The sequence below is a fragment of the Camelus dromedarius genome, chromosome 2 (genome assembly GCF_036321535.1).
Source record: "Camelus dromedarius isolate mCamDro1 chromosome 2, mCamDro1.pat, whole genome shotgun sequence".
NCBI lineage: Eukaryota > Metazoa > Chordata > Mammalia > Artiodactyla > Camelidae > Camelus > Camelus dromedarius.
The window spans coordinates 13382975-13527153 of NC_087437.1; the positions used below are offsets into that span (position 1 = coordinate 13382975).

General features: G+C 42.3%; 1 protein-coding gene across 2 annotated transcripts; it reads left to right on the forward strand.

Moving 5' to 3' along the window:
- Window positions 1-3249: 3249 nt before the first annotated feature.
- On the forward strand, window positions 3250-82976 carry LRRC3B (leucine rich repeat containing 3B). Of its 2 annotated transcripts, none has more exons than XM_010987810.3 (2): window positions 3250-3412; window positions 81716-82976. In XM_010987810.3, the coding sequence occupies exon 2, from the start codon at window positions 81880-81882 to the stop codon at window positions 82657-82659; it is 780 nt and encodes a 259-aa protein (XP_010986112.1). In that variant the 5' UTR covers window positions 3250-3412; window positions 81716-81879; the 3' UTR covers window positions 82660-82976. The 2 variants fall into 2 exon arrangements, with proteins under 2 accessions (XP_010986112.1, XP_031291118.1); XM_031435258.2 differs by lacking the exon at window positions 3250-3412 and adding an exon at window positions 3798-4059.
- The last annotated feature ends 61203 nt before the right edge of the window (window positions 82977-144179 follow it).

Consider the following 144179-nt stretch of genomic DNA (forward strand, 5'->3'; position numbering starts at 1 on the left):
AGGTCATGGACCTTCATGGCCCTTCAGTGCTAGGCCTTCTTCTCTAATTCATTAATCAAAAGTTAAAGTACAGCTTCTGATCCCTTCTCTTGCCTCTTCTTTTTTTAATTGGCCCTCAAGACAAGGCAGGGCTAGCAACCAATCAGCTCTCCATATTTAATAGCATATTTTGCTGAGCTGGACTTGACTCCTGGTTGCTACAAAACAAATCTAAGTTTATATCGAAGGTGACAAACTCCATGCCCTGTCATTTATCCTTTTTATAGCATGGGTGACACCAATAGTCAGCAAGTCTTGTTGATTACGTGAATCAACTAGAGCAGAAAGCATCCTAGTCTAGAGATTTCCCATGTCCACAGTTAGAAACTGTTTGTTTTAATTAAAGCAAAACTAATTCCACTGCTTTTGATTACTACATGAATTTTTAAAAAGAAACCATAATCCCAGTATTAACAGGGATAAACAGTGTTTATCCCTGTTAATACCGGAGTGCATATCACTCTAGACATGAATCTAAATACATATATGTAACCAAAAGTGTATTATACCTCAAACTCATCTTTAAACATTTAATGATTGTCCAAAGAAAAACATGTTGAGATTTTACTATGCCTTAGGCACTGTATTAAGTTCTTCATAAATACTGTTTCATTTAAAGCACACCACCACTATGAGGTAAATAATATAAACCCAATTATACAACTGAGGTATTGGAGGTCAAGATCGCAGGTAGCAGCAGAAATGTCTGGCTCCAAACCGAGATCTGTCAATTTCAGATTTTAATTTTCACTATTCTCTCATCTCATGCAGCCGAGTTTTTCAATAAAATTATATTATAACCATGATTCATGATGATATTCACCTGTCTATTTACAACAACAGTTTAATGACTGACTAGTATCTTACTTACACTTTTTCAAAATATTTCACCATTCCTCTCTTGTTAGACATTTGAATTTGGTTTTGTTTGTTTTTAGTTTTCTACTAATATAAACAAAACAGCAATAAATATCCTTGTAGATAAAACTTGTTGTAGATCCTTAATTATTTCCTGAGGATGAATTTCTAGAAATAGAGTCATCGGGACAATGTCATGCAAACATCTTACTCTTTCAGCAGTAATGCCAAATTTCCCTTCAGAAAAATTATAACAAATTACACATCTGCCATCCATATGTACCTGCGACCTCATTTACAAAACAAAACCAAAACAAAATAAATACACAAAACTTCAAACTACTTTTCCAATCACAGTATCCTCTTAGAAATAGAAGATACCTTTGGAGTCATTTCTTTCTAATCTCCTACACATTATGGACCTTTTTCATGGCGCATTCCTGATCTGGAGTATCTGTGCTATAATTCATAGAAAGTGGGGACAGAAAATAAAGAACAATTTAAGATAGCCCTAAACCATAAAACTCAGACTCTCAGCAGTGCAATCCTGCTCAAACAGTTCTAAAATGCATCCAGAATCAGAGAGCCCCATCGGAAATGAGGCAATCCTGGCAGGCTTTCAACATACTTGACACAGGTCACAAAATGATAAAGATTTTCTGGTCCTTCTCCACCTGAAGTGGGTTTGCTTTAAGTGTTGGAAGCTGAACACATATCTCTTGCTCTATGCAGCTGTGCAACAGCTTGGTGTTCTTTGCCTCTGGGAATTCAGCACACAGAGGTGGGGTGGTCGGTGGGAGCAGATTGTTCAGAAACAAAAATGAATTAAATGATTTTACATTTCTAGGTCGTAGGGTCTGTGAATTTAACTTTTTGTGGCTTCTCTTCCCCCTAAACTCAAAAACTTTAACCCCGAGTTCCTTTAATTCTAGAGACACTGGGATTTAGCTATGTTTGAAGGAGAAAGTGACCTTCCACTGGTTAAGCTTTCCTTAAGTACCATGCCCTTTAGATGCAACACATTGCTGGATATTGCAGTGGAAATTGGTGGGGGCAAGAAAAGTAATGCAGGTAAGTGAAGCAATAGAAATCTAGAAAAAAAAAATCTATAAAAATGTAAATTCTGCAAGTGATTGCCAAACACAACTGTGAAAGCAAAGAGCAGGCAAAGATTAATTCTGCCTGGGGTGAGGATGAGGCTAGGCGTGTGAAAGAAGGTGGTATTTGGGTGGTAATCGAAGACACTAGGAAGCAGGGTCCTCGGAACGCCCCCTTTTATTTGGTGCATATGTGATGAATAATTTAAATCATGGAATACTAGCATTATTAAGACAATTTGCTTTAATTTTACACATACTTTCTTAAGGGACAGATAGGCTCTATTTCGGCTGCACATTCAAAGTCATCCCTGGAAAGGGAAGGAAAAACTGAAATTTCTAACATATTCTGCTTTGGGAAACGACGGGTTGGGGGTAGGGACCAGGGCCCAGAAATCAACCCTAAAACTTTGGGCTTCAGAACTGCAGGGGACCATTCTGGGATCTAATCTTGGAGTCCTGGGGGCGAGGGACATCCCACCTTTCCACCTTCCCGAAATGCAACCTAGTGCAATACTTGGCCCCCAGTAGGTAATCGTGTATGGAATGGATTTTATGCAATCGCCTTAAATGCACTGGCGCCTGACTGTCCATTAGAGGACAATCAAATCAACTCAACACCACGTTGTGCTGCTTCTGCCAGCGAAATTTCAGCTCTGATTTCAATAGTTAGAAAAACAGGAGAAAGAATCGGGCCATAGCATCCTGAGAGTGGAGCTATGCGAGGGGTTGGGAGGAAGGAGGGCGAGGGCGGCAGGGAGAGCTAACAGTCCCACCTCGGCTCACCTCCTCCTGCAGCAATCGCTCAGCCCCCGCCCCCTCTCTCCATTCCGGACCCCCCACCCGGGAGGCGTGAGGGCCGCGCCCGCGAGGCAGTAGCCGGGCTCTGGCGGTCACGTTCGTTCCCTGCTGCTTTTCCAGTCTCCAGCCTCCTCGCTCCTCCTCCCTCCTCCCCGGCCCGGGTTTGGAGGCGATTCCCCTCTAGTGACTGAGCCGAACGTATCTGGGCGAGCGGCGCTTCGCCTCCCTCCGGTCTTTGTCTCCTCCTCCTGCAAGGCTCCGGGGCCCGGCGCAGGGTCTGCAGCGGCCGCCGCAGCAGCGGGAGCCAAGCGGTGCCTCGCGCGGCCGCGCGGGGCCGCGCCCTCGCTCGGTGGAGGCGCCGGAGGACGCCAGCCTGGCCACGCACCGCCGGCGTCCGGCGCTCCAGCCGCCGCGAAGCAACGCCGCGGCCGCCGCGGCCGGGGAACTAGCCCACCCGGCCGGCCCGCTCCGAGGCAGGCAGCCCATCTAGTAGTCGGGTGGGGATAGCGGCCGCTGCGGGTCTGGCAGCGCACACAGGGCGCCAGGCAGACGCACCCCACGCCTCATCCCTGCGCCACGAGGATGGAGCAGGCACCCCGGCCCGGGACTGGCGCAAGGTAAGGTGCAGACGCCTGTTGCTTTTCGCAAAGCGCGGTATCGTCCCCTCTGCCCGGATGCCTAGGGCACCCTTCCCAGAACAGGCAGAGGAGAACTATCACCCCATTTCTGAGCCGTATCCAATCCCCCTGTTTCCCCGGAGTAGATCCTTGGAGAGATCCCTCCTGGCGAGGGCGGGGGTCCACCCGCTTTGCTGGCGTGCAGCTTGGCTGCAGTGCAATAGTCTGCAAACTTTTGTGCCCCCTCCCTGCGCGGTGCTCACCCAGTGCGGTGCAAGTTGCACGTCTACTTTTCGTTTGCTCCCTTCCCCCAGTACCCACCCCCCCTCTTTTGCCGTATGCATCTGCCCATTTCTCACTGTGTGTTCTTGCCAGTCGACTTTTCACTCCCTGCAGCTCCCGCTAGAGAGGCGAGGGTTTGGGACCCAGCAGTGCTTATCCTGCCTGTAGGGGTTGGGTAGGAGCCGAGATGGTGAAATAAGATAGGTGGGACAAGGGGGAAGGCTGTCCCCACCCCTGGGGCTCTGTCCAGCGCGGCGGGAGTCGGTCGGTTCTTACGTAGGCCACCCCCAACTCGGTAATGAAACCCTTGGAGTGGCTTGCGGCTGTGCGCCGTGGGAAGGCAAGTGCAGATCCGGGTGGGTGAAGTAAGTGGTTTGGTGAGGGAAAGGTTGCTGGTGGGGTGGGGGAGGAAGCTGAGGGTGGGGATAGATCTGGTTGAGGGGGGACCAAAAGGCTCTGCTAAAGTGGGCGAGGGGCCAGCCCAGAGCCGTCTTCTGACGCGGAGGAAAAGGAATTTGAGTCTGGAGGGCGCTGGCCGGGTGTGTAAATAGAGATGGGGGAAGGGTTGGGCACCTGGGGAGGCGCAGAGAGGCAGATTGGAGCCCCGGAATGCTGGGGCCCAGGGGGACTGGGGAAGGCAGGCTTCTGGGTGCCTGGGATGGGGCGATCTTCTTCTCCAGGGGAAACAAACTGCTCGATTCAGAGTACGTTGGCGTCTTGGGCGGCGATTGAGTGGTCAGGTCATGGACCAGGGAAGCTTTTCCTAGCTGGAAGAGGACCAGGGTTCCCTTGTTTCCCCCACACCCGCTTCTTTACCCCTCCACCTCCGCAACCGGGTCGGCAGACCCACCTTCCCTGCCAGGAGCTCGGGAGTCAGGGATGTTTCCACAGCCGCAGGGTGGGAAGGGGATTCCGGGACTCGAAGGAGAGGCTTGTGTGCCGGGTAGGGGGGAGTTCCCAGCGCCTGGCGAGTAAACCGGTGTCCCAACCGGTTGGAGGAGAGCGCAGGGGCGGAGGCTGCAGTGGGAGCCACCCCCCCCCCCCCGCCGCCCCTCTGCACAACGCACCTGGGCGGAGCGAGGGAGTGGGGGGAGCCCCGAGCCGCCGGGGAGGCTCGGGAGCGCAGACCTGGAGGGCGTGCAGCGAAACGCAGGGCCAAGGGGGTGTGAGCATCGGGTGACGGGAGGCCCGGCTCCCAGACCCGGAGCCCCGGGCAGAAGTGGGTCCGTCCACCTCTCGGCCCCCAGGTATATCCTTTCGGCTGTTAGAGACGGTTTGGCGGATGCCAGAAGGCTAGGCGCTTTCCTCCTTTGCACCCCAGCAACCTGGAAAGGAAGGCCATTTATGCGAGGGGACCTCGCCTGCTATGGCGAAGAAGGGGCAGTCCCCGGGCTCCATTTATCCTGCTGGGGGACACACTGGGCTGTCACAGGCCTGGAAGCACCTCATTTAACCCTTCTCTGTCTGAGAAGGCGCACGCCCCTCTCAAAGTGGTGCCTTGAGCTGAGAATCCAATCCTACAGGCTCCAGAGAAGAGGAATTTGGGGGTTGCGTGGGCCCGGATCCCTGCAAAACGCCCTGGACTTCCCTGTTCAGATCTCCCACGTGCAGGCTTTTAGGGCCGCAAACCGTCTCTGCGGTTGCCCTGCAGACAACATCCCCGGCTCTCTGGACCAGAGCTGGGAGAAAGCGGAGCACAGCGTAGTCCCATTTTCTGGGCCTGCCGCCTTGGCCAGACCCTTCTGAAAGAGACGTCGACTGGCCAGGGCTCCAGAAGGAATCCTGAGTTGAGTCACTCCCCTCCGGGCCACCCCTGAAGCAGCGAGCTCCCTGCCTCCCCACCGCCAGCTTCAGAGCCCCAAGGAGGGAACGGGGATTCCCTTGGGACAGGCTTGGGTGCAGCTCCTGAGCGCAAGGCCAGGCGTGGAGGGGGATAGAGCTTTGGCTTCTGAATTACCTGGATAACTGAGGTAGGATTCCAGAATTAAATTCTTTACTCCGCCACGTTGAACTTTTGGCGCCCCAAGGCCAGGTTCTTTCTGGATGCTTATTGCTTGGTTCTGTGCTCAGGCTGGTTCTCTTTGCTTGTAGAAACAGGTTGGAACATGTCCCTTGGCAACTCTTGAAGCAAGACTTCAAATGCACACCATGGTGTTTTGTCAGGTTGCTGAGCTGTTCCGGGGAGGCAGGTAGTCATGATAGTAGTCAGCCCTGGCATTTACTGAGCTCTTACTTTGTGCAGGCAATAGATGTTTCACGTGCAGTTTGGGTTTTAATCCTTATGACAACCCTGGAAGACAATTATTTTTCCCATTTTGTTGGTAAGGAAACTAAACCATGGAGAAATTAATTTGTTTGCTCATTGTCATCCAACCAATCAGTGGTGGGATTTGTGGATAGAGAAGTGGTGTGTCCCATGCTTTCAACCCCACTTGGTACCAGAGATCCTTTGTCCACAGGAAGGGTGGGTGACAAATGAGCAAACCCCGGGGGCATGCTGTCAGTGCCAGTCCTTGCCTGGGAGCCCCTGTGGCTGTGGAACTGGGGAGACTGATGGTGCATATTTCCCCTGCTTAGAGCCCGATGGGGTGCACCTTGGGAGGATGGGGTCCTGGGACTGGGAGCAGATTTAGGGAACTGGCAGCTGGCATTGGACTTCTGTTCTGAATCTTTTCGTGGACATTCCCTTTTTAAATGTGAGGAGAAATGAAAGAGGGGATCCGAATGTGAGCAGAGATGTGCTCCTAGGACAGAAACTGTGGAAACTATTCTGCAAATGCATCTCTTTCTAGTGACTGAATCACAGACTATTAGAGCTAGAGTGATCTCAGATATCACCCCTTCCAATCCAGAAGTGGGGAGGAGACTGAGTGATGTGCTCAAGGCCACTCCGTGTTCCTAGCATCACTAGTGCTAGAACCACTGTCTTCTGACCCTTGGTCAAAAAAAACCAATATTTATGCAAAAATGGATTATGTTCACTGTGGCTTCTTTTCAGGCTCTTTAAATTAATTAGGGAAAATTAATTAGGGAAAAACTTGTTTATTTAAAAAAGTAGACGATTTTGCTCATTTTTCATAAATGCCTTGTTCAGCATAACCAGAAAAGGTGACGATCATACAGTGGATGAACCACCACAAGTATGTGCCTCTTTTGAAAAAAATTACAGCAGAATATTTATAAACCTTCGAATAAAAAATTAACTGTGCAACCCTTTAGATTATTCTAAATGAAATGAAATGGATTCTGAACCATTTCAGCCAAGTCCCCCTGTCAAGTGGAGAGTCGCTGTCCTGCCCCACCCCCAAGCATTTGTGAAAATCAGAAAAAATGTACTGCGTCAGAAGGAAAAATCCTTTTGAATACAATGAAATGATTTGGGATTATTTCTTCTGGCTTCTGACCGTTGGGTTAAAGTTTAGGCTGATATAAATCTGAGATAAGCCAACATCTTTCTAAGTAGACATACTTGGGGCTCAGAAAGGGGAATGATAGTTCTTTACCATCTCGCTCACTGAGCCCCTTTGCAGGGGAGACTTGGTCTGGCAGTTTAGGGATTCCATGTGCCCCTAGGCATTCTCGTAGGACAGAATTCTGATTTCTAAGAACATTCTCTGTCTTGTCTCTGTAGCCACAGTACTACATGTCCCCACCCCCCCCCCCCGGGAGTTGAACCAACAAAAAGTCAGCTAGAGGAAACACAGAGGGGGAGAACTTCGAAAAGCCTGTTTCTCAGAATCACATCGTGGCAGGGTGGGTGGGAGTTCCAGGCAGATGGTGGAGACTTGTTGCCTTTTCTGTCACCTGGAACAGGATTTCTATCCCTGATGCTGTGACAGGCCAGGCCAGAGGCCCCCAGGCGGTGATGGGGGAGGGGTAGTGAAGGAGGAAGGGGGTGAGGGTGAGGCATGGGTTGGGGGCTTGGCTGACAAAGGGCTTTGGTGTGGCTGAGATGGCCCAGGAGAGAGTGCCTGAGAGATGCCGTCTTCCCCCTTCCTCTCTTACCTGCCTCTTCAGTCTTGCCACCCATATTGGGCTGACTGATCTGAATCTGAGTTATCTCAAGGGAAGCATTCACTTTCTAGAGAATTCATTAGCAATACGTATTGTCTTTATGTAAGTAGAGAAAAAAATACAGACAGCTGCCCCACTCCTCAGGGAGAGCCCTAAACATCAGGTCATCCCAGAAGGGTGATCTTCTGAGGCAGAGGGTCTGCGTTAGCCGGATTGCAGCAGTGTCAGAGAATAAAGGACGTGACACTGAAATCAGGTGTGGCAGCAGCCGAGAGAAATGGTCTTCTGTGAGGGACCAAATGAAGGAAAACCCGTTTCTACCTGGGCAGATGTTCTGGTTCCCAATTGCTAGCTTTGCAGGGGTGATAGTGGAGTTAGCTGTACCCTTACCCCACGTATGTCGTCCATATCCTCCACTTACTTCCCTTTTCCCGTGTGGTGTAGCGTTAAAGGGCCCGCACAGCACTTCCGCTGGGACAATTCTTTGGTGGTGTATTTATCTTAAATCATATAAATACGCGTTTGTTGACAGAATAACAATTACTGTTAAGCAACATGGTCTGGGACAAGGTTATGAAAAAATGAAACCTTTTTATTCAGAATACAAGGAATAAATATTTTTATGCAATACATCGTATGAATTAAAATTCTCAGTTTTGGTTAGAGATTTAAATATAAAAAATCATCAAGAACCAGAGCATCTGATCTTGACCTACTTTTAATAACAGGAGAAGCCAAATAGTAAGGATCTGTGGAATTTGAAGAAGAGGACAGGAGGAAAAAGAAAAAGAAGATATTACCAAGTAAAACCTGAGATGCTTTTCCCTCATGGATTTTATTTTAAATAAAAATATAATATCTTAATCTATTTTGAGATTTAAATAGATTAACCCATAAGATTAATAAATTTAGTATTTTATCTTCAGATTGTGGCTTTGATGAGCTGTGTTCTACAAGTGGTTGATGCTCTTCTATCTGACAGACTAGTATGTATCTATATATTCTTTATAAAAACTTAGTGAATTAATGCATGACGTAAGAAATGTCCATTGTACGTAAAAATGAAGTCTGCAGCCTTCTCAAGATTTGGAATGTATTTTCCCAAAGTGGTGAAATTAATAGTAGTAGCTGTAAAATACAATTAAAATAAACAAATGAATAAATAGTGAAAAAGAACCACCCTGATGAAAACAAGATTTTTTTTTTCAAGCAGATAAATGAACAATTAGTTAAGTTTATAAAATTTATGGTTTCAAATTTATCCTAAGCTCTCTCGGCTGCTTTTTATGGTAACACTTGTCTAGTACAAGGGTCACTACACTTTTAGACAGTTTTTGAAAAAGCATTTGTGCCTTTTGTTAGAAGTAAAATGGAGACAAGCATAAAAAAATAAAATATTGTGAGTCATTCTTAAGCATGGAGTAATTCTTGACAAAACTAAGTATGTTTTCAAATTCAATTTGATTTCCTTTTTTTCTTTCTTTTCTTTTCTTTTCCTTTCCTTTCCTTTCCTTTTCTTTTCTTTTCTTTTCTTTTCTTTTCTTTTCTTTTCTTTTCTTTTCTTTTTCTTTTTCTTTTCTTTTTCTTTTCTTTTCTTTCTTTTTCTTTTAATCTCTTCTTTCTTTCTTCCTTTCTTTTTTAGGTCATTGATAGAATTTTCAGTCTGCGTATAAGTCATCAGTACCTTGCTGGGAGAGAGCTGTTTCATTACAAATATCTCCCCTGGTGAAGGCAGGGAGAAAGAACAGTGTTTATTTGTCCGGAGCTAAAGCACAAAGGTCATGAAGTCGCACTGGCTTCTCCCCTTGGGCTCCAGCCTCAGCTCTGGTTTGGGAAGGCAGCCCTTGCTCGGGCCTGCCTACAGAGGGCTCACCCTGTTAGCGGTGACTAAGCATTCTACTTGCCTTGGCTACCCTGGGGATTTATGCTCTGAGAAGAATCCCGGCCCAGTCTGCTGACCTTCCTCAGCCGTCTGCTCATGAGGGATTATCAAGCAGGAATGTTTTTCATCCTTCCTACAAATTCTATTTAAGCCTGGGTTGGCAAAGTGGTATAGTCTCTTTCCACAGAGTGTTTCGTGGTCGTTTATTTGGGTGGTCGGTCAGTCTGTTTTTTCGTTGCTTCTCAAAAGCACTTCCTATAAACAAAATTAATATGCTCCCCTAGTGGAAGGTATGGTGTAGACTCTTGGTGCCCGAAGCATTGGCTTCAAGACCCATGAAAGAGGGATGGCGGGTAGCCAGCCAGGTCAGAGGCCCAAGAGAGAGGCAGCAGAGAAGCAGTGGAGGTGGAGGTAGGCAGGAAGAGGAGGCAAGAGGGGCAAGCTGTCAGGGTAAACGGACTGCTACTGAGTCCAAGCTCTTTTTTGCTCGCCGCATGACAGGCCAGTAAATCGGGAGATGAGGTGTTGAGGCAAGGAATAGCGACTTTATTCGGAAAGCCAGCAGACCAAGAGAATGGCAGTCTAATGTCTTGGAGAACCATCCTACTCAAGTCAGAATACAGGCTCCTTTTATGCAAAAAAAAACCAGGGGAGGGGGTGTGGCTGGTTGTTGCAAACTTCTTGCTGCAGGAATTCTTTGTTCTTGCAGCCATCCACATGGGTCAGGCCATGGTGTCACTGTAAACCTCCAACAAGACAAAGGTTATTCTCTGTTTTGCAACTTGCCGTCTCTGCATAAGTGCAGAAATGCTAACATCCTTAAAGGTCAGAGCCCGGAGAATAGGCTCTCCTGTGTATTTCAGGCGAAAGGCAACATTGTTTTACAAAAGGTGCAGAGCCAGCAAGACTGAGCCTAGAAAACAGGGCACAGTGGTCAAAACTAAAGGAACAGATCCAATATATGGAGTCAGATTTGTTCTCCTCTATTACAAGACCACCCAAAGGAAGAGGACCCAGCAGTTAGCCCGGGAAGACTAAGGCATATTTGGTATAAGCCAACCTCAAAAGATAAGACAAAAAGGCATAAAAATAAGAGAAGACGGAGAGAGCTAATGGGAGTGATAGGGGCCTGAAGGAGAGGCGTACAAGTTAAAAATAATGCACCTAAATCATTCCTCAAGGTCTAGCTCACCTCAAAGGCAGGCTCAGCCCTCAGCCAGCGGGCAGGCGTGCTTTCCCACATTCCCTGCCCCTGGTTAATGCGGCTTCTCAATCACCAGACCAAGGGCTCTTAACCTGAATTATGTCCTGGCGCCCTTTGCCAGTCTGACAAGTTTAGAGACCCTAGAAGGATGTGTTTAAATGTATAAATTGCAATACATTAGATTATCACAGAAACCTTATTGAGATAATTATATGTAGTATGTAAGCCACTGTGACCTCCTCATGGGTGCCCAACAAGCTCCAACCTGTGGGCACCGCCGTTTTGAAGCAGGGATGAGCTTAATGCCGCTGTGAGGTGCCTGCAGACCCGCGCTATGACAGGAAAATGTCCAATTTGGGTTGGTGACACCGTCACGGGTACTGCTCTTGGCGTGTAAGTGTTGTGGCCTGCATTTGCAATAGAATTAAATGCTAAATTGTAGTGCAGTGTTAGAAAACAGATTTGTGGCTTTTTTTCCGTTCAAGTTCACGGATTCCTTGAATCCTGTTGATAGACACGTGTGACTAGGGGAATGTGTCGTCCCTAATCGGGGTACTGTTGAGAATGAAATGGAGTGGGGTTGTCACTCTTAAGAAGTGGGTGTGAACTGGGACGGGCCTGGCAAATTGGAACGTCGTAAGGTCCTTTCCGCCACTGTCACCTCTCTGGGGTCTCTTTCCCCGGATCAGTTTTCACTTCCCTGGTGCAAAGAGTTGGCGTCATCCGCCCTGTTCTTAGGGGTCGTGGTCGTGGATACTGATGGGCTCGGGGAAGTGGACACCAACTTTCGCTGAAAGAAGTCACCTGTCAGGGCCCCCTCCAGGCCGAGGGACGCCGTTGTAAGAGCTAGGAGGTGTGCTTCCTTGGAGCGGCCGCGGCCTCTGGCTCCCGACTGGGTGAACGCTGGCCGGCGTTTCAGCTCCCGGTGGCCGCCTTGGCCGGGTGTCCTGGTGCTTTGGCCAACTTCAGCCTCAAGTGAGGTTGAATTATGAGACTACACTGCACTTCAGCCGAAAGTTTCAGCTTCTCCAACATTTTTATTTCTTTTCTTTTCAATTTTTGTTTTTTTAAAGCAGAGCTCCCACAATAGCTTTGAAAGTTTTCTTTCCTTTCCCTGCCCAGTTCCTACTGATCAGAAAGTGGCCTCAGTGCAGGCAGATGGAGGGAGACCCACCGGAAAAGACCAGAATCTGGAGAATGGTTAAACTGGATAGCAAGGCCTTGAGTGATGGCGAGGGCCTGAGGGCCTGCAGTGTTCCCTGTGCACGCGGCTCGTGTTGTCCCGTGTTGGGGGAAGGTGGCAGGGCATCCCTGCTCCTGGAGATCACGGTGTTTCTTTCTGTTCTGTGGGTGATGTGGAACTTGCTTAGTAGAATAAAAGGCTCTTCCAGGAAAGCTTTTGACTTTGCAAGGGGGATGCAGCCTCTCAGAAATATATATCGAATATTTGATTGGGAGCCAAGCCCCTGGGTTCTAGTTCCAGCTTTGGCCCTAACCAGCTCTGTGTCTTTGGACTGGTTAAGATGACTTCCCCAGTAAGTGGATGATTGGAAGCCAGATGGTTTCGAAAGCCCCTCCCAGTGCGGTGGCTTCCAGAGGCATTGTTTTATTTACGCTCCGGATGATGGTTTTCCTCTTCAAGCTGGTTCTGACTTCTTTGCTTAGGACTTCCAGCCCTTGTGTACCACAGATCCAATAAGGATAGATGGAGACACTCCACAATCCCGAGGCTCTGTGACTAGAGTCAGGGGGTGGGAGTGGGGAGGTGGAAGGGATTACAGCCAGCAGGCCAAGGGACAGAGTAGGAAAGGACTGGAACACTCTATAACTTTCCTCGCAGCAATGACCATCACTCAGGAAGGGCGTAGGAAAGATGGAGGAGGAGTTCCGAACATTTCGACTGTGTGCTCATCTGTGTCTAACTCCTTATAACCGTATAATCATGTCACTCCCTCCTAAAAACTTTCAAGTGACTCCTGGTTGCATCTCAGAGGATTACATCCTTATTACGGGTTAATAGGTCCTTCATCACCCGGTCCCACCTGTCTCTCCATCTGACGTTTTCCTTGGCACACCTACGCCCCGATGTGTTAGAGCTGGTGTGTTAGTACTGGCTAGTACTGACGAGGGTTCACGTGTCTTCTCTCAACTCTGCGCTCAGTGATATCATATTGTAGCTTGAAATCTGGTATGGTAGCGGCATTTACACCACAGAAACTGACAGACGTTATAAAGCAATGCCTTTTTTTCCCCTGGAGTGTCTCTTGTTAAAATTTACTAGCACGCACCGCTGCCCCTGCCCCGTTTGCCATTCTCGACTCCTGACAGTTCATCAGACAAATGAACTCTCTCCTTCTCGCTCACTTTCCCTTCTTCTGTCCCTCCCTTCATTCTGTCTTACTCTTCATCCACCAACTAATCCAAAGGTAGCCAGACTCTATTCTCATTCCTCTTCTGCCCCTTAATAGCTGAGTGAGTGAATCTGGGAAAATTTCCTAACTTTTAATATGCCTCAGTTTTCTCTGTGTAAAATGGGTATAATAATGGGTCATTGTGAGGCTTAAATGAGGCTTACCATATGTATAAGGTGCTTTGAATAGTGTCTGGCACAATCTTATTTTACCACTATTTTAGTATTTGTTATTAGTATTGATCACAACATTATTGATTGCTTATTATGTCCACAGCACATATGAAAAGAGGTTCAGTAAAACAAGCACAAGATAATGTTTAAGAGTCTTGAACAAAGCCTGGTTAGTTCTCGCAAGGTTATCAGAATTGATTTCTTGGAGCCAGGGGCATTTGAACTGAATCTCGAAAGACTGATTACATATACCCACCAACCGCGCAAGCCTGATGGTGGCATCTCGGGAGAAGGCAAGTCACGTGAGCATGACTTGGGGACCGGCATGCTCTGCTAGGGTTTTGTGTAGCCGGGCATGAGATCATGGAGGGAGAGGAGTCCTTGATCATATTCAGGTGGCACAAGATCCCCGGGGAAGCGAGCTCAGGGTCCTGCTAGCTCTGCCTTCCTGTTGCCTGCACAAGCGCTGCAGGTTTGAGCTTCGGATTTTCCCCCCAAAGTCAGAAATCTAGGTTTTACTGTGGAAGCTCCTAATGTTTAATGGTAAAGCTAATTCAATTTAAAAAATAAACAAAACAAAGCACATCCAGAGGCTGTCTTCAGGCTCCTGCTGGAGAGTGGGACTCTCCATCCCCAAGCTGTGCCAAGCTAAGGCCTGCAGTTGGAATTTCTGATTTTGAATGTGATCCGGCCAGTCTCTGGGTGGCCACCGTGAGAGTCACCCCAGGGCTCTGAGCCCTGGCTGTCTGCCAGATGGCTCTCCTGTTCCCTGTCCTACATACCTTGCTGTAAGGAGCTAAAAGCCCTTGCAAAGAACCAATTCGAATTGTCCCTAGGCCCTGTGTGCTGTGGCCGAGCGGTACTCAGGACAGCCCCAGCCTGATTTCAGTTCACCCAGAGACACCCGAATATCCTCACTTGCCTCTTCAATTTTAACAGTAGATGGGGGAAGAGACATGTAGGAGTGTGTTCTCCCCCTTCGTTCTGTTGAAAACATCACTAGGAGCTTGACATTCCGTTGTGGAAGTCTGGATGTCACAGACCCAGCTAAGAGCTATTGATTGCTTCTGCATGGATTCAAGATCAAGGGGAAACGGTGCACCCAGCCGCCATGTGGTGTGTGTGTTGATTGTTTGCTTGCAGGGGGCGGGGGGGTGATTCTCTGATAGGTCAGTCGCCCTGGGTGTTAGTTGGGGTCATGTCTAGATTTGCACTTACATGGGTGAAATTTCCCCTCTTTTACTCCCTTTCCATTCCAGGCTGCCTGCGATTGTGCAGGCTTTTAAGAAGTGATCAGACCTTGGAAGAGCTGAATTATTTCCAGTTGAGGGGTTGAGCTTGGTGGATGCTGGCTTCTACAGCCGAGAGGTGGAGGAGCACCCAGCCTACTTCATCAGGCCTGGTTGAAAGCACTCTGTAATTGCAGCTTTGTGAACATCTCAGGCTTATTATAATACAGTGAATCTGGGTATTATTCTGATTTTGTGTTATTTTTGTTTCATTGTATTGCCTGATTGAACTTGATGTTGAGAAGCGTTAGAGCTGCAGACAGGCCTTGAAGGAAGGATTTGTGACTTACCTGGATTTTGGCTTCACTACGGGGATCCCTGCTGCAGGAGCTGACCTGGGTGTCAGAGGCCATTTCACTCTCCTCCAAGCCCTCAGCCTCTTGGGCCCTCAGGACTGAGCTGTGAGATGCTGCAGGAGCTCTCACCCCTGCTGGTGTCTGGGACCCTGACCGCCCCCCCCAACCCACTGCAGGAGCCAAACCCCAGAGAAGCCAACAACCTACTCTTCTGAGGTGGATTTGAAGCAGTTAGGTCTGTTGAATTAACAGAGGTAAAATAGCACATTTGCTGTGAAGGAGGTGTGATGGTGTTTGGAGATGGGGCCTTTGGGAGGTGATTAGGTCGGGGTGAGGTCAGGAGGGTGGGGCCGACAGCAGAAAGCTTGCCTCCTCTTGTTTCGCCCACACACCCCATCGGAAGGCCACGTGAGGATCCAGCAAGCGCACGGCCTTCGGCAACCCAAGGAGAGGGCTCTCACCAGACACTGACCATGCTGTCACTTTGATCTTGAACCTCCAGTCACCAAAACTGGGAGAAATTAATTCCTGTTGCACTCCGTCTATGGTATTTTGTCACGGCAGCCTGAGCCGACCAAGACAGAAGTCACCATAGCTTAGCCAGGCACCTAGCCACCTTGTGCAACATCTCTGAGCAGAGAAGTACCTTTTTCATACCGCCGTATCTGATGCTCGCCACCAACCTGGCACACAGTAGGCCCTCAGTAGCTACTTATTGAATGAAAGAATGAATAAATACTAATGCATGGAGTGGAAAACCTCCAATTTATAAGCAAACATTTGAAAAGTTCATTTGAGTGTTGGAGATTTCCTTCAATTGTGGCTTGAGATGAAGGAAAAATAAATTCTTTTAGAGAAGAAGCTGTTAATAGCTTGCACTGTTTACCAACTCACACCTCGTAGGGTCTCCTACAACTCTTCTCCGTAAAGAGATGCCGCGCTGGGCTGCTGACCTCCCAAAACCTAAGTTTAGTAAAATAGCAAAGAAAAATCATTTCTTTATGAGAGAATCATAGAACCGCAACATTGGAAAGGACTTCTGAGGTCCTTTTTAATTTAAAATATCCAGTGGGCAGATGGCCAGAGAAGGATGTGATGTCTTTTCTGACAAAATGGTGGCTTTAGGGGGTCTTTCCTTCCTCTGAGAAATTCCGCAGACACTGTGAGCAGTTTGCTCCATGGCTTTTGCCATTTGAGAATGAAGGAGCTATTTCCTCAAGATGCTCTTCATCTTTATTCATATCTGGGAGCAGATGAGTTCAGCGTGTGTGGGTGTGGGATTTGAGGAGCTTGAACGGCTTAGGTAGCAGTTGGCGTGCCGGTCGTGTGATGAGGAACATGTATCGACAATATTAAATTGTGGGCTGAATCTTGGTTTTGGCGTTTAAAAAAAAAAAAAGAATACAATTTCTAAAAGCATTGTTTTTATGCCAGGGGTGTTTCTCAATGTTGGGTCAACAGTGCTGAGAAATGCAGGCCTCCAATATGCATCACGTTCTTCTCCCTTGCCTGGTTTTCCTATGTCAGCCCTGCTAAACTTCCTTCTGAACTGGAAGGTGCTGTGGAGTTTCTAAATATACATCCATATGGGACTCAACTGATGGAGGGAAATAGCTTCAGTAATAACAGGCAAAACTTTAATCACTTTTCATATTGAAGGTGGAAGAGCCAACTGGGTTCCAAGAGAAATTAATGGTATTTGAGTCGCTAGGAAGTTGCTGTTTGCTTCCCAGGCTCTAAAATCTCTGTCATCACCAGCTTCCAGGGCTTTCTTGGGTGAAGCTGTATACCATCGCTTCTTTAAAAAGTCATCTTCCTTTCTCTACCATTTCTTTGTGCTGACAGTAACAGAGGAGGAGTACAGAGAAACTTTCTTATACTTGGTGGTGGGTGGCGTAAGCAGTGTGAGCCTGACCATGTGCGGCTCTAGGTAACAGTGTGGAGTCTACAAGGAGCAGGTGTCTTTAGTCAAGAACACGTGGCTTTTCAGGGCCCTGGATTAGGAACAGAATGCTTAGGTTGGGGGTTTTAACCATTTTTCTTGATATGTATCCTTTTGGCCGTCTAGTGAAACCTATGTATCCCTTCTTATTTTTTATGTAAAATTCATATTTTTAATTTATTTAAATAAAGTGTAAAAACATTTTTCAATGTAAAAAGTACATAGAATTAGAAAGAACAACAACAAAAAAATACACAGATACACTGACTTTCACAGAAGTTAACATTATGCACGACCTCTCTCTCTGTCCGATCTGTCATCAGTATTTTAAAAATGACTTTAAATAACACACTTTAATAGTTAGCTTACTCATCAGATGTGCTTGAACTTGCCTGGTATAGACTTGTAACTCACATGCCTATCATATTTCCAAAGACAGTGTTAACTTATAAGTAATCCAACATTCTCATTTGAACTGTCCATGTTTGCAAAACTGTAACAAATAATTTAAATGGTTGACTTTTTTCCACACGTGTCCATGAAGGAGAAGCAGGTGTAGATAGGTAAGACCATAAAACATTCTAGAAGTCTGGATCACTAGGTAGAGAATGCATTGAATGACTACCACATTAGAAACTGACCAAGAGTTTTCCTCTGTATATTATGAAGGGCTATGGTCAGGAAGAATTAACTATCATGATTTTAAAGTCATGATGTGCATAAATGATATTTTCAGGATTTCTGGAACAACGGTGTTTTCATGTGAAAAAAAAAAAGCTGTGGTGACATCATAGGTACCGATAATAATAAAGTACTTTGTTGCTGGCCTTTAAAATGGAAGGAAATGCTTAAATCCAGGTGGAGATCAGTGGAGAAAAAAATCAGAAAAGACCTTCCACTGTTGTGGTCCTCTGTATTTTAGCCATGGCCACACTGTGGGTGTGGACCTTGAGTTAAAAACCTCTGCCTCAAGGTGTGAGTGAACATCTGAGAATAACCAAAGCGGTTTTCAGATGGACGAGACCCGTTAGAAGGGATTATAAAAGAACGTCATTTTCTGTTTGGTAGTTTATTTCACAAACATGCCAGAATTTAACCTAAAGACTGAGGTTGGCTTCATAACTGGTCCCTTTGGAGAGAGATGCCGTCGACTTTATTCAAAATAGTGCTGGATCTTCTTTGAGAGCCAATAGTATAATATTTTGAATATATTCATCAATGTTAATTCTTAAAGTGTTTCGGGGTGGGTCTGGTGTTTTGAAATAAGCCAAAGCCATTTGAGGTAAGGCTGCTGAATACAGAGGGTGATCAGGGTGTGGAGACATCAGATTGGACTTGAGAAGCCCCAGGCTTCTTTTCAGAAGGGACTGGTCCACGCCCCTGAAGGATGCTCCATCACGGTGGAGGTGGGGTAGGGATGAGATCCAGAAAAGACTACATTTCCGAAATGATAGCATCCTTGGAGTCAGTCTCTAGTTCTCTAGGGTGACAACTTTATACACTTATGTCACTCTGTAAAGTCACATTCCAAGATGGCTTCAACATATTTAGTGACAATATCCAGGATCACAGTCTGTGCAGTCTTGAGTAGAACTGCATTGTCCTGTAGACCTTCAATGCTAGGTTCTTAGGTGATTTAAAATCTCCTAATAGTCACACTACACGTGTAAAAAGATAAAGGTGAAATTCGTTTAAATAATGTATTTTACTTAACCCAATATATCCAAAATTATCATTTAAACATATAAGCAACTTAATATTTATTAAATTTTCTTTCACACTGAGTCTTTGAGATCTAGTGTGTATTTTATACCTACAGCACCTTGCACTTTGGACACCGAATTTTCCTCGGAGACACTTGACCTTTATTTAGATTTCATAAAATTTACTGTTGAAAAATCAGACTCACACATCCAAGTTGTTTCAGATGTACTTAAATGTTTTCCAGTAACTACACTGAATGTTCATTTTTAAGTTTAAATGTAAATAAATCCCATTGAAAATCCAACCTTTAGCTCCTCAGTCTCGCTAGCCACATTTCAGGTGCTTGGTGGCCACATGTGACTGGTGGTCACCATATTGGATGGTGCAGGTCAAGGTTATATGGGGCAACAGTTGGAGAGGGGTCCCGAGGCACAGTGTGGACAGTGAAACTGGAAAAATGAAGGCGAGAGGCTTGGCCCTCCAGTTGTTTTTCCTTTTTGTGAATCAGTTCTTTTAGTCTTCTCGTTAATCCAGTATTTTTCCAAAAGCTCCGTATCCCTTCTTTAGAATCTTTCATACAAACCCCCTTAGGGCTTCTGCTTATGACTGTCGACCATCTGCATCCAGGGGCATCCTGTGTCGCTGCTTCCGGGAGGGAAGGTTTGGGGAGAGGGTAGATTCGGTGGGGACAGGAAGCTCGTGCCTCTGCCCCAGGTTCTGATGACCGAGCAGTCAGACCACAGGAGTAGAGTGTCTTGACTCTAAGCCCCACTGGTTGCCCACCTCTCTCCTAGTACCTCTGGTTCTGATTCTGAAAATTTGGGGTAGGGCGCAGGAAATCGCATTTTTATGAAGTCTTCCTTGCTTTCCCTCTCTCTCCCCACTAAGTGATTCAGAGCGGTTTAATTTAAGAACTACTGACCTAAGCATCCTTCCGCTGACTGTATTCTTTTTGCTAGAGGTTTGTCATATTTGTTCTGAAGAGCCAACCTCCTGTGTCTCATTAACCTGGAGAGTTGTAGGCCCTGCCCCAGACCAGCTAAATCAGTGTCTGAAAGTGTGGCGTTAGGAATCTGCATTTTTAACAAGGTCCTGAAGTAATTCTTATGCCTGGTGAGCTGTAAAGACTTTAACCTTTATGCAGCCCCTCCAGCTTAGAAATATGCAATTCTTCAATTCCATCCTTTCTTATGCCTCCCTTTGCCCCCACCCCCGTGCCTGACATTTAGAAATCCACATGCCATATTTATTCTGCCTCCTCTGGGTTAAGGTTATTTAACAAGTGTGCATTTGTCCCAGGGACTGGGGACACAGAAATATAGATCATGGGATTCCGTCTCTGACTGGTGAGAGCTTGTAGAAATAGGAGGGAGAGCCAGATCTACGGGAAACTGAGGTCATGGAGCACCACAGTGGAGTGCTGGGTGCCCTGAGGTCACAAAGAAGACTTGAGTTATATGCACCTGGGTCTTGAATTGATGAGAATGGCTTTAAAAAAGGAGCCTCAGAGACCCAGAGTTGATTCAGGAAAGTGACTGTTGATATTCCATCAGACAGGGGAAGGGAAGGACACCTGAAGACTCAGGATGAATTAGGATGTGGGAAGGGGAGCAGAGCCATTATGGATGACACAGCACAATGGATTTATTGTAGAAATCAGACCTTACAGAGTTAGGTGCTCAGGATGCAGAGGTCCGCAAGGGCACAGGTGGAGGAGCAGAGCAAAGTCCCTGCGCAGGGACTAGGGAGGGAGCTGGTGAGATCTACAGAAGGTAGGTCTGCAGGGCTCACAGGGGAACGATGAGGGCTGAAGTGAGGGAAGAGAGGGCAGCTGGAATCGGGGAGGATGGAGTGGAGGCTGCGCCTGCCGGAGGAGCCGGAGGAGCTGACCACACGACTCAGAACTGACGGAGGAAGTGTGACCGTGCATGTGGGTATGTGTATGTTACCTACATGTGTACAAATACGGTTTCTGTATGTGGATGGTGTATATGTAGGTGGTTTTAAATCTAAATAGCTGCGTAGGCTGTGGCCTCAGCATGGGGAATGGAGTGAACTGACATCTGAAGCTGTGAGTGAAGTTCCTGGTTTCCACCAGCCTGACCTTGGACAACCCCCCAAGTATCTCTGAGCCTCGGTCTCCTCATCCGGGAAACGCAGACGGTGTGAAACATCAGGAATCATGCGACCCAAGGCATGTATTTTGTAGACCTCGAAGAGTGATATTTTGGAAGACACAGTGGTTCCATCCGTGTCAGAGTTTGCTGAGCAGCGTTTTCCTGGCCCCATTTTCAGTCTTTGCTGAAGGACTGGGAAATGAATAGAGGCAATCAGCCTGATGTCAAGGGACAGCAGCTGTGTCTCTCAGGAGCTGCAGATCTTGTCACTTGTTTGGAGGTTGTCCCCAGCTTGGCCTGGCAACCCTGGCACTTTCTTGTTTCCTTAATTCTTGGGAAAGCCTTTTGCTCTAACTCTGTACTTATACACACACGCACACGTCCACACGCCCATAGACCAGTTTGACCGCATTCTACAGTGTGTCCCCAAGTACCCCAGTGTGCTAAGGGAGGTAGTTTTAGATAAGCATACTTTTTTTTTTTTTTGGTTGTATGTATCCTTTGACAGTATAGAAAAAAAGTAAGCATAGCTAAATCATTTATACTGATATTAAGTAATCTTGAATTTTTAAAAAAGTGCATAAATGCTAATACAGATAAAGCTTGAATGTAGCAACATTCTTGCAGGTAGTATGAATGACTAACAAGAGGGCAACTCTGACTTAATTGTGTTGATGAGGCTTTTAACACATTCAGAAAAGGAGACTCTCTTATGTCAGAAATGTTTTTATTCTTCATGGGTTTGGTATTTCATCCTAAAAAATTCTTTATAGGGACCTGAGTTTTTTATATCTACTTTATATTGGCCACGTGAGGCACTTAAAAGGTTAGACTTTAACCTGGATTTAACTAGGGGGAAATAATTAGGCAAATTAAAATGAAGAGAAGTTCTAGAAAACAGCTAGTCCTGTATTTTACAAAAATGTCAATATCGTAAAACACCAAAAAACAAAACAAAACAAAACAAAACAAAACAACAGGGCTGGAGAATCATTCTAGATTAAAGGAAACTAAAGTGGTCTAGCAACTAAATATAATGTGTGATCCTTGATTGGACCCTGGATCAAAGATAAGAAGTTATAAAGGACATGTTGGGACACTTAGAGAAATTTGAAAACCAACTGCTTATTAGACAATGATGGAGTTATCAATTTTAAGTTTTCTGAGTGTGATAATTGTCATATAGGGGACTCAGGGTGAAGTATTTATGGATGAAATACATCGGTGTCTACAACTAACTCTCAAATAGTTCAAGCCCAAATATACATCTGTTCACATACACTCATACACACACATACTGCCCGCATACACACAGATATATATGCACACAAAACATGCAAATGCATAGACACGCAGACGTACATGCCCATGTACACAGACACACATCGACCCATATGTGTACATGCACACATACGTAGTTACATAAGTACAAGGAGAGGGAAAGCAGATGTGACAGAGTATTAACTGCTGGTCAAGCCAGAGGGCCTGTTGTGCAATTCTTGCACCCTTTTGGTAGACTCAGACTTAAAATATTTCAAAATAAAAAGTTGCAGAAAAAATTAACTTGTAAAGTAGAGAAATCTGAGAGATAATCTAAGACTTTCATCATGTCGATCAAGAAGTTAAGTGTGGAGAATTTGGATTACATTTTCTTCTTGACCTGACTGAGGAGCATCCTTACCTTGCACAGAGACCTGCAGTTGCTCCGCAGCTAAGATCCCCTCCTCCACGTAACCACTGGACATAAAGCCGGTCTCTGGTCAGCAGAGCCAAGGGTGGTCCAGGGTGGCTGCCTTGATTCTAGTTTGCCCAGGCTTTACTGTTACAGCTGTTAGAGACAATACTGTTCCACACAGAATAGCCTCTGCTCTGGTGTAATAAGATTGTTGTGAATTCAGAAGTCCTTTAGTAAATCTTCGTTGAGTGCCCACTGTCCTCCGGGCATTGTTCTTAGGAGCTGATGGAAGACAGTTGAGATCCCACTTCTCATGGAGATTATGTTCTGGAGTGGGAGGGATAGAAGCAGCTAAGCAGGTAATGAGATGATGGGGTAATTTCAGAACTTGCTGAGTCTTGTAAAGGAAGGTTTATGAGGGTAACATGAGACGGAGGATGATGAGGCAATAGGGTGGCTTCTCCAAGGAGATGACCGATCGTTAACATCTCGGGGAAGAATTTTTTTTTTTTTCCATGTTTCTGTTATTTATTCCTGATTCTCCCAGCCTTTGAGTTTCCCCTGATGTCAAGGTCAAGGATCTTCTGAAACGTGACTGTTCTGCTGGGCTGCCCCCGGGGTCTGGTGCTTCTGGTTCATCCACGCCAAGCGACCCCAGGGCGGGGCCGAGACTGGGTGCGCTCCTGTCTTCACTCTCTTGGTGATGAAGGTAGACATTCTCTGTGCCCTTTTCATCTTTATGGTGGACTTTTAAGAAAGTTAAACCCCAAAACCAGAGCAAGCCCATCGTTTGCTCACACTGACACGTGGAGATGAAACTGAGTTACCGTCCCTGAATAATGCTGCAGGGAGACTCCCAACCAGCGATTTTCAGTAATGCCCCCCCGGCACCCCTCTGAGTTACTAGCTGCTTTTGCTAATTCACTATGACAGGTTTCTAAAGCAATCTGAGTTCATGTAAAAGCAGTGACACAGAGAATATTCAAACTTGCTTAAAGGAGGGTGGGGGAAAGAACTTCTATTACGTCTTCCTTGTAACACCTACCAGGATCCATTTAGATTCATTTCCTGGAGGCATTAAATATGTTTTATTTTTTCTTTTTCAGTCACCTTTCCAGTTTCATCTGATAATTATATTCTATCTGCAGTGCTTGAATTTATCCCAGAGTGTAGAACCAGTCAGCTGATACTCCAGCCCAGAGGCCACCAAGGATAGGCAGGAAAGACAGTATTGCTTAGCATTAGAGAAGTTCCAATTTTTAAAATTCAAGCCAAAAGGAAGTCGCTCATATAAAATCACTCAGGAGATGGGCTGGGAGGTGTAAAGGATCCTATGTAGGTTTCAGAATATCAGCGTTCCTTTTATTTCCCCCGATCCCACCGAGGTGCACCAAAGCCGGCCTTCCAGATGGCAGGGTGTGGGCCAGGCAGCACGGTGTACGATAGATAACACATAAGGGGTTTCGAGTCAGAGAACCTGGTTTGAGTCCCAGCCCCGCCACTTACAACTGTGATCTTGGCTCAAGGCCTGGCCCAGAGTAAACACTCAGCAGACAAGAGCCCCGCCCCCTGCTTCTCCCTCATCTTGTTGCTTTAAGCTTGGTTGCGCGCCAGCCTCCCCTCAGCTGCAGTCAGTCGTGCTGGCCCTTGTTCTGTTTGCAGAGCACGGGGAAGCACATTCCTGCTTCAAAGCTGCTGATCGTGCACTTGCTGCTGCTCGGGGTGGCCCTCCCACAGATCACCCCATGGCTTGCTGCTCACCGCTTCCCGTGCTCGGCTCAGATGTCACCACTCCGGGCAGCCCTGCATCTTGGTCACTCTGACACATTGCCCTGATCGTCTTCTCCATGTCTTCTCTCACTGTCCCGAGTTACCTTGATGATGGCTTTGTTTGTTTTCATTTTCTGTCCTGTCCACCCTGAGCTTCGTGGGCTCAGAGGCCTTGACTGTTGTGGGTGAACTAGTTCCTGGTACATACTCGTTGCTGCACAAGTATTTGTTGCATGGAAGTTGCCGGAACTCCACTGGAGATGGAAGGGCTTCCCAGGGCTGTTCCGAAGATGAGGTGATACCAGGTTTCTGAGAGTACTTTGGAAACTGTAAACCCTATGCAAATAACACATCATTAAGTCTTCCCTACCTCGTCTGTGAAGCACTCCTTTCCTGTTGCCCCAGACCAAGGCATCCTCTTCATAATTCTTGCAGAACATGAGTATATTCTCTATGACTATAGACTGTTCCGTGGAGATCTGGCATTTCTGGCATGTGATTTAACTCCTGACACATCTCATTAGCAGGAGTTTCAAATGAAACTTGGAGGGATTCAAAGCAAGAGGGAAAATCCTCCTGCTCAGAAATCGGTGGTCAGCAAGCCATTCACAGGTGCGGCTTCAGGGCTGAGAGCACACAGAGCGGGCAGCATTTCAGCGATGCCCAGTATTCAAGCTACACACCGCTTCCCTGTGCCAAGTCTGGCTTAAAGAAAATGACATCACGTGCCTGGCTTGGGGGGGAGGTGGACATAAATGCGGAGGGTCCGGCTCAGAGGTGACCACAGCTTGTGTCCCTTCAAGACAGCAGAGCTGTGGTCAAGGAGGGCAGTGCCAAAACGAGCCTCTGAGCGCGTCTGGTAAGGGTTGTGCGCGGCGCATCCTGGGTGCCATGTAAGGGTTGTTTCTTCCATCTACCTGCTTTTGTGGAGACTTTTCCACCTTTACTATTGGTAACCTTTCCAGGCTTCAATCAAGATGCAGTATATTGGCTTTGAAAGAGCTTGATTTGAATTGTGGAGGGACATGAAGGGAGTTTCAAGAATCTCAGTCCATTATGCATGTTTGGCAAGATGTGTTTTTTCAGAAGCGTGAAAATCACCCTGAGAGAGACTGAATCAGGCAATGAACGGCGCTGGTCTCAGAGGGTGAACGCCCTTAAAAGGGGTTCAAGTTTCAGTGGAAACTGAAATCTCAAGTTGAAGAAAATAAAACCAAATCCTGGATTACCTGTGGCTCTCAAAATGAATAGTCGCTCTCTTTAGTAATGATTTTGGTAAACTGAGTCAGAAAATGAGCAACCACTCTGTTCCTCTCCCCCGCCTGCTGCCTGGGACAGGGGGCCTCTTTCGCAAACCTACAGAGGAACCCTCACATAAATGCTCACATTCACTGAAAATAAAAGTATATAGTACAAGGATTTTGATGCTTGGTGCAAGAATGTTTTAATTATATACTTTTTAATTTGAGTGACTTAAATTAGGATGAATATTGGAACACCAAATTTCTAATACGGACTATGCCTTCAAATCAACAAATTATCTGTAATAAGGATAAATATATTGACTGGATAAAAACTCATTTAGATTTGCACTTATCCCTTAAGTCAACTCACAAATAAGAACAGGGCACTTTTCTTTTCTGGAGACCTCAAGGGTTCTTATAGGAAGCTTTAAAGAGGAGAGATGAATTAATTAGCACAAGAGAAATACAGCTCACTCAGAGGATTAAAATGCAACTCTTTTTTTCTTTATTTAAATTTAAAATTTAATTTTTGTATTGAAGTATAGTCAGTTACAATATATCAATTTCTGGTGTACAGCACAGTGTTTCAGCCATCCATACACATACATATATTCGATTTCATACTCTTTTGCATTATAGGTCACTACAAGATATTGACTATATTTCCCTGTGCTGTACAGTATAAACTTGTTTATCTATTTTATATATACTAGTTAGTATCTGCAAATCTCAAACTCCCAATTTATCCCTTCTCACCCCCTTTCCCCCGAATAATTGTTAAGTTTGTTTACTATGTCTGTGATGTTTTGTAGGTGTTCATTAGTGTCTTTTAAAATTTTTTTTCAATTGAAGTTGCTTACGTGTTCAAGAAAAGAGTTCGAAAGAGAAGGCAGATCCTATGAAGGGGCCCCAGGGTTTCACTTTGCAGCGTCTGACTCAAGGCCAGGCTGTCCCGGGGAGAGGGGGTCCCACCACCACACAGAATCTCCTGAACATTAGACAAGTGACTCTTTTTACTTGTTTGCTTGTTTTGGAGGATGGAGAGCTTGTGTTAGCTTTTGTGGAGAAACTAACATTTGAGCTCTAACGTTCAAAGAGAATTCCGCGTTCCTCTGACTTCTCTATGCTGTTTCTTCTGGACTCTTCAGTTCAGAGTATTTCATCTTCGATTCAGAAGACTACGACGTTCCATTGAAGACAGCTTTCCTAGAGGCCAGCTGTGTGACTGTTTTCCCCATGCTCTTACCTTTATATTCTCCAAGTAAAAATAAACTCAAACTCTAGAGTTTTAAGTTTGTGGTGTTTGACCCCTTGTCTCACGTCGTACATTTCCATTGTATCTGAAGGAGAATTTCCGCAGCTCAGGTCTTTATCATTTTTTTGCCTTTATGCACCAGATTTGTTCCTTCTTTACAAACCCCTTCTTCTATGTCAGTTCTTACTTTATATTGCCACCAGATTCATGTTTTGAAAATACCACTTTGAGTGGGTTAGCTCTTCCTTTAAAGCAGTTGGTGACCCTCAGCTATTTATAAAGTCAAATTCCTTCACCAGGCGCTCAAGGCCACCCAAGGCCCGTTCTACTCCTGATCTGTGTCGTGGTGCATCTCAGTGTCATGTTGTGCCATCGTCCCAGCTGTTGGTTGACCCTTCAGCACACTGTACATTTTCTCTCTCCTCTTCCTCTTTTCTTACCCAGTGTTACTGCATCCTTTTGAAAGCTGGGTCAAATACTCAAGCAGAAGTTTTCCTTGACCACTCCTGATTAAAGTAATCTCTCCTTTTTAAAGTAAACTTCTATCTCTTGAATTAATTAGCTCTGTTTTTCGCCTTTTATAAGCTGTGTCCAAGACTATATGTCTTAAGGTCCCAGACCACGTCTGATAACTCTGTGTACCCCCTGGTCACTGCCTAGCTTGCCTGCTTCCACATCTCAGGTATTAGTAATGTCTGTTAATTGCTCTCAAAAGTGGGATGATGCTCTTTCTAATAAACAAAAAGGCTGAGTGGCTTCCGTTTCTAAGGAGTCAAATGAGCTTTTCTGTTGAGCTTCAGCAATGGTGTCTGATCACTTTACTTTCAGGATATGAGCTGTTGTATTCCGGGTTCTGAAAGATCCATGAACAACAGCGTGAAACATATTTGAAAGAAGGAATCATGCTAGATCTGGAAATGAGGGGAGAGGGGTCACCCATCTCAGCCTGTCAGTGGCATGTCTTGGGGGGTGGTGGGGCAGGCGAAAGCAGACACACTGAGAATTTTAAACTATTGTAAAATGATCTTAGAATTGTTCTGCTTGTAATTATCACCAAACACTGGCACTTCTAAATAATGTCAGTGATAAAATACTGTTTTTCTCCCCAAAATAGTTGTTGCTGTGGTTACTGTTAAATTTTAATGATATTCATAAGTTCCCAATTAACACATTATTATCACTATTTAATAAACGCTGTATTCTACGTGGGGGTCAGTTTGGAGAAGTCCCACGTATGCAGACGGCTCACAGGACCTCAGTCATCCGCTCCGCAAGGGCAGAGCTGTCCTGGGACCCTTCTCTTGCTTCAGGCACAGCTCACGTCTCCAGCACCTGTGATATGGCTGCATTTAAATGATAGATTTGGAATAAACAACAAGAACACAATGGTGGTAAAAATGAACACACCTTGAGTTACAGTATTTCTGTCATACGCGGCGACCGCTCACGGTTTTTATTTGTGTTTAACATTTGGGTACTTCAAGTACACGATTTTGTTTGATGAGGGCGCATTTTAGTTTACACATGAAATAGATTTGTTCCGTTCCGTGATTATCACTGAACATCCTTTTTTCATCTAGCAGAGGGGTATGTTAAAACCAGCTTACCCGGAGAGTCATCGATGCTAAGGATTCCTGTGCATTAGTGAGCTTGTTTTCCTGAAGAACAGTTTCCAAGAAGGTCTCCAGAGAAGGGTCTGCACAGATGCCACTGCACCAGAGAGGCCTTTTCCATCGGCCACCTGCAAGGTTAATCACTCCCCTCCCTCCTCCTGCCCCGCTCTGCGTCATTCTGACCCCAGTTAGTTTTTCTCCATTGAGTTTATCACATCCTGATACATTATACATGAGCGTGTGTGTGTGTGTGTGTGTGTGATGGTGTGTGTGTTCCCTTGTTAGAATGTGTCCCCTCTGCTAGTCTCAGGTTCCATGGGGTCAGGAAATGCGCTTTTTTGATGCTGTATCCTGGGCACCTGTCAGATCATCTGGCATGTGGTTGATGCTCAACAAGTATTTGTTGAGTGAATGAATGAATGAGTGAGTGAGTGAATGAATGAATGACAGAAGCATCAGAATAAATCCCACAGAGACCTTTCATTTCGCTTCTTCTCTCTGGAGCCCATCCAAAGTGGGGAGAATGAACAGCCCTTCAGATGGGTTACAGAAGTAACTTTTGCCTATCTTAAAGAATGTGGTTTTCTTGAAGTAAAGGGAACATTGTCCCAACTTCCCTACCCATCACTTTAACCCGCAAACCTAACTCAGAAGGTGGCAGGGTAGTAAAAACTTACCATATAGTGAGAATTGACTGTAGTTAGGCCCTTGAATATGGATTATCTCGATATGGATTCTCAAAAAGCTATTTTATAGATGCGAAAATGAAAGCAACAGTGTGATCACCTGGGCCCGCCCAGTCCCCGGGGTGAGGAAGGAAGGAGAGATGGGGCCTGCGAGGCAGAACCCAGCCCTTCGTGGGATCCTCTCCATTTCTCACCCTCTCTGCTGCTCTGGCACCTGCTCCTGCCAGCATATGCCGCCGGGAAGTGTTGGATGTCACCGCACAGCTGTGAAGTAGGGCGGAAGAGAAAAAGGAATAGCACAGAAAAGCTGGGGAACCTAACGCAGGGCTCCGGAGAGGTGGGGGAGCGATGTCGGCTCAGATTCTGCAAGAATAAAGACGCCCCCCCTGGGGAAGGATGTGTGAGAAGCCTCTAGTCCACAGACTCAACTGTGCACAAGGTGGACGGGCCGGCTTCAGATGTCCATGTAGCAAATTAAGTCCACCTCTGCAAACTTACTCATTATTTTCTGTCTCACTCAATTCAAAGAGTATAAAAAAAAAATCGACAGATGTTTTAGAGCTGTTAAGTCAACTTTTTTAAAAAGTTGCATGCTTTTTTTATTCAAAAGTTTACAATTCTACTAACAAATTATAACAACATAACAAAGTTATAATAACACTAGGGAAAGTAAACAAAGCATCTCCATAAGTATCACAGTACTACAAAGTAGATTCCATTTGTCTTTCTGGATCCTTCCCCTTCCCATTCTTGTCCACAAGCATGCCTGTTTTTATCACGGCATACACCTGTATCGTTAACGTGAGAGAATCTGTTTCCAGAAGGATTTGCTTCCACTGCAGCCAACGCAAGCAAGGTTGTCAGGGTCAAGGAGGAGGGGGAGGGATGACTGTGCCCCCGGTAGATTCACATTTAGGGAGAGGTCACCGCAAAACCAGAGGCTGAGCTTGTGAGATAAAAGAACAAAGGAGGTATCAGAGAATATACTAAGGAAGAGAGAACAAATGTGCCTAAAAGACTGGCTAAAAAACCTTGAACGTAGGTGGGGACAGAACAATGAGGGAAGAAGAAGATACTCGTGGGAATTAATGAACGGAAAATGACTTGCATCTTCCTGACACTTAGTTCGACTGTCCTGTGTTAACCACAGCTTATATCTGGACAGTTTCTCCATGAAGTCTGGGATTTCTGTCATTTTTCTACAGGCAGAGTAACAAGGATGGCAAAAAGACTGATTTAAAATATTCTCAAGGATGGACTTAGGTATACATGTGAGTTCAGATGTTGCAGAAATTGATCTGTCATTAATCATGTTTTAGGAGAAACTGACATGTCATTTCTTACCGATTTCAGAACCTGGGAGGCTGAGAGAGATGGGAGTATAAAACAAAACATGTAAACTGTCAGACGGAAGAACTCATAGGAAAGAAAGCCTATAGTGTCTTTTAAACACCATGAAGCTAACCTAAAGTCTAGCAGAGATTTTTGAGAGTTCTTGATCATGCTGCGTGTTTTAGGCTCTTAAATTTTTTCTCTGATCATAGCTCGTAGCCAGGTGTGAGATTTTGCTATGAATTATAATGTCATGCATTTCAGTGCACTCTGAACTGTTTATTTCTGAGAACAGACCATACCCACGTGTGTGCCATATAGCAGTTAGGCAGAGCCGTACTGAAAGACGCCATATTGAAAACAATGGTTCGTCTAATCGAGAGCATTTGGTTTGTAGAGGTGAATTACATCATGTGGCTATGGTAGAAAAAAGTTTATGGTGTCCATACTTTGTGGCACCAGATGGCTATTTTTTCCCCATGTTTAATCAACAATCTGAAATAGTCTGCATGATGCATTTCCTAGATGGGGAAGCAGCCCAAAGCTTGGCTGAGCTGTCGTGATGCCTTCCTGTTCCCGGTGGTCTGTTTCTAATAACCGGCGCTATAACGTAATAGAGTCATGACTAAAAATCCATCAGAGATTTGGGTGTCCTGGAACCAGAGCAGGCCCAGATAGTCCACGATGCTGAGACGGGTGCTCGAGTCTTTCTCATTGCCATTCCGTCTCTACCAAGGTGAGCAAAGACAAGAAACTGTCCAGCAGTGGGCACCTAGGGGAGGTCACAAGTGTCTATGGCAATGGTTCTCAAACTTCGCTGCAGACCGGAAACTCCTGGAGATTTTCTACAGTCCTCCAAGGCCTAGGCTACACCCTATACACATTAAACCAGGATTTCTAAAGCTGGGGCTAAGGCATCAGCAGTGTGAAAAATCTCCCGGGTAGTTCTGATACACGACTGTAAAATGAGAAAGGCAGATTGCTCTGGGAGTACGTCTGAGAAAAGAGAAATAGCAAAGACTTCTTTGACAGGGAGTAAGGAGGGCATTCTAGGCCAGGGGAAAACACAGGCCGAGAAACAGGTAAGAAAGCACGCAGGGGGACAGCGTAAAGCTCTTCTCGGCTGCCGTAAAAGAGGAGCGAGTATCTGAGCAATGCTGTGTCGGGGCTTGGACGCCAGGCTGATGAAGTCTTAGTGGGAGACGGGTATCACTTTTCATAAGTAGAAGCTCAACCCTAGGAACCACTACCATAAAAATAAAACAAGGTGGTTCTTGTTACACACTCTCACCGGCCAGTCATTCTGAGTTTGAGGCCTGGTCCCTTTGTGAGAAGAGGACGCTGGCAAGTGGTGTGTAAGACAGAGTAGCGCTGAGTAGGGCGGCGGCCGGGAGGATGGAGGAGAGGTACTGGGAACCAGCCGGCTCAGGGACGGACACGCCCGGTCTTTGACCAGCGGCCCTTGTTGGATCTGCTCGGGGTGCTGGGCGTGCTGTCGGTGTTTTCTCAGAGAATACCCTCAGGGTCTGCCATGTGTCAGGTGGATGCTGAGATGTCTAGAAGGAATTTGCGGAGAAACACGGTAAAAATCACAACAGCAAACTTTGGAAGGCACGCTCGTACCTAATTGTTTCCTTTCATCCTGCCTGCAGAAAAGGCAGCTCCTGATGGTTTGGTAGCCCCGAGAAGAAGGTGCTTGTTCTCAGTGTGAATGAACTTAACTGGTAACATACAATTTAACTAAATAGACTTGGCTTTAGAGGTTATCATTTTTAAAATGCAATACTGAATAACGTGAGAATTTGGAATACCATGGAATTTGAAAATAATGTTCTGCATGGCTATAATTTTATGTGGGCACATTTTATTTTGGTGTTTGGGATTGAAGCGATGAGAAAATTACAGTGTCCAAATGCGTATGTGTGTGTGTGTCTGTGTGTATGTGTGTGTCTATGTCATGTTCACGAAGCACCGTGTGAAATGAGAACTTCCCAAAGTGAAGCTTTAAGATCACTAAGCAGAGAAAGTAATGGAAGGCGTGAGCCTGCAGTCATGGAGCAAATGGTACGACCCTATCTTTAGAGTCAGCGACCAGTGCATAAAATTCTCTGTAACCCTCTGGGGTTCTCTCAGAGCCCACAAGAGGCATAATCATGTCTGTATTTGGGCTACAGGCATCTTTGGTTTTGTAGATGGTTAGTAAAACCCAATCTAGAGCCTCCTACGATTGCATGACTAAGGCGTTTGCTGATAAGTGGATCTTACTTGACAGCTGACCCAGGATTATTAGTGAAAGCCAGTAGTACTGGAGACAAGTACGCTTCTGTTCATTTCACTTACTCATCTGTCCCATTTGCATCAATGGCACTTACCTTTATCTTTTTAATCGTCTTAACTGTCTTTCCCAGCTGTGTCCTCTTTAGAATGCCAAATGCAGAGCTCCTGTCTCTACTTCCCCATTACAGACCATCCATATCACCTTCGGCTGTCATTCTCCTTGTGTTGTGGTGACAGGAGGGCTCAGCAGTGCACAAGCTAAAGATGAATGATGCCTCCTGGTTACCAAGGGTCCTCCATGTGCCATGGTCTGTGCCAAGCATATCACTTCAGTTGTGATGTAGCTTAAAATTCACCACAACGTTATTGCTGTTTATGATCACTGTGATACAGATGAGTAAACCAGAGAGGCTGAGGGACCACCTACCAGCTAGCTAGCAGATGATAGAGCCGGACTTCAGAGCCTTGTCTCATCTGCTGCTCTGCCCTGCCTCCGAATGTGCCGGCTTGCCCAGCTCCCCTCGTTATTTTGGTGCAGCGAGCTGTGAGAGCCTGGGAGCATCCCTGCAGGGATGGATTTGGAGTCTCTGTGAAGCAGAGCAAGAGAGCATGGTGCTGATGCTGCCCCAAATGAGCTGGCATGTGTCATAGCCAAGAAGATCCAACAACAGATCCACCCAAACATGGCATGACCCAACACAAGTTTATTTCTTAATCACATGATTGTCCAATGAGGTGTTGATGGTGACGTGGAAGAGGAAGGGGACTTCGCTCTGTGTAGTCACCCAGGGACCTTGGTTGGCGGTGGCACTGATTTGTCATTGTTATCTCCATTCCAGTCAGCCAGCATGGAGCAGGCTTAGAGGTGTGAACCTGGGGGGCTTTCATGGACCAAGCCTTCGGAGAGGCGTACACGCCTTACACTCCCATTTCATTGGCTAGAATTCAGTCCTATGGCTATACCTAGTTGCAAAGAAGGCTGTGAAATATAGTCAAGCCCGACATCCAGGAAGAAGAGGACATAGATTTTAGAGAGAACTCTCATCAGGGAAACAGAGGAAAGCTTCCCCGTCTAGGAATCCAAAGACTGAGATTTTGGTGTTGATAACCCGTCACAGAGCTACTTGGCAAGTTTCTCATCTGAAAATCAGAATCTCCGTCTCCTGCTGCTTTCCACTCCATAGGGTAACTGAAGATCAAAATGAGCCCTAAGTAAGGTATGTGGATATGCTTTGTAAACAACTAGGGACTTAGCATGGGAGAGTAGGCAAAGCCCTAGACTGGGATATAGAGTCGAAGTTCAAGTTCTGTTTTCTGCTACTTCATACCTTTGCAAGCATGGCCCCCTCATTTGAGGTCTCTGAGCTGCAAAACCTTACCTTCTTTTTACCTTCTTTATAGGGATCCAGAGTATATACAAATCAGTAGCCTTTGTGAGAGTGCTAGAAAACCATTAAAGGTCAAAGTTTTGTTTTTGGTATCACTGGGGACTTACCTGGAGAGTGCTTCCTGAACCCCAAACTCCCTGCTCTGTCCTCTCCTGACTTAATGAAGTAGGACATTTAGGCATGAAAATTTTTTTTTCAAAAAACTGAAATAGGTGTTTACAATCCCAGCACACACCACGTGTGACTATACACTCCCCAGGGAACAGCCTGCATCACCTCCATGTTTGAAATTTCCATCACGCCAGGTACGTATAGTCACTGCCCGATTGAGGCTTTCTGAATTACATTCAATTTTAAAATATACTTTCTGGCCACAGACTAAGTGACCAGGGGGCCGCCACAGTGCTGGTCAGTGACTCTGGCACGTAATGCCACGTCTTGTAGCTGCCATTCTCTCGTTGAAGGTCAGGTTTATCCTGAATGGTCACATTCCAACTTCATTATTTGCTAAGTCACTTCTCTGAATGGACGGTGTTAGTCACTTAAACAGACTCGTACTTTCTTTCTGCGCTGAGTAGTTCCAGAATTAGAGTGATTCATTAAGTTACTTTCCTTTTCCTCTTTTATTTTTTCTCGTTGGAGTCTCTTGATACTTCTTAATTCCAGCCAAGGCACTCATTAAGTTCCAGGTGGCCTTCTGGGCCAAGTTGTGCAGAGCGATGATCATCTGGCCTGAGTTTTCATTCATTTCTGGGCTCACTCAGCTATGAATCGACAGGCAGAGCCTGCTTTTCTAATCGCGGAGTGGGATGACTCACACTTTCATTTTTATGGGTTGTTACAGGTAAGGCTGCATCTCCTTTTTTGAGCTTTCGTAAGTAACGAGACATTAAAGAAAATCAGGAAGAGAGGGGCTACCTTTAGTTCTAGAGTGTATCATAGTACTGATTATCAAATTTAGGCTAATCTTGACTTTACCCTCCCACGGGACAGCTAGCAGAATGGCATTCTTTAAATGGCCCCTCCTTTAAAGAGAAAATTAAGGCTCTGGGTTGGGATCAGATGCTAACTTGCTAATAATTTTGCATAGTACATTGGGAATTTTGAGATACCCAATTATAACTATTGGGAACATGACTTCACAAAATATTTGTATGTGTAAAAGGGGAGGTGGAGCAAAACATCTCTACTTATGGTAATAACAGCCACATGTATAATGCCTACTGGGCGCCGAGCGCTTTGCAAATATCCACTCATTTTATCCTGACATCAGCCTTATGAAGTCGGTGCTATTATTGTCTCCACTTTATGGATAAAGAAACTGAGTCCCAGAAAGTTTAAGTACATTTTCCAAATCAGCAGTCTTCAGATTTTGAATCCAGGCAGGCTGGCCGCTGAGCATTCTCGCATCATGCTTCTCCTGGACCCACATGCAGCAAGGACATGTGGGTTCAAGTTCAGATTCTGCCATAAGCCCTCTAGTCTTTCTATCTTAATTCCATCCTCTGTGAAATGGGCCTAATGCTGCCCTGGGAACCTCCCAGGATTGTTGGAAAGTTGAAATGAGATAATGCATGTGAAATTTTATAGATTACATAGAACTGTACAGACAGATGCAAAGATTAGAAAGATGCCTTCTATTACCATTGTTAAATTTTGAATAGTATTGTGTAAATAGCCAGTTTATGTTTCTTTAGTCTCTATTTTTATACGTCTGCTGCTTCCTCAGGAAGAACTAGTTGTGCTTGGACACAAACAAAGGACAAAAATACCTTTTTGGATTTGTTTTCTTTAGGCTTTTTGAAAATAGACTATTCTGTTGAAGCTAAAAACTAGTAGACGACCCATCAGCTGACTTCATTCATTCCTGTTTTGTGATATGATTTCCCACAGGTTGTTCTCTGAAGTGTCAGCCCATCTGGGTTGAAATGATTTTCCGACGCCTCTTACATTTAGCTCTTCATTTGGAAAGGTGTTCCGTGGTGACATCAGTTTCACCATAGAATTTTGCACTTGGATTTAGACCATGATTCTTCTTGTTAGGTTGCCTCATCCCAGCCTATTTATCATTCTTTAAAGCCCTCACTTTTCTTAGAGTTTTCATTTTCCAGCTGCATGCATTTTTCTCCTTCTGAATTTTAGCGGGAGTTAATAGAGAATTTCTCTCCTAATTATACTACTCCATTCCTCCTCAGCACAAGAGTTTAGGGGAGATGAGAATCCAGAATTGTGAGACAGAAGGATGACCGGGGTCTTGCTCGTGTTGCTGGGGCCAGGATTTCTTATGTTTTTGGTTTCTGGGTACAGATGATCTATCGGTGCCTCCTGATTATTAAATCATAAAAATCATAATTAGAGATTAATTTTCTTTTCTTTGTGTCAGAAGTCCATGGCTGCAAAGCCAGTGAATTTTAAACCAGAACTTTATTCCGTTTCATTTAATTTAGCCAGATCAGAATCTATTTCCTTTTCGGCAACAGATCATGATAAGTCTTTCAGAGTAAATGTTAGCACTAGATACAATTAGCTCTCTTAAATAAATCAGCAAATTCAAAACAGAATAAAGATGGAGTGAATTTTATGGATGCAAATAGGTAACATTCTAACGCTGATTTAATAGAAGCAGAACCATCAGACAATTGCATCATCCTTTTCTTTGAACTGTGGTTTCCAAGATAGGGTTCACTTAGGTTTCTGAAGTGGCTAGTTAATATGTGTGTGTCTTCCAGAACCTGGCTTGCCTTCTCCAGGCTTGTTCTAGAGCAGACATTGGTAGGGAAGGATGGTCTGTGAGGACTACCTACTTCCAAGACATGTAGGTGTGTATTATTGGTGTCAAACCGTGCAGACAATATAGAGTAGTGGTCAGAGACGCAGACACTGAGGTCAGAGAGTATGCAGTTCAAATCCTGGTTTTTCCATTTCTTTCTCTTTTTTTTTTCCTTAACTGAAGTTTAGTCAGTTTACAATGTGTCAGTTTCTGGTGTACAGCATCATGTTTCAGTCATACATAGACATATGTATATTCATTTTCATATTCTTTTTCATTATAGGCTACTATAAGATATTGAATAGAGTTCCCTGTGCTATATGGTATAAACTTGTGGTTTATCTACTAATATATAGTAGTTAGTATCTGCAAATCTCCAACTCCCAATTTATCCTTCCCCACCCTCTTCTCCCTTCTGGTAGTCATAAGTTTGTTTTCTATGTCTGTGAGTCTGTTTTGTAAATAAGTTAATTTGTCTTTTTAAAAAAATTTTTAGATTCCACATGTAAGTGATATCATATGGTATTTTTCTTTTTCTTTCTGACTTACTTCACTTAGAATTCTTAGCTGTGTGACCCTGAGTGAGTTACTCATGTTGCCTAAGCCTCTGTTTCCTTATCCTTACGATGGAGATGATAACGGCACTGAGCTCGGGGTGTTGGGGGGGGCATACTATCACAATGTGTAGCAAATCATGTATTTCTCAAAAAGTAATAAGATAGTTAAGATAAGAGTTAATTTTGATATAATTTTTTTCTTTGACCTACTATTAATCCGTGTGGGGTCCTAGTAGCTCCAATAAATCTTCATAGACATTTGAACACTTTCAAAAACACTCTGAATAGATTATGAGTGTGTTTCAAATCAGCCCATAGAGATGCTGACCCCAGAACTGTGCGCATGTTTAGTTGAAATCTCCTCTCTACACACACACACACACACACACACACACACAGATTGGCCTTTGTTTAGAGGAAGGTCTTACGGGAAGAGCATGCAAAGTGTTATGGCTTCTAATATGGAGCCAAAAGAGTATTTTCTCTCTGAAGACCGCATTTACTACCTACAGAATTAGTGTAAGCACCTGCACTTCGTCCAAAACACACTGTTGGTTTTAATTCATTTCGTTAATACATGCTTATTTAAAGTAAATTGGGAAAATACCAGTAAATAGGAGGATGAAGAAAGGACACTCAAAATCTCAATTCCCACCCACAAATATTGTTAGTATTGTGGTGGTTTTTTATGACTTTAGGTATTTTTTTGTTGTTAGTTATGATCATACTATGCAGATAATTATATATCCTCCCATATATATACATATATAATATGTGTATATGATTATAAAGTTTTTTACAAACATCATTTTAATGGCTGTGTAACCTCACACTGAATGGGTGTGAGGTTGATTATCTAACAGACTCGCTAAAGTAAACATTTATGCTTCCCCAGTTCTTTGCTGGCATGCACACTGCTGCCGTGAACACCTTTGTACACACTGATTTTGTGTTGTATATGTCAGTGGTCATCCATGATCTGCGTGTGCCAAACTGTGAAAGCTGTTAGAGTTGGAGCTTGGTTGATGGAACCACTGTCAGTTTCTCACCCTGCATTTCCTGATGTTCTTAGAGTCCTCGGGCTCAGGATCAGAGTGCAAAGTTGGTCTCTGATGTTTCTGTGCTTTTTTAAAGGCTGGAAAGTCAGGAAAGTGCAAAAAGGTTCAGAAAAGAGAGAGGGTACTCATCCTACTCGGATAAGTTGTGCTGATAACTATCTTCTTGGAATTAAAACTCCAGACCCCTGTGACCCCTCAGAAACTCCTAGTGATTATCTGAGGATCCTGTGGCTCCTTTGGAGAAATGCTTTTGTCCTTGACATTATCCCCCCAGCATTCCCTAATCTGTTCCAGAAAACCCGTCATGTCAGCCTTTAAAGAAGTAAAAATTTCAGGTTTTTCAGTGAAAGTCTTCCTTTAGCCTCTCTTGAGTTGGATAATTAAGTCATTTAGTTTAGTTTATATTAAAGCTCGCCTTTCCTATCTTTTTTTTTCCCTCCTCTACATCATTGTAGTCAATATAATTCATTACTGTTCTTAAACTCTGCCATGCCCTACTTGTGATCCACATTCTGGGATTTGGGGAGTTTAATACCAGAAAAATACCCTTGTTTCCTAGGACTGATATTCATCTGATAGACATGGGACCAGCATACCAATTGCTGAAATGCTGAAATGCATTGGTACTAATTAATGAATACTTTCTGCCACTAGGTCCCCTTAAAGGGCCCCCATTCACCCCTAACTTCCTCCCACTCCCGCCATACCCTGGCAGCCCCAGCCCCTCCTGTGAAATTTCTCGACCATCCACCTCCTCAACTCTGCTGTAACTGTGGCAGTGTCCGTGCTGGTTGGTTTCTGTCTATGTCTTAAGACAGACAGGTAGCTGTGCATGTGTGTGCGTGCGTGCGTGTGTGTGAATACCACCCTTTGCTTTTTTCAAATTGGGATCTGAGTCTGTAACTATAGATTCCTTGGAAAGTGTGCAGCTAACCTTGGTGGATCACTTGATTTCTCCCACGGCTTCTTGCTCTTACCCAATTCTTTAGCGGAAGTCTTTCCTCAGATTGATGGTGGGATGATGAGGCCAATTGACGTCTCCACTATTTTTCGGAGAGCCTGAAACTGATCTTGCCTTTTGCTGTTTCTCTCATGTTGCATGCCAAGTTGTTGAAGTCACATAGAGCAGAAAGGAGGAGGGACGTGAGTGTGTGCATCTTTGTCACTCGGGGGGCTTTCTGAGAGTCAAGAGACTGAACACTTGGCCAGAAGGGCAACTGAGTGCTTGCGCTGGCTCTGCCATTCTGTCATTTTTGCCCCCGGTGCATCACGTGCAAGAGGATGAGGCTAGATTGGGTTGTATTGTAGCCCTCCACCCCCACCCCAGGCACAATGACATCAGCCCAAAACCTCTTCCAAGCCATTTCCACAGGCTTCTCCCTTTCTGCAGGCAGCATTTGGCCTGATTGAGTTCTGCTTCTGGGAGAGGGGAACATTTAACGGTTAGTATTCATGACCCACAGTTAGGTGTTGCGTTTGCTTCTGTCCAAATACTAGTGTGTGGGACTCATTTTGTAGTTTGCTGGTTGATGGCTCACACTGATTCTGTTTTTGCTTCCCCTACATTACTGTTCATTTTACTGTTTCCTCATCTAGTAAACTTTCCCATGTCTCTACGTCTACTCTTATCAAGACTTAGAATTTTATTAATGACTTAAATACTGGGAAATTTTATAAACTTTCTATTTAAAGTAATCATGCCTAAATTGTGTTTAACCAGAAGGACTCGAATATTAATTGTGCCTCGTGTTTGTTTTGACTAGGTGACTGTACCAGCGCTAATCAGACCAACAGTTTTGACTTAAAATATTAGTGTATTTAACTTTCCCAAGGTGGAGGAGCCATTCTCAGCATGATTATTTTCGGCCTAACTCCAGACTGGCAAAGTGGAAATACTTATGACTCTAAGTTAAGCATCACTCGAGCCAGAAGCCTGTTTTGGTCCTTGCCTCACTTGGTCCCTGTCATTATTACATTTATTCCGTCAAAGTCCTGCCAGTTTCACCTCCTAAATATTTCTGGGTTCCATACAGTTCGGGCCCTTCTTATATCTTGCTTAGTCTGCCACTGTAGTCTTTGACTTCGTCTCCCTGCTATGGAATTGCCCGTCTTAATTCAGCCAGGAGAATCCTTCTCTATGCTTCCAAGCATGCTGCTCTCATGAAGGACTGACTTGTCTGAGTGTGAACTTCAAACCGAGCTTCGCTTTGCTGTGATTGAAAATCACACTTGGCTAAACTATTTCTTCTTACCATCTTTAGTTATCTTTTTTCCTTCCTCTCTTCAGTTCTGCTAAAAATATTTCCTGGATGTGCCATTGCTTTGCCTTTTTGATGTTTTTCTTCCCAGCTGACCCTTTGTGTGTTATTTTATTATAATTTACCTGAACTTCAAAATGTTTTTATTAGAGAAGAGTAGAGTTCAGTACTAATAAGTATAGAAAGAGAATTGAGGCAATAAATCATAAAAAAATGTACGATGTAAAAAATAAATTACAAGATGCTAAAATTGGCTAAATGAGCAAGAAAGAACCTAGAATTTAAAAAAAAAAAAAAAAGCATTTTGTTGATTTGCCAGACATTCTTTGGAAATTGTGAGGAATCTTTTGGCAGTTGTGGGAATTATGGTTAAAACTAAGGCATGCTTTAATTTTACTAAGAGAGGACTTCCTTTGCTGTTTTATCCTGCTTGATTGAAGGAGTTCACAGAACCCCCGGAGGCACCTGGTGTTCATAAGAGTAGCTCATATACTGGAAAACCTGTCTAACTTGGTGCTTTGAAATAAATATGACAGCGCAAAAGGTTAGTGTTGTAATTAAATCTGACATCATGCTGGAGTGCTTGCAAAGGTAATAAATGATTCAAAAATCATGAAACAGACCTTACACTATGCTTTGTGTTCATTAATTTAAATCAATTTAACAGAGACAACCCGAGAACCTACTCAGTTTAAAACCTTGGGAGAGAGAGAGGAGGAGGGAGAGCCATGGGAAAAGGGAAACTTTGTCCTTAAGAAGCTTACCGTGCGATGCCTTTGTGAGAGCAGTTTCTATGATTTGGATCCTAAATCTAGTCATGTATGTAGAAATGGAAAAGACTACAGAGAAACAAGCCTTCAAGAAAGGGCAGGAAAACATACAGCCATCTTCAGATTCACAAAAGTTTATGGCAAGAGGTTAAGTTTTTCAGCCACGCCCAGACAGAAGTACCTGTCACAGAATTTATCTGATAACAGAAGGCCCAGGGTGGGGGGTGGATTTTAAAGGTTTCCTTGGGAGAAAGTGTATTAACATTGATTGGCTTCCTTCTACAAGCCTTTCTACCGATTATCTCGACAAATCCTCCTGGCTACTTAGCAATAGATATTGCTGTTTTTATAAACAATTTAAAATTTAGAATAATTTTAGACATACAAAACCCTTGTAAAGATGGAGCAGAGATTTTTCTGTATACCATCATCCAGTTCCCTCTGCTGTTCACATCGTCCATTAGTTCTTTTTATTTGTCACTGTTGCATCTCCAATATTGGCACATCATTGTCAGCCACATTCCAGACTTTATTTGGGTGCCACCAGTCTTCCACTATGTGCTTTTCCTTTCCAGAGTCCAGTCCAGGACCCAGACTGCCTTCTGCCGTCACGCCACCTCATCCCTTCTGGTCTGTGACAGTAACTCAATCCTCCCTTGTTTTTCATGACCTTAACAGTTTTATAGACAACTGATTAGGGGGAGAAGGGTGTAGCTCAAGTGGTAGACGACATGCTTAGTATGCTCAAGGTCCTGGGTTCGATCCCCAGTGCCTCCTCTAAAAATAAATAAACCTAATTACCTACCCCCTGCCAAAAAAATAAAGACAGCTGATTAGGTATTTCATAGGCTAGCAATTGCTGGTTTAATAGAAATATATCAACTATAACATTTTCATCAAAGATAGAAATTCCAGCTGAGAAAGTTATCACTAATAATGTTTGCTAGCAACAACATTTAAAACTAAGACTGGACAGTTTTGTAGCAATAACTGGGTGCCTTGAATTCTGAGAATTCTCCTCCTGTGAGTTTTTTTTTTCACTGTTACTAAAGGCCAATTCCCAAGAAAAAGAAAAAAAAAAGCCTTAGTTTAAACAGGAATACCCAATCCCATGGCCTTTAAGCCCTTGGGAGGCTCAAAGAGGATGCTAACTTTCTAAATGAATTCTTAAAGATCACTAATAGTTGATAGTCACTAACTTAACTTAGTGTGTTCTTAAGTTTATTGCAGGTTCTAATTCTGTATTCTGCTAAAATGCTTGGTTGTCACGCAAAGCTCCATATATCCTATAAGATTAGGTTTGGCTGAAAGTACAGAGACGGGAAAAAAAAAATTGGCCTGCAAATACAGAGACTTAAAGAATGTAAATATTTAGCCTTTTCTTGCCTAGAAACAATTCAGAGTAGGCAATCCAGAGCTGGAATGGAAGCTACAGAAATTACTCATTTGGGGACCTCGGCCCCTCTGAGCTCACTGTTCTGTCATCCACATCCTTATGGTCCAGAAGTGCTGACAATACTCTGGTCATCACATCGGCATCCCACGTAACAGAACGCAGCAAGAGAAGAGTGTGCTCTCTCTCTCGTAAGAAGACGTACACACACCATGCTGCCTCTTTATAGCTCTTTAACCAAAACTTGGTCACACGGACATTCCCAACCACCAAGGAGGCCGAGGTGTATGATTCTTGTTATGGAGGTCATCTGCCTGGCAAAATGAAATATCTCTCACCAGGAGGAAGATGAGACTGGAAACTGGGAGATAATAGTGGTCACTGCCACCCTTGGCGGTGCTGTGCATCCCCTCGTGCACGCATACACACAGATAATCGGATTACTAACAGTTTGCAGTACGCCAGCAGTGTGCAGTTTGTGGACTTGACATTGTTTTGGACCTATCCTAAATTTCTGCCTGAACGGTATTTTGAACCTGTACTTTTCACAGAACTAGATGATGAGAACATATCTGGGTGGTAGTTCAATTCTAAAGAAAATAGATTTGCTGGCTTTGTAATTTGTCTTGGGGATGCAAGACAGCTTCCCTTCTCCCTGTGTGAATACACCGTTAGAAGAATTAGGGAGCCTTTGTCCAGAGCATGTGCTCTGGGAAAAGCTAGACTCCTCTAAGAAGTAGCAAGCAAGATGGTTCTGAAGGGCCATGACAGATCTAGAATTGGTTACTCAACACAGTGGTTAGATACGAGGCTAAAGAGTTTAGTGAGCAGCGTCAGACAGTTTTAGGGACCATGATGCTACCATAACAGTCAATGAGGTGAAGGACTTAAGCAGAAGCAAGACAGGTTGATTTTTGCAATGAAAAGGTCCTTTTCTTTTTTGTTTAGATTCCACATATGAGTGATATCATATGGTTTTTTTCTTTCTCTTTCTGGCTTACTTCACTTAGAATGACGATCTCCAGGTCCATCCATGTTGCTGCAAATGACATTATTTTATTATTTTTTATGGCTGAGTAGTATTTCATTGTATAAATATACCACAGCTTCTTTATCCAGTCATCTGTCGATGGACATTTAGGTTGTTTCTATGTCTTGGCTATTGTATATAGTGCTGCTGTGAACATTGGGGGTGCATGTATCTTTTTGAATTATAGTTCCTTCTGGATATATGCCCAGGAGTGGGATTCTGGATCATATGGTAAGTAAACCTAGTTTTAGTTTTTTGAGGAAACTCTATGCTGTTTTCTATAATGGCTACACCAAACTACTTTCCCACCAGCATAAATTTTAGCAATGTTGTTTGCTTTTACTACAAAAGGGATGAATAATTATTGCTGAAATTTTGGAAAAACACAGAAAAGCAAATTTTATGAAATAAACCTTCCTAAACTATTTTATTCAGCAATGGGCGTTGTTTATTTCAGTGTATGATACTCTGGCTCCTTATCAATGCATAGAGACTGCAAATCTTTGCTGGACAATGTGCTGGAATACCTTCCAAAAATCTATTTTTAGACCACAGTCTTTAGTAGAAGAAAAAATGTTCAGTAGCTCCCATCTGGCAGCTGAAGAATCCTTGGGAGCCATGGATTACTTATAAGGGTCTTCAAAATCGCAAGCTCATCAAACATTGTCTGTAGATTGAACAAAGTAATATGTCACACACACACGTTCATCCACTGGGGAAACATACAAATATGCTATTCATTGAGATTCATAAATGCAAATTTATTCAAAAGCGCTACCAAATTTAGAGTAGCTTGCCGCCATTAGTTATTTTTTTTCAGTCAATGAGTATTTTAAAATGTTCAACTATTTTGCGGAAGGTCCACAGGTGTGCTGATATTCCAAAGGGGTTCTTAACGCTTTTAAAGATGAAAACAAAAATGTGATGAGGGGATGAGTGCCTTGCAGAGTCACTGCTGTTTCCACCAAATCATGTCAGTGTGTCCAGAACACCTCCTTTGCCTTTGATTTTCCCGTTTAGCTTGTTTCATTAAGGGCGAGCAAATTTCTCACATTGTTGGGTGGTCCTTCTTCCATAGTTGGATTCACAAACTTTAACTGGCTTAGCTAGATCCAGAAAATGAAAGATTTGATCATTGGAGCAAAAAATATTATCTAAATGTACTAGTATTTCTAAAATAAAGAGATGGTGATTTTTACCTTTTTATCCCACAATGATCCCAAGGGTCCTAAAGCTGAACCTCAAGTTTTACTTCTTACTCGATACTTACTCTTTAAGATTTACTCTCTTGGTAAAATCTCTTATTTAAAGACAGCAAACCAATAACTTGAAAAATAAAAGAGGCTTCCTATTTGCCATTCTAAAGGAAAAACTGTTTCACACTTCATTACTTTTCTTTCCCCAAAGTTGAATCTGACTTAAAGTCATACAGTTGCTGGTGAAAGATCATTTCTTGGATTTTCCATAAGCAGGTTGTGCTAAAAGATACTCTGTCCCAGCCAATTATTTTCTTTTATTTTGTTTCAGTCTGGTTTGGTTCAGTTCTGTTACCTAGGGTTGGAAACTGGCTTCCAGAGTGAAAGATTGAGCCCTCCTCATCCACTCCAGTAAATTCCAACTTTAACTACTTTTTTTTGAGTTTAATAAAATGCTCTCCCCACCCCTACCTTGCTTAGCTCTCTCTTTGTAAATTATTTGAGTTAATATTCCCAAGTATCTCTGTACCTGACTGAGTTTGTCATCAGTTTAGTGCCTCTTCCTAATTATTTCTCTCTCCTCTGCCCCATTCATTTTTATCCGGTGTGTGCTGTTAGTTACTTTCATCACAGGAGCAGTGGGGGTGGTTTGGGAAAGGATGTACATCTACTGGTGGATGCTCAGTTCTGAAGAGAAGCAGTTTCATCACTTTGCCTTTCAGTAATGAGGGATGGGGGAAGTGGTCTCCTGGAATACGGAGCTACAATAAGTCATGTGTACCCCAAAATAACTAAAAAGATTTGGTTTTGAGTCCTGTCCGCTCCTTCCTACTCCTCTGCTTGCTAAACGTTCACGGTGGGTGATACAAGGGAATATTCATGTTATTATTATGAATTCCTTTTCACTCTGTCTCTTATATCCTTGGGCACATTGTTTCTGCTTTCTGAGCTTTGAGAGTTTTAATCTATAAAATGGAGCTAATGCTATTCCCAGGCTATTTGGGTCATGAAATATCACATGTGCAATAAAAAGATTAGGAATTATTACTGCATCAAAAATTTTATTAACAAGCTGAAGGCAAAAGCCGTTTGTTTCTTACTGGTTTCTTTATTGTGGAAGGAGCTAATGAGTCCAGGTACAGAGTCCCTGTCCTATTCGCTAACTACATGGCCTTAGACTAGTGACTTGACCTCTTTGTGTCTCAGTTTCCCCAAGCATAAAATTGAGATAACCATCGTTACCACCTCGTTAGGTTAGGAGAGTGGAAAGCAACCACCAGCATAGAGTTCAGTGTGGGGTTGGGAGAACCGCACGTGAGGTGAGGGTGCTGGATGCGGGCTAGTGATGCTCAACTGTTCAAAAGTTCCACTCGCCTAGCCACCTAGCACTTGGGATTCCAGTTTTAGCCTCAGCATATGGAGATGCTGCCATGTGAAATCAACCTTAGAGATCGCTCTTGAGTTGTCCGAACAAAGGTCTGCTGTAGTGGTGAGCAATCTCTTTTATACAAATATCAACTCAAAAAAAAAAAATGTTCAAAGATTGCTTTCACTTATTTTTTAAATTGAAGTACAGTCAGTTACACCGTGTCAATTTGTGGTGTACAGCACAATGTCCCCAGTCATGCATATATATACATATATTCATTTTCGTATTCTTTTTCATTAAAGGTTACAAGATATTGACTTATAGTTCCCTGTGCTATACAGAAGAAACTTGTTTGTTTTTTATCTATTTTCATAGATAGTGGCTAACATTCGCAAATCTCAAACTCCTTAATTTATCCCTTCCCACCCCTTTTCCCCCAGTAACCACAGGATTGTTTACTAAGTCTGCGAGTCTGTTTCTGTTTCATAGGTGAGTTCATTAGGGTCCTCTTTTTCTTTTTTTTAGATTCCACTTATGAGTGATATCATATCTTTTTCTTTCTGGGTCCCTTCATTGTTTTCTAGAAATCATAACTTTAAACAAACGACCATGAAGTATGTAAAAAGAGCTTACACAGTCTTTTACTTCTCTTACGCTAAGGTGTTCATTTCAGGCAGTGACCGTAGTGCTGTGCCGTTAGATGTGCCCTGTGTGAGATGACAGCCCAGCTGTGTGGAGGGGCTACTGTGGAATTTGTAGATGGAGAGGAAAACTTGGCACCCGCGTTGAGCCACAGTACAATGACAATGTGCTTCTCTAAGGTTTTCTCAGCTGGGTGGGGGCGGGTTTGAGACAATGGGGCAGTGCGATGGGGTAGGGTGGATGCACATGCCTACTAGTGAGTGCTGGCCTGTCCCCAGTCTGTGACACCGACGGGAGAGAGTAACCCAGTGTTCCCAGTCCCCCGGCGTGGGATGACACAGAGGCAGTGCCCTCAGCCTTGCTTCCTGATTTCCATCTCTCTGGCTATTCTTCCTTCTACTGTGTTATAGGCCCTGTGAGTCCCGCCTGCCAGTACCCGGCAATGTTCCCATGCCTGCTTCAGTCCCGGGACAATGTCCTCCCCAACCTTCTCACCAGGTCCAACACCTGGGTGTCCACGTGGACCAAGTCCTGTCCATTGTCCCTCCTGACTATGTATAGAAGAGCATGTGCTCAAATCCAATTTAAAATGGATTCAGAGTAGTTTTGTATTGGCTATTTATTGTGTTGATGCTCCATGACTTGCCTTGAAATAACTAGAAACACCCTGAGGTATCACAGGCAGAAAGGACAAGAATCCTTCTCTCAGTCTTTCCTAGTGCGTCATGTATGTTTTCTGTGTGCTTTAGTACAACGTCTTCCGCACAGCGTTCTCCCCGATTTCTCTTGCATATAAGCAGATCTCTGTAGGGGTTGACAGAGACAGTACAGGTAGAAACTTGCTTGTGTCATTTTCTTAAAACAAAATAGAGTCTTTCAGGCATAGCACGTAAACAAAGCCAGTGATTCTTACAGTCGGGTCTGCACTGCGATACGGTGACCGACGACTTGCAGCTGACGAGGCGGTGGGGCTGTGCGTCAGGGCCATGCCCTCAGTCCTGGGTCTTTGCCGTGGCTCCAGGTGCCACACCCCCCTTCCTTCAGCACTCGCTACTGACGGCCAGACACATGCTCTGCCAACTACCCACTGCCTTCCTGGCGCTCCAGAGAGAGAGACGGTCAGAAAAGCAGCTGGTGGCGTGGAAACAATTAATTCCCAACTTCTTTCTTTGCCCAGAATAGTCAAAAAAGCTGCGTGAGGAAGCGCCAGAGAGTGTCATTTCCAAACAATGTATGAACCTGGAGATTTGGTAATGATATTGATCAAAATGAAGTTAATTGGAGTAACGGTTTTTCCCTACGTTGTTGAATATATATTTACACATGTATTTGTGTGTATATATACATATATATATATATGAACTCAGATCAACAAACTTTTGTTGATTAATAATTATATACAAAGCATAAAGGAAAATTATTTAAATGTTTCTGCATTTAAATTGAAAAATATAATTATATTTTTAAGAATGGAATGACCTAAACTGCTTTAATGGTTGTTTCTTAGGAAAGGCTAAACCCTGATTCTAAACTATTTCCCTTCCTATTTTTATGGTGAACATGTCACTTCTTTAATGAGATAATGGTGGTAGCTGGCGCAACAACATGGGGCAACCCTCTCTCCGTCCTTGGTCTATTTCATTTTCAAATCTTGCATGCCTGTGAACACTGGTCTACAAGCATGGTTTTGGGAGTCTAGGCTTCCCTGCAGGCACTCCCTGGATGGATGTGTAGAGCGAAAATATTTGCAATTCAGAGCCACAGTATAAAGTAGGAGTTGGGTCAGGCGTCAGAGCAGAATAGAAATGACGCTGGTCTAGGGGTGAGAGAGCATGGATTCTCATTCTAGGTCCATCGGACTGGTCCTCAAGATGAGTTATCCACCTCCTCATCTGCAAAATGGAGGTACCATGTCCCCTTTCCTCATAGAAATGCTGAACAATCAAAGAAAGTGATGGGCGTGAAGCACTTTGAAAGCTGCAGACTACTCTACAAAAAAAAGGCATTCATCACACAAGGAAGCCATGTTTTCCTCTGGGGAAGTGGGGATGTGTGGGTTGCTATTGAAAATATTTAACCCCCAGTGCCATGTGCCACAGAGACCATACTTCCTGTCATCTTTCACAGGAGGGTGAAGCTGAGGGGGGCCCTGCTAGGCGGGTGACTGGGGTGGGCACTCGCCTGTCTGGGACCTGGCACTGCCACCGGGACCGGCTCCTCCACCATAGTCCTGGCCACAGCGGGGGGTTGGGGGGGAGGCTGGCCGGCTCGTATGTGAAGAAGGGAGAGTCTGTGTGAGTCAGAGCAGACTGGCCAGTTGGCTGAGGGATACTGGGAGCACCCATGTGTCAAGGCCATAGGTATTTGAAGGATATTCAAGGTGGGCAAGGACAGTAATCCTGTAACCCCAAAGAAACACGTTGTACACATCTAACACAGTCTCACTGTTAGTTAAAATGGAGCTGCCAGTATGATGAGTAGCCAATTGGGATTTTTAAAAAAATTGTTTTCGGTAAATATGAAAGCCCCAGAGAGGTCTTCCCGGTGAAACTTCCCGGTGATCATCTGGAGAAGCAGCGGGATTATCGGTTAGGCTTGGTGCCTGAGGCACCCCGGGCCCCTCACAGCCACACGTGATGCTAGTTCTTGACACTTCCTCTCGAAAAGGGGTTGGAAAAAGCACCACAATAAGAGGACATAAAATCACAGATTCCTAGAACCAGAGATAAAAAATGGCTTTGGAGGTCACCCAGTACCCAGTTCACATTCTGCTGAAGCTCAGCATGAAACCTCTGGGAGTAAAGATGGAAGAAGAGTTTTCTGGGAGGAAGGATTATGAATTTCTTTCTTAAATCCTGACTGAGAAAAATGTGTATTTTTCTTGTTATCTCCCATTACAAACAAAGTGAAAACTAGAATTCTCCTCAGACGTGTAGATCTTCCATAAATATTTGGGTGGACTTTCTGTTGACAACACGTCTGCTGGCCTACAACAAGTCCAGACAGATTTGATGAGGAAAGGTTTTAATGAATATGAAATAAGCACAAGATTATTTGCCTTGGGGACCCATAATCTGGACAGCTAGAACCATCCATTATACATTCATTCAGTTATTTATTCAGTCATCAGATGTTTGATCAGGAAGGCACAGAGTCCTCAAGGATGGATACGCTGTGGCTTTGGAGGTATTTGTAGGGGAAGTGATGGCAGGTGGTAGCCTCAGTGCGATCACAACCACCAGAGTGATTTTCTAATGTATTAATCAGACCATCTTGCTCTTCTGCTTACAATCCTCCAAAGGCTTCTTATGCTTAAAATAAAACCCAGCACCCCCACAATGTTCTTTAGGACCTCCATGGTCTGGCCCCTGCTGCGCTCCCAAACCTACCTCTACCATTGTGTTCCTGCCCACTTTGCTCCAGCCGCACACATGGCACTTCTCGCTCTTCCTCAGAGAGTCTTGGCACATGCTGTTCCTTCTGCCTGGAACACTGTTCCCCCTACTATCTTCATCAGTCATTTCCTCACTTCAGTCAATCCTCTGCTTAAAAAGTTACCTCCTTGGAGAAGCTTCTACCAACTGTTGTATCTGAAATAGCACCATCGCACCCCAACGTGCTCCTTTTATTCTGCTTTATTATTATTCATGTTGTTACTCCTTGATAGTAAGTGGTTCCTTTATGTATTTGCCTCCTGGCCACCCCATCCATCCCCTGCCACCACCTGATCTGTCGTGTTCGTCAGCACGGGGAACAGTGCCTGGCCTACAGCGGACTCGTAAGAAAACATTTACTGAACGAGGAAATAAGTGAATGAAAGCAGAGCGATATAAGCACTGCGGTGGGGAAGAAACCAAGGAAGGGCGCATAAAGGCTAGTCAGGAGGCCCCGAGCTTCCCGTCTTCACTGGCCACTGCCCTCCCCTTGACAGTGCTCGCTCCTGCCCCCCGCCAGCCCGCAGCCGGGGTCTAGCGCGGTTCCAAACCTCCTCCTGCAAAAAAATATCTGGATTTTGGGGAAATACAGATCCTTACGTAGTAGGGCTGGGTGGGGCCTGAGATTCTGCTTTTCTAAGGATCTCGAAGGTGATGCCCACGCTGCAGGTCCACCGCGCAGAGGAAGAGGAGGTAACGAAGCCCCGCCCCTGCCCCCGCGAGTCCCCACCCCCGCCCCGCCCCACCTGTGGTCTCAGCCCAGGTGATCTTAGTCTGATCCGTGAAAGGCGAGGGGGAGAATCTGAGGAGGCTGTGAATCAGTTTGTCACCAGCAGTTCAGACAAACCCCCCACATCTCCTCATCTGAGGCTCTAGTTCATGCTGTTTTTTATTTTTAAGAAAGTTATTAAAGGGCAAAGAAACTAAAAAAATAACAAAACTCGGACTACCTGGTATTCTAGGGTTTACGATTTTTCGACTGTATTTATTCAAATAAAACTTGTGTTCCCAGGTGTTGCTTTGCATTTCAAGGCAAAATAAAAAAGTTTGTCCTGGGTCCCCCTCCTCCCTTAAAATCACATAATTTCAATTTCCATGTGTCTGATCTTTGCTAAGGAGTCAAAATAACAAAAGTTTTTTATTTGGATAGTTTCTTAATGCATTTTGGTATCAGTTTATAAAGGGTTATTTGTCCTTTTCACTCTGTTTCTACTGGTAGTGGAAAAAGGCACCTGCTGGGACAGTCTGGTGATGAACTGTGAGCATGATCGCATAATTTCTTGAACAGCTCAGGGTCCTGGGTTAGCCACTGAAAAGTGATGGTGAGTAATCTTTTCCTCTAGGAAATGAGAATTGTATTTTGGACAGAGTTAAAGATCCTTTGTCGATAGTCCTCCTGAAGATTTTCTTACCAGAACAAGAAAGTAGCTCCTCTCTGTGTTTCATTTATGATTTACATGAAAAGACTATGAAAGATATGCAAGAGACCGTATGGACTTCTTTTTGTTTTGTGGATAAGTTCAGAGAATCTCAGATCGGTTAGGTCATCAGCCTGGAACCGCACTGCTGAGCCCGGACTGCGTGTCCATCAGCCTTGAACTTTTCCTGCCTCCCTGTGATGCCTTGTTGTCACTGAAATTTAGACGTAGAAGCTATTTGACAAATAGGGAGGTGGTACCCATCTTTCTTTTGTGATGTCTTATAGTCCTTGATATGAAGGCGGGGGCTCACTTTATTATGTTTATTTCAGCCTTCATAGCTCCTTAACTGGGGCCTAGCATATAGTAAACCCTCAGTAAATAGTTGCTGAATGAATGAATGCCAAGTGCTATTTGCTAAGATGAATATTCCATTCTATGGAAACTTATTCCTGACTCACAAGTTGCAAAACCCGTATGCTAAGAAGAGACTAGGACACACTGTGGTTATGCTTCACTGGTCACGATTTTTTCCCTCGTAGTGTTTCACATCCTCCTTGTACTCTCAGGGTTTATTCTCCTTCCCACCCCACTCCCCCTCAACCCGAGAGGCACAGAGGCACCCCTGGCATCCTCATCCAGCATCCCTTAATAAAAAGCTTGGCCCTTCCTCTTACCACTACCTCTCTGCAGCCAGATACATGGAAGAGATGCAAGGCCCAGCACAGGGGCCCACTTTGTGAATGAAAGCTGTAATTTAAAGCCCAGACACCTGCTCACCACCTACCTGTTAGAATTCAGCATGGAAATCCGTCATTTTATAACCTCAAGGATACCTTATTAGATTAATGCATGTAATGTCCATGTGATGTTTGGTGGGCTGCAGAAAAAAATAGCTGCCTGGAGGATCCATTTCATTGCAAGGTTGTTGTTGTTGTTGTTGTTGTTGTTCTGTGAGAGGGGTATTTGGAGCACTAACTACCATTACAGTGGTATCAGAAGTGACCAGGCTTGGATGAGACTCTCTTCCATCTCACCTGCAGGCTTGGATCACCTATCCTTACAACTCCACTTAAGAGTCAAATTACAAGCATAGATTAAACAAAAAACAAACAGGTTTCTTCTGTATAGCACAGGGAACTATATTCAATATCTTGTAATAACCTTTAAGGAAAAAGAATATGAAAATGAATATGTGTACTTATATGCATGACTGAGACGTTGTGCTGTACATCAGAAATTGACACATTGTAACTGACTGTATTTCAAAAAATTAAAAAAAAAAAGAGTTAGCAGAATGCCATGGAAGCACATATGTACATCTTGAGACAGGGGCAATTGTTGTCCCCATTTTACAGATATGAAAACTGAGGTTCAGAGAAGTTAAAGTAACTTGCTGAAAGTTACACAGTTGATAACTAGTAAATTCAAGCCTAGGATGACAACTGTTTTTGTGGAAGAAATGTCAAATACGTTTAAATAACCTATTTTTTTTTAATTGAGAAAGGGATGCATAGAGCTTTATTATTAACTGAAATTTATAGGAGAGCCTCAGCACGTGTCCATAGGAATCTGGATCTCCTGGTTCTTGTCATGTCAGAATATTTTCTCCTTATATTAATCCAAAAGTATCAATAAATTGTGATTATTGTCCCGAAGTTTCAAGAACTTTCTCAGTAAAAATATTCACTGAGGGAAAACAAAAATTACATGCATAAATGCTCTTTTTGAAGTTTCTATGTTTAGGAATCATAAGTTGCATTTTGAAATATTTGTCTTCTGAATCTATGTAGAAATTGACTATGTCTTTATTTCACAAATAAAAAATAAAAGGAGGTTCTGATGGAATTTCTCCTGGATGAGGTCTAATGCCATGGACAGAGATTGTAAATTTCCCAGTGGGTTTGGGAAATAGGATTTTACATTTTATCCATTTGCTGAAAGGGTATATCAGAAATGTCACACGTAAAGTGCTTCTTTAGTTTCCTGAAACCTCTCTGGCTTCCCAACTCAAAAATGTTCAGTTTCTACTCTGCAGCCCAGAGTTGTTCAAACAATTGATCTTTCACATCTTCAAAAAGAATGCCTGCCAAAAGCCGATGGGTAATATGCAAATATTGTCTGGGAATTGCATTTGGTAGAGGAAACTGTAGTCTCCAGGACCTTTCGTTTCCCTGTGATCAAAAGGATCAAAGTATGTTCCAGCCCAGAGAGAGAACCTATTTTGGCATATCTTAAAACATAGATTTCCAAATATTTCAGACAAGTAGCCTAATCTAGAAAAATGGCTTTATCTTTCCTATTTCATTATTAATCATAGAATTTTCTTTTGGAAGCTAAAACCCAAAAGTAACATTGGACAGAGGAGAGAAAACTTGTTCTTTTGTTCTCTCAAAAATATATTTTTGTCACTTACATACTATACAAGACAATTTATTTTTCTTTTTTATTGAAGTGTAGTTGATTTACAGTGTTAAACATATATATATATATATATACACATATATATATATATATATTCTTTTCAGATTCTTTTTCATTATAGGTTATTATATTGAATATAGTTCCCTGTGCTATACAGTAGGTCCTTGTTATTTATCTATTTTATATATAGTAGCATGTATCTGTTAATTCCAGATTCCTAATTTATCCCTCCCCTATTCCCTTTTGATAACTGTAAGTTTGTTTTCTATGTCTGTGAGTCTATTTCTGTTTTGTATAAGTTCATTTGAATCATTTTTTTTTAGATTCCACATATAAGTGATATCATATTATATTTGTCTCTCTCTGTTTGATTTAGCTTAGTATAATAATCTCTAGGTCCATCTATGTTGCTCTAAGTGGCATTATTTCATTCTTTTTTTGGCTGAGTAATATTCCATTGCATATATATATATATCTATAGATATAGATATAGATATATATATATCTCACATCTTCTTTAGCCAATCATCTGTTGATGAATGCTTAGGTTGCTTCTATGTCTTGGCTATTGTAAGTAGTGCTGCTTTGAACATTGGGGTGCATGTGTCTTTTTGAGTTAGAGTCTTCTCCAAATATAGGCCCAGGAGTGGGATTGCTGGATCATATGGTAACTCTATTTTTGATTTTTTAAGGAACCTCCATACTGTTCTCCATAGTGTCTGCACCAATTTACATTCCCACCAACAGTGTAGTAGGGCTCCTTTTTCTCCACATCCTCTCCAGCATTTATCATTTGTATACTTTCTGATGACGGCCATTCTAACTGGTGTGAAGTGATACCTCATTGTGGTCTTGATTTGCATTTCTCTAATAATTAGCAGTGTTGCAATTCTTTTCATGTGCTTGTTGGCCATCTGTATGTCTTCTTTGGAGAAATGTCTATTTAGAACTTGTGCCCATTGTTTGATTTGTTTGTGCTTTTTTTTTTAATATTGAGCTGTTTGAGTTGTTTGTATATTTTGGAAATTAATCCCTTGTCAGTCACATCATTTGCAAATATTTTTCTCCCACTCCATAGGTTGTCTTTTTATTTTGTTTATGGTTTCCTTTGCTGTGCAAAAGCTTTTAAGTTTAATTAGGTCACATTTGTTTATTCCTGGTTTTGTTTCCATTACTCTAGTGGGAGACAGATCTAAAAAAAAAATGCTGTAATTTATATCAAATTGTGTCCTGCCTGTATTTTCATCTAGAAGTTTTATAGTATCTGGTCTTACATTTAGGTCTTTAATCCATTTTGAGTTTATTTTTGTTTATGGTGTTAGAGAATGTTCTAATTCCATTTTTTTACATGTAGCTGTCCAGTTTTTCCCAGGCCATTTATCAGACTGTTTTTTCTCCATTGTGTTCCTTGCCTCCTCTGTCGTAGATTAATTGACCATAGTGTGTGGGTCTATTTCTGGGCTTTCTATCCTGTTCTGTTGACTGTGTGTCTGTTTTTGTACCAGTACCATACTGTTTTGATGACTGAAGCTTTGCAGTACAGTCAGAAGTCAGAGAGTGTGATTCCTCCAGCTCTGTTTTTTTCCGAGATTGTTTTGGCCATTTGGGGTCTTTTGCATTTCCATACAAATTAAAAATTTTTTCCCCAGTTCTTGCACAAGACAGTTTAAATACTGTGGTGTAGGTCAGGCTTTTTTTTTTTTTAAATAGCATTTAAGGGAATGAGAAAGAAGCAGAGAAAGGTTGGAAGATGAGACAGTTAATATATGGTTTCTGTTCTCATTGGCATTTACTTGTCTTTTTTATTGTTCTTCTGTGTTTACAGAAGTTCTTTTAGGAATTAATCTCATGTCAGTCCTTTGAGATCACAGTAAATCATGTTAACAAACATAATTACAGGTGTTGATTTTATGGCTAAAAGACATATAATATTGAATATCTAGTTACAATAGGGAAACCAATTTGAAAACCAAGGATGAATTAAATATACTTAGGAGAAAATATTGACAACATGTGAAATCTCTCTTCCTCACAGTCTCATAGGCAGGAATAGATGTAAACCCCATCAGTCTCACTAAGCAGGAGATGATATTCCATAACGTTTATGAACCCGGGATTCTGAATTAGCAGATCTGGGTCCAAATCCAGGCTGTGCCACCAACTCAAGCAAGTTTCTCTGGGTCTTCATTCCTTCATCTGTGAAAGGGAATGCTGGTGGTTTGCACCTTTCTGGATAGCGCTGAGGGTGGAATAGGAGGATGTGATGTGTGTAAAGCATTTGGTCCGAAGTAAAGGCTTTTGTGTCAACCACTGCAGTTATAATCATCATTCTCACCACTGTGTTATCATTAATGTCAATCACTGGTACTGGAGTAGCAACCAGATGGTTGATGAGCCTGGGATGAATAAAAGTATTTCTGAAATGGGCAAAGACTCTTAAACTGGAAATCTAAACAAAATGATCCATTCAATAAACCAGTACGTACAAGGTGTTTACCATATTTAGCAGTTAACCAGCCCCATTTTACGCTCTAGCCAGGTTACACAATTAACCCCCCATCCCTTCTCACTCAAGACTTGGCAAGAATTTTGCAGCCACTCCTTCCTCTGTGTCCAGCCCATTTATTTTATGCTCACTTTGTTTCTCTCATATGCTGCCTAGAGTTTAGACCCCTCTACCATTACCTGTGTCCAGTTAGCGCCACCTTTCCCTCGCAAACTCTCAAGTTCATTCTCCCTTTCTCCTTTGCTCCCACGCCCCATGCATCCACACATTTGTCTGCTGCAGAAGAGAACTTCTTTGGTTGCTGTCTCATCACCTGGTTTCCTGTCTGACTAAATTTCCTTTTGCTTTTGTTCCTGGTGGGAAGAGCTATTTATTTTCCCCCAGGAAGTCAGGTTGTTGAGATGGGAAAATATGCTTCCTGCCTAAGTGCCACCAGGACAGTCCCCTGTCTGGAGAAAAATGAAACGCTCCCTTTGGTGGTGGCATTGTTCACTCTGAAGCACCCCTGGACCCATTCAGCATCCCCACTCAGGGCACTCACACCGGGGGCATCGTTACCCCAGTGGGATGGCTCGCTCTCTTCCCATTGCTTGCTGCACATGGTGTTCGCCCCCAGAACACTAGCATCAAAAGATTGCTGTTTTTCCTTCTTCTACGTCAACTATTTCCTATTTTACTTTTCCATTGTGTTTACTCAAAACAATGCAAGAGTTGAGATTTCCTAATTTACACCCCGTGTTTCTCCAACACAGGCATTCTGCAGCATGTACGAAGAACGGCTCACTGAAACAATTCTGTCTGCATTTTCCAATACCAGTGAAACCCGGGCAACACAAGTCTGAGATCTTTTATATTCCAGTCAGGCAGAATTCCAAGGCATGCTAGGGGTTCAGCAGCATCTTTGGGGAATGGAAGGAGAGATTAGGAAAGATCTAGATTTAGGAAAGAGAAACTAATGAGGCATTCAGGCTTTCCTCACCCCATCCAGGAAGGCGACAGCAGCTCAAATCAGAACGTCAGGCACGTGGTTTGATACAGTGTGGCATTAACACCACACCTGTCTCGTCTGATGGGTAAATTGGAGCAGCAGCAGCTGGAATCTCAACCGTTAGCAAAGCCAGGTTTGAGCAATCACAGCATCACAGTTCCTGGGGAGCCCTAGGGGTTTAGACCCAGCGTGAGCTCTAGCAAGTTCTAGAGAATTGAAGAAGAGGATTGACGAGGATAGGCAGGGGGTCGGATCCCCAAGGAACAGGGAGGTTCCTGGCAGGACCCCACCAGGGTTTGTAGAATGCAGATGAAGAAGGAAAGCATAACCATTTTCAAAAGACGAGTCCAACATGGAAGGACTTTATGGACTCCTCGGCGCCTGAGGGTTCTGCCCTCCTGAAACAGAGAAGGGAATCCCAGACTGCACTCCTAAAATTCTGCAGGATGCTTCCACCCCTCTCTCCAGCCCAGTGGTCATCAATTCTTCCAGTCCAAGAGAACAGCCACACCAGGCTTCCAGTTTTGTATCTTATTTAACAGCACTGGGGTGCCACTTTTCCTGAAACACCTGCATCCAAATTTCCTGGGAATAAGCCTCTATTCTTACCTTACAACACTTCTCCAGACAAATCTTGGCACCAGCTCTTTGGGCTCTTTTCTGAGCGTGAGGCATAGTGATATCTGACCGAGGCTGGTCCTCAGTCTACAGGGCTTGCTTCTCTCAATAGTTTCCCAGGATCCTCCCATCTGAACTGTCTGCCGTGGCCTTGTCCCATTTCTGCTGGTGACTCAGCCAATTTAGATAGTCTGCCTGGCCTATTCAGTCAGGATCAAAGCTGGATGAACAATTCCCTTGAAAACTTTCTCCTTCCTCCCTTGTCAGGAACAAAGTTGATAAAGTTCCAGCCCTCTCTGTGAAGGCTCTGCATTTCCTGATAGTGGCCAAGGAACCAAAGGCAAAAGCAGATTGCATGGAGCTGGTCAGGAGAGCTGGTTCCCAGGACATCAAGTCCAAGAATCAATCTAGGTGGCATTTAAAGGACTGGACAGCGTTAGGAATTGGGCACGTTGGTAGGAAAATCTCGATGGTGCCCTGGCCTTGACCACAATATGTGTTGCATCTGTGTTTACACCTTTCTGTCTCTTTTCTGAGAATTTCCAGTCCTTTGGTCCAACTTTCTTACTGACTTTCTAGAAACATATTTAATAGTTCAAAATGAACTTGAGGTTCAGGTGGAATTCAGAACTTTGATTTTGCCCCAGTCAGCAGCTCTCCATTCCCACACACTGGAATGTTTACAATTGCTTAAATGTACTCTTTTGCCTTCTTGACTTCGCTGGAGTTTGTGTGTGTGTGTGTGTGTGTGTGTGTATGTGTGTGTGTGTGTGTGTGTGTTTTGCTTTCTAATGTGATCCATCTCCTCAACCCCTGCATGTCAAACGGCTTCTCATCTTCCTAGCTTGTGCCCATGGACCAGTTGGTAAACTCCTCTGAACCTTAGTTTCTTCAGCTGTGGAAGGAAGATAAGCTCTTTAATGGTGAGAGCGGGCTTGGTAATGCTGCAGTAATCAATGATTCCCCATATCTCAGTGGCTTAAAATGATAAACGTTTCTCATTCATGCTGTATCCAGCATGAGTCAGTAAGGGGATCTGCTTTTCCTAGTTACTCACTGACCCAGGAAGGCGGAGGTGGGGATGAGGGAGTCCTTAAAACTCACTTAAGTTCTGCTCTGAATTCATTAGCCAAAGTGATCATATGGTCACACCCAACTTCAAAGAGGGTGAGGAAGTGCACTGATGATTTTTTGAAGCACTGTGATGACAGCCACACCTCCGTCAAGGCGCCTGGTAAACCCTGGGGTATCATACAGATGGCAGGTGATGTCACTATTCTTCCTCTTTGCATGGGCCAGCCTCAGTTTGGTGACGAGAGAGACAGAACATGCATGAGTGAGCGCGCGCGCACACACACACACACACACACACAGATGAGAGAGAGAGAAGTGGTTTGCATGGATTCTGCATCAGTTCAAGCCCTGCCTTAATCAGTTACCTACCCTGTGACCTTGGGAAAATTGATTAACTTCTCTGGGCCTTAATTTCTTCACCTGGAAAATGAAGACAGTATTGTAAGTTCCTTCAAGGTGGTTATGCATGTTACATGTTAGTGACCATGAAATTATCAGATGTCGTACCTGATGCCATATACATATTTGCTTATTCAGATGGAATTATACAACTGGCGTTTTTCTTTTAATGTTAAGATGTGGTAGACTTCATATGTATATTTCTGTGTATATATATGTGCCTATGTGTGTGTATTCATCTTGCTTTTAAAAATAGCTGCACACTATTCTATTTTTTGGCCATATCTTAATTCTCTTACGCAGTTCAATTGATTGAAACTTCCTATAATACAAGAATATCTTGGTTTCATGAATCTCCATCCATTGAGCTATTTCCTGCTGCACATCCTCAGACGGAGTGTCTAGAGTTTGTGTCTAATGCCATTCAGTGGGGAAGTATTTGTCCAGATCTACTGATAATTTAGTCCAGTCTCTGTTGTAACATCTTCATCTGGTGACAAACATTCTCTTAAGATTGTATTCCCCAGAGTTCCCCCAAATAGAAAGCACCGTGTTCTTAGGTTTAGTCCCAAATGGTTACTTTCCATTAATGGACTCAGCTCTGCTATAGGGTTCACGTAGACTATACCCCTTGCCTTCACCTGGTGACCACCACGCTTGTCCCCTTCACTCTTCTCCCCACAGTGCCTGGACCTGATACGTGTGCCGTGAACATTTCCTGAATGATGTAGCTCTGACTGCTTAGTGCCTCATATTCCTTATGGTTACGTCAACACTGCTTCTTTTAATATTTCATTTGAAGCCCAGTCTCGTCATTCTAGTCTCAGTTGGCTCATGCATAGCCTTTCTGACTCCTCCATCCCCCACCTCCCCAACTTATTTTTCTTCTTTGATGCTTTTTATAGCTTCTTTTGTATATACTGATAGCATACACAGAAGTAAATCTCCAGCTCAGAAAAAACGATCAGCTTTACATCCCAGGCAGGATGGGGCCATTGCTTGTCGAGCTTTCCAGGGAGAAAACTAGAGATGGGACTTCGCGTGTGAGAAGTTCATTAGCAAGAACTCTTGGGATCAACATTTATGGATGAGATGGGATGGGCTGAAGAGAGGGAGAAGTTAAACTGTGATGCAGACCCAGTGATGGCCTCAGTCAACCCCATGGCAGCTCAGAGTTGTCCCAGATTGAGCCAATATGGCCACAACTGTATCCCCTACATTGGTCAGTCATTGGATGTAGGCTGTTCCTGGAAGGCCAAGTGACTGCTGTGGAGACAGTGCCTGAAGGGGATCCTCCTCTCCAGCAGCACTCCTGGTAGCTAGGACAAGCCCTTCACTGAAGGGCCATGTGGGTGGCAGATCACAGTGTCCACTACAGAGCAGGACAGGACATTGGTCACCATAGCTCAGTCCCTTCCTACATTATAAGTTCAGAGAGAAGAGGACATTTCCTGCTGCTCCAGTGTTCCATCCTCTCCTGCCAGGCCGCCTGTGTTGGTGATAGTGAGCTTAAAGGTCTTACTTACTGTGTTTTTCTGACTTTTCATTATTCTTTAAGGTTTGCATGCAGTCCTTGTTTCTGCTTTTACTGTCCTTGGTATAATCTTTTAAGAAGACTTTTCTTTTGTTGCTATGACAATCAGTGCATCTTCTGCATTATAATTGCTCTAAATATGATCTCAGCATCCTTTTTCCTCTAGTTCTGAGCGGATAAGATAATTCCAAACATGAACTTGCTTAATAAAACCTGGGCTACTCTGGGTGGCATCCTTTTCCTTCTCTTTGAAGAAGCTGCTCTTGGAGTGAGCTCCCCCCTCCCACTCTCTTCTTTCCTCCCACAGATCATTTCCATTCAGCCCACTCAGTATTGCCTGGCAGCAGGGGGGGACGGGAATAGCGAGGAGAATGGAGACCCACAGAAGAGCTGCAGCCTCCTCCCCCTTGTATACTTGCAAACTGAGCTGCTAACAAGTGGCAGAATTGATTCATTTGAATTTCATCTCCCATTATTTCCTCCGCCTTCCCTCTGGTGCTGGTGATAATGAGCAGTGAAAATGACCCGGGACCCAGGAGGGAGATGGAAGCGAGAGAGAACCCAGGGGCTGAGAGAATCCATAGCTTGACTAATCAAGCATTAGCCTTGGTTCCTCCACCTCCCACGGCTGTAACACTTTGTGGCCCCGGGCAGAGCCACCAAATAAGGAGACATTCCCAAAGTGGCCTCTGGAAAGCTTTCTATCAGATTCTTCCTTTGTTGACACTATAACGTCATCTTATTGAAGCTCCCATCTTGGTCATCTCAGAAAGAGGCTCGGGTGCCCCAGGTGCACCCGAGAAGATATAACATGGACGTTTTATGATGACAGATCAATAGAAAAAAGATCTTTAAAAATATGTCCACAACCAGACACGCAGGCTTCTGCCCTTCTCAGGTCAGCAGATAAGGGGGAAGAGGGGTGGGAAGGGATAAATTAGGAGTTGGAGGTTTGCATATACTAACTACCGTCTATAAAATAGATAAGCAACAAGAGCCTACTGTACAGCACAGGGAACTATAGTCAATATCTTGTAGTGACCTATGATGAAAAAGACTATGAAAAGGAATATATATATATATATATATATATATATATATATATATATATAGTGAAACATTACGCTGTACATCAGAAATTGACACAACATTGTAAATTGACTCTACTTCAATTACGAAAAGAGTAATGTTCCCCTGAGGAGGAGAACAGACACACATTTTAAATAAAGGACCACAGGAAGACTAGCGCTTGCTGCTGCTTTGTGTGAAGGGAAGAAGTTCAGCCCAGTCAAGGGGTATTTGCCAACACAGATCAGTAGAGGATAACGTCCTTTTCCAAATCACCCCCCGTGATCACTACTTAGAGTATGCTTTTCAGCCACTCCTTCCTAGTTCTGGCTACAGAAAGGCATGATCCCCACCTGTCCCATTGGAACAGACCTACCTGTATCCCCAGATAGTTAAGAACCTACCACCTGGACAGTGGAAGAATCAGTTCTTCACGTGGCCAAGGCCTCGGTTTCCCCGTCACGGGATGTGTGCCATCTGTTCCTGCAGCTGGAGAGAACTTGGTGTCTGAGTCCTGCCAAGCTTGTCTTGACTCCGGGGAGTTGCCGGCAGCTGAGCACAAAGAGGCCTTGCAGACTCATAGACGCTCCATCTCCCTAAGGGCTGATGCCGCGCTGAGACAAAGTACAGGCAAAGAGGGAAATGCTGCAGATTTAAAGTGAAGAATCCACTTGCTACAGATTCAGGGTCTATCTGTCACCGGCTCCCCATAAAAATTTTACCTTCATGTTTTGATGATATTTTTCTGAAACTTGTAGGCCAGGCTGGTGTCACAGGCTCCATGACAGTGCGTCTGGGAGACCAGGAACCATCTCGATGTGTTAAACGATGGTGAACCCTCCCAGAGCCTGACCTCCGGCGACCGTGGCCATCCCGGGGTGTCGTCCTGATCTTTCTAGGTGTTGCTTTTCATGCATTGGACGCTGCCTTTTCCGTTTCCCCCCAGTGGGAGAGGCAGTGTGTTTTTATTTGGAGCCTGCTTACAAGAGAAGCAGCTCCTAATTAGTAGCTCTCTCTCTCATCCTGCATTTCCACGTGGACGTCCCTCTGGGGGAAGGAGGGGAAGTCCACACTGGCAGCAATGGGGGCTCACTCCCGAGTCTCCAGCCCCCACCCTGTCAGGCTCTTAGGTCCTTCAGAAGCTTCCACTTTGTTTGCAGCCATTCAGCCCTTCATTGAGCAAACAGGTCCTGAGCACCGACTGTGTTGTTGACCCCAAGACAGCTCTAGGGATGGCCATACCCCCACCCCGACGCATGGGTGTTTTGCTCTGCTCTGTCCAACCGTCCCACCAGCAGGTGGGATTTACTTTAAGAATGGCTGAAGTGGAAAGAGCAAAAAGGAGAGAAGTGCTTGGGGTTGGGGGGAAGCAGACTCATGCTTAGATCAAGTGTTAACTGAATCAGGGAGTCAGGGAGACCAGCCCAGCCTCACCTCCCTCCTGTTCTCACATCCTGAGACCATACAAAAGCAAAAAGCCACAGGTGGAGTAGAAATAACACACTGTCACCTGACCAAACATTATTTGAACTGAATAGGTATCAAACTTGGTTTAATGCATAGTAATTTGGTCATAATTCCTGAAACCATCTTATAAGCAATGGGGTTTGTGACTGCATCTTAATATTGTGATGGTTTACATTTTTTAAATTGGACAAACATTTAGAGGAGACAAGATGGGAGTTCACCTTTTTCTGGGAATGCTTTTCTCTTTCTTATCTTCACCTGGATGGATTCTTACCTTTTTACTCCTCTTACCTGGCTGGTTGGTTCACCAAGATAGAGAAAATGTAGGGTGGAGAATACTAATTTAGTTTTATTTAAACTAACATCTTACATCTGAGCAAGGAGATGAGGAAATCTTACTGCATCCTGCAGACAATTAAATGAGTTTGGAAAGTTTTATTTGGTTTGTTGTTGACAAAACCTAAGTCCCTGGGTAGCTGTTAATTTTTCCGGTGATTCCCAGAGGGAAATGGAGCCAACACAGGGCCCCACATTTCCCTATGAAACTTTAGTGAACTCAGTTCTGATTTCCTTTTTTTGTTTGTTTTCTGGAGTTTCCTTACTTTGAAAGGAAGTTTTTTTTCTTTCTTTCTTTCTTTCTTTTTTTTTTTTTTTTTTTTTTTTTTTTTTTGTATTTGGGAGAAGCCTATGTTTAACTGAGAAGGTAAAGGACTCGTGGAGAACAGGAAAAGATAAGAACATTTCTAGACTGTATCCAACCCATTGATCTAAAAAGGGCTGCCTCATTCATCCACTGGCATAATTTCATAAACAGGAGGCAGCCTGTCTGATGATCCTTCTGTTAGAATTAAATTCTCATCTGTAGCATCCAAGCAAGTTCTTTGAATGACTTTATAGTTCTACAGATATTGGTTGGTTTTTCCATTCTAACTTCGTCTTTAAGGAGGACTTAAGTTTTTTGAAAAACGTATGCCATGGGATAAAATTAACGAGGAAAACTTTGATCTTACATGATCCCCCATGTGATCATTGAGAAGATGAAATTGTAAAGTGTACATTAGGGTACTTAACAGAATGAAGAATCTAAGTCTGAAATCAAAGGCAAATCACATGAAGATTGAGGATGATTTAGGCACCACTTGGTTTCTGCTAACAGATTGGAGGGGTAGCAATTTTACTTGGCTTGACAGGCAGTCATTCTGGAAAGGAAAAATTTATGAGGCTCTAGAAGGAAGGATAATCTGAGTGCAAATGAGTTATCTATTCACCTTTAATTGAAATCAGAGTCCAGGTGTCAACCTCAGGTTTTCAGCCTGGATTATACAGTGACAACTTGTATGAAGTCGTAGGTCTGGGGAGGGGGCTTGGTGGCGGGTTAATGGCCAAAATGAAATTGGAGAAAGCAGTCCTTTGGCGTTCTACCTTCAGGGCTATGTAATGGGGTGTGGGTTTCATTTGATGGGAACCTTTTTCCAACAGAGCAATAGATGAGAACCTCAGAGTATCTACATGCTGACAATAGCTTCTGAATTAATAATATGTTGTTTATTTCAGTTCTCTTTCATAACGATTGCTAAGACCTGACATTTAAATTCATCACTGAACCTCTAGAAACCTCACTTTCTTTGTAGTTGTGTCTTTGATGTTTGTCTCTGTGTTGGCATGATATCTTCCAAAGCCTGAGAGAGCTGGCAAGCACTGGAGGGCTGTCTCCTTGTGCCCAGAACTACCACACAGGCTTTGTTCCCAAGAGTATGTTGAAAACAAACATCACTCAACAAAGAAATAACTAACATTTACCGTGCACTGACTTTGTGCAGGTGCTATTTTAAGCCCTTTACCTGCATGATCTCACTTGGTCCTTACTACAAAGAGAAGAAGTAAGCGCTGCTGTTACCCTCACTTACAAGGCAGGGCGCTGAGGCAAGGCAAAGTTACGGACAGAACTGGGATTCAGTCCCCGACAGTCTGATTCCTGAGCCCCCGCTCCTCGCCACTGGGCTCCACTGACAGAGCCCTGACCCCGGGCTGGGCACTCCACCAGGCACGAGGGACATGGGAGCAAACAGTATGTAATAGATTATTCAGATCTGACCTTGGAATCGCGTGGATATCTGTCATCTATGTATCATTTTTTCTGGGCTATTTGGAGGATAGCGTAAGAATTTGGAACATTATTGACCATCATGGTCAGCAGATAGAATTAAATAATTTGGTTTCTACAGATAACGTAACTGCTGGTGTCCTTCAGCACTGAGCAATTACAGCATTCTTGAATGAGGTCTCCATTATACTTTACTAAAAAGCATACTTTTCTATTCATTGTTGGTGTAAACATGGTAAACAAGTATCAATGAGGCCTTGTGATAATTAGCATAAATATATTAATTTCTTAAATTGTTAAAATGGTCATGTGCATCAGCTAGCTTTTGCTACCTAACATGTCCCCAAACTCAGTGGCATTTATTACTGCTTACAAGCTCACAAGTAGCTGGGTGGTTCTGGTCTTGGCTGGGCTCACTCATGAGTCTGTGGTCAGCGGCAGGTCAGGCAGCTGGCTCTGATGACCGGGTTGGGCTTTCTCACATGTTGGGAGCATGGCTGGCTCTAGGCTGGAGTGCCTCAGCTGGGACAACTGGCCTCCTTTTATGATCATTAATTATCCAGCGAAATAGCTAGGGATTGTTCACATGGTGGCTGGGGAGATTCCAAGAGCAAAAACAAGAACATGTCTGGACTCTTGAAAAGGCCTAAGCTTAGAACTGGCATAATGTAACTTCTGCCTCATCTGTGGTCAAAGCAAATCCTAAGGCCAGCCTAGATTCGAGAGGTGGGGAAATAGACTCCACTTCTTGATGGGAAGAACTTGAAGGTTACATTACATAAAAGCATGGATAATACAAGATGGTGAATAATGGAAGACATTTTTGAAAACAATCTACCACACCATGAAAAATGAGTATTATCATGCCCATTTTATAGATGAAGAAGTTGAGGTTCTTTGCTACATAACAAGACCCAGAATCATAAAACTAATAAGTAGTAAGTTACTAGCACTAATTAGTAATGACAAAGTTAGACAAGCTTAGGTATGTCGAACTCCAAAGCTCTTTCTTTGAAATACCACTCCATAAGGTTTTCAAGGCCTTTAAGGGTCGTGTTTGGTTTTTTTTTTTCCTTTTTATATGGAAGTATAGTAGATCGACAATATTGTGTTAGTTTCAGCGCACAGCAAGATGATTCAGTTATATATATACATATATATATGTATGTGTGTGTGTATATATATATATATATATATATAAAACTTTTTCAGATTCTTTTCCATTATAGGTTATAACAAGATATTGAATATAGTTCCCTGTGCTATATAGTCAATTCTTGTTGTTTATCTATTTTATGTATATTAGTGTGTATCTGTTAATCCTGTACTCCTAATTTATCCCTCCCCCATTTTCTCTTTGGTAAACTTAAGTTCATTTTCTATGTCTGTGAGTCTATTTCTGTTTTGTAAATAAGTTCATTTGTAATATATTTTTTAGATTCCACATATAAGTGATGTCATATAATAGCTGTCTTTCCCTGTTTGACTTACTTCACTTAGTATGATGATCTCTAAGTCCACCCGTGTTGAAGCAAATGGCATTATTTCATTCCTTTTTTATGGCTGAATAATATTCCATTGCATACATAACACCTTCTTAATCTATTCAACTGTTGATGAGCACTTAGTTTGCTTCCATGTCTTGGCTATTGTAAGTAGTGCTGCTATGAACATCAGAGTGTGCGTATCTTTTTGAATTTAAGAGTTTTTTCTTTTCCAGATACATGCCCAGGAGTGGGATTTTTTGTTTTCTAAGGAACTTCCTTACTGTTTTCCACAGTGGCTTCACCAATTTACATTCCCATAAAAGATTACACTACTAATGATCTTTTCAAAAATGAAAATGGTATCTGAGGATGAGGCAATAGGAGAGGATGAAATTCAAACATAATTATAGCCCATTCTTTGCAATTTATTTATAGGCATGAATATTTTAATCAAGGGACATTTCTTTCATTAAACAAAATGATCCTCAGTGATCACTCTGGATTATTCATTTTTCCATCTCTACCTGCAACAAACACTAGTTGGTGTTGGATATTTCTGTATGGTAAAAGTATATGACCCGGGAGGGATCAGCGGCATATAGAATTCTCATTTGCGAAGCCTGTCACCATATCCCTTCAGAATATCTGGGCAACGTAATAGTAGGAGGAGGAGGAATAGTAGTAGAGTGGTAATAGTAATAGCAGTAGTAGAGGTAGTATTAAAGCTTCTTTATCGTTTTTCTTATAGCTTCTTCATCTTGGATCTGAATTTAGCAAATGCCATCATCTGTGGGTGGTTATGCTATAAATATAATGGGGCAGGAGGAGGCCTTTGGCAGGGGGACCAATTATCTTTGGGAAATTCTGAGTTAACAGGTTACTTGGCTGTGATTTTTCAGAATCTTTAATAAGCTGATGACTATCGTGACTCTCAAAGAAGGTGTTTCTTCGATTTATGTAATTGCAGAATATTCATTTGGTGAAATTCTCAGGCTGCTAGAAACCCTGGGAAATCTGAACTTGATTCTGATCCCTTTGAAGGTATAGTTGGAGTCAATATTGTTTGTCAGGCGTCCGCTGTGAGGGAGGCAATGTTAGAAACCATAGCAGAAATCCATGAAGTAGGTATGATTCTTACTTACAGCTGAGGAAACTGAGACTCAGAGCAGTTCCTTTTTTTACTCAAGATCCCTGAGCTGGTACCACAGCTGAGAGTCGGACCTTGTTTTGTCTAACTCCAGGCCCATGGTGTTTCTTGCACACTTTGCTGAGATTCAGAAAGTTTAAGTGACCTCTTAGGATGACTCAGCTGGTCAGAGAGACACCACGTCTCGTATGCTTTTGTAATCCCTGTAGCTCCTAACAGAAAATAGGTTATCAGTCAGTGCCTACTAGCCAAGCCCTTTGTTTATTACCTAGTAAGTATTACAATCATGCTTGCAATAGTGGAGAAGAGTATAAGATAAAAAGTAGAAATTCTCCTTCATAACAGCAGCTCCAGAACCATATTCTGAACGTGAGACTGTGATCCATTTTTCATTGCTCTTCCCTTACTTACACAACTGTGTGTGTGTGTGTGTGTGTGTGTGTGTGTGTAGGTTCTTCTCTTTTGTCTTACACAAATGGGATCATATATGTACATTTTTCACTTAAGATATAATTGACATCCTTTTTATTAAAAATATAATTGAAGTATAACATTTATATTAGTTTCAGGTATACAACATTGATTTGATATTTGTATATATTGCAAAAAAATTGCTGCAATAAGTCTAGTTAACATCCATCACCACGTGTAGTTACAATTAGTTGATTTACAATATTATACTTGTTTCAATACTAGGTATACAATATAGTGATGCTACATTTTTATAGATTATATTCCATTAATGTTATTATAAAATATTGGCTATATTCCCTGTGCTGTACATCACTCCTCGTATCTTACTTTTTAATACCTACTAGTTTGTTACCTCTTAATCCCACTCTCCTGTTTTAACCTTTCCCCCAGTCCTCTCCCCACCGTTAACCACTAGTTTGCTTTCTGTGTCTGTAATATTGTTTCCATTTTATTATACTCATTTGTTTGTTTTAATTTTTTAGATTGCACATATAAATGAAAACATAAAATATTTGTCTTTTCTCTGACTTACTTCACTAATCATAATATCCTCCAGGTCCATCCATGTTGTTGGAAAAGACAAGATTTCATTCTTTTTATAGCTGAATAATATTCCATTCTCTCTCTGTCTCCCTCCCTCTCTCTCTCTGTCTCTCTCCACACACCACGTTTTCTTTATCCATTCATCTGTTATGGACACTTAGGTTGCTGCCATACTTTGTCTATTGTAAATAATGCTGCTGTGAACATTGGGATACATGTGTCTTTTTGAACTAGGGTTTTTGTTTTCTTCAACTATACACCCAGGAGTGGAATTACTGGACCATGTGTTAATTCTATTTTTAGTTAAGTGAGGAACCTCCATACTGTTCTCCATAGTGGCTGCACCAATTTACATTCCCAACAACGTACTAGGGTTCCTTTTCTCTATAGCCTTGCCAACATTTATTATTTGTTGTCTTTTTGACAACAGCCATTCTGACAGGTATGAAGTGATATCTCACTATAGTTTTGATTTGCATTTCCCTGATGATTAGTTACACTGAGCATCCTTCCATGTCTCTGTTGGCCATCTGTATGTCTCCTTTGGCAAAATGTCTATTCAAGTCTCCTTCCCATTTTTTATTTGCTTGTTTTTGACATTGAGTTGTATGAAATCTTTATATATTTTGAATATATCCCCCTTAACTGTGGGATAGAAAGGTTACATAATTAGTAAGGGGCCAAATCATGGTCTCCACATTGCTCCATTCAAACTAGGTCCACCTTACGCGTGTGTCCTAAGTCAATGTGCCAGTCCTTTTTCTAGTCTTGATGCTCATGAAATGCAATTTTAAAGAACCACGGCTCATTTCACCTTGGGTTTCCATTTTGTGTATCTCTGAGGAGATAAGCCATACTCTGATCAGCATTCCTAAGGTTCTCCTGCTTTACCAGCTAGGGATTTCTTCTATTCTTGAAGTTATTTTTTGTTGTTGTTTATTTTTAAAATGTAGAGTCCCCTCTCCAAATTTTCATTTGAAAAAATTTGAAACGTTCAGATAAGTTGAAAAATTGATACAATGAACACTTTTATCTCATCACTTTCTATTTACCCAATTGTTAATCTTTGTCACTTTTATCTCTCTCTTTCTACATACAAATAAATAGATAAAGTTTTTTTTTCCCCTGGACAATCTGAAAGTTGCAGTTGTCATGATACTTTACCCCCAAATCTTGTACTTTCAAAGAACAAAGACTATCTCCTTTCTATTTGTATCATGGTAAAACCCAATAAATTTAACTTCGATACAATATCTAACATTCACTTTATATTCAAAATTCCCTCTAGTTGTTCCAGTTATGCCCTTTTCTAGCATCTTTTTTTACAAATCCAGAAATCAATCTTTCATATTACCTTTGGATGTTGCCCCAGAATCATCCTTCTGCCCCTCCTTCAAATGGAAACCAATTACTCTCACCTAAGTTTCAGGAGGAGGCTGCAAAGAGGAAAATGAGAACTGGTTAGAAACAGCTAGGCTCAAGATGGCGGAAGACTTGACTTCCAGTGGACCTTGAGCCTCATTGTACACTCACTGTAATACATTAGCATGCTAAATGACACACTTACCACCACCATGACAGTTGACAATTGCCATAACAACAATCAGAAAAGCCCATACAAGGACTGAAAAGGAGTACTGCCTCAATTTTGGGTCCAAACCACACCTCTGTTCTTGAATAAGTCATCAATATTCCTCCCACTCTTTCCAAATCCCTCCCTTTTACCTCGACCCTGCCTATCTCCTACTTCCCCATCTATGGTGTTTCCATCCACATTGGGTTGAGAAGTTGATTTGTGAACTAAGTTCCTGCTTCTTCATTCCTTGGCCAATGAATAAAGCCTTTGCTGTTCCAGTCTCAGCATTGGTTTTGTTCCTGTCTGTGTGAATCCAATGGGAAAAAGAACTTCCAGGGCTGAGACAAGGGGTCTTGGCCTGGGCTAGGACCCCGGCGTAGTTCCAGACAACAAATTTGGTGACATCTTTGGTTGTCACATCTCTTATTTTTAATCTAGAATAGTTCTTCAGCTTGTTCTTGTTTGATTTTGCTTTCTGTTTGTTTGTTTACTTGTTTTTTTTTCCTTAAAGCACTCTAAAGAGTCCTGATTAATCACCCTGTACAATGTCTCAAGTTCTAGATTCAGGTTAAATGTATTTTTGCATGAATACTGTATAGGTGATGTGAGAACTATTTCATGGTTGATTAAAAAGAAATGTGAGGTTCTGGAGAAAGAATGACTGCTATTTTAGAAAAAACAACTAAATGCTAAAACCCATAATAGAGCATAATCTTTGAATAGTCATTGACAGTTTCTGAAGCACATTTCATATATATTCATTTCATTTTATCCTCATGAGACCAATGAGGTGGGTATTATTGGTCACAGTCCTAGGGCAACGAAGGCATGGAAGTGTAATTGATTTGCTAAATTCCTTGGAATTCAAGGAAACTGGAGTTCAAATTCCAATTTCTGGACCTTCATTTTGGATCTGAATCCTGTACACTTCCCACCAAGTCAATGGCTAGGGTTAAGTAGGATAAGTTTAAAAAAATAAATGGTAACAGTCATTCATCCCACTCAGAAGTACAACTGAATTCAGCATAAATTAGTGCTTTCTAAAAGCAGCTTTCAGGTTGCCTCTGGACCCTGGAGAGTCTTTGGGAGCCTACGTTTGTATAGATTATGTGTTAAGAGTTTGCCAGTCTCTCACTGTTGTAGATGCCGTAGGCACTTACTAGGAAATAATAATAGAGAAGCAGAAAGAAACTGAGATGGATGGGTTCCCACTCAGTCTTTCTATAAACTTGCAGCATTTTGAATAATAAATACAGATGTTCGCAAAGACACAATCTTATCTTTATTCTTTGTTTAGTACCCAGAGAGGGAGAGATACTAGGTTCCAAATAAAGGTGTTGTTTATTTGTTAGTGTCGGCTGAACAAAAATGCACAACCTGCAAGTTTGCAGTTACGTTTTTTTCAGAGACCTTACTGAGGACTATAGCCCAGGAGAGACAGCCTCTCAGATAGCTCTGAGGAACTCCTCCAAGGAGGGAAGGGAAGAACCAAGAGATAGAGGAGTTTTTGCTGGGGAGAAAACAACAACAAACAACAACAACAAGAGAAGCAAGTAGGTAGTTCAACATGGAAAGATTACTGCTAATCACAGAAAAGCAGACATCTCAAGTTAGTGATTTTAGTGTTTTTCTTTGTATGGGAAGATGCAAGAGCCTGGGCTCATTGAAATGATTCCTTAGAGGTGAATCTGAACTATGTAGAACCAGTATCCTGTTCCTCTCCTCCCTGAATTCCCTCAAGGCACGCCTTTAGGGGTTTTTCAGGGGGTGGGTGCACTGGCTGATGGCCTGACGGCAGACAATAGTCTTTGTTTACTAAAATGGCAGGCAACAATTTTTTTGTCTACATTAGTTTTTCCAGTGGGTTCATGGGTGGGAAGAAGGTTTAAAACCTGTCTGGAGATCTTCAGGTATTAGATGATGTAGGGAAGGTGCAATGAGTTCAAAAGAGGTTGTTGGTTTTTTGAAGTTTTTTCCCCAATAAATTAAAGGTTTACTTAGAAATTTACTTTGTGAAATAAGTTTCAAAAGAGGAAAAGGAGTGCCTGAACTGACACATTGGAACAAATCGATTTCATGTCATTCTGATAAAAGTTTTGTTTCTAAATGGCCTTCAAGAGATCCTTAGGGGAAAAGGGAGTTTCCTCTCCCGTTATTGACTTTCCCAAACTTTGTAGGAAGTTGTCAACAGAAGGCTGGTTCGGCATTTGAAACTCAGCACTTGTATTTACAGATTCTCCATATCAAAAAGTGGCTGGTAGAGGAGCTATGTAATTAATGGGTGTTGAATGGGATCTGTTCTGCTGAGCATCTGGGATCCACGTTCTGTCTTTCAACTGACCTGCTGTGTGCCTGTCAGCGCCCCCATTCACTGAGATCTCTGCAGTACTGAAGCAGGACTAGTGATGTCCATCATGTGACTCTTACAAGGCTGTTCAGGGGTAACTAAATGAAAGTACATCCATAGCCTTGCCCCACAAGCATCTAATCACAGTTCAAAAATGTAAGGCAATTGTATAATTTTAGAGCTTTTGGCTTAGAAAAAGAGGCTTCAGCCTCTCTCCCGGCCTCCCCACATCCTGCTAGTCTTTCTTTGCAGCACTCAGCTATCCCCTCAGTGTAAAATCCATCATGGTCCTTGTTCCTTATCTTAGTGAAGTCAGCTGAGAAAGAGAAAAAAAGGAAAAAATTACTGAGACAGGAGGGAAGGAGGCAGGGCAGAACCATTTAAAAGAATGACACAGCAGTTAGCACCACGATGGTGGAAGATTCAGCTCCCAGTAGACCTTGAGCTTCAGTACACCCTCACTGTAATGCAGTAGCTGCTGAATGACCCTTCCACAGGCGCCAGGACAGTTTCCAGGCTGACCATGAAAGGTCAAAGGGTGAGTGATGGCCCAGTTCCTGGGAACCCCAGCCTCTTCCCCAGAGTAGTTGGAATAACCCTCCCACTTGTTAGCATATGAAGCTACCCAGCCCATAAAAGCTCACAACTCCACATCCAGGGGCTGGAGTGCTCTCTCTCTCTGCCTTCCTCTTCCCTTTTGAGAAGGCCCACATTCCACCTGTGGACTGTGTATCTCCTAGGTCTTTCTCTTGCCTTTTGAGATGGCCTGCACTCTGTCTATGGAGTGTGTTAATCTACTTTTGCTTTAACCACCCCCGTGCCTCGTGGACTCTCTGGCCTCTGAGACGACCTACACTGTGACTATGGAGCATGCATCTCTCTGAATAAATCTACCTTCCCGCTACTCTGGCCCACTCTTGAATTTTCTCCTGGGCAAAGCCAAGGACCTTCACTTGATGGGGCCCGCCCCAGGGACTCATCTGGGACCTGGGACATGGCCGTCCTCTCATGCCCCATTTTTCCTGTATCATCATGATGGATAGTTTATCTGTAAAGGGGGATGTGGTGCCATATTTGACCACACCGACTCTGGAAGCCAAAGGACGTGAGCTCAGATCTTGCCTCTTATCTCTAAGCAGCTAGGACAGTAGGCAGGTTATGTAACCTCCTTATGCCTCAATTTGCTCATCTGTACAAAGGTCGCAATTGGTACCTCTCAGGGTTGTAGTGAGGATTGTATAAGGTGATACATGTGTATCCAGGATAAAATGCAGCTGCTTTTTTGCACCCACCAGTCCTTTAATCCCTGTTCTGTGCAGGTGATCACCCTCTAGACCCTGAATGAAAACATCCGTCAGCCCCAGAACTTGTGCTTAGTCTTAGGTTGTCCTACTATTACTTTAAGTCACCAACTCAATTAATTTAAGCCAAAGTAAAAAGTAAATGTGATCATTTAAATATCTAGTCCAAGAAAGCAATCATTACTCTGAATTTCGTTACATAGTCAGTTATTTTCCTCCCTTCCTTGTTTCATGCTCAAAGGGAAAGGGAAGGGAGGGGGTGTGGTAGGCAGCTTGGTTTTTTTCTCCTCGCCCCTCCTTCTCCCTATGGGCAACATGAGGTTGTTAAAATGGGTAAGACCCCGACCAACACGCTGAAAGCTCATGGTCTAGTAGTTAAGAGAAACAGTAGTTAAGATAAACAACTTTGAGTTGAAGATAGTAAATAACGTAGCAGAGGCTAGGATACCAGAGAAGGGAGAGTTTGGAGATTTCGGGAGCTCCCTGACCCACGGAATTCTGGATGTGCAAGCGGAACATACTCCTTTTAAATATAAGCGTTCCCAATTCTTCCTGTGTCTGTCTTACCAGCTCATATTCTTAGCTAAGTGAGCATAGCTGCTGTTATTAATGGACCAGCTAGATGACTCATGGGCCCAGATCTTCATAGTCAGAATTGAAACCAACAGGAAAGCTATTCCAAGCTGTGGAGGTCTTCAGTTGGGATGGTTTCTGATAAATCTCATATGTGTGGGATGAAGTGGCATTCACCAATATCTTTCTAACCATTGATCTACGTTCATTGAGCTCAGCTTTGTGTGTCCATGTAAGGAAGTGTGGGAGGAGATGAGATGGGAGAAGGAAGATTGTTATGAGCAGCAACAGGGAGTCAGTAAAGCTTTTTGACCAGTGAGATGACAGGGTCAGTTACTTTAATTAGACATTCGGAGAATGGAAGCAGAGAGAGACTGTGCACAGAAAGCCCAGGAATGAGGCTTTTGCTTTCTTTCAGAACAAGATGTTGGAGGTTTGAGTGGCAAAGAGGCAGTGGGAATGCAAAGGAAGGGAGAAGGACAAGGGAGAATGAAAACGAAAACTTTTCAGGAAATCAGGAGGGAAGAGCAGGTGGTTTGTGGTAGAGGAGGAAGGTGGCTGGCTGGGGCTGGAGGGTGAAAACGACCTTGCTTTTAGGTATGCCCGGTTTGAAGCCCTGGTGGAATCTTGGTGATCAGAGGTTGTGCATGAAAATGTAGAAGTAAAATCCGTGGCAGGTCTCAGTGCTAAAGATGTGAATTAAGGAGTTGTACTGACAAGCATGATCTCAAAGAGCACCAGTAGAGAAAATTACCGCTACAGTTCATTCACTTGAATTATTCAAGTCCCAGTACTTTTCCCCTAATTTTTTGGTCAGGAATTATACAGATTGATGGCTTATGCAACCCACACTTAGTTTATAGGAAACCTGAGCAAGTAGAGCAATCAGTATATCATTTCTGTAATCGGCTGTAAAGCTAATTTTGTAAATATTGCATTGAAGAGATCATGTACTCAAACTTTAGTCTTTGTGGAAATAAATGAGAACTACCCAAATAAGAACAGGCAAAGGCTATTTATTCAAAGCTTTCTATAGCAAGGGAGTTAGCCACCATCCCTTGCCTTTGGCAAAAATTCAAATGCAGGCAGGGGTGTGTAAAAGCTTTAAAAAGTGGAAAAAAAGAAAGGCTTCAAATATGCCTTGACTGGAGGCCCTTGGCGTGGGGAAGCTGGAGGCAGGCTCACGGGAACCCTGGCTTCCTACGTGATGGGTATAGCAGCAGATTCGGTTTTCTCAGGTTGGTCCTAAATTGGAACAAAGATCAGGAAAGCTGGCAGTTATCGATCAAAACCTGGATAGTTTGGGCCTGCAAACTACACCTTGTAGTTTTGAGATGGGGGGAAAGGGGCAGGGCACAGACATTAAAAGAATGACACAACAATTAGGACCAAGATGGTAGGAGGTTCAGCTCCCAGTAGACCTTGAGCTTCAATATACCCACATGGAAATACAGTAGCTGCTAAGGGTCCTCCCACAGGCGCCAGGACAGTTTCAAGGCTGACCATGAAAGGTCAGAGGGTGAGTGATGGCCCAGGTCCTGGGAATCCAGGCCCCCTCCCCAAAGTAGTTGCAATAATCTTCCCACTTGTTAGCATATGAAGTTACCCAGCCCATAAAAACTCAAAACCCCACACCTCATGGCCGCTCTCCTGCACTCTGTCTATGGAGTGTGTATCTACTTTTACTTTAAACTGAGCACCCAACCCCCACATCTCTTGGCCTTTCTCTTGCCTTTGAAACAGTCTCTACTCTGTCTACGGAGTATGCATCTCTCTGAATAAATCTACCTTTACTCAACTGTGGCTCGCTCTTGACTTCTTTCCTGCATGAAGCCAAGGACCCACACTTGGTGGGGTGCCTCCCAGGGACCCAACTGACCCCTGGGACATGGTCATCCTCTCCCCACATTTTCTTATGTCAGCCTTACTCTATAATCCCTTTTTAACTCTTTTTTCAAGCTGCTTTTGGGGTCATCTTTGGAGATCTTTACCTCAATACGTCAATCTAACTCATCTCAAATTTTAAATTTTTAATAGATAATTCTAAATTTCTCCTTCAGAAAAAAGTGTCCCATCTACCCTCTCACCCAGGGTTTGAGAGTGCTGTGTGCTTCACCCTTTCATTGACACTGGACATTCTTCCTAATTTTAACCAAGATGAGAGGTACTTTAACTTGTGTAGCACAAGTGTATTAGAGACCTTGTGTATTAGAGAAACCATCCCTTTATTTTATCATCGGCCCTTTCATTTTGTAAGTTTGCCGTACGGAAGTCTTCATTTTAAGTACTTAAATTTATGTTTTGTCTTATTGATTTGAATTTTATGTCCTGAATTGAAAGCCTTTCCTGTTTTGCTATTTTTTGTGTGTTTTAATCAAATCCTTCTGTTTGGTAGCAGCGTTGCACAGGGTGTAATTGGAGGGTTGGTGTGGCTGGTGTTTCTCTCTGAATTGGAGCGTTCAGTTATCTCAGAAGAGTTCATGAAGCCCTGAGTGTCCCTTCGTATCCCCTAATGATGATAAGAAAGAAACAGGAAGGCGAGATAGAGTTTTTAAATCAGCCACTGAAAGAACTGTCTTCTCAGGCAGGCTGCGAAGTGCATTTTTGCTTTTCTTCTGGAAATAGTGTTTGATGTTTGCCACCTAATCTCAGCATTACTTGGTGTAGCTCAGAAACTTGTGTGAAAGGAAAATGTGAGCAAGGCATGAGTACAGGGGAAAACTGATCCTCTTTGGGGCACAGCTCAGGCCAGAACAGCCTATCTGGAAACACTGTAGCTTCCTGATTGCCCCAGACACATTTGAAGGGAATGAGTCTCATGGGTTGAGAATTGCAGACGGGGAGTTAGCAGGTAGGAACGATGCTGTTTAATTTGGTCTGTCCCTTCGGTGGGTCTTATTCCTTATCAGGAGGACAGAGTGACTGCCGCTGCCGTCACTGCCATCACCAGTGGGACCCCAAGCCTTTGTGTTCTACACACTCATCCTGACGTTAGTAAGGAGGCTTTTTTTTTTTTCCCTAACAAGATGGCTTATTTGCTACTTTGAATTTGTGGGTAGACGTGACTGGGAACAGAGCAGAAAATGGTTTAAGTTTACGGTCTCCTCTTTAGCTCTGTACCCTGAAGGATGATAACTGATGTCAGAAGAATGCTCATTTTTTTGCCTCTGAGGCACATCTCCCCCTGGCTTGCTTTTCTGGGAGCCACTGTTTACCTATCCAGTAGTTTAAGGCGTTGCCAAGCTGATAAACCCTTCGGAAAATAGTAACTCAGCACAACAGGGTGGAGAGGCAGCTCTCCTCCCCTCCCTGCTGAAGGTAACCATGGCCTGATGTCTTTGGACATCCCAGGGCTCATTTCTCTACATCCTGCATCTCTTGTCACGTTGTCCTGGACTGCGTGGAGGCTCCAGAGTTTGAGTCATAGCAGCCCAGCAATCTAGCCATTCCCAGGAGATTTTGTTCCCCTTTTATCAATCTCAGAGAGAAAATGAAATAGTTCATTTGAATCCAACATCTTTGAACACAAGGACTACTCAGTGTTTGTGCTCCCAATGGGCATTCCATCCAGTGTATAAACGGACCGTTTGGGGCATGAAGGATTTCCTCTCCAGAAGAACTACACTCTGATGTTGAAAACTCAACGTGTGTCCTAAGCACTTCTTATCTGTGACCATGACCTTTGGACTGATCATTCTGGACAAACAATGATTAAGTCTAGAGATGTGTACTGAGAAGACGTTCTATTCTTCCTTCTATGAACTAGGAGTCTGCACTCATGATTTTCTCAAAGGTCACCATTTTGATATGTAAAATCAAGATGCATTTGATGAATCAATGTTTATGTTCAACATAATAAAAATAATTACCATAGAGAAGGAAAAGCGTAGCTAGATTCTTCAATACTTCATTGGTTCTAGTCCTTACTACATGTCAAGCACTAGGGTAGGAGTTGGGAATGTATCTGACAAAGTCATAGCAGCCATCGCTAACACGTATCGGGTGCTTATGACCTGTTAGGCATTGTGCTAAAGACTCGACATGCATCTTCATGTAATTCTCAAGTCAGCATTGTCCCCGGTGCTTTTGTCATCACTGTATGAAGATGAGGGGGTGTAAGGCTGCCCAGGAGCACACTGCTAATGGGGATTAAAGCTGAGATAAAACCCAGTGTACTTTCCACTTCTTAATTGTTTGCTATTGTTTCTGCATGAGGCAGAAGCAACTCCCTGCCCTCACAGAGCTCATCGTCTAACTTAGAGAACACTTTTCTTCAGGTAGACTCAGAATCCACCTCTGGAGAAGTGGAGTGTCCTCCCGAGAAGGCTTTCCACCTCCCAGCAGGATTCAGGCAGCTGGCACAGACTCAGCCAGTGGAAGTTGCTTGAGGACATGGACTTCCTTTATTTTCTCTAATCCATTTATTTCTCCCATCTCCTATGTCCTTCTTATGTCCTCCTCTGAAGCAACCTTTTCCTTGTTCCTCTGCCACCCTTCTTCTTCTCTGAGAGTCCTCCCCTCCATGCCTGTTTATTTTTTTCTCTCCCATCTGGACGATGTCTACAGTCCCCAAATGCCATCAATGAAGTTTTGAAGGAAAACATGAAAGGGAGGTAAACGTTCACTGCCGATGGAATGAGCTGTTGATGGATGGCTTAGTAAGCCTAGGGTCCTTCTGTAGCATCTCTGGCATTTGAGAGACTCGAGGTTCCAAAAGCACATCCACTTCATTCTGCTGTTGCTAATCTTATTTTTTTTTTCCATGATCAACAACCTGTTCATTATGTTTTCAGCTCACATTAATCTTTTCTGTGAGTTTGGTAACGCTTGGAGTCATTTTTCCTCTGTATTTGCCCATCTGGGATCTTTAGAAAAGAAAAGTTCGCCAAGAGTGAGTCTGTTGCTCACTGCTGCAAGAGGATAATGTTCTCCTTGTTTCTCAGATCCTGAGAGAGAATCCTCTGAAGTCAGGCATGGATTCCCTCCACAGTGCAGAGAGCCCCCTCACTGGGCTCCATGGGGTCCTCAGTTTGGGACTGATCTGCCACACAGCAGCAGCAGAAGTCACAGCAGTGCCTGGACCCTGATTGTCCTAATGGAGCAGATGAAATTGGAAAGGAGCTGTCCGGTAGTGCAAAGAGTTATGGCATTAATGAGTCAGAGCAAAGTCTTTGGCTTGGTTCCTGCCTCTGCCGCCTACAGGCTGCTTGACCTTGGGCAAGTCACTTAATCCCTCCAAGATCCACTCACCTAGTCAGTGAGGATGCCTGTCCTTTTTGTATGAGAGAGTAGTTTTGAATGTTAACTTATATTCACATCTCTATTTTGGGGTAAGTTTATAACCTTGCTCATGTCACTAATTTTTTGCAATTTCTGAGGCTGTTTCCGACACTAATAATATGTATATGATTGGAAAGAAAAAAGAGGATATTGAGGAAGTCTTAGAGGCTAGTATTTCTAAATTCTCTATTATATTTTTTAAAAAATGGCTTGGAGCTGCATGTCCTACTTGAAGACCTATTGGGGACGTGATGCATTGTTTAGAAAATGGAGAGAATCCTTTGGACATTCAGTTAAGGACATCCTTCCAGGTACAATGTAATCTCAAGACGTCACAAGGGAGGCAGCTCTTTTGGAGATTCCAGGCTATAGGTCCCAAGAACATTTTGTTGTGGAGGTTGGAATGCGCTCATTTATTCTGCAATTCAAGTAAGATATTTCTTTAGAGAAGGTACTCCAAACTGAACATCCATTCAAAAGCTATGAAAGATATTGTTATCCATGGTCCATTACCTGTGAAGCATCAGTATTATTTCTCATTGCTGCCCAAGTGCAGGGCTCACTTGCATTGACGGGCCTGTTATTGTAGGAAGAAGGAAAGAAGGGTAGTTACATTGTATTATTGTAGAATTTAGATAAAGGGTTCAGAATGTGGTGACAGCCAGTAGAGACAAGAGAAATCTAGACTATTTGCTCTAATTCTGCCCAACTAAAAACAAGGCGGCATAATTTGGAAATGCTGTCATTTATTGACACTCTTCCAACATCTGGGATTTGAGCAGGAGACTCCCATTGCACAGGTAACTCCCAGTGGTATGGGTGGAAATTACCTGCATAACCAACTCTCCTGCCCACACACAAGGCCAGATACCTGAGAGCATTTTTAATTGCACTGTGCCTCCCTTTGCAAAAGAGCTGATTGCATCTGCTTCCCTTTCCTTTAGGTACCCAAGCGAGGACAGGAATAATGAAGAGATGCGTGTGTTAGTTGCAGCCCTGTGAACTACGCGAGAAGGAAGTCAACAGTGTGGACAGAGCTGGGGCCGTCACCACGCTTGCCTGTTGGAATAAATGAGGAATGGGCTTGTGATTATGCTGACATTCCAGCATGAATCTGGTAGACCTGTGGTTAACCCGTTCCCTCTCCATGTGTCTCCTCCTACAAAGTTTTGTTCTTATGATACTGTGCTTCCATTCCGCCAGCATGTGTCCCAAGGGCTGTCTTTGTTCTTCCTCTGGGGGTTTAAATGTCACCTGTAGCAATGCAAATCTCAAGGAAATACCTAGAGATCTTCCTCCTGAAACAGTCTTACTGTACCTGGACTCCAATCAGATCACATCTATCCCCAATGAGATTTTTAAGGACCTCCATCAGCTAAGGGTTCTCAACCTGTCCAAAAACGGCATTGAGTTTATTGACGAGCACGCCTTCAAAGGAGTCGCCGAAACTCTGCAGACTCTGGACTTGTCTGACAACCGGATTCAAAGCGTGCACAAAAATGCCTTCAATAACTTGAAGGCCAGGGCCAGAATCGCTAACAACCCCTGGCACTGTGACTGTACCCTGCAGCAAGTTCTGAGGAGCATGGCGTCCAATCACGAGACCGCCCACAATGTGATCTGCAAGACTTCCGTGCTGGACGAACACGCCGGCAGACCGTTCCTCAATGCTGCCAATGATGCTGACCTCTGTAACCTCCCTAAAAAAACGACTGATTATGCCATGCTGGTCACCATGTTTGGCTGGTTCACCATGGTGATCTCCTACGTGGTATATTACGTGAGGCAAAACCAGGAGGATGCACGAAGACACCTTGAATACTTGAAATCCCTGCCAAGCAGGCAAAAGAAGGCAGATGAACCCGATGACATTAGCACCGTGGTGTAGTGTCCACACCGACTGGCACTGACCAAGAAATCCCTTTGCAACTGCAGTAGAATAAGTGGTTTAATTCTCTCATCCATTGTAAACATTTAAAACTTTGTATCTCGGTTTCTTTTGAATTATGCCACTGTTGAACTTTTAACAAACATGACAACCTAACAAGTCATTTTAGTTTAGGTGACCCACCCCTTAATTGTACCCCTGGTGGTATATTCCTGAGTAAGCTACTCTCTCAACGTTAGTTAGATCCATCTCACTATTTAATAATGAAATTTATTTTTTTAATTTGAAACCAAATAAAAGCTTAACTTTGAACCATGGAAAACAGAGTGACTTATTGGTCAAGAGAACAGTACGGTCATTCCATTGCTTTACAGAGGAACAGATGACCCTTGTGAACCTAGCAGCTATCACAATGAAAGATGTTATTAAGCTCTGCTGTACACTGGGGAGCCGTGGCTGAATTACCAGCCAAGTTAAATATCTGTCAGACTTCAGAATACTAAGCCTTAGCAAACGCAGGTGATACACATGGTGTGGCATCCCACAGAGGCTGAGGCTGGGCTGCCTCTAGGTGTTTGCCATCCAGAAGTCAGTGTGTTCAGCTAAACACGCCACTTCTACTCTATATTAGACACATGGAAAAGAAAAAGACAGCCCATATTCTGTCCTCAAGATCACCTGCCGGTGGACAGAGATGTGTGACAAATGTAGATGTTGCTATGCCAAAAAGCAGGTCCCAGTAATCACGCGGCATCAACTGTGTGCAAGCCCTTTGGGTACCATTACTGTGTCTCCAAATGCTCCCTCCCAGCGGAGAACGCGACAGACACCTCACCTGCAGAGGAGGAAGCTGTGCATGAAGGTCTAGGTAGAAAGCATCAGAACGCAAATCTGAACCAAGGCTTCCGGTCTCCAAAGACGGATGTCTTCTCATTGCATTCTTACTGGGTTGGTTTATAGAGGTACAATTTACGTATTAAAAATCCCCGCATGTTAAGTTACAGCTCTATACATTTGACAAGTGCCTGCACCTGTGTATAAAGATAGTGTGTCCCTGATACTGTTCAGAGATAGGAGAAGGCTCACGTGGTTCTTGGAGTGGGCAGTTGTGTTTCTCTGGTTTTCAGCTGCAATTACCAGGAATCTCTGAAACTTGGGTGGGATCTCATCAGATGGTGATGTAGGTAAGGAAGGTGGAGGAGACAGAGGGAACAAAGGGACAAAAGTATACGGAGGTGTGTAGGATAAAGGGGAAGCGAGAGACGAGGCTGGAGCCACATCATAGGGACCTGGACTCCAGACTCAGGAATAAAAGTAACTAATAACGTTTATGGAACACTTACTGTAGACCACGTGCTTCCTTTGGGTTGTCTTAATTAACCCTCCAGCTACCCCTATGAGATAGTCTTTGGTGAATGAGGAATCAGACACAGGAGTTTAAGCAACTAATTCAGGAGTTAACAAGAAGTATAGCAGATGCCGAAACCCAGTGAGTCACTCTGGACCTCTTGGCCGCCGGACTGTATGCTTTGCAGTTGTAGACTTCACCGCCTTAAAGTTGCTGGTTCGCCCGACCTAGAGGTTTGCAGATTCCTAAGTGATGGCTTCATTAAGAAATAACAGCAAAAAACAGCCCTTTGGGGGCCTTAGGTAGGAAAGAGGGATCCTTTGCTATTTCGCCCCACACAGCCATCTCCAGTTAAGTACTGGGTTATCTCTGGGCCTCCAGGACTCACATTTCTGCCCTTGGGAAGCACTGCAGTTCCTAGCCATACCCATAGCTTCCAAAAGGGTTCCACGTGAGCCCTGAGGGTCAGCCAACCCAAGACTTGTGATCGGGCGTTCAGAGCAATGGTTGGTCTTAACTAAAAAGTGTAAGGTCTAGTCTAAGAGCCTGAGATGTGAAATTCAGGATATGAGCCCGAGCACTCAGGCATCCAAGGGAGGAGGAAGCCAGATTGTCTGTTCTGCTAACTGGATTTGAATGCCTTTCAGCAGTGCTGGAGCTCTGCTGAAGATTGAACACCCCCTGGAGGACAACGCTGTAATGTATCTCTGTAAGTATTACCATAGAAAGATGCCTGACTGAATACACTTCCCCCCTCCCACCCCGCTAAAGAATATGGAAATCAAGTCTTTGCTAAGATGACCCTTTTGAAATATTAAATAAATTGAGTGTGTTTATTTGACTGTATGAGTCACGTTCCTTTTAGAAAAGCTTTCACAAATCACATAATCCATTTCCGGTTGCTTCTTCCAAAATCATCTTTATATGCTTCCTAGTAAGAGTTTATTTTCCTGCAGACCAATTACATTAGTCAAGTGAAAGTAACTGCCAAGGACAGACCTCCGAGGGTTGTTCAGATGTATCAAAGGTAAATACCCACATTTTAGTTTCTAATCCTCCACACACATAGAGTTAAGACTGCATCCTAGGTTAATTGCTTTCCCTGCCTATAGATTTTTCAGTTAATAGTGCCTTAAGTGCATTAAAAAGAAAAAACAAAAACCTTTTTAAAATTGTCATGAGTTGGAGTATATAGATCACTGGAGGAGAAATATAATTCTTTTGTTTTTAAACAAACAGGCTCCAGGACCCGTTCATGACCAGAACTGAAAGGAAATGCTCTTCCCATCAACTTATAGGGCTGTTCCACCCACTAGACCAACCGAGCATGATGCCAGGGAGCGGGGAGAGCTTCCCGAAGCTCACAGCTCGCTGTACAGAAGAAGGCTCAATGTGAGTGCCCTGGCTTTGGTCCCGGCACACGCCTTCGTTTCCCAAACCCTTGCACGTGTTCACATACATGGAGAGCTACCCATTTTAGGGCTGTAAGGGTTTTTGAAATTAACTATTGTCTGAGGCACATCCCCTCTTACCTTCTAAATAGTCTCTAAATGACAGCTTCTTTGCTCAACTCTCTTCCTTTGGTATCATTCTTCTAACCTCAACTTTTTAAGTTAAAAAATACCAGGAAAATGTAGTCTCATTGTTGACCATGGACTTACCTCTGCAGCAAGGCAAATCATAAAACATGCCAACCCAAACTGGAACATCTTTGAGAAAGTGATTTTAAGAAGTTACATAATGGAAGGTTTAACTTTCAAGAACACTTGGGGGAATTGTAATGAACTGATCTGCAAACTCTGCCATTGTTCTTTCTTACGTCCTTCTCTGTTTCCCCATAATTCTTGTTCTGACATCAGCCAGCATAAGGCAGTCTGGGATGTGGGTAGGTTTTTCTTACTGGTGCAAGACTTTTGATTCATACAGTGAGTCCTCTGACCTGGCTGGCACAGTTGGAGAATGGCAAATGCTGCTTACTTCCAGGTTCAGGTAGACCCCTGGAATGTCGGGGATGGGAGAGTCCTAGAGGTGATCTCATCCACTGATCTTTCAGGTGTTGGCACTGAAAGCCTTGGAAGCTGGGCGATTAGCACTCATGCTCCACCCCCCATCCAGGGTCCCTTACAGGACACAGACTGCCTCTCCTGAGAAACTGTTGCCCAGTCTTCAAAGAAACTGAACAACGTAACAATATACACGATGAAAACAGCGCTGGCTGTCAGCAGCAGTTTCTTTGAAGATTCAGAAGGCACTTAAGTTTCCTACATTGTCACAGAGTTGTAATAAAGAATATCTATGATTCTAAAAAGCTGCTTGTTCCTTCAAGATGTGATGGGAGGATTCATTTTCCTTTCACAAATAGCCCCTTGGTAACACGCTCAGTGCTGTGCGTGATCTGACTTCCCAGTGGAGAGAGGGAGGAAATGATCTTTATGCAACGTCCTGGGAAGGGAGAGATGATGAGAATTTGTTTCTTTGAGCCGTAGCATGAACCCTGAGGGGCCGAGGACCATCCTGTGGGCTAGGGGGCAGTGACTGCCTTTACAGGATGTTCTTAGCTTCCAGAGCTCTTGTCAGCCTGGCTTCCCAATGTGCTGTCACTGATTCATCAAATTGGCTGGATGGGACCCAGACAAAGCCAACTCGAGGCAAACTCATTTCTCACACAGCTGTAAATGTCCTCCCCAACCCTTTTCTAAATCCAAATAGGGGAATCAGAATTTAGGGAAAAGGAAGGCCTGAATTCCTCATCCCACATTTGCCCCTACTCGTTAACATGGATAGTCCCAAATGACCTAAGGGGTCACATAGACCCAGCAGGGGCACTACTCAAGGTCCCAGACTTTTTCCTTCCAACCCAGGGAAATTATTACTTTAAGGCCACAAGACTTCATAGGGCCACATAGAGCCCTACATTGCAGGGGCTTCATGAATGAGTGACAGTAAATGGAAAGCCATCTCTCTTTATGGCTCTAACTTCTCCACTATTAAAAGAACCAGAAGCTAGTGTGAATCGTTTAAGAAGTGTGTGTGTGTGTGTGTGTGTGTGTGTGTGTGTGTCTCTACATGCACATTGGGGTAATACAGGGAACTGGGTCCTGAAAGCATCAGGAAAAGAGATGGAACAGTGAAAACAAAATCTATTTGTCAGTAATTTGGTCTAGAGATGGCCCAAGTTTGGGTATTTCAGAAATTATTAGATATATTTTCAGGACTGTCCCCAAGTTCAGTGAGAACAGCTACACTTGTGATGAAGGCGACTGAGTCCATCGGGTTTGGGAGCCGTGATCTTTCTCTGGCTGCTGACAGACAATCTGCATTTTGCTCACTACTTCCAAACAAGAATCAATGAATGTACCTTTGCCTGTGGTTGTTTGAGCTCCCACCCGACAAAGGTTTTCTAGATCTGATCTTGAAAACGGGCCTGAAATGCATACATGGTGGATTTCTCTGGGGTTGGAACCAAAATTCCGTTTTTTCTTTTATATTTCATTTATGTGTTTCCTCAGAGAAGTGTTTGGAGAAATGTAAGGCAATTTAAAACCTGGCTGTTGGTCTAAAGGTTAACAAGCTGGCCATTGAACTAATGGCATTACTTGTTGAATAGATTTTAAAATAAAATAATCCCTAGGGAGTAACATGGCGCTAATTTACGCAAATCCAGCTTCCTTAGGATTGTCCGCATTTCTTCTGGCAGAAAGATACGGGAAGGATGCTCTGCTCTCCGTCTTTCATCCTCTGAGAAGCGAGCTGCATTGACGAGAAGAAGAAATGAAGAAAAGCTCCGGAAAGTGATGCCCGGGAGCAAGGCTTTGGGGAAACAAACTAAAATTGACATTGACCATTGATTGTTGACAAGACGTTTTTATCTTCATATTGTCAGGTACTTAAGTAAATGGGGGCCCAGGGCAGATAAGGTGGAGGAGAGTGAGGATGGTCCGGAAGATGGCAGTATGCCCGCCTCCAGCATAAAGGGGCTTTACTTCTTCTAAATGAGTGGCAGCAAGAAACCGGTTAGAACCCGTTGGCCGCAAAGACTTAACCGGACATGACCGATGCTCGTTGTATTATATAATTAACATTGCAGTTCAGATTTTTTTTTTTTTTAATTGTTTGCTGCTGCAACAACTCTTTATTTGAAAGGGTGGGTGGCTTTGAATAGAGCCTTTGATTTCGCAGGTGCCCCTTCGAGATGAGGACTGGGTAGGCTTCTGGCTGCCAGGCTCACTTCCCCTCACCCCTTCATGGGATTTTCTGTGTCACGGGTAAGGACGTGCACAAAGGGGACAAACATGACTAAGCACTCCAGGGACAAGGGCTGTCAATCAAGAGACCACCTCTAAGTGAGGGTCTAAGAGAAAGGAGAGACAAGAACTGCCGCTCTTCCTCCCTTCAGTCAGCCCGCCTCCTGTTCTTGGAGGAATACTTTTCCTTTTTTTAAAATAAAGGTTTTAAAATCTTTCACTTACACAACGCACTGTCTCCCGACTGTAAACTTATCTTTCAGGTATGCAACAACTGGAATCTTTACCTTTTAGGGTAACAATACTAAAACAAGGACTAAGGAATCCCTGTGTGTAAGTCACAGATAAAGAATCTTTTATAAAATAGAAGAACCTTTCATCAAATGATTATTTGATGCTTTTCCCTCAATACAGTTACCGTTCACCTGGCTAAGGACCAGGTTCTGTTTGTACCTTCTCTAGTTCTCACAGCAGTCTGGCCAAGGACGTATTAGCAGTGTTCCCATTTTACAGATGGGGAGACTAAGATCCAGCATGACCCAGGATCACAAGGCTGATGTGCAACAGTGAAGCCCAGGTCTAGCATCTGCAAAGGCCTTTGCTCCACCTAAGCGCCGCCGCCTCGTTTTGCTTCATCCTTCCCTTTTCCAAAGTCTCATCTTAGCTCATGACATGAATAAAGGAGAACAGAGCCAGATTTTTTTTTTAATTTTCAAAAAGGAGAAATGAAGTTCAAAAGAAGGAAAACAAGCTTTAGCTCACTCAGCCAGTTAGCAGAGCCTGTGTTCAGGGACCACGCCTGTTCGTCCCCTTTTGACACCCATCCCTCTGTGCCTGGCCCTGAAATTCCCTGCACACATAAAGCAAATCATGTTCTTGGCGGGGCAGATGTATGTGTAGCTCTCAGTCCTGGGAACCTGACCTCAGTTCCACGGCTGCGCCCAGGGTGGTGGTGAGAGTGGTGCTCAGTGCACTGCTTTCTGGACCCACATCTGCCCTCAGGCCTACCCTTTCCGTCCACACCCTTCAAGTTCCCTGGCAGCTCCCGCATGCATTCCGCCGAGGGTCCTCTGCCTTCCACAGCATACTGTGCGCTTGCACAGAAGGTAGGTTGGGGATGCCAAAGAGCGGCCAGCCTCCAGGAGCAGCCAGCAGTCCAGGACTCCTGGGACTTGGTGTGCAAACCCAGCTGGGACCCACTCTGGGTTGCAGAGTTTCCTCACCCACCCCATGAACCTCCAGTCGCCTCCTGTGGCAACAGGCTTAGTATGACCCTAATTTTGCTGCCTCCCTCCCTTGTCTCGTTTCCACTCCTGTACCGGTGTTTCCTTACTTCCCAGTAAATACTTTGCACTCAGGTCTTTGTCTCAGAGTCTGCTTATGGGAATAACCCACTAAGATAACTGAGTATGTCCCCCCATTGGTGCTTTCCAAACCTGGCTGTGATCAGACAGATTGAGACAGCTCTTGAACAATATGAATACCTTTGGTTGACCCAGAATTGCTCGAGTGGAGTCCTGGAAGTCAGGGTTGCTCCTCTGCATTTTCTGACAACTCCCTTCTTCTGTGGAGATGTAGGGAGATCAGTCGGGGTGGTAACGCTGACTTAGAGGACAGCTTGTACTAGAAACTTCATCTCGAACATTGAGCTTGGCAAATCTTTGCTTCCATAAACAAGTGAACTGTCCTCTCATGGAGAGCGAGCATCAAAGGAGCTCATAATAAGAGTTTCCCTTCCGACTTCACATGTCAGGAAATTAAGAGAAAAAAAAAGTCTGTGCGTTTAATTTAGTAACTGTATATGATCTCCATCTTAGTACAGTTTCATTTCCTTTACTTTTGACCTGTTGTTACATATAAATTGTCAGTTATTCTGATTTTTCTTATTTGCATGTTTCTATTTTATTATAAATATTTTCTTATAATACTTCAAACCCTTTATGTAACTGAACAGGGAAAACATTTATGTTTATTTGCTGCCTTTTATGTTTCCCTCAAATGGATAGATTGTTTTAGATTCATCTCTTATTCTGTCTTGCTTAAGTTCTGCGGTCTTACCATTTCTTTTCCCTAGCTTTCATGTTCCAAAAACATTTCATATCCAGTCATCCTTTGCTGTGAAACTACATATGCCTGAATCAATAAGATTCAGAATCAAACACAAGTTTAAGGCTCACAGTCCCACAGCCCGCAAATGGATTTTGCTCGTGTGAGTCCCTCACCCTCCCTGGAAAGAAGGAGGTAGTGGGTATGAGAGCATCACTTTCCAAATGAGAGAACCAAGATCCAGAGATGCTAAGTGACCTGCCAAGGCATCTCCAGGTAATAGGTGAGAGCCGGGACTTGCAGAATGCTCCCACGACACCAAAGCTCCAGCTCCATCCACCTCTCATTTGTGAAGTATGAACACATTTGAAGGAGAAGGGTAATGATCTGGTTCGAGAGAATACTTGGCTTTGGGGAGGGGGTTGGAAAAAAATCCCAAATTCGTCTCTACTCAAAGCTGGCAGATCATAGTTATTGTTGCTGATATTCTAAGACGATAAGCAAACTTTCAATGCTTTATTGTTTTTTTTTTTTCATTTGCTCTTTCTAACTGATGCCATATGTTATCAGCTGAGTTGTAGCCCCCTTAAAGGTTATGTGCTGAAACCCTAACCTCCAGTATCTCAGAATGGGACTGCATTTGGAGATGGGCCTTTAAAGATATAGTTAAGTTAAAATGAAGCCTTTAGGGTGGACCTAACCCGGTATGACTGGTGTCCTTACAAGAAAAAGAGATTAGAGCGCACCACACAGAGACACCAGGGATGCCAGTGCCCCGAGAATGACCACAGGAGGTCGTGGCGAGATGGTGACAGGCTACAGCCAAGTAGAGGCATCAGAGGAAACCAACCTGTTGGCATCTTGATCTTAGGCCTGCAGAACTGTGAGAAAATATATTTCTGTTGTCCAAGCCACCCTGTCTGTGATCTTTTGTTATGGCAGCCCTCGCAGACTAATACATCATGTTAACCTTTGATTCCCAGGGAGTGTTTTGGAAGGTTTGCTTGAGAAGCAATATGAGAGCATTTCAGGAAATGCAAGTAATTAACTAATGCCATCACATATCTGGATCTTTCTGTGTGGCCCTTAGTTTTCAGGGACAATTTTGGTTTTGAAATGGACCTACCTCTGTCCTCTGGAAATCCCCCAGGGCTGAAAAGTAAGTAAAACTAAAATGAGACTTCCGTGTAGACGTATTGAGAGCAAGAGAGAGAATGAGTAAGTGATCCGGTTGTGCTGGTTTCATTTCTAGGAAACAAAGACTATTTTTAAAAGGGAGAGTGGCCCTTGGTAATAAAACATCTTCTTTGGAAGAATGCTATAATTATCTGGGTGCACAATGTTTAAGCGCCTCGAATTCCCACCCCTCCTCTTGGCCCAGCCTCATTAGGAGTTTTCCTCAGAGCTGAGAAGCCCAACCACTCCACGAAAACAGTCGTCCTTGAGAGCAGGGACACTAAAATGGAAAGGTTTTATTTATCAGTTCTCTTCCAGCAATTCTCGCAGTGCATTGGCTCAGTTTACAACCTGGATGATCACTTCTCTGAGGCGGGGCTGTGAAACCCGACCAGCACTCCCACGCGGTGACTCTGGATGCTAACTTCGCGCAGAGCGAGGCAAACGCTGTCCCGAGGGCTGGCTGCCGTTTGGTGGATGGTGCACATGGCTGGCTCCCCTCAGCTAAGAGATTCAAAAGACTTTTCTAGAGAAGATAAATTTAGAAGCCAGAGACACTGGGAAACCCAGGAGGAAACAGTCAGTTGTGCCACAGAGTCAGGTCTGTGAGTCAGGAGCTCAGAGAGGCCCAGCGAGCGCAGTGTTCGAATGCGGCTTGTGGTGTAGAAACAAGAGCACAGGATTTGTCTTCTTTGGATTACAAAGTCAAAATAAGTTGGGTTTAAACATAGGCGAATACAAAGTCATGAAGAAAATGAGAGTGATATTAAAGAACATGAAGAAAACAGTGTGAGTTATTCCAAACCCCACCACTCAGAACTACTGCTAGTGTGTTCAGCTTTCTGGTAGACCTGTCTCCCTGTTCACACACGTATAAAAGGGACATGCTATCTTTGTTTTTGTTTTAAATTTTTATTTTGGGGGAGGTAATTAGGTTTGTTTGTTTGTTTATTTATTTTAATTATATGCCTATTGTTCAGATACATTTAATGACTCCCTGTTCCCCTCCAATAATGTCAAGGCCAGGCCCCTTCATGCTACCGTGTCCCTTCCTGACCAACTCTGTCCAGTTTTCCAGAATGGTCTCTTGCCTCTATAGCCCCCAAATTCACCAGATGTCTGCCTCTCCTCTCTTGAAGTTCCTGGAAACTCCCACTGCCTCTCATGGGATCCTTTGGAGAGTTCCAGGCTGAGACGAGAGTGTGGTCAGCTTCACATTTCTGAAAGATAATTGGCAGGAGTGGTCAGAATGAATCTCCAGGACCAGGGGGATGATGGGAGATGAGGAGCCCTCAGCTCAGGTGGGAAAAGCTGGTGGCTTGGGCAGAGATGGTGGCAGTAGAGATGGAACATGAGTGAACTGGAGAGAAGTTGGGAGATGCGATCAGACATGTGGGAGATGCTGCTAGCATCCTCATTGTCACCACCATGACCCAGTTGCTATTGTTGGGGTGGTGTTCCACTCCTAAAGTTGAGTGATTGTATATGGAAAGAACGGAATCAATGAAGAGGCTTCATAAAACCAACCTAATTATTCCAGCCAGGCAACATGATTTCACTGTCAAGTTCAATCTGATGTAGGCCCAGATAAGTTTGATTTAAACTGCATCACAGATTAAATGGTCTTACATTTTCCCTTCTGGTTGTCATAAAAGGATGAAGTTCATTTTATTCGAAGACCTCTTTTAATGAAGACTTTAAATCAAAAACTTTAACTGCTTGTCACTGTGCAGGGAGATGACTGAGCCCACGTTAATGCAGCTCATTAAGTTTCTCGCCTGATGCTTGCCCTGAGACCTGGAATCAGCTGGAATCTCTGCCTGAAAGCTCCTCCCACATCTCCACCCATGAGGGGACCTGTTTCTTTGGAGGCCTGGGCAACCTCTATACTTTCATTCAGGAGATTAGGCTGAGATGCCTGGACCTTGAGCTCACAAAAGAAGATGTTCTTTAGAGTGGATGGGAACAGCTGGAATATCTGGGCCCATGCCACTCAAACGCCATCGTGTGGAGTCCAAAAGGCCCATCAAAAGTGTTATGTTATAAAGGATTAACGTCTAGTTGTCAAAAATAAGATTAAGTGCAATGTTTTTAAGACTCAATATCATTAAAATTGAGACCCTCTGGGACCCTTTTGTGTTGTAGAAATTTAACATCTACCATAAAACAACACAATCACGTCAACTGATAACATTTATTAAGCAATTACTCTGTGCTAGGTATCCTGCTAAGCACATTCTTGCTTTCCTTGGTTGCTTTCCAGAGCAACCTTCTGAAATAGATGCTATCATGGTTCACATTTTGCAGATGAGGGAACTGCAACACAGAAAGGGCAGTCACCTCCCTGAGGTCACACCTTCTCCAAGGCACAGCAGAAATTTCATCCAAGGCGTCAAATGCTTCCACTCACCCTCTGTGCTCCTGCTGTTCGTCATGAGAAGAGCATAGCTCAGGTAGCCACTGGTCTGAGGAAGATGACAGACCCCTGAAGCAGACTTCCTCACCTTCCTGAAACAGATCATCTGGTACTTGAAGTAGTCACCCCAGCTGACTGTCAGAACTGTGAGCAAGAGAAAAAAAGGTTTCCTCCTTGTCTTAGTCTGTTTGGGCTGTTCTAACAGAGTACCTTAGACAGGTTGGCTGCAATGACAGATCTTCATTTCTCACAGTTCTGGAGTCTGCAAAGTCCAAGATCAAAGTGCTGGCAGGTTCAGTGTTGGTGGGAGCCCCTTCCTGGTTCACAGACAGCTGTCTTCTCATTGTATCCCCACATGGCAGAGAGCAGAGAGAAACAGGATCCCCAGGATCCTTATAACAGCACTCATCTTATTCACAAAGGCTTGGCCCTCGTGTTCCAATCTACTCTTAATCTTTTCCCAAAGGCTCTACCTCCTAATATCGTCAAGAGGTTAGGGTTAGGGTTTCTACATATGGATTTTAAGGGGACACAATTCAGCCCATAACACTCCTTTAAGGCATTGAGATGTTTGGGTTGTTTGTTATGCAGTGTCAAGGCACTACAGCTGACTATTACAATCCATAAGAATTACCCTAAAACTACACCAGAAGGTAAAGGATGAGCAAATTTTCCCTCAAGGATTCTACCTGCTGCTAGAAGTTAATGGTCCCCAAGACCAGTGGGGAGAAACAGATCAGTGCTCTTGCTTTCGAAGTCCAGAGGGAACACTTTATTTCAAGAGGAAATAAACTATGTATGTGATGTACCTAGAAACCACCCATGCCTTATTTTTTAAATTTTCCAGGCAAACCCTTCACCAGTACCAAAATGCCACTCTCATGCATCCAATCTGACTCTCACAAAAAGACAAATGACTGTAGGTATGAATATTTAGCTCATGTCCAAAATTCATCATAGATAAGATTGATTAGAACGAGTCCAAGTCATGTGTCTACATTTTAATCTAAAGCGTTTCCCTGAGGTTGGCCTGAAAACTTCACAGGACTCAATGGACTCATAGTCCATGGGGACCGAAGTGGAGGTTTTATAAGATAATTAGTACTTTGCTTAGGGACCAAGGTGCTCACTGTGCCTGTGGGCTTCCCTTCAGCGGAGCTGCTCCTCACTGAGGTGACATTATGTAGGTGGCAGAAGCATCAAGAATTTCCACTTCAAGTTCTCAATTCACATCCTGGTGTCAAAATGCATTGTTGGTTGGAAGTGCGGCCTTGTGTTATTTGCAAATAATCCTTCAAAGCTCGATCAGCTATCTGGGATGCTCAGCACTGAATCTCGGATTTTTCATTTCCTGAGATGTCACCTGAAGTGACTTAAGTTTCTTTACAACAAAGTAATGATAACTATTTCCTGGGATTATTTTAAAGGTTCAGTGAGGTATTGTGTGTCAAGTCCATGCTGTGACACTTGGATACAGGATCTAAGAGTAGGTTCGGTATTACGTGCTGCTTGGACATCTGGTGAGATTGGGGGGTGCATGAATGGGTTAACCACTAATTCCCCTCCCCACCACTCTGCTCCGATGGGTAAGTTCCCCCAGCCAAATAGCCATCCACAATCCCTCCTGGGACCAGTCACAGTCCTTGCTTACCCCTGAACAGCAGGCTTCGGTTTCCTGCCAGCCCACAGAACTATCCAAACAAGCCAATCACTTCCTCCTGTGGAAATCAGGAGTTTCCGTGCACTCTCAGGACGACAAAGCCTGTCTCCCCCAGCCTGTTGTCCCACTCTGTTCTTCAGTGCCACCCCGGGTAACTCTGCATGGCCTGCAGTGTTCTCCCCTGGGTTGTGAGTACAGGTAACTAATAAATGGCTGTCCATCTTATCTGTCCAGTGTTGAATGTCTTCTATGTGGCCATCCCTATAATGCAGGAATTTCTCTCTACAATGTGGTAAAGAGGGATGCTCAAAATAAATACCAAGCACATGGAAAATAATAAATGGTAAACGATGTCATAATTTTCAAGACAAATTGCTCTCCAGCCGCTTAGAAATCCCTTTAATAAAGTTGCCTTTCCTAAGGTACAGGTGTTCATCCTCTGTCTTTTGTTACCCAGAGCTGACATGTGGATACCGGAGAACAAGGGAGAGGGGCGAGGGCCACCAGTGGGGAGAAACCAAGGGATCTGCTCAATTGATTTCTCCTCAGTGTGACCCAGAATGTAAAGGAAACAGGAGTAAAAAGCCAGGTTCCATAGCCACTATAATCTCTCAACGTTTTTAGGGTGTCTGGCCCCACTGTGACCTGACAGGTTCACCCCAGGGCACCCAGAGCCACTGGCTCTGTCTCAGCACCCTGGGAGCTTCCTGGTCTGCGAGCCTGGACTTGTGCCCTCAGTGAGGCTGGAGTGTAAACAGGACCTCTGAAGGATCTCGTGAGGACAGAAGTGAAGCTAGCACATCCTCTGTGGCTCGTTGCTACCGCTTCCTGAAGGATACTTCTTCCTGAAGTTCCAACCATTATATTAAATAAGGTGTAGCGACCGTGTTGGTCACTGTTGCCTTTGCTGCACTTGGAGTAATGGCTCACATTTTGAGGACTCTCCTCAAACATGTGTTGAATGAATTATTGATTAGTGAATTTAAAAGTCAACTAAATTTACTATGTACCTAACACACCGTAAGAATATAAGAATTATAAAACAAGATCCCTAAACAGAAGGAGACACTGTATATTTGACAAGACAATAACCAGAAACACGCAGAGCAAGGAGGAACTCAATGTGGGAAGGAAGAGTTGGTGATGGCTCCTTGAAGAAGGCGGGGAATTAAAACTGAGTCTGAAAAGAGAATGAGAAGAAACCAGAAGGCAGCAGGAAGTGGGCAGGTGAACAGACACCTGTGCTGTCCCATTGGAGGCTAGCCTCCGTGTCTCTTGCCCCCTGTTTCCAGAAGGAAGCCAGAATGTGGATGAATAGGCACGTGTTGTGCTGCAGGAAATGCCTGTGAACCTTTCAAACAAATCATCATCTCAAAGTATGCAAATTAAATCAAAGGATTTCTTGTGAAAAGAAAGACACAGTAATTTCGTCCCATTTGGCTTTTCTATGAACAGCAACATTACCAATTTTGAATGTTCTCATCTGAAATGTAGTGCACCCAGTGTACCACTAAAATATCGTTGATACGATGTAAATGTATTCCCACCTCAGGATAAACTCATGAAAAGTGTCAGTTTTCCCTTGTTTTTTTTTTTTTTTATTATCAACAGAATAAAAAGGGAGCCATGGTGTAATGAAGATTTGACAAAGCAATGTTGATGCGACAAATATCTGAGGCGTGGAAATGGAAATGTGACATAAAATGTGATCACTAAAGGAAAATAATGGTACCTTCCAACTTGCCCCCCAAAATCCCATTATAGAAATAGGAATCCAGGAGTCATGTTCTTAGGGAAAGACTTCAAGCCAAATTCTTTCTCTGCTACTCTAGGAGTGTGGTTCTATGTCAAAATATTAGAATTATGAGTTGAAATATAGTCTTCAAAGCCTGGATTAATGAACAAAAATCATATTGCCAACCAAAAAAGAGCAGCTAACCTTTCAAGTAAAATAAATTGTTACATTCTGAGATATTATCCCAACTCCATTGTAGATAGAAAAGATATAGGCCATTTACTGATACTTTTCAAATGTTTTATGGCTGATGTAAATAACTTCTGCTTGTCAATTTTTAACATGCACACACAGAGTTCCTCAGTTATTATTTTGGAATAGAAATTTCATTTTTAAGCCAAACTGACAATGCTATCTGTTTATGCCTGATATGTTTCTGTCACAATATCTCACAATTCCAAATAGTCCGAAGCATGTAATTCCTTCTTGTAGTTAGAAACTCGAGATGGCTAACATTGTGTGGTGTTGCCTGAGCATTTTCCAGGGATTAGGGATTTGTGATTTAGGTTTAGAGAGTCTCATTGTCCTGGTGATGTGAGATACTTTTGATATAACTCAGGGAAAGTGGTGAATGGTTTCTTTGTAGTTATAAGGCCAAGCTATTAATTCATAAGAAAGAAAGTCAAAGTTAAGTTAATATGAAGAATAGCTTTGTTCAAGTTGTCCAGACTTGAGAATCCAGGAAGGAAATGAAATTTTGCAGCACTGTGATGTGCTTGGATTTAGATATTCCTGGAGAGAACCGTCCACTTCTTGGAGAACATCCTTCTCATTCTTTCCCTCCCCACTTCCCTAATTCCCCATCCAGAATGCATGGGAGCCTAGACCAACTCCCTTCCTGTGCGAGTCTTGGACACCAAGACCAGAGTAGCACAACTAGGCAGAGGCTAAAAAGGACTGCACTGCCGATCGATGCCCAAGATTACGAAAATGTATAGGATAAACGAGGGGTTGAGGATTAACAGGCGCATATTACTATATACAAAATAAACAACAAGGACCTACTGTAGAGCACATATGCAATTTCTTATAATAACATAATGGAAAACAATATGAAAAGAAAAAAATATATATATATGTATGTATATGTATAATTAAATCACTTTGCTGTACACCTGAAACTAACATTGGAAATCAGCTACACTTTAGTAAAAAAATTTTTTTTAAAGTATAGGATGTTAGAAGAGACAGACGGAGGCTACGATTTGTTGGAATCTGGTAGTTCGGAAAAGAAAAAAATGAACAACTTGGATTAAAAAATGTGGGAAAAGTTTAGAGAGAAAAGTTGAGGAAGTAGGAAGATAAAAGCAAACAAGTAACAAAGAGGTCATGTTTGACACTTCTTTCCAGGATATGACCTGTCTCGCAGGCATCACCTGGAAGTGGAGACAGGATGGGTTGCCATTAACTCCATCTTCCTACCTAAGTGACCTGTTTCTTTGGGGTAGTCACCCAAGCCCCTTCAGCTAAGGACTTTGAAAACCCTCTGAGTAATCTAGTGACTGGGGAAGATGCTCCTTTCCTTCCTGACCACTGATGGGCTAACGTAGCATCCTGGACAAACAACTCAACAGGCAGGGAGAAGCTTGCATCTGAGACCCACTACCTGGTGGGAAACATGTGGACGTTGACTCCCTGCAATCTGCCACCTTGTCCCACAGCTCACAGCTAGAGAGCCAGCCTGTGAGCAGAAAAGCAGGGAAATCAGAAGCGAGAAGGGGTTTCTCCTTCAGTTATATTATTCCTGTTATGTTTTGCGGTTATGGAACTGATGGTGTCAACATGAAAGAGAAAATAAAGAAAACCAATTTGGGCACAATATGTAGGATGACCAACAAGTCAACCAACCGGTGGAAATCCACACCCAGCTGGTGCCTCACGTCCCGTCCCATGAGCCGAGGTCTCGAAGAGCGGGCGCTCAGCTTGCTCCAGATGGAGACAAAGTCTGTAGCAGTTTCCTCAGTCAGGTTTGTCATGGCAGCCCCTGCAAAAATTTAGCAAGGAATGGAGATGAGTAAGAGGAAGGAAGGGAGAAGCGGCTAGGACAGCATGATGTGAGCTCTGTGGTCTTTAGAATCTGGTCTGGAGATTCCCAGTCTTGGCTGCACATTAGAATTGCCCCAGGGAACCTTAAAAGTCCCGGTGTTCATGCCTGGACCAACTAGCTTAGCAGCTTGATGGGTGGCACCCAGGCATCAGAATTTTTTTAAGCTTCCCTGGTGATTCCAACATGCAGCCAAGATCATGGTACATTTTCATGTCAGGAAGATACCAGGAAGCACAGATTCAATTCCAGCAGCTTGGCAGTTTGGGGAACCCCTCGTGGTAACATGCAGATCTACAGAAACTATGCTGTTGACTACAATGATTCTCAAACTTAGCTGCATAGTAGCATCACCTGGTGAAATTTCTTTTTTTTAATTGTACTGCCCAGGTCACAGTCCAGATGAATTAAATCAGAATTTTATAGGTCAGAACACATGTATCAGTATTTCTTTACTTTCTTGGGTTATTTCAAGTGCCATTTCTATATTGCAAATGTTTCTTAGTTTTATATGCAGAGAAATCACCAGTGGATGTTGATAAAATGAAGACTAAAATTGAATAAGTCTGGATGAGAACTTTCTAACAAGCTCGGTGATGCCGATGCTGCTGGCCCATGGGTGACACATGCAGTAGCAAGACTTTAGTCCATTTTCTCTTCAGAAAGTGACCAGAGACATAAATATAGGTCAGCAGCTGCCTTAGGAATTTCAGAGGAGCCCCAGTTCTCTTGCCAATGATCAGAAGGAGGGAAGGAGAGAGAGAGAGAAGAAAAACCAGAAACTCATCATTTTGCAACATATACATTATAAAATCATTAAGTTGCACACTCTATTACAAAGTTATACGTCAATTATATCTCAATAAAACTGGAGAAAGAAATCGTGCACCCTCATAATATCACATTCTTTCATAACCAAGTCTAAATTCCCTGCTCACAGGAGATAAAATGTGCTCACAATTTTGTGGTCCACATCCCTGTGACATTTTTGTATTAGGTACCACGTTTGCTAGTTATGCAGTGGCCAAAGGAGCAACTTTCTCCCTTTGCACAACCATACAACTCTGAGACGTGAGTTTGCAAGTCATCTTTAAGGCTCTGTTTGTCGGTGCACATAGAAAGCACAAGGGAAGGGTGGGATTCCCAAGAGTGGAGATGTGGCCAATAAAATAAAAGACAATCCAAGGTTCCGCATTTGTCAAATCTCCCCAGGAACACACTCCAGTATAACCTACATCACTTCCCGCTTCCTTCCACGGGAGAGCGGGAAAAGGGCCATCATAAAGTAGCTGGTTCTCAATTGTCCAGCCATTTGAAAAGTGTTAGAGAATTTGGATCCAAAAGACACATAGTGCATTAGATCAAATCTAAAATGATAAACGGTATTATAATAAATGGAATATTCCACACCTTCAGTCCAAGAAATTGACTGTACAAGTTGCGATTGGGGAGATCTGAAATGATAGGAGTAATGAATACAAAATATGTACATATTTTATCTGAGTGCAAGTACAAATTAAGTCAATTAAGGTTGCTGTCACTTATTCATTCCATTATTCAAAAAAATCTAGGTCATGTCCAGTGCTAAACCTTATGCATACAGAAAGTCAGACAGGCTCTCTGGCCTTCATCAATGCATAATCTAGCGGTGAGAAAGTTGTAGCTGAGGTAATTGGCTGCAGAAATAAGCACAGTGTTGAACCAAAACCACCTTTGCACATTTCTTCTTTTCACCTGGTGTGTATTCATCTCTGGGACAGATGACGTAAGAGGAACATTGACAAAGCACATGCCTTTCGGAGGCTGTCATTAGAACAAGTCTACAAACACAGCTATGTTTGAGAAACAGGGGACCCTGGGATAAATTTTGCTATGATTTTCAAATACGGGAAGAGTGATTATTGACAAGTGGATTGGAGTTTATTTTGTCAAGCTCTGGAAAGCTGGCCCAGCGCCAGTGGGTGTTACTTACTAGGCAGCAGATCCGACTCAGAAAAAAAGCAGAACCAGAGGGGGCGCCCTGCTCAGAGAGCGCCGCACACACGCTGAGTGCTCGCTGTGCAGAGCGAGTGCCTGTCCCTCAGGGCCCGTGCACAGGCACTAGAGGACACTTCGTCAGGGAGGATCTAGGGAGGATATCAGCCGTGGGTAGGAGCATAGGACGACAGGCTCAGGGAACTCCCAAATCTGAAAACCCGTGAGTGCATCACAGGCTACATGGTCATTGTCTTGTCTGTGATGAAAAGAATAATCTGAAAGTGCATTCAAATTTCTCAGACCCTCTTTTGGTTATAAAGCTGCACATCTAAAAGGAGGCGGGGTCTGAATGTGCTCAAGGTCCCAACTGGAGACTGGGGTACAATTGACAGGGGTTCACAAGAGGCTTAGAGGCTAGGTGTCCCATTGGACATTGAGAGCACACTGACAGGAAATGATCGCAGGCAGGACCATAGAAAGTAAGATTTATGACAAATGTGAGTGTTGAAAAATAAAATACAAGAGGCAAAAATAACACCTTGGAAACATGATCAGTCCCCCATGCATCAATAGACTGGAAAATGAGGATGTATGGAAGATGGATTCGGGTAAATGACTTGGATCAGACTGGGGAAGTCCTAAGAGTTTCACAGGCATCTTTATGTGCTATGAGTCATGTGTTTAAAGACGCCCACTGGTTCTGGCAAAACAGGCACATTGCCTTAGCCCAGACCCTGGGCCTACCTGCTGGCCTTCAGCTCCATGACCAACTGGTTTCCCTACTCTCCTTCCAGGACATGGATCATGTAGAGTTGCAGCGAGCCCCTCCTTTAGTTAATCACAGGCCTGATGAATCTCAACCAGACCATCTGGGCTGATAGCCAGAGCGCACACACAGCCAGTGGGCTCCAGAGTGGACAGCACTCGGCGCTGGCCTGGGTGGGAAAGGGGAAGCAGGGTTTCTCATATTTCTAAAATACCTTGTCTTATTAATAGCACCCTTACTGATCCAAAAAGGGAAAGGCTTTAAACTTTAACATCCTTTCTGTCATTTTCTCATTTCGCTCATTCTGTACAAGCGAAGTACAGGTTTAGTTTCCTAACGATACCCTATTAAGTTTTCATTATTATTACATGTGGGTCTCTACTGATGCTATGAACCATTTGTAAAAAGTTACTTTCTTTGAAATTTTCTAAAACTATTCTGGAAACAGCACTATTTTCACTAGAATTAATAATGAACCCCTCACCCATTCCACCAACCTTTTTTAATCCTTCCTAGAGCCCAGATTTGTGTCCTAGGATCTTATTCTCCTTATCTCACCAGTCAACAAACTTTATTTGAACTTTCTAGGATTTGGGTTTAAACATTAGGTAGAATACAAAACAAAAAAATCAGGATAAAATAAGAAACCATTCCTTGGTTCAAGGAGTTGATTTGGATAATCCGATTGCAAATCCTTCTGTTAGGGGCAGACTTGCAAAACCCCAATCAACACGAAGAAAATCTTTCATAAAAGCATCTCCTTGCCACAAAATGTTTTGCTGCCTCTTCCTCAAAAAGCAAGCCTTCTGTGAAGACGCCTAGCACGCTACATGATTTAAAGTGGTTTTTATCCTGTTTAAAATGTTGTTGCATTAAAAAATAAGATCAAGGTATTGTGTTGCAATCAAGGAAGGTGTCGCAAAAATAACAGATACGTGCAATTTGAAAAATTTTCATATCCCTATAATTATTTACACTCCTACTTCCCTTCTTTGTCCTTATCATTTCTTTTTTGTTTTCCATTCTTATTCTTCACTTTCTGTTCCATCAGCCTTTCCTTCCTTTACTCCCTTTGCTTCCCAGTGCAGAGCCAACCTAGCATATAGTCCAAGTGAAATTTCTACAGAAGTATCTTTTTTTCATGAATTTTCAAAGAGACAGATTCTTTCTACGCAATCCTACCTCTTTTGCAATGGAACGTGCGTCTGGGTTATAAGACAGCTTCCAGGCTTCTCAGCCTCTTTGGATCTGGAGACGAAGGGGGAGAAAGGGAGCTGGTGACTGTCGGGTAGGTTTCTATTTTTATCTGTGAAAGTTTCAGTTGACAGCTCTGCTTGTAGATGATTTTTTTTCTATCACTTTAAAAGTTTAAGGAGGACAAAGATTGATCCACTTCCTTTCTAAAGAAAAAAAAATCTACAGCAATTGTGATAATCTTGTAGAAATATGTCCTCTCAAGAACAAATTGCTTTCATTTGAGAGGTTTCTAGAATCCTACAGCATTCTTCTGGGAGAATGACCAGGTATCCAAAGGATGGAGATTGCTGTAACTCGACTGGAGTCATCCACCAGGAAAAACAAGTGGTCAGCTCCAGGGAGACTCGTCAAGATGGAACCTGGCATTTGTCATCAATTCAGCCAAGAGCTACATAGCTCAGTTCAGGGTCAAGATACAGCCAGTCTCTCTGCTTTACAGAACCATATAGGAAGAAATTATTCTGGCCAAATAAATACATTAACCGGGTATTTCTAACTATTACACATTAATTCTACACCAGCACTTACAGCCTTGTACTGTAAGCATCACTCCACCTTTTTTTTTCTCTCCCCTTCAACTAGCGGCTCACTATTTGAAGTTAAAGACCATGTTACATCTATCTCTGTGACCACATACTAAGTATATAGGAGACACTGGCATGAATTAGGCTTTTTTTTTTTAATGTGGTAAATAGTGAAAAATGCAACTCAAATTGGTGTAAATAAAGAAAATCTGAACAATCTACAAATAGATCTGGCTGCAGGTGAAGCTTGATCTGGTCTTCAAGCGCCCGGCTTCCTTGTCTCTTCGCTCTGCCTTTCGTGGTACAGCTTCCATTCCAGCTGTGGCATCGACTGAGTGCAGCAACTCTGCAGCCTCCTACACTAACACATAGTATTCTGAAAAAGAAAGAACACCTCTCAGGAAATAGAAAAAAAAGCCCCTGTATCCAGAATCCCCAGCGATAGTCTCCTTGACTGTTTCAGTCTTTCATCCGGTCCCTGAGCCAGTCAAGTGTGAGTAGTGAAATGAGATGTGCTGTTGAGCACAGGCCAATCAGAACCCTCCTTCTGGAGTCTGGAATAATCAAATCTATCCGGGCCACATTCCCCATAATATGGAATGGGTGAATTCCAAAAGAAGTTAGGGTAACTATGGTAGACAAAAGGGGCAATGGATGTTTGGGGAAACCCCTCTCCCAAAATTCTTTATAGTACTTAACTAAGAAGTAAATTAATGTGTTTTTAAGGTAAAAATCTTTTATCCAAGTGTTAGAAACAGCATATACTGTTTACTGAAAATGCGCCTGAGAATTTTTGAAATGATATTTATTTAAAAACAATCTAAGTCCTCATGGCCATCAGTGTGCTTGATTTTTAGATACAAAAACACAATATTTTCTTTTCGAGCTTTGTGCTGGCTTGAATTCTAGATAAACATACTGGTTTCAAAAACCTTAAATACCAAACAGGAAACAGAGGAAAATATATGAATTGTGCCCCAAAATGTATGAAACAGCAAACCAAGCCAAACTTTTTACTGGTAGGTTTGGTTCTTAAAACACGTAAAAACTATTCAAGAATCTACAGGCATTTGCTTCCCAGACCCACAGCCAGAGGAAAGGTGACCAGTTTCTATAAGTCATGTGATTGAAAGAGGATATTAAATGGTCCCAGTGCTTTGACACAAGTACCTTGAAACCTGCACCTAATGGTTAAAAACCCTTTCCTAATGGACAGAGAGACATGGCTTTTACAAGGCAAGCATCTTTGGGAGAAAGATTAAAACACACTCTCCCTCCAGAAGGCACCTCCATAATCAAATACGTTTCTGAATTATTGAAAGAAACTTTGCAAGACAGAATAGTTGTCTTCTGGACCAAGCGAAAGTCATGACTGTAAAGGACTAAACGCATTGATCCTGCCACTTTGAGATATCCCCTCGCTTTCTCCTCAGGAATTTCTATTAATCCTATAAAAATCCGACTCTTATTCTTATATCCCCAGTGCCGACCTCAGAGCCTGGCTCAAACTAGGCTCTGAATAAAGGTTAATTCTAAAAAAAGGAATAAAGTTGAGGGAAGCCTTACTGAGACATTTTTATTGTGAAGGGATAAAAGGGGTGCCATCCATTTAAAGATGGGGCCTGGGTGACATCTGGGTTCCATATGACTACAGAGTTAAAAGCAAGCCACCCTCTGTTTTCAGCTCCCTACTCCATAGTTGCCCCATTCATATTGAGTCTTTTGTCACCATTCCTGCATCTTCTGGCCACTGACAGGTGTTCTGAAAGATTACAGTGTAATCCTTTCCATTTGGACTTCACTCATGGTCTTCTAACACTCAGTTCACTGAAGCTAACACATACTTAGGTCACAAATTATACATCAGTATTCATCTACCGCTTTAAAATGGATTCTTCTCTTTCAGGGAGGAAATTTGTAATTGGGTTGAATTATTTTAATTAGATGCTTGTGTCTCATTTCTATTTATCAATTTTTCCTGAAGGTCTCAGGTGGGGATTTCACTAAATTCTGTTTTTAATTCATTCTCCTGAAGTAGATACACCTCTCAAGGGGGTGATCCATGGGACCAGAGCCCCAGGTGAAATGAAAAGAACCTCACATTCTGCAGACCACAGAAGTCTTCCTTCAGACAAGCGGAAATGACTGAGGCCCCGAGAACCGCCCTCTCACCAAAAGGCAGCACCGCTGTGCTGAGCAGCATCTCCCCGCCCCCAGGAGGGAGCAGCTTCTTGATATTAACGACAAACAGTGTCATCACGCGTCTCCCGCGGGATCACTTCAAGCTCCGGCCCAGCACGCTGCCCACCGAACAGTTCTCTGAGGCAAATGGCAGGTCGAGTTTGAGGGGCCACGCAGTGGTGGTGACAGTCCCTTAGCAGCTCACTCACTTGTCAGTCCAGGTGGCTGTAGTCAGTGTTGGCTCTGATGAAACAAAGAAAGCAAATAATGCAAGCTGGCACTGATGGCGAGCGGCCATGGTCCAGCGACGTCTAGGACACATTTCTCCTCACTGTATGCCTAGCACCAGCCCATCAGACGTTCGGGAAGTAATGTGGAGGGTGTAGCATCAGCCAGCCCAGGAATCAGAGGACTAGTTAGCAGTGTGGCCTTGGACAGCCATTGCCTTCTCTGTCAAGTAGCTCCCTCATGGAAAACAGAGACTCGAGCAAGATCATTCTGGGGGCTCCTCCCTTAGCAGATGTCATGGAGACCCTTATCACAAGCCCTGTCTTCCTTCAAATTTATCATCTTGGCTTGATATGCCCTCAACAGCCTGACCCCAACTTATATTCATGTCCTTCCCTCCACCCACACCCAACACACAATCCATTCATGCTAAAGAAGGCGAGAGATGAGCACACTCACCCTGAGGTTCACATGACTGTTGGCCTCCCCCGTAAGTCCCTACCAGGAACGAAGCCTTTTTTTCCCTTCATTGAGTGCCCAAGCCAGCCCAGAGCTTGGCACTTTATAAGTGCTCAATAAATGCTTGTAAAATGAAAGAATTCAATGTGTTGCTTCTCCCGGGGTTATTTATTTATCAAGTGGAGATGCACAAAGCTTAAAATTGCTGATTTTCGAAATCAGTAGTTAGCAAGTACATTTCTGAAGGATAGGGGAGTCTACTGATACACCTGGTGGTTTATTTCCTAGGTGCCTATATACATGTATCCCCCAAATCCTGCCATTGTTCTCAGTCCTTTTTTCATGCATTTGCTGAGTCCTGGCGTGGCTTTCTCTCTGTCTCTCATTTTTTCCAAGCCCTGTACCATTCATGACAACTTCTCAATCTCCAGGCCCACATTTGTCTTTCCTCTTCTAAAGTCCTGTATCACTACCATTCACTTTTTATTTATTAATATTTAACATTTCCCAGGGAAAAGCACGGAGATCAAGAGATTCAAATTCTAGTCCTAAATCAGCACTGTCCAGCCCTAAAATTATGAATGTGTCTCCACTTTACTGAATCTGATGACAGGATTTGATGAATCTGGCCCTCAGATAAGCTTCAGCTTTTGTGCTTGGTGATTGATAAGTTCCATCTGGAGCAGGATGCTGTAAAGATTTCCAAGGCAGTCCTCGGGGTCAGCGAGAAAAAGTTCAGTTAGCAACTTTTGCCATTGCCAAAGCAAAAAATCACAGCCAAGCAATAGACCCAGGACTAAACTTCAGGAGTATCTGGGCACCTGCTGTCTTCCTTATGAGGTCCTAACATGATCTTTGTCTCACCCTTCTCCGAAAGGGCTCTTCTCTGACAAGGGCTGCTCAACTCTGCATCCTGCCCATAGCAGCCACTCCATTAATATATTTTGAATGAACAAATGACCTAAAGCTTGAAAAATCCTGAAGGCATCCATTTTAATTAAATCAAAACATATTGAAAGAAATCCACAGGTCTATTTTTCCAAAGCATAGTTTTTCAAGAATTTATTTTTACTTCACTCTCCTAAGACTTAAAACGTGGGTTTCCCTGGAAGGAATTCCATTTATCCGATGTGATGATGAAAAGCTTCTGTATGCTACTAGAGGGCTACAGCCACATGCTTGATGAATTCTGTATGGTTAAGCAACTGAATTTTTTTGGTATGCAGCATTTATTTTTATTTCTTTAATAACAGCTTTATTGAGATATAATTACATCCCATAAAGTTTATCTTTCTGAATGCTAGAATTCAATGGTTTTTAATACATTCACAGAGTTGTATATTTATCACCACTATCTAATTCGAACATTTTAATCACCCCAAAATAAGCCCCATATCCATTCGCAGTTATTCTCAATTTCCCCCTTGCACTAACCTATGGCAACTACTAAACCACATTCTGTCTTTATGGGTTTCTATCTTTGGACATTTCATATAAATGGAATCACACAATATGTGGTCCTTGGTGTCTGGCTTCCTTCATAGGGCATCATGTTTCCATGTTTCATCCATTGGTAGCATATGTCAGTACTTTGTTCCTTTTATGACCGAGTAATATTCTATTGTATGGATAGACCACATTTTGTGGGTCTATTCATCACTTGATGGCATTTGGGGTGTTTCTACTTTTTGGCTATTGTGAATAACACTGCCATGAACACCTTTAGGTTTTGTGTAGGAGGAATTGGGTCAAGCGGTAAATCTATAATGCACTGAAGAATGCCTGAAGCTGAGCTGTTGGGGGATAGACAGATGCCAGGCATATTTTAACTATACTGTTCCCAAATGGTAAGTCCTAGCTCATCCTCCCACTCTTAAAATCAAGCAACTTAGTGACATACTTGACCAGTAGCAGGGACACTGACGAGAACGTTGGACCTGACTTGCGAGTAGAGTGAACTAGCCCAGAAGGGAAAGGCCACATCGTAACTCTGCTCCCCACACCCCTTGTGAAAATGATGCCAGTTTCCAGAAATCAGTGGGGCAGGAAATTTTAGCAAAGAAAGGAGTTATCTATGAGACGTCTTCTAAGGACTGGGTCCTGAGTCTGATAGGCACAGCACATCGTCCCTTCCTCCACAGACTCTGGAATTTATCATCCATGGGCTGCTTCTGAGTCTGTGTCCTTATCTGTAATAACACCTACTCTAGGGGTTGTCTTGAGGAAATGTGGAGTAACAAGTGAAGAGTGTGTGAGATGGGGGCCTATAGCTCACAGAATATGACAAACGATCATTTCAGGTGTTAGTCCTTCCTTTCCGTATGATACAGATATATGTGGTCCAAAGCGTACTAGGCTTGTAATAAGAAGATGTACATTATGGTTTTAGTTTTGCTTTTTACTAGCCCTATGAACTTGGGCAACTCAATGGAAGCCTACGTTTCTCTGTCTTTAAAACGAAGATGATCAGGTCTCCTTTTCCTTCTAATTGTCTGACTTCCAAGACTCCTACTATGTAGGAAGAAGTGCTTTGTAATTGTACAAGTGTTCAATAAATGTTTTAATATGACTTTTTTTCCTCCATTCCTCCTGACAGGTGTCATGCTGGATTCATGTCCTCATCGGCAACAATGAGATCAGAGAGGAAAAAGAACACACCCAGACCCCAAATATGTGCTGCCATGGGTTGCTGCACTCTATCACACGATGACACATAGATCCCACAATATTTGAGACCAAACTCCTGATTTCTGAAACTCAGGCCTGAGATAAACATAATGCTGCACTGAACCTAAAATAGACTTCCCCCGCACGGGACAGTAGTAAGTTGCTCAGTTTCACAGAGATGCCACAGAATCACTGTGCATCTGGCGGAGGTCAAGGATGCCCACAGTCCATGTAGCTTTAATTATTGACCTTCTATGTTGACAAAAGCACCCAGGACCAGATACATGCCCCTACGTGTGCATGTAGGGGGAAAAACTCCAAAGAAAGAAGCCTAATGTTTATGATATGTGCTATAGATTGTTGGCTTCAACAGATTCTAGCTTACCTTTCCGAGGTATGGAAACTGTCACATTAAAAATTATATTTTAAACCTGTTATAAAGTTAGAAATCCATATGTGAACTAAATTTCACTGCACAGGCACTATCCCACATGTCTTGGAAGGGAAGGGAAGGGAGAAAATCAAAGCAGTGCCCTACGTTGAGAAGATCTAGTTTTTGGCAAGCAGGGCTATGGCTATTCTGAACCACAGGGTACGTTCTAAGGTCTAGGCCTCAGCATTGTAGCGCTGACTGGTAGGTGGTGTCAGTAGGAATGTTTCTAGTGGAGAGCTTTGCTCCATCTGGCTGCACTGCTCTTCCCTGCATAGCATCCAAGCCTCGATCTCCATGAACTGCTTGTACCAAATCAAAGCTCCTTCTGATTAATAGCTATAGTGGATTCTGTTGTCAGTGACTAACAACCTCCACCAAGAGTACTCCATCATGACACTTGAATGAGGATGAAAAAGAACCATGGAATTCAGATTTCACAACATATTTGGAAAAGGTAAAAGGAGGTGTTATTGTTTTAAAATTAGTTACATGTAAGATCTCTAATGTGAAGTTGATAGAGAAATAGAATTCTTTTTTCTGTGATTGTGGTCAATTTAATATTCTATGTATGCAAAGTTTATGTAGCCACATAGTCTTTTTTTTGTAAAGTCCATTTTTATTTAATATTTCCAGACCTTTCTTCTAAATCTGTTTTCTTCAACTGAGGCACAGCAGTGTCCTGCCAAAAGTTAATAAGGATATTTCAATTAATGTTAGGAAAATTTCCCAATTTACAAATACAAATATTTTAACATCGTGATTTATAAAATTAACAGTGTTAACCGTAGGTTGCCCTTTTGGGGACTTTCTGCCAGAGTTTTTCATGTCTACGATCTTAAGGCACCATATATAAATCATAGTTTGAATCTTGGAAGAAATTTAATTGGCAAAGACACCTTATTTTAGACATGAGAGCCAGCCAAAGGTCATTCTAGCAATTAGCTCCTGCCTATTCTTGCGAAAAAAAAAAAAAAAAAAAAAAAGAACAAAGAAGGAAGGGAGGGAGGGAGGAAGGAAGGAAGGAAGGAAGGAAGGAAGGAAGGAAGGAAGGAAGGAAATAAATAAGAAAAACACCCTCTTGTTGTTCTAGGAGTTGGACATTTGTCCCATTTCTTCTAAATTGGAACCATATTTCATTCTTGTTTGAATTCTACAGACTGTAGCTCTTGTTTAAACCTAAATAAATCCCTTTGCTAGGGAACTGGGCTGTGCTGGAGAAAGTCAAAGATGATCTTCCTGTCTACCCAGGGGAATGCTTGTTCTCTTCTCATAATTAATTCATTCATTCACCTGTAGTGAAGACTGCTGTATATTCACTGCAAACTGTTTCCTCTGTGTGGTTGAAAGAATAAGCCCCCCCCCCACTGAAGGTGTCCAAGATGCCTACATCCTAATTGCTAGCATCTGTGAATACATGACCTTACATAGAAAAAGAGGAAATTTCCAGATGTGATTAAGTTAAGGATCTTGAGATGGGAAGATTATCCTACATTATTGGTGTGGACCAAATGTAATAAACTCAAGGGTCTGTAGAAGATAAAAGTGGTAGGGTCAGTGTAAGAGAAGGTGATATGATGACAGGAGCCAAGGTCAGAGAGAGAGAGAGAGAAACTGAAGATGTTATACTGTTGGCTTTGATGATGAAGGAAGGTAACATGAATCAAATAATCCAGGTGGCCTCTAGAAACTGGAAAAGGCAGGAAAACAGATTTCCCTCTAGAACTTCCAGAAGGAATGCAGCCTTGCCAAAATTTTGATTTTAAGACTTTGGACCTCCAGAACTATAAGATTTAATAAAGTTGTGCTGTTTTAATCTACAAATTTGTGGTCATCTATTAGAGCAGCAATAGGATATTAATACATTCCTCTTGGATACACAGTTGAACTACATCTCCCAAATTCCTCTGAGGCTAAATGTGACCATGTGACTGAGTTCTGGCCAACAGAAAATGGCAGAAGTGTGATGCACCACTTCCATGTCAGGGCAACGAGATCATTTCTCGTGATCCTCCATGATCTCTTTTTGCTAAGTGTATAAAAATGATGCAGCAGAGGACTCTAAGACTCTATGACAAGCTAGAACCAGAATGTGGAAGGATGCTGCTCCTCTTAACTCCCACCTGGAAAGTATCCCACCAATGAACCATACTGAACTGATGTCTAAAGCAAGAAATAAAGTTCTGACGTGGTCAGTCAAAAACATTTTAGGTGTGTATGTTATTCAGTCCTCATCCTACTTGGCTAATGCATTTTTCAAGCAATAAATATCTATTAAGCGTCTATACCTAGGCTCTAGTAAAATGGTGAAAAAGAGATAAACACAATTTCTGCCCTCATCAAATGTATCATGTTCTTTGACATCTTTCTGCTTATTTAGTGAAAACATCCTAATTGCTCTTATAAACACTGAATTGTTGTGAAGCCTATCCCCTATGTGGTAGTGGTGGTGTGTGAAGAAAAATGTAAAATGATGTTAGTGACTAATCATATATTAGTGACCCACCTGTAGAATAATAATAACTCCTAGTAATCAGGCTATGCTAACTTTATGACAAATAACCTGAAAATCTCAGTGCTCAAAGGCAGTAAGTTTTTTTTTTTTTTTCTTCTCACTCCGGGAAAGTCCACCATGTGGTGACGGCTCTGCTGGGTAACTAGCATGTGAGAGTTGGCGCAGGGACACATGTGCTTCCATAGCGAAGCCCCAAGGTTCCTTGAATCCGTACCAGTCAAAGATGGAGAGAAGGAAGCAAGAGGAGGGTACACAGGTGTGCCTAACCACCTGGGATCCAAGGCACAGCACACCTTTTTCACCCACATACCATTGGCCAGAACTGGTCATTTCATCCTCTCTAGATGCAGGAGAGCTGGGAAATGTAGTTCCTGATGGATAATTATCTTCTATCCATTACTGTGGAGAACTTATATGACCTACATAGCAAATCAAAGAAACAGACAAAAAAATGAAACAGAAAAGAGACCAGCACGTAAATTTCCTGTCACAAGAGAAGATGGCACCTCACTTACAGAAAGGAGCATTTATGGGTTGAGGGAGGGGGGATGGACTGTGAAATGCAAGAGCCCCAATATTTTGTCTGCAGTGGTAATGATGTCTCTTCCTCCCCCTTCGGTACCGCAGAGAACTTGGCGCCACCCTCACAACAGGATTGTTCAATGTTGGGGAAGCATTGTCCATAACATAACCTCCCACCACAGCCTTTACAATGTCTGTATTCTCCCCTGGAAGTTAAAACTCGAGAAAGTTTTAATGCTGCAAAAGAAAACTCTATCCAGGTGTGAGTAACTCCTTAGCCTTCTGCTACCTACTCACACTTCCTCACAGCCGTGTTAGAGGGCCATGTGCTTCCCAAGAGTTATCTCCTCTCCTACTGCCCAGGAGGAGAAGCCAAAAGAATCCCAAGTTTTGCTTTTGGGTAATTACACTGGGTGATTACTTTTGAGAGACGCAAAAATTTGATGCAGTTGTGTGATGCTCTGTGTTGAGCTGCACAGAAGAGGAGGCTTTTTCTTCCCCAGAATCACTCTCCCGGGGAAGCCTTTATCTGCACTTCCAGGCAGAAATCACTGGAGCTGTTGCTTGTATCTGATTGCATTGGGCCTCTCTGTGTCCTCCTGGGTCCCACGCTCCCTAGGTAGGACCAGGGTGGTAAGGAGCAATTTTGTATCCAGGCTCAGGATATACAGTGGATCCTGGTACATAAATATAGCAGTATTTCCCATTTTTCCTGCTTCAGCAGCTGTCTATATTGACTATATATGGTCAGTGTAGTGAGAAAAGGAGGAAAAGAATATCTAGTTTTAAAGCTAATAAAGAGAAGGGGATGGGGCAGGCAAGTAAAGGGAGAGAGCTGGTCCTCTTTAGAAAAGCATACTGCTCTGCCCAAGGCAAAGGGAGCAAATATTCTCTGCATGGTCTATTGAAGGGGCGTCCTCTGTGGTAAAGAAAGTACAATAAGTTTTACTTTTTCTGGAGGTGTTCAAAACCCAAACCAAAGGACTTTGGAGTACTACCTTGGACTTGGGGAAGAGAGGAAATTGGACAGGAGTCTATTCTGAATGCTGACAGTCCTTCAGGGTCCCTGATGAAGGAGGCAGTGTGCATTAGAATTCTCCAGGGAGAAAGGGTGTATGTATGTGTGTGTGTGTGTGTGTGTGTGTACATGTGTGTGTGCTGGGAGAGTGAGAGAGTGAGAGATGTTAAAGAATTGGCTTACTTGCAGAAGCTGGCAAGTCCGAAGCCTGCAGGATAGAGCAGCAGGCTAGAGAACCATGGATGAGTTGATGCAGCAATTCAAATCTGAAGACAGAATTCCCTCTTCTCAGGAGACATCAGTCTTTTTTCAACTGGTCAGGTGAGGCCCATCTGTTACCCAAAATGAGAAGGGAAAATACTCTAGTTCTTGTCATACCTGAAATATAATTCAGATGGGAGACAAAGTATTGTGTAGTGAAAGATTTTAAAGAATTTTTTCACAAAGGGAAAGTGCACATCCAAGAATGGGTGGTGGGCTGATCCAAGGGTGGATAGCAGTGGTCTTTGCCCTTCTCATAAACCTCGCTCAGAGATGGGCTTTTGAGTGATTGATGGCTCTTGTCCCTGGAATGCTGAGTCATGTTTGTCCCCTTTTGCACATGTCCTCACCCATGATGCACACAGAAGAACCCATGGGGGGTTGCTAAACCACAATGCTAATTATATTGCAGTGAGCATTGGGTCATGTCTGGTTAAGGCCTTGTGGCCACCACACAGTTGCAACTGTTGGGTTCTAACAGATTTTTTTCATTTAGAGTAAGTAAAGCCCCTTTATGCTGAAGGGACCATCCTCTGGACCATCTTCTGGACCATCCTCCCTCTTCTCCATCTTATCTGCCCGGTGCCCCCACTTATCTGACTACCTAATACATCCACATTATGGAGGGTCACTGCTTTACTCAAAGTCTACTGATTTAAAAATTGTTCATCTCACTGAAAACTGCGTTCATGGAAAGCCTTGTGTTTGAGTAATATCTGGGTCTCCTGGCCCAGTCAAGTTGACCCAAAATTAATCATTTCAAAGTGCTTCTGTGAGATTCATCCACAAGATTTACTGGTTCCTGGGGCTCTGTCCCAGCCACTCTGCTCTTCTCTGCATAGTGCAGGGGTCTGGAGTCTTGGACCTGACTCTGCCGCCTTAACAGGACAGCTCAGATTTTGTAGGGTTTAATGCTTATGTAAGTTGAGTGGCTCCCTTTAAGAAAAAAAATTATATAAAACAATATCTTTTTTTTTTAAATCTCAGACATTGCCAGTAGGCAAGGGAAAGCCAAGGGGGAGGTAAAAACACTTTGGAAATTAGCTAGGCAGTTTCTCAAAAAGGTTGCCATTCATCTACCTATGACAAAGCAATTCCAAAGAAAATAAAAACTTATATCAACAAAGAAACTGAACAAGGGTTTTATAGCAGCTTTTTTCATAATAGACCCAAACTGGAAACAACCCAAATGTCCACTGAGTTGAATAGATTAAAAACAATGGTATATTCACATAATGAATGCTACCTAGCAATGGAAACAAATGGATTACTGATACACACAAAAACATGTTTCAATCTTAACAATATGCTGAGTTCAAGATGTCTTGAAAAAGAGTGAACAGGGCATTATTTCATTTATATGGCCTCGTACAACAGGGATAAAGCTAATCTATAGTGAGGGCAGATCAGTGATTGCCTGCAGCTAAGGTGGAAGGTAATTGATCTCAAAGGGGCACAAGGAAACTTTCCGGGATATTAGAAATATCCTAAATTTTGACTGGGAAGGTGGTTACCTTTGTCAGAATTTGTCAAACTGATTTAATTATACAGTTAAAATTGATGTATTTTATTTTATGTAAATTATTCCTGAATAAAGGTAACTTAAACAAAATTACAAAACAAAGTATAAAAGTGAATGTTTATTGAGAATTAACTTTAAAATCTCAGCAAATTTTTAAAATTTAAGCTGGACAGTAGAAATATCTCCAAATCCAGAAAAATAAATAATTGCTATCATTATATCTGACATAACTTTATAACACTTTTTTTCTCATATTTTTGACTATATATTTTTATTTGACTTTTCATGTGATAAAGTATTGCAATCCATCTCTCGGGAAACTAGGAATTGATTTCAATATTTCCCATGGCATGAATGCATAAAATTTGATTTTCAACTGTTGATAATTTAGAAGAGTTTCTGCTTCTCAGTACCTTTTTGGTGATGACACATCTGTAAGTTCTCACGCAGATTTTTGCTAAGGAGGTTCCTCTTGCCCAGGAGCAGTCTTGGGTGTCTCCAGACATATGATGTCCCTTGGCTTGGCCCCTGAGGATCACTCAGCAACTGTCTCAGCTCAGCCAGGTGGTCACTGGGCTGCCCTTGAGCTCCTTCCTCAACTTCTCATGCTTGATCCTGGAGGTGAGTGCTCCTAAAACCTGAGTGACAGTGGCCCCTAATGGAAAAGCATTTCCTTTAGATCCTTATCTTGGGAGTAAAGTTGGAACCCAGAGCTTGATGCCTAATGCAAGATTTTAGTGTGTCTGAGGTAATATACAGGTCATGCTGGCAGCCCCAGGACCACTTCCAGGGCACAGAAGTAACCCCCAGACTGGGACATTGTTCTCCGCCCCTTGTAATTGGATGGAGCTACTGCTTCCTGCCTGCATCCTCAGGAGAAGCATGCTAAGCCTTGGAATGGACCTTGCAAGACAAGAGCCCCAAAGCTTAAGCATCATTAGCATTCACCTATAGCTTTGTTACGTTGTTGACGTCAACTTCAGCTTCTCCATTTGGAAAATGGGGATGAGGAGGAGGAGGAGGAGGATGATACATGACTCAAAGGATTGCTGAGAATTAAATATATGCAAATTAGTTAACAGGATGCCTGGTCCACAGTAAATACTGCATGTTTGTGCTTGGATGACCACACCCACACTCATTCCAAATCCATCATCTCCAGCTGATCTCTAACCTGAGGCTCCAAGCCAGGTATTTAACATATCTGCAAGGTGAACGGCTCCACGTGCAAGTCCAACAGGCATTTTAAAGTCAGCACACTTTCTCACCCCTCTAGTACTTTCCTTTCTCTGTTGTTTCCGCTTTGTTGATTAACAACACAATTCTCAAGTCATTCAAGACAGACAGCTGGGGTAAATCAGTGCTGTCCATTAGATATATAACATAAGCTACAAGTGTGGGCCACATATATAAGGTTTAAAATTTCTAGTAGCCCCATTAAAATGGTAACAAGAATCAAGTGAAATTAATTTTGATAGTATGTTTTACATAACCATATATACCCCCCAAATGATCATTTCAACATATAATCTATGTGTAAAATTATTAATGAAATAGTTCATATTAGATTTTCATGCTTGGTCTTCAAAATTTGGTGTGTATTTTATACTTAGGGTACATCTCAAATTATATTAGCTCTGTCTAAAGCGTCCATTAACCATATATGGCTGGTGGCTACTTGTGTTGGACACCACAGCTCTAGACTCTCCCCAAGTTGGCTTTCTGTCCAACATATCCTATTGATCATCCACTTTTATTGATGCTACTCCTTGTTGCCTACATGTTCTCTTATCTGATTCTTTCACCTGTCATAGATGAGGCTTTGTCCCCTTGAACTGATGTCTCAGTCCTTGAATCAATTTCCTTTTCTTTAAACTACTTCCCTTCCAGCCTTCTCCCTCTCTCTCTCTCTCTCTCTCTCCTTTGCCAGTGGACCCCTCCCCTCACTGCATAGAACACATTTAAGATAAAATGCTAAGCCTTTGGCTCATTACACAGAGTCCACCATATATGCCTTGAGACATCCCCACAGTTATATCTCCTTCTTCAATCTGATGCACTCTTCCTTCTAACATCAAGGAACATTTGAAATTTTCTCTACAAATTTTTTTTTATATTCAATATCTTTTTTTTAAATTGACTTATAGTCAGTTTACAATGTTGTGTCAATTTCCAGTGTAGAGCACAATTATTGATCAAAACACAATTTCTTGTCCTCAATGGATGTTCTGTCAACATGTACATGCACAGGCAGTCCCCTCTTCCTGACATTACTGTCCTTTCCAAGACAGGGCTCTAGCTCTTTTCCTTCAGAGCTTAACTTCCACCACATTTCCCTCTGGCAGAATTATCCCCCCTACCCCATTTGTCAGGATGCCTGGGTCTGTATCCCTACATGTCTCTCTTAATAGAACCATTAAGATATCCATTATACCCTACTGTGATTGCTGATCTTCTCATCTGTCTCCTAGACTTCACTGTACTGAGAGTAAAGACAGTATCTTATTTAAATTCTGTACTTAAATTTCTGCCCCAGCAGTTGCCATGGGGCCTGGGACGTTGCAGGTTCTCAGTGCTTTTTGAGCTCCCATGTGAGCTCCCAGAAAAGGCAAACCTGAGTTCCATTTAGTTTGTTTTTCATCAATAAAAACCAATGTTCATATTTTAAAGGCTGAAATGTCATTTCCTCCCACTGTTTAGCAAAAAGGACATTTCCCAGAGCCATTTGAGGTTACCAAAAAACCATATAAGAGCTTTTTAAATGTTTTCCAAAACCATACTCTACACAAAAGACATCTCAAAAGAAGATAAATAAGCATTTACATAAGAAAATCTGACAATTGTATATTTATGTGGGCATATTCAGGGTTCCTAAGGATTCCAGCCAAAAAAAATACTGGTTTGTCTTCTTGGCTATATCTTATTATTTTAATAAAAGTTTCACATTTAAATCAATTTTTTAGCATGTTGCATGAACAGCAAAGTGAGTGGATGTGCTCCCCTTTTAGCTAACTGATTTATACAAAATCTTATTCACTGGAAAAAAATATACAAGCGTATTTTTTACATTAGGAAAAGATTTACCTACTATGTCTCTCCATTTAGAACTCACTACATGTTTAATGTGATTTGTTTTATTTAAAATGCATGCATGAAAAACTTTCAGAAGTAATAACACTTCAAATTATTTTGATTTTTACAAAAAAACACTTTTTGAAAATGTTTTGCCAACTAGTATCTCATTTTATTTTTACATAGTTCTCCGAAGTTGATAAGGCAATGATGATTATCTCAATTATAATGAATAATAACAACAATAAGAAGAAATAACATTAGCAAATAATGATGGTAATGGTGACTAATGCTCACTGACCATTCGCCAAATGCTGGATAGTGTTTTTAATTTTTTCTTTAATCCTCCCAATAACTATATGAGGTAGGTTATTATTCATGTCTCCATTTAACAGGTGAGTATTGAGTCTGCTGTACTAAATTGTTTTTAGTTTCTCACATTGGCTGTAGTGAGTTGAATAGAGTCCCCAGAACAGTATATCCAAGTTCTAACCCTTGGTTCTGAATATGATCTTATTTGGAACTAGGGCCTTTGGAGATACAAGTAGGTTAAGGATACCAGGATGAAATAGTCTTGGATTTAGCATGATTCCAAGACCCAATGACTGGTGTCCTTATGAGAGAAGGAAGCTTTGAGACACAGAAACATGGAGAAGAAGCACATATGGAGATGGAGGAGGAGTTTGGAGGTAAACTGTCACAAGCCAAGGATGTCTAAGAGCCACCAGAAGCTAGAATTTGTAGGGAAGAATTCTCTAGAGACTTTGAGGAAGCATGACCCTACTGACACTCTAATATTGGACTTCTGGGCTTCAAAAAATGAGATAATCAATTTCTGATATTTTAAGCCACCCAGTTGTGGTAATTTGGTATTACAGCCCTAGGAAATTAGTATATTGACTATGCTCCCTTTTGCTGTAGATTTTTATATGCACTCTTCACTCAAACTCTCCCCCTAGAATGCAGGGAGGAACAAAGAAAGTTCCTGTATCAGTAGGCTCTTGCTATAATAATGCTGCATAACAAACAATTCCCAAAATCTCAGTGACATTCAAAGATAAGCTTCTATTTTTCATATGTCTGCAAGTTGCCGAGGACAGCTTTACTGATCTTGCGTAAGCTCATTCTTGCATCTACAAGTTGACTATGGGTCAGCTGTTGTACATATGATTGGCTGGGCAGCTCTACTTCAAGCTGTGTGTTCAGAGGGGCTGGCTCTTCATGTTGGATTGGGCTCAGGTCATCTCCGTATACCACTTATTTTTCTTAGACCATCACACTAGAGGCGTGGATTCTTCTTATAGTAACGGCAGGGAAGTCAGAAAATGCAAGTGATATTTTATGATACCTCCCTAGGCCTCAGCCCTGAACTATCACATTTTCATTTCTGCCCACACTCTGTTGGTCAAAATCAAATAGAATTAAAGAGGAAAGAACATAAACTCTATCCATAGAGGTGGGAGTAAGAGAAGTGGGTTTATTTTTAATGATAATTTAACCTACTAAAGATCCTTTTCTTCTCTGTCTCACTCTCTGTCCCCATGCCAACCATCTTCTACTTCTGTTTCTAGAAGCAATCTACATACTGCCCCTTCCTGGAAGACTTCCCTGCAATCCAAACCCGACTTAGGTATTTCTCCCACCCAATACTCTCCCCTTTCTATTATTATGACACTGGATATAATTCATATTTAATTATTTTCAGTCATGATTTCTTCAAATACCTTTTGATCGCTTTCTCTTTCTTCTCCTTCTGGGGCCCCTATTATGTGTAGACTGCCATGCCTTATATTATCCCATATATTGCTTCCATTAGATTTCACTGGCTTTTCTGTCTGTTGTTTTGAATGGGTGATTTCTGTTATCCTGTCCTCTGGGTCACTTATTTGTTCCTCTGCATTATCTAGTCTGCTTTTGACTGCCTTTAGCTCAGCTTTTATCTCAGCCATTGAGTTTTTTGTTTTTAATTGGCTCCTCTTTATTGTTTCTATTTCCTTGTTATAGTTTTCTGCATTATGATTCATAATCTCTCTTATTTCCTTCAGTGCTTTTATCATTTTCCTTTTGAAGACATGATCTAGTAGAGTGTCGAGGTCTATGTCATTAATCATTCTTTCAGTGGACTTCCCTTGTTCTTTTGATTGAGAGTGGTTTCTCTGCTTCTTCATTTCATTTGTATTTCTCTGACTCTGGATTTAGGAGTATCAGTTATCTACTGTGATGCTGAAGGGCTGTTGTTTGCTTGTTTGTTTGTTTGTTTTTAAAGTGATAATATTCCTGTGTAGACTGTGAGCATCTAATAATTTTTGTCACAAGGGCTGTTTTTAGTGTGGATGGTGATCACGTCTTTTTCCATGTGTGTTGGCTGTTATCCTGTTGATCGGGTGTGTTGTTGGTATGGTGATTAGAGCCTGCTCTGGTTGCTAAGTGGGTCTTCTTTTTTGTTCTATGGTTTTCACAGCCCTGACAGGGGCCAGACTGCTCCTCTGTTGTTAGAATAGAAGCTTCCAGACCCACTTCTGAGCTGTGGTGTGTGATAGGCATGGTTGGAGTCCTTCAGCAGGAAGAAGAGATGCTGAGTATTCCTCCTTGCAGGACATGTCCACCAGGAAGTGCCCTCTGTGGTGTTGTTTGCTCGCTGTGATGTGGGCTTACACAGTTCTCTTTGTTAATGCTGCCCTTGTCCCCACCTCAGCTGCAGGAATGTCAGCCACCCACTCTGGTTTCCCCTAGATTCTGTGCCCACACAGCCACCAGTGCAGATTTGCTGACCTCAGTCACTAGGACCTGCCATAGCAAGCATGCAGTCATGCACCTGCACCCACAGCGCACTACTGGGTCAGCGCAGACTCAAGCCCTGTGCCTGCATCCGGCACATAGCCCTGCTGTAAACACTAAACTCACTCCCACCGTGCGCCAGAATTCTACTAGTTGCTCATTCGTCTTAGAAGGGTGGGTCCACAAAGGAACCAGTGGAACAAATCTGCCCCCTCTGCCTGGGGCTGTGAGGTTGTGGGGCCCCTGGGTATGCATTCAGTTTCAGTCCCACCTCCGCCTGGGAGCCATGCACCAGCAATTGTTATAGTTATCACTCAGCCCTGTCTCGCTTTTCATGAGAATGTGCCAACAACAGTGCTGAGAAAACCCTCTAGGCTAGCAAAAACAGTGGCTATGGCCCAGCTGCACTGCAGCCGTCCCCAACATGTGCACCAGCAGTGGTGCTTTTTTATGGGGGGCCCAGGCTGTTCTGTTCTGCACACACTCCTTGCCACAGCCCGCACCACACTCCAGCCCCCTGTGGCTGCTTCTGTGTAGTTGGCCCCAACCCTCTTCCCTGCTCTTCACCGAGTTCCGGCGGCCAGCCCCAGCCTGCGCCCACAAGCTCACATCCTGCATTGAGGGTCACAGAGACCCTGTGTGACTGTCTCTCTCAGTTCTCTCTGCCAGGTGGTTGCTATTTTTTCCCTCTGAGCCTCAGAAGCTCCCTTTCTGTCCCCACTGATCTCCCTGCTGGAAAGGGGAGCTGTTGGGAAAGCTGGACAGCTGCATGTAAATCAATGAAGTTAGAGCACTCCCTCACACCATAGACAAAAATAAACTCAAAATGGCTTAGAGACTTAAAATAAGACAAGACACTATAAACCTTTCAGAAGAAAACAGGCAAAACATTATCTCACATACATCTCAGCAATGTTCTCCTAGGGCAGTCTACCCAAGCAGTAGAAATAAAAGCAAAAATAACCAAATGGGGCCTAATTAAACTTACAAGCTTTTGCACAGCAAAGGAAACCTTAAGTAAAACAAAAAGACAACCTACGGAATTGGAGAAAGTATTTGCAAAAGATGAAACTGGAGAAAGTATTTGCAAAAAAAAAACCAACCCAAAAATGGGCAGAAAAACCTAAACAAGCAATTCTCCAATGAGGACATACAAAAGGCCAATAGGCACATGAAAAAATACTCAGTATCACCAATTATCAGAGCAATGCAAATCAAAACTCCAATGAGGTATCACCTCACACCAGTCAGAATGGCCATCATTCAAAAGTCCACAAACAATAAATGTTGGAGAGGGTGTGGAGAAAAGGGAACCCTCCTACGCTATTGGTGAGAATGTAGTTGGGGACAGCCCTTATGGAAAACAGGGCTATGGACATTCCTCAAAAAACTAAAAAAAGACTTACCATGTGATCCAACAATCCACTCCTGGGCATATATCCAGAGGGAACCTAAATTCAAAAAGACACCTGCACTACAATTTCATATTGACAAACCAACTTCAGAATTGTGAACAAAGCTTTCAAAACAAAAGAGAAAGGAATGACAGATTGCCAACCTCCGACTAACATCCCAGCCGGGTTCATGAACAATGCATATGAAATTTATAGTTTCAAATACTTACTTGATGTGGGAAATTATACTAAAGGAGATCTCAACCTAAAACAGCCAAACTGGGGTTCTTTTGATATTCCAAAACTAGTTTTTTGTGTGTACACAGCTAGATAAAGCCAGCTGTGAGATCAAACAGACCGAATGGAATGCTTATTTTGATCAGTATTTAGAAGCTTCTAAAAGAGGTAATGATACAGTAACTTCTTTGCAGGAAACCAACAAAACATGGCTTAAAATGAAATCAAAATTTAAAAAGGCCACCAGTGTAAGCCCTGTATCTCCCTCTTCTCCTCCTTTATATTCTCTTTCATCTGAACTGCCTAACCCAGACGCTGTCTCTTTCTCTCTTCCCTCCCTGCACCTCTTGCTGCTTCCCTTCCTCCAATAAAAGAGGACATAAAATCAGAAGTAATCATAGCTCCCTTTAGAGAGAAACCTATTACAGGAAGAAGCCAACCACCCTTGGTGCATGTACATCCTAAACCTGAGCAGAACTTAGAGCTTTAGCTAAGGAATTTCTCCATCCTAGCCAAGACCCACTGGGATTTGCTAAGGAATTCTGGTTATCTATCTGAACCTATGAGCCCAGGTTTTCAAATCTATATCAGTTAGTACAACTGTTAGTTTCTGAAAATAAGGCAAATGAATGGATAGAGAAGGCAGGATTGAAAAGCCCTTAATGGATTTTGACTTACATAGTTCACAGGCTCAGGTTGAATGCAAGGAATTAGCTCACAAATTATTCAGATTTACCCTAGAGCTTTTTCCAAACAAAAACATAGACGGGTCAAAGATTCAGTACAGTAAATAAAGACCAGATGAATCAATTCTGGAGTATGATGAAGGGGTCAAGAAAACTTTCAAACAATATTCTGGCATGACATGTGAATCATTGTCTCACCACCAAAATGGTCTCTTGCTTAACTCTGCCTTTTTAGAAGCTACAGGCCAGGAATCTGCTACTCTAGTTAACAGACATGATTTAGATTGGTCTACGTTACGTACAAATGCCCCTATCTCACTGGCTGACCAACTTCCCAAAATCATTAAAAGAAAGGAGAGAAATGCATCTATAAAAACTATGAACCTTCACTTGTGCCAATTAAGTAATTAAGGTCAATGATGAACTAACCTGTGTTCAATCCACGACTGACAAAGGAAACTAGACTTTGTTTTTACTGTAAAAACCAACTAACCAAATAAAAAAACAAAAACCAAACAAAAAAACAAAAACCAAACAGATCATTGGAAAAGGGACTGTAGAAAAATGAAGACAGATTTTGAGGACAAACTGGATTTCAGATCAGAATACCAAGCTAAACAAGAATAGGGCCACCATGTTAAATTAAATTATACTAAAGATAATGAGCCTAATAACACTAGAAAATATGTCTTATGAAAGATGCCAATACCTCATTTCCCTTAAAGATGGTGATTGATATGGAACATATTGGGTCAGGTGACCAGAAATATACTGGGTTGCACCTAACGGAACTCAATGATTCTGAGGCACCAATCTATGGCCCTGGCTTCCACCAGGGTGAACAGAAAGACGTACTTGAGGATTCTCCTGGACTCAAGGCCGCTTGAGTGCCATTTTAGATACGACTCCAGCAAATTTGCCGTTAATATGAGCCCAATGGACCAAGGGATCTGCATTCCATCAGTATGACTATTTAGCTGATATTTTTGTACCTTCAGTAGAATTGGAAGATGTAATTGCTCACATCAAAGCCTTAACAGAATTCACCCAAAAGAGTGTAAGTGATGGTAACCAGGCTGTTAGCCTACTGAATTCTGATGTCTCTGTGATGAAGAAAGATGTGTTGCAAAATTACAAAGACTTTGATAGCTTTAGAGCATCTCAAGGAAGCACCTGTGCCAAAATTCATACTGACTGCTGTATTTCCATACCAGAAAAACCTTTCAATATTACACTTTTAATGACACATGAAAAATCAGATTTCTGCCTTAAGTGATTCACTTCCCAGTCTTTGTGATCTTTTAGGAAGTTGAGTTGGTTCCAGAAGTTCATGGTTTAAGCCCCTACATTATTAGCTGTATTGCTTATATGCTGTTTTATATCCTTGCATTACCCAATGCTTAACTAGACCTCTAACAAAATTAATGACAGCTTAATGTCTTGAATATATATATATATATATATATATATATATATATATATATATATATATATATATATACATAGAATAATTGTCATAGTGCAACTCCAGATATGGGAAGAAGCAACAAGAAAACATTTCCTGGATCATAATAGACTATTAAAACAGGCAACCCAGAGAATTTTAGATTATCAACAGAACCTGGTCCAAAAAGCAACATGTTGCGTGGCCTATCAACAGAATCCTCACTTGATCTAGGAGTAAAGCTTCTTAGTGATCTGGGACAAAATTGGTCACGAAATGCCTCCCAAACCTGGGTCCAAGTTCTGACCAAGAGGAGGTGCTGTGGACAGAACAATGTTGCCTGCCATTTCAGTAAGCAAAGGATGTTGTGGCCATCAAGCCATTAGCCACTGCAGCTCCCGACAGTGCACCCTGGGGAGAGCTCAGGATGGAGAAAAACAGGCTACTGGTCCTGGATAGTGAAGATACATATTAAAGGAATTATTTCAAAAAACTCAGACTCATTTTTTTTCGGTTGGCATACACCATAACCCAGCAGGATAATGGTTTGAAGAATTTGGTCTGGAGCACAGAAGAGAGCCCTTGCCATTTGATTTATGAAGAAAGGAGTGAATTATTCCCACTATTCTGCCTTCCCTACTTGACTTACTTTATTTGATTATAAGTCTTCATCTTTCAGCTATTTCCATGGCACCCTTAGTTTACCAACGTTTGTCATCAGATTTGACTCCCTGCCTCCTAAACTAATGTTAATTCAAAAATCTCACATCACCTAGTCATTTCACTGAAATGTGTGAATATTTACTGCCAGCATTTAATTGCCCAAGACATTAAAATAGCTATCAAAATGCCAAGCCTGGCAGACACAGTCTATTGTCTGCAAATGACATTTTCACCAGTTTCTTTAAAGGGCTCAGCAGGTATCATCCCCTGGGCAAGAGCTGGCCTATTGTTTTGGAAAATAGCAAATTCTCTCAAGATGGAAACACATTCTGCTGGCTATCAATGCCTCTCTTTGAAAAAATAATTACAATACTTTACTTTTAGATAGTTCTTCATACCTTACAAACCGATGGAAGTATGTCATTGCATTCTATCATCACATCTCTTTAAAGTCACTCTTATTCCCATTTTATGTAAAAGGAACTCGTGATTGTTTCAATTATTAGTCAAGTATTTAAATCATCCTTGTATATTTTCTCACTTCTATCAATGCTAGGGTTGGTCATGTGACTTGCTCTGGTCAATGGAATGTCTAGTGTCTATGAGGCAAACAAAGGCATGGATCAAGTTTGTGACGTTGGGCATGCCTTCCTCTGCCTCTTCCGTTACCTTGTGAAGAGGTTCCTCCCAAGATAGCTTCTGTGCCTTCTACCTGGGCCCCAGAATTGACCCATATAGAGGAATTCTGAGTTTAATCCACAGTGAGGAGGCAAGCCCAGATCACAAGTTGAAGGAAAGCCACTCCAAATCGGCCAACCAACAGTGGACGTTTAGACTGTAAACACAAGAATAAATACCCCTTGTTGGAACTGAGTTTTGTTTAAAAGTATTATTGTAGATATAGAACCTGAAATTTGGAGAGGTGTGAATGAAAAACATCGCCTGCCATATCAGTAAACAGAGGATGCTGTGGCCATCAAGTCATCTGCCGCTACTGCCACCATTTACATGGCTAGTAAATGTTTAAGAAGAGATTCACACCCAGATCTGTTATACTCTGAATAGATACTCTGCTTTCCCTACTGTACAGCTCCATCGGGCATACGTAACAGAAAACATTCTTTATGTACTTACTCTTTCACTGTCTTTAGAGGCACTCCTCCATAGCCCCGTGTCCAGTGGAATGGTTTTACGGAGGCAGAGCAAAGAAATATATTTTCCTCTTCTGGTTCTGTATGTCAGAGCAGATCCCAGATGAAGCGGGGAGCCCTTTCCTTATGTTTTGTTAATAGCAGACTTGAAACTGAAACTCCGGAAGTCTAGAGACTAAGGAAGGAATATATCATTGTGATCAAGAGCATAAACTTTAGAATCAAGCACTTCGGCTTCAATCCTGGATCATATATATATGGATATATACATATGGATTTTGGATACATTATTTAATTTTCCTAAACTTTAGCTTCCTAATGTATGAAATGCGTACAGTAATACAGACCTTACAGGATTGTTGTGAAGACAAATGGGCTGATACAAAAATAAGGCCTGATGTTTCTTAGTATTAAGAGTAAGGGTTCCAGACTTACGCTGTCTAGGTTTATATGTGTGATCTTTTATTTAATGTGTGAACTTAAGTAAATTCATAAACTTTCTGTTCACTAGATTTCTTTCATGTAAAATGGGGACAAGACTGTACTCACAGGATGATTTCATAGATTAAATATGATAATAAAAGATCTGACATACAATGTGTGCTCAATACAGATTAGTTATTCTTTTTTTCTTCCTTACTAAGTACAAACTAAATAGTAGTCTTGTAAAAAAATTTCATTGTGATTTACTATCCTACAACACTACTGGAGATTGGAAAATTCTGGTATATTCTAAACCCTTTGCAGGGAGACACTTTTGAATATAAATCCAGTGCTGAACATGAGAAGAAAATTTCCAAAGGTCAAGTTTATAAAAGCTTAGACTTTTAAAGCTGGAACTTTGATCAAATGTTATGTGACCATTCTTATTTTATCGAATGTTACAATGAAGCAAATGACCCCATAGATCAAGTTCTATTCTCCCAATTACCAGGGAAAAAAGAAGTGCTCATGGAATAAGATAATAGTGAGTTTGGGTACAGGTGAAATGTGAAAATGAAGCCCTGCTTTAAGAAATTCAGTTTCCAAGTTCCTAACACATTGTGTTGACAAAACAAGACAAACCTACGAGCTATATTCAGCTGTGAATTGCCAGCTGAAGTCCCTCTTCCGGTGGCAGGGGAAGGAATTTGTTTCATACTGTCTACTGATAGAGGAAGGTAGTGAGACTCATCTGTGTCCATTGATGAACTGAAGATGTCAAATAACCTTCCGAATCTGTTTTCATGGGCTGATTTCTACTTGGAAGAGACTATTCTGAAGGAGACTGTGTACAGGTACCAGGGGGCACATCCTGGAAAGGAGAGGTGATCTTGCTGTCCATTCCCCTGTGCAGAAGCCCATGCACAGTTGGGCAGGTTGTGCACTGCACAACCCAGGGGGTTCCATTCACATCATCATCTGTGAGAATGGCACCACTTAGGACTGAGCATTAAATCACATGTATGTGTAGTGACCCTGGAGGGATTATATATATATATGTGCAAGCGTGTGTGTGTGTGTGTGTATGTGTGTGTGCTTATGTGAGCCTCGCGTAAGGGTGGCTGTTTTCTGAGAAGCTCTGTCTAACAATGTGTAACAGAAAAGAATAAGCACGTCTTCCCCTGCTCAGGAGAACAGACAGCAGGTGATTCTAACAGGAGGCAGTGTCATCCCCTCGGGAGAGCACAGCAGATGAGGAACAAAGTGTGTCATCTGTAAAACTGTATTCCAAAATGATTTGACTATGTGGTTATTTTTCATCTATTCAAGCACCTTTGATGGAGCATACGGTATTATTTTTATCCACGTATTAAAGATAACCTAAGCTTTGTCATATCATGTCAGCCATGTCATTCCAAGTGCTCCTGAGTCTGGCGTACATGGCAGATTCCAGAAGATGCCTGAGGGTGCAGACTCCTTCCAGAGTGCGTGGCTCTCCCCAGAGGGCTCTGAGAAATCTGTTTCTCAGGGCCTGAGCAGAAGGGGCAAAGAGCTGGGGAATTTGAATTTGAACATTCCTGTTACTTTCCTCTTCTGTGCCCACAGCTGGAAAGTTCTGGGGGAACAAGGAGATGAAGCCCAGAGTTTGAATAAATGCCAGTGAATGTTATAAGTTTTTATATAAGCTAGTTCTTAATTTTAAGAATAATTTAGATATTTCCACCTCGTAATGTGGCCCGTGTTTTGGTGGCATGTCAAGTCCCATACTGATAGATCTATATATCTATATTTATATTTTATAAGGTGAATACTTTCAAGCTGAATACTGTTACCTGCATATTAAAGGTGAGAAAACAGAAGCTAAGAAAGGTAAGCCACTTGCCCAAGAGCCCACAATTACACCAGAGGTGTTCAGACCCAAGCCTGACTGACGCCTAACTCCATAATGCCTACTTTGCTTCAGAGATCGCGGGACCTACTGTCTAGAACATACTGACTGTCATGTTGACACCACATGCTGGGTTAAGAAAAGAGAGAGCTTGTTGCTCCAATTATTTCCACTGCTTATCCATGCAGAAATTATCCAGAACCTACTCAGCCATCTGGTTCACTGTCTGTGTGCACAGCATTTCCACAACATCCCATTAAGTTCAACATTGAATCTGTTTCATCTAGGTAGTCGGTCCATGAAGAACTCTGAGTCATCACTAGCCCAGTGAAGTGATCCTTGGGGCTGCGGTATCAGCCATTCACCCCTTCATTAGATAACAGTTTTTACCACTGAATCTGAATCGGAGATTATAAGCAGGAAGGAAACTCCTGTCCTGACTTTGCAGATCAGAAACACAGACTCGTGTATATAAATATGCACCTTTGAGAAAAACATTCTACCCTTCACACCTAAAAGGGACAGAAATATTTGCATCTTTTTAACTGAAAAGTGACTCTGTTTCCTTTTAAACAGCGAGTCATTACCTTGCTGCATTCTTTTCAGATTCTTTTAAAAAAATAATTGTATCGAGGTGAATTGATATTTAAAATTTACATATATTTAATGTATACAATTTGATGTTAATGAATACTTGATTTAATGTTCACAGTTTGTACATATACATATACCCTGTGAAATCATTACCACAATCAAAGAATAGACATAACCATCATCTCCAGAGTTTCCTTTGAGTCCTGTGGTTTTTTGTTTTGTGTGTGTAGGGGGAGGTAAGAAACTCGGCACCAGCTACTCTCTTAACTTTCTAAGTGCACAGTATAGCATCAACTGTACAGAAGATCTCTAGAACTTACTCATCTTGTATAACTAAAACTTTATGCCTATTGAAGGGCTCCTTATATGTTGATCTTTGCAAAACATACCATCTGGTATGATGTGAGGGATACCATCCAAGTCTGTTATGGTGCTAAGGACCTGTTGGTTGAGAGAGAAATTCCACAGGGCAGGTTTGCTATTCCCCATACACCCCTAATCCTAGAAAGAGATGAAAACATATGCAGAATAATCATTTGAGTCTAATGTTTAAAAGTGCATTACCAAGTACTTACTGTGTGCAGAGAAAAAAAAATAAGTTTGGCTATAAAGTTTTCCCAGGAAGAAAACATTATTCAAAAAAACAGAAAGTGCGGGGCTGTGGTTGATTTTGTTGTGGGGACCCTCTGTGCTGTGTCATCAAACAAACAAGAAGCAAGGGGGGAAAGGCGTAAAATTGTGACTACCCTAGTGCATCGCAATTCTGATCAACTTATCAGGACAATGCAGGGGCCCAAATTTCAGGAGCAAGGACCCTGAATAATGGTTTTGGTGTCCCGGAGAGCTGGGAAACTGAGAAATATTCCACCTTTTGGTGGATGTGCATCTAATCACAGGGAGGAATCTTTTAAATTATTTATTTACTTATTTATTTATTGTGGACTTCTCCACTGAGCAGCAGAAAATCTTCTCAGACTGGAGCCCTTAGCTGCACTCTACTTGAGTGCCAATTTCCAGTGTTTTAAAACAAAGCTTTCAATGAATACTAATGTTCTCAAAAGAAACCACCCAGAGGCCAGCAAAACTGTGTTCCTGGCTTCAGGACGATAAATGGGAAAGTGCTCAGCTGGAAGTGTGTGAACTCAAGCTCTTGTCCCAGCTCTGCTCTGCACCAACTCTGTGACTTTAGGCAACTCACTTTCCCTCTCTGAGCCTTAGCTTTCTCCTCTATAAAATAAAGACTTCTGCATCATCCAGTATGTTAGTCCCTAAGTATGTGTGAATTAGATCAAAATTCACTTTCTCCGCTCCTGGGCATATACCCAGAAGGAACCCTACTTCAAAATGACACCTGCACCCCAATGTTCATAGCAGCACTATTTACAATAGCCAAGACATGGAGACAGCCTAAATGTCCATCAATGGATGACTGGATAAAGAAGATGTGATATCTTTATACAATGGAATACTATTCAGCCATAAAAACCAACAACATAACGCCATTTGTAGCAACACGGATGTTCCTGGAGAATGTAATTCTAAGTGAAGTAAGCCAGAAAGAGAAAGAAAAATACCATATGAGATCACTCATATGTGGAATCTAAAAAAAAAAAAAAAAAAAAAACCATAAAAAAACATAAATACAAAACAGAAACAGACTCATAGACATAGAATACAAACTTGTGGTTGCCAAGGGGGAGGGGAATGGGAAGGGACAGACTGGGAGTTCAAAATTTTAGATACTGACAGGCATACATAGAGTAGATAAACAAGATTATACTGTACAGCACAGGGCAATATATACAAGATCTTACGATAGCTCACAGAGAAAAAAAAATGTGACAGTGAATATATGTATGTTCATGTATAACTGAAAAATTGTGCTCTACACTGGAATTTGACACAACATTGTTAAATGACTATAACTCAATAAAAAATGTTAAAAAAAATTCGCTTTCTCAGTAACACTAGCCAAGTTTAAAGTGCCACTTGTGATTACTGGCTACAGTCTTGATAGCACATAATTTCAATCATTTTCATCCTTAACACAAAGTTCTTTTGAATAGTCCTGGTAGAGATGATGTATCTGTTTTACTGCAACTCACAACTTTTGAATCATGCCCACATACCATCTGTGTGATCAGGATTAGGCGGCCTGGACTCCTGGTCCTAGAACAGTAGCCCCTGTCTGCTAAACATGACAATGAGGTGGCATTTGCACCAGAGCGGGGAGGTACTGGCTGGGCTCAGCGTTCACCCACCAAGCAGATGCAACACACAACACAATGGAAGAGAACCCCACTACAGAAGAATGAAAGAAAGAGGGGCTGGCCAGATGGCATGCCTGGATTCCCACCCCCAAACGGCCCACACGGGCAAACCTCAGGAGGGGGCAGAAATGTTAGACCCAGCTCTCAGAGAACAAGAATGATTATTGTATACTTACCCATTGCCAGTTGATTCAGGGTAATTCACAATTTAGAACCTGGTTAATGCTGTGAGAACTAAATTCCAAAAGAACCTGTGTCCAGAGAACTTAGCATCATAGACTCAACTTCCCAGTGAATCATGAAGAAAATGCCGCCCAGGACTGTCTCTCGGGGCCTCAGAACATGGCGCTCAGAGAGCCAGATGGACGTATTTCTGGCCACTCAGCTCCCGTTCTTTGGCCACTTCTCTCCTGTTCTTTCCTTGGACACAGCTGACTTCTAGTTGCTCTTACAGTTGCTGGGTTTTTACTTTCTGAGTCAAGAGAGCTTTGAGTGTAGTAAAGGGGCACAGTTGGAAGGATATGGGGATTCAGGCCAAATTAAAATAATTCCTGCACATTTTTCATTCTAACGGAGTGAAACTAAGCCCACAGCTGACTCTCGTTGACTGCTGGCCTCGGGGTCTAGAGCGCTGGGCCGAGAGAAACTCCAGCGCATCTCCCTTTCAGCCTGACGTTTACATTCTCCATGCAACCTGTGTCAGCCCCTGCACTCATAAAATAAGGCTGATGATCACAAACATTTATCTAGCGCTAATTACGCACTTGGAGTGCTTCCAGATGCTTTGGATCTATTTACTCATTTAATCCCCACAGTAAACTTACAAAGTGGGTGCTATGACTGTCCCCATCTGACAGCGTGACCCTAAGGCACAAAGAGTTTAAAGGATTTACACGAGGTCTCACAGCTAGGAAATGAGAAGCATGAATTCTGCACTCAGGGACCCTCGTTGCAGTGTCCAGTTTAAGCACGATGCTGTGCAGCTTTTCTGCATAAAATAGTTTTTTGGCTGAAAGCCAGCTTGTAAATAGCCGATCATTTACAAATGAGGTGGTTTCAAAGTTGACATATTAGAAGAGGAGACAGAGCAGAGTGACTGTGACAGGAGCAGGGGGGAGCCTGGGTGACCTTGATGTTAATCCAAATCAGTGACCACACCAGGCATGCAAATTAAAACTCAAAGCCCATTTTTACAACAGAGGCTCTTAGCTAACGCACCATCAGTTAACTAGACGTTTACCTTCTTCTGCTTACTCTGCAAGTGCAACAAACAGTGAGGTAGTCAGAAGGAAGGACGTTAAAAGGTCTTATGGGGACATGAAAAATGAGCCATAGAAAAGCAAGAAGTTAAGTGTATAAATTTGAAACATATGGGAGGAGCCCACTGGAGATTGGGCACGAACTGATGATGTTGGTCATCGTTTAAGACTGTCTACTCTACCAAGTTGTACAAGGGGGCAAGGTACTTGTTCCTGCAATCCGGGCAGCTGCTCCCCCATAGTTAGGGAATCTCCTCTGACGGTCGTCGCATTAGACTGTTCCCCACACAGATATGAGAGAAGGCTGAAAGGTTAATGTAGACATATGCCTAATGTGATTTGTCAATAAAATAACTCTCTTTTTTGAAATAGCAATATGCATTCTCTAAGATGTTGAGGGACATAAGTAACAACTTAAAAACATTAGTTTATCTGAGCTATGTGTCTACCTCTTTCATATTCACTTCGTATTGCTCTTTGGTAGTAAACATTCTTAAATTTGTTTCTGAGACAGAGGCCTGCCTTGAGAAGGTTTTATCACCATGTCTAGTTCTCCCGTCTTCAACATCCTCATTTCCAACACACATGTGTACACTTACACGCATTTGCACGCACGCACATACACACATACACACGCCCCTCAATCTGAATTCCAGCATCAAGTTCAAGTGTTTAGCATTTCACTTCCCTGCCTCTATTATTTCTGTTCACCTCCTTTTGGACCCCCAGCTCCACCTTCCATTCCAAATGATGAACTCCTCTCTGGAGGTAAATTCTGTATATTTTAGAATCAGCCATTTCTAGGTTGTAATTGGTTCTCCCCTGTGAGCCTCATTTTCCTCATCTGTAAAATAAAACTGATATTTCCTGCTTCCCAGGGTTGTCGAGTGCAGATAGAATGTCTGGTGCATAATAGGTATTTAAACAATCAGTTTCTTTTGCCTGTTTCTTCCTTTTTTTTTTTTAAGCAATGGAGGGTAGACAATGGTAGATATTAATAAGCTTATTGACTGCTTATTATGAATAAAAGAGGATGGATTTTCAGTGCATAGCAATGGTTCTGAACTTGACACAGTAAAAGCATCTTCTGAGTACACTGGTTAACTAGATTTCGATCCCTTGCCTTCCTACATTCTTGTCTCTGTATTTTTTCAGAGTGTGCATCCCAGTCCTTTTTGGCCATGCCTTTGTAATGGCACGTCTGACTCTTCAGAAATGTGTTATCACTTGAAGCTGTACAGACCTAATAGCTGGGAAGATGATGAAAATAATGCAGAATTAAACAAGCAGTTGAATCCAGTAGAGGTTAAAACAGCATGGATTGCAAATGTCCTTAAACAGACAAAAGAATGAGATGCTGATAGGATTCACCACCCAAGATGGTAGGCGATCTGCCTTGTTTACTGTCTCTGACACAATGATCATTAAAAGTCTGCAAATAAATTGTAATCAGGGTCCTAGACAGTATCTCTAGTTCTTAGGTAACTTTCACAAGTTGAGAAGGTAATTTCAAAATTGTTTAGATACTATAATTTTTGTTAGCAAATAAGAATCTCTTAACATTGAGAAAATTTGGAAATAAATGTAGACATGCTTAAGGGAATTATGGTATTAATATTTTGTATGATATATGTGATTGATATTTTAAGAGTTTGTGGTATTTAAAATAATTTTGCCTTTGAGAGTAACATATCAGCTTTGTGATTCCAGTGTGAAATGTGTAACAGCAACTGATTTAAATGTGTGACTTGAGGTTGAAATTTCACTACGCATATATACAATGTGAGACTGCTTAATACAAATTTAAAATTTCTATTTTTTATAAGCTTAATTTCCAGATTTGAAAAGGTGGTTTAGGTACTTAAGAATATTTTTCGCATGCCAGTTATCTGAAGGTCTTAAAAAAGAAATTTAATGTATTAATTAATTAATTAATGTATTAATACATTAAATTTATAAATTGAATTTATAATGTTCAAAAGAGTTTAAAATTTAAAGTTATAAATAGAACAGAATATTAGTCGAAGTCCCTTTAAAACTGAGTGGTATAGAGTGGTATATTTTGCTAAATTTATAAGTAAAATAAAAAGATATGTAAGTATAACTTAAAATGAGAAAAAACTAGAATATTTAATTAATTTTAATACATTAAATATTAATATGAAATAACAATTGGATAATCTTTCTATTAATGTCTTCCTAGGGAACCCCAAATCTTGCCTTAACAGTTCATTAAACTAATTTCTTCAGCCTTCTTTTGGTGAATATCCCATAAGAACCGGATGTCAGGTCATGTGAGCACTGAAATTAAACAGGAGAATGACTCCAGGTAACTCAGATTTTCACACATAGCGTTGTCTACAATGGACAAAGTGTAAATACAGTCTCCTCCCTCAGAAATGCCCACTGTCTCAGAGGAATAAAAGAAGATAAGGAGAGGGAAGAAAGAAAAGAAAAGAAAAAATAACACAAAGTAACAGTAACAGGAAAATTAAACAAACAAACAAAAAAACAAACAAAGCAGAATTCACCAACCTGAACTGAAGTCAGCCAGTTGGGAAGGCTGAGTCTGAGGTTCGTACCTCAAGCAGAAACCAAAGCATGACTGGGAAGTGCTGTTCCAGCGTGATGAGGAGTGACTGATCCTAATCGCTAAGCATCAAGCCATGTCATATGCATTACGAAAAAGAAAACTGGAGTGAGAACAGGAACTACAGAGAAGTGGCAAGTATTCAACATTCACGAGAGTATTTCAGGAGATATTTCGTTGCTTGGTGCATATACGTTATGTCTGTCCATAGGGAGTGAAAATGACCATCTGTAGTCAGTTACAAGTACCAAAATACAGTGACATGAAAGGTAATTTCAAATAAATCACAGCCTTGTATTATGTGAATACATACAATAAATGCCTTATTTTGAATATATAGAATGGAGTCTACAATTTTATTAACGAACACTTAGCTGCTCACCAATAAATGTTAAACAAAAACAAAGAACATCAGTTTGAATGGTGAGCTGAGTTATGGCCTATTGGCTACGTGTCTCAGTCTAGCCCTCTTATTTAGCCAGGGGTAGAACAGGAAAATATGCTACAGGAAAATATGATACTCAAAACGCATAATAGAGACTATACTCCCCCAAACGAAATCAACATTTCATTTATTTGGCACCACTGTGATTCCAGAAGCACCCTGCTTTCTCTCCCTCCTTTTCTAGTTAATCCCGCTTTGGTGTTTCCGGTAGCATTTAATAATCTAATTTGCTACTAAAGATTACACTGTTTTAAGTTTTCTTCCAGCAGATTTTTATTTTAAGGGAAGAAAGAGAAGGCCCCGAATTTCAGCTATTTCAAAAACCTATTTCAAGGTGTTTGAACATTTCCATTTTCTGAACTTTGAAGATACACTTTGATCTGGATAGAATATAATCATTTGAAAACACAATTTAACAGTCTCCTTGCCCAACCCATTTAAGACAGTGCATCTGAGGAACAAATAATTTACATTTACTGAATTCCTTCCAGGTGCCAAACAAGCTCGAGCTAGACCCCCTCAGAGGTACAATTTTGTTCTCTCTCTTCCTTTGGTATCTGGCACTAAGTCATGCTTGGCAGGAGTTTGCTAAAATGCACCAATTTACTGACCTAAAGGAGTCACCATATTTAAAAGGTCCAAATCCTAACTACCACAGAGAACCGAGAGCTGTAACAGAAGCCTTCACAAAGTACTAGGAAACAAGGCAGAGAAAATGATGACTTGTCCCAGAGATGGGAGATGCAGGTAACTGTAATTCTAGGGACTTCAACTACACTTGGGTCAAATTTCCATAAGCTTCTATGGCACTAGGAATTTTCAGTGGACATTCTTACTTAAATGGTATGGTTTCATTTATAAATTCAGTGTAAAAAGCTGAAATCTGTGTAGGAAGGAAAATGTGAAAAGAGGAAGACACGAAGCAGAGAACAGAATAAGCATTCTGACAGTAATGGGTCATGTCAGGCTACATCCGCCAAAATGAGATTGCTCTAGAGAGAACCAAGTTTATAAATCAGCTAAGGCTAAGTTAGACCACACATTTATGCCAAACTGTTATGATTCTACAAAGGCTAGTGTTAAAATTGGTGTAGATTCCTGGGTCCCTGGAAGATCAGGTTTAGTTTGGGTGGGCCTGGCCTTTTGCCTTTAAAAAAGTACTATACAATAAAATACTACCCAGCAAAGAAAAAGAGCAAATCATTAATATACCCAAGAATGGATTAATCTCAATATGTTGAGCTAAAGAACCTAGACTCAGGAGTGTACTGTATGTTTCCATTTGTAAGAAGTTCAAGAACAGACGAAACCAATCTATGGTGTTAGAAATTACAAGCGTGTGTCCAGAGAGGATAGTGAATGTTGTGACACAGAAATATTCTACATCCTTACACGGTAAGTGGCTGTTACATGGGTGTATACATTTGCGAAAATTCATTGAGCTTTACCCTTAAGAGTTGAGCAATTTCAATAATATTTAAATTACATTTTAATAAGGCATTTTAGCATAAAAAACAGAGAAATAAGGGGAAACTACTGTACACCACAGTGGAACTATGTGGCTAAATTGAAAATGATGCAAACAACCTGGTGTTGCAAAGATTTTGCAGCAGCTGGAACTGTCATACACCACTGCTGAAATATGAATTTGTATAATAATGTTGGTAAAAGTGTTTGGCAGTTTCTCCAAAACTAAATATACACCTATGTGATGGCCCAGCAAATCCACTCCTAAGTATACACACCCAGCAAAAATGCTTACATAAGTATACCAAACCTATGTATGTGAATTTTTCTATATTTTTGCAATTAGCCTCCAACTGGAAACTGCTCAAATATTTATCAAAGGTAGAATAGAAAGAGAGATCGTGGGTCAGCAACACAGTGGAAAACTGTACAGCGATGAGAAGAGTGATAATTTTACGTACCAACATGAGTGAATTTTGCTAATATAAAATTTAGCAAAAGGAGCTAGACACAGAGGAGTGCCTACTGAATGGTCCCATTAATATAACGTAACAAAATAATATTGGGCTGTATACCAGAAATTGACACAACATTGTAAACTGACTATACCTCAATTAAAAAAAACAATTAAGCAACAAAATGGACAAAATTTTTTTACAATGTTAAAAAGTAAAATAGTTTTACCCCTGGCGATATTGTGACTAGAAAGAAGCAGGAGGGGGACTTTGGGGGTGCCGGCCATATTTTCTTTCTTGGTCTGGGTTCTGGTTACACAAATGTATTCAATTTGTTAAAAATTATGGAGCTGTACAATTATTATAGGTGACAGGTGTACCTTCCTGTATGTGGTATATACATATATGTTCTGATTTTTTTTAAGTAAAAACAAAAAGTGTTTGTCTGTATTCACCATCTTTTGCTCTTTCTGCTAATCTGCCTTTTACTTTGGACCTACAACCAACCTTCTCTATTTTCTTAGCAGCCACTTACTTAGTATCTTTTCAGTTTGGGCTCCTTCTCTCCAAGTGTTCTCTATTATACTGCCTCATATAAGGCCCAGTGGTGCTTCAGACCAAGTTGCAGCTAAGAAATTTCCTTAGTCAACTATCTGAATATCCCAATGTCTAACCCAATGTCTAGCTCATAATAGACACTCAACATTTGTTTAATAAATAAACACATACAGAACAAATATCATCAGATGCTCCCAATAGCTGTTCTCTACTGTCCTCATCTGGGTATTTATACTTTGATCCTAACAAGTCTTGGATAGGTGGACGGGAAAGCATTACCTTAACTGACTGAGAGCCAGCAGAGGTGAAGAATTTGTATAAGCATATCCAGTTCCCCTGTCTGCTCCCTGTACTGCATGAGGAAAACCAACATGGAAGCTGCATGGCAGCTACTACTGTGTCATCATCAGGGTCATGGTTGGTAACATTGCTGTGTTATAACTGGGGAGTCTTTTATGGTGTGACTCCCTCAGGTATAGTAAGAAGAATCTAATGGCTTATCAACTGTGTCATTAATGAGTACAGCTGCAAATAATGAAAATGTAACCCCAATGGTTTAAAATAGATGAGATTATTTGTCTTCATAATATCAAATCTGGAATTAGGTGCTTTAGGGCCAGTGCAATGGCTCAAAATTCCGAGTTCTTCTGTCATTCTGTTTTGCTGTCTTGTGTGTACTCTTCAATGCCTGTAGCCTCATGGTTACAGGATGGCTGCTGTAGCCTCATCTTTGCATTTTAGAGGTTAGGGTTAGGGGTGGAGGAGGAGAAAAGAAAGAGAAAGAAATGACACCAAGAAAACTCGCACCTACATTTTGCTGGGTTGCATGATTATGATGGAATCCGAGCTTCAAGGAATTCAAAAAACAGAGTCTTTCTAGTAGGCACAGATAAAAGAGATAGTAGGTAGAAGTGGAATTTGAATCTATACCCCACAAAGTTGCTTTACTAACATTAGGGCAACATAGGGTGTTACTATCACAAACGATTATCTAGTCACCCATTGGATTCTTAATCTCTCATTAAAAAATGGTACCAGTGGAGACTGTTTAATGGGAAAATCCTGTGATGGAAGTTAAGTAAGCTTGCACATATAAAAATATTGCAACTTAAAAAATATAGTTAGGTATAGAGACTAAGATTGGAAGGAGATACGTAAGAATAAAAACATTCTTATATTTAGATAGTGAGATTAAAGATAATTCTTTTAAAAACTTAAGTTATTCTAATTTCATAATGTTTTTACAAACACAAAGGACTATAAAATGCTTTTATGTGCTTAAAACAATAACAGAGTCACTTTTATTAGAAAGAAGAGACACCCTTGTTTGTAAAACATTATTTGTGAGAAAATGGCCCTTAAAAACAATGTTATGTTTAAAATTTACTCAAAAAAAATTAGTCTCGGGATGGGTGGTGTGGAGCATATAGCTCAGTGGTAGAGTGCGTGCTTAGCATGCATGAGGTCTTGGGTTCAATCCCCAGTATCTCCATTAATAAATAAATAAACAAATCTAATTATCTTCCCCTCAAAACAAAACAACAACAACAAAACAAAACAAAAAAATTTTTTTTTAAATAGTTTCTCCAATAATCAGAACAAAGGAGTCTCAGAGAAACTGTGACGTATGTCAACTACATTCACTGATTATTCAAGCTCTCTAGGACAATTTCTTTGTTTATGATTCTGGCTTCTCTGAGAATATCGACTGTCTAGTATAATTGTATAGAGATGACAGAGCATGAGTGTAGGCAGAAAATGAGTGGGTGAACATGGAAATAAAAGATGCTAGGTTCCATATTCATGAAGACAAGTTTTGCTTGGAAAAGATCTGGGAGAGCAGGGCTGCAAATGTTGCCTGAAGACTAATGGCCTGGAAGGTACTATTTTGAGTGGAAATGAGAAAATATTCCCTAAGCCAACGTTAATGATGAATGGTGCTCGTTGGAGTGCTTGTTTGCTTATTAGTCACTGGGTTTTGTACAAGATGCAGGTCTTTCTGGCAATCAGTCCAGGCTGGCACTTTTTTCCAGAGTGGTGAATGGAAAATTTTTTCACTGACAGGAAAAAGGGTGGAAATCGTGATTACTATCAGTTAGATAAAAAGCTAGTATGAGTTGAGTGGTTTTCTTTATTTTTAGTGGGAAATGAAACAGGTGAGAGACAGACAAAGAAATGGTTCATATTAGTGTCCACAGAAATTCATTAAACATTTAAGGAGGAAATAGACTTATTGGTGTTCATAAAAATTGATATACTTGAGGATGGGGACCTCAATTTATTTTGTCTTCTGTGCTGGTTAAATCCATGTTTAATACATGGTTAAAATAGTGTCCAATTCAGCTTCATCCTGATACCAAAGTCAAGTGACAATATCATACACAAAAAAACCAAAATTACAGGCCATTATTACTGACTTACATAGATGTAAATATCTTCAACAAAATATTAGCAAACCAAATTCAACAATACATTAAAAGGATTATAAACCATGATCAAATGGATTTACTCCAGGGATGCAAGGATGGTTCAAAATCCAGAAATCAATAATGTGATACACCACATTAACAAACTGAGGAATAAAAATCATATGATTGTCTCAATAAATGCAGAAAAAGCTTTTGACAAAATTCAATATCTATTTATAATAAAAACTCTCCATAATGTGGGTGTAGAGGTAATATAGTTCAACATTTTAAAGGCCATATATAGCAAGCTCACAACTAACATTATACTCAATGGTGAACAGTGGAAAGCATTTCCTGTAAGATCAGGAACAAGACAGGGTTGCCTACTCTCACCACTATTATTCAGCATAGTATTGGAAGTCTTATTCACAGCACTCAGACAAGAAAAAGAAATGCAAGATATCCATATCAAAAAGAAAGGGGTAAAACCGTCCCTATTTGCAGATGACATGATATTATACATACAAAATCCTAAAGATACCACCAACGAACTACTAGAATTCATCAATAAATTCAGTAATGTTGCCAGATACAAAATTAATGTATAGAAATCTGCTGCATTTCTATACACTAACAACAAAATATCGGAAAGATAAATTAGGGAAACAATCCCATTTACAACCAAATTTTAAAAGAATAAAATACCTATGGATAAATCTAATTGAAGAACTAAAAGACTCAGATAATTCTAAGACACTGATGAAAGAAAATGAAGATCACACAGATGGAAAGATATACCATGTTCGTTGATTGAAAGAATTAATAAAAATGCCCATACTGCCCAAGGCAATCTAGATTCAATGAAATTCCTATCGAAATACAAGTAACATTTTTCACAGAACTAGAACAAATAATTCTAAAATTTGTATGCAAACACAAAAGACTGAAAAAACAAAACCATCTTGAGAAAGAACAAAGCTGGAGGTATCATGTTCCTGGATTTTAAACTATACTACAAAACTATAGTAATCAAAACAATATGATACTGGCACAAAAATAGATACATAGCTCAATGGAACAGAATAGAAGGTCCAGAAATGAGCGCACATGGATACAGGCCACTAACCTACCACAATGGAGGCAGGAATATAAAATGTGAAAAAGGCAGCCTCTCTAATAAATGGTGTTGGGAAAACTGAACAGCTACATGCAAACGAATCAGACTGGACTACTCTCTCATGCCATGCACAAAAATAAATTTAAAATGTATTAAAGACTTATATGTGGGACCTGAAACCACAAAATTTGGTGAAGAAAACATAAGTGTTACTCTCTTTGACACCAGTTTTAGTCATATTTTTTTGGATATTTCTCCTCAGGCAAAGGAAACAAAAGCAAACTAAATAAATCAGACTATATCAAACCAAAAAGCTTTTGCACAGTGAAGGAAACTATCCACAAAACAAGAAGTTTGAAACCAATGTGTTTGTTAAGGGTTAATACTCAAATTATATGAAGAACTGACACAACTCAACATCAAAAAACAAACAACCCAGTTGAAAAATGAGTAAAGTATCTGAATAGATATTTTCCCAAAGAAGATGTGCAGATGGCCAACAAGCACATGAAAAGATGCTCAACATCACTTATTAGCAGGGAAATGCAAACCAAAACCACAACGAGATACCACCTCACACCTGTCAAAACGGCCATTATAAAAACGACAACAAATAACAAGTGTGGCTCCACAAGGATGTGGAGAGAAGGGAACTCTAGTGCACTGTTGGTAGGAATGTAAACTGGCTGAGCCAGTATGGAAAACAGTATGGATATTCCTCAAAAAATTAAAAATAGAACTACTATATGATCCAGCAATTCCACTCCTAGGTATTTATCCAAAGAAAGTAAAAACACTAATTAGAAAAGATATAAGCACCCATATATTCATTGCAACATTTATTTACAATAGCCAAGACATGGAAACAACCTAAATGCCCATCAAGAGATGAATGGATAAAGAAGATAAATATAGATATACATATATCCATCTATATTGTAGATATAAATATACAGATGGACTATTACATATACAATGGACTATTAGCCACAAAAAGAGAATAAAATCTTGCCATTTGCAACAACATAGAGAGTTTACTGCTAAGTGATTTCATTTATATGTGGAATCTACAAAACAAACAAACAAAAAATGAACAAACAAAACAGAAATATAGTTACATATACAGAGAACAAACAGATGGCTGCCAGAGGGGAGGGGGATGAGGGAAGGAAAAAAATAGGTGAGGGAGATTGAGGCACAAATTCTAGTTGCAAAATAAATGGGTCAACAGATATGAAATGTCCAGCGTGGGGAATATAATCAATAACTATGTAGTGTCTTTGTGTGGTGACATATCATAGTTAGACTTATCATGGTGATCATCTTGAAGCGTATATAAATACTGAATCACTACGTTGTGTAACAGGAACTGACGTACTGTCATAAGTCAGTTATACTTCAAAATTAAACAAACAAAAAACTCATAGAAAAAGAGATGAGATTTGTGGTTACCAGAAGTGGGGGTGGGAGGAGGGGGAATCAGAATAAAAGGAACTTGACTGGAAAAAGGAAAAGTGTGATTATAGAGGATTCGGGGAGCAAGACAAATCATATACAGGAATAAG

Excerpts from the sequence above, each read along its gene's own strand:
- LRRC3B (XM_010987810.3), top strand. The coding sequence starts at position 81,880 with ATGAATCTGGTAGACCTGTGGTTAACCCGTTCCCTCTCCATGTGTCTC.